Genomic DNA, 129,397 nt, shown 5'->3' with positions numbered 1-129,397 from the left:
AAAAGAACTCGCGGAAGTGCCAGAAAAAATCAAGGCTTACAGATGCTACAGGTGTTGTATTGTATACTGGTGAATCTCTGCTGTTAGTTAGTGCACATATGCCTTTTGTTGTTAAATGGTTTGCGATGAACGGGAGGCGAAAGCCGCGCGTGGGATGAGCAGCAAAAGCATAGAATGAACACCGGCAGGATCGGGGGGAATCCGCGGTGCGCTTTGGGAAGAAAAGAGCAGCCGTTGAGAGAGTGCTGGTGGGAAGGCACGTACCGCCGTGAACCAACATATACCAACAATAACGGACAGTGAGAGTGTGGAAGTTTAAATAGGAGCTGGTGATGTTGCTAAACAAGCACCATATGTGCGCGATTGAAGCGGAGCTTCAGAGAAAGTGGCCGAGAAAGCACCTGACATGCTGAAGGGGGCCGAAGGGGGCGTGGCAGGTGGATTCCTGACAGAAAAACATGTACTGTATGTATTTTTATAGCATGCCTTCATCAAACAAATCACGGCAACGCTGTTGTGTAAAAAAACCCTTCAAAAAAATCCTCAGGCATCCTCTCACCTTCCAGAATCCTGTTAAACAATCTGGTTAAAAACTCCACTGCCATCTCTCCTAAACATCTCCACACTTCTACCGGTATGTCAAACATCCCTCTTTATCTGCTGCCGCATCTCCTTGTACTCCTCCTACTTTTCTCATCACTCTGTCTATCCCACTTCTGTTTTGCCAACCTCTTTCTCCTTATGCTCTCCTGTACTTCCTCATTCCACCACCACGTCTCCATGTCTTGCTTTCTATTTCCAGATGTCACACCAAGTACTTTTCTAGCTGCCTCCCTCATCACTCCTGCAGTAGTTTCCCAATCATCCAACACCTCTTCAACACCACAGAGCCCCTGACCTCTTCCCTGAACCTCACACTACACTTTTCCTCCTTCAGTTTCCACCATCTTATTCTTCTTTCAGTCCTCACTCTCCTCCTCTTCTTCTTCACCTCCAAAACCATCCTACAGACCACCATCCAATGCTGTCTAGCTACACTGTCCCCTGCCAACACCTTACAGTCTCCAATCTCCTTCAGGTTGCATCTCCTGCATAGCACATAGTCCACCTGTGTGCACCTTTCTCCACTCTTATACATCACCCTTTGCTCCTCTTTCTTCTTAAAATAAGTATTTACCTTCTGCCAGTTCCTTCCTTTTAGCAAAATCTACCACCTCTGCCCTTCCACATTCCTCTCCTTAATACCTACCCTCACCCTAACCTCATACCTACGCATCACCTCCTAATCACCTCTGTTCCCTTTACCAACATGCCCATTAAAGTCTGCCAATATCAATCAATCAATAGTCAAACATGTATAACAAAAGCCTTTAATGGTCAGAAATTCATTTCCATGCAGACTGTATGAATAGAGTATGAATGGCCACATGAGTTTAGCAGGTGGCTCTCAAAAGGGTGAGGGAGAAAAGGATCAGACATAGTCTCAGATTAATTATTTTTTTCTAGGTAAAGAAAGGCAAAGAGACGTGTGTCAGGGAAATCTTCATAAAATCTGAAATATAAACTCATGAGACATATGGCTTTCAACACAGTTCTTTTCTGGATTGCTCTGGGACTGATTTATGTATTTATATAGGAAATAAATATAATGTCAATGCAGGAAACATGGCACTTCATCATCTATAACTTAATATCTTTTTGAGCAAAATCAACTTTGATGATTGACTAACAGTTCCTAAACCTAAAGCTTAAAGTGTCTTCTTTAGAAAGATATCAACATTGTATATGTAGCACATTTTTATGAGGAACTGTTAACTTTTAAAATTAGTTAGGTGTTTTCAGCTGTGGGTCCTAAAATTTGGGCTGGGTGGGGCGTGGAGGGACGAACCAGACATAGTCTCAGATAAATGTTTGTAGGAATCTAATTTTTCATGATATCTCTATTCAATTTAAAATATAAACTCATGAGACACGTGGCTTTTACCCCATTACATTTCTTGATTGCTCCAGGACTGATGTATTTATATATGAAGAAAAACTAATTCAATCCAGGAAATTTATATCCATTGCACTTCATCTGTAACTTTTTATAACTTATTATCTTTTTAAACAATATCAACTTTGAATAACGGACAGTAAAGCTCAAAGTGTCTTCTTTTTAATGATATTTAAATTGTGTATGAGGTGGAGCTGGAGGTAGCAGAGCTAAAGATGTTAAGGTTTTCAGCTGGAAGATGTTTGTGCGTGTGGACTGAGGAATGCAGCCCACCATCCCACTTCCTTGTTTAGAGTTTCTCTGCGTACCGTGACTTGTTTGAAACAGAAGTGAGAAACTGAGAGCCGTTGTAGTGGGTTGTCTGTGAGTCGCTGAAGCGCTGATGGAGTTGCATTGTTGTACCGGCTGGGAGGCCAGTACTAGTATGTACATATATGTATTATATATGTTACAAAATACTCGGGTAAAAGTTGAAGTACTGATTATACTTTTTTATTTAAGTGAAATTAAAGAAGTTTTGGCTCTGACATGTACTTGAGTAAAAAGTAGTTATTACTTCTACCTGTTTTAGTGTCATGTTGGTAACTGGACCTCACCTCATATTTATATTAGGGCTGTCAATCAAATTAAATATTTAATCCCAACCTAATCACGCATTTCGATCTGTTCTAAATGTTCCATATATTAATACTTCCTGTTTTTAATACTTTAAGCACCATGGACATTGAGAAATATGGATGCAACATAGAGCATGAAGAAAAAACATTTTTGTAAATATTTTAAAGTAATAATGATGACTTAAATTATGTAAATTACCAGGACAATGAGGTGAAACCAGAGAAACTGCACCTCTTCAAGTCAAGTCAAGAAGTTTTTATCACAATCATAAACATTTTACAGATTCGAATGATGTATTGTTTTTATCTGTACGATCAATAAAGACAGTAATTTGAGGTCGTTTCATCATTATGAGGAAAAAACCCACAAAACGCCACCGAGAATTAATTAAGTGAATCATGGCGGATTTATTGTTTGATTTGAGACTTGGCGCATAAATAAAACAAATGTTTACTGATTTAAAACATTTTTCAGTGGAGTTTATTTATTTATTTTATATCTAAGTAAAGAAAGGACATTGTGAATAAATGTATGTTGTGCTGAAGGTTTTAATTTAGCCTCTTTTATATTTAGTTGTTTATTTATGTATTTACTTTTTTTTTTTTAAACGGTGTTATGATGATGATAATGATTATAATCAGGTGATCAGGAATGTCTATGTTCTCAGTCATGTTTACATCACTGACTCCCTCTGTCTCATCCACATTAGCTTTACTTTTTGTTGCCTTCTGTCCTGCTGTTGCTTAGCTTTGTAAACTAGTCTACAACTGTGGTGAGTGAGAGCCCGGACATTATACACCAGTGGAGTGAAAAAGACGCACAATGACAGGAAATCGCCACGCAGTGAAAATAAAAATGATTGACATTGCAGTAAATCAGTGGATTAAAACTAAAGTAACGAGCCATTTTTTTTTTTAAATGTAAGAAGTAGAAAGTACAGATATTTGTGTAAAAATGTAATGAGTAAAAGTAAAAAGTTGTCTGAAAAATAAATAGTAAAGTAAAGTACTGATACCAAAAAAATCCACTTAAGTACAGTAACGAAGTATTTGTACTTTGTTACTTCCCACCTCTGGTCAGGATATGAGACAGAAGTTCGATAACAACATTTAATTAAGAACTATTAAAATCACAAAAATCTTTTTTTTTTTTTTTTTAAATGGCAAGAGAACAAGATGTATTGCATAATCATGTTAAATTTACACTGTCTGTGTGGAAACATAGCAAAGGTTCTGTTTGGTGTCCTGATAATTTACATAATTTTAACCATCATTATTACTTTAAAACATTTACAAAAAAAAATTTGTCTTCATACTCTATGTTGCATACATATTTCTCAATGTCCATGTTGCTTAAAGTATTAAAAACAGGAAGTATTGATATATGGTACATCTAGAACAGATAGAATTGTGTGATTAAGTTAAATATTTAATTTGATTGACAGCCCTAATATTAATATGATGTGAGGTCCAGTTACCAGTGTGACACTAAAACAGGTAGAAGTAATAACTTCTTTTTAATTAAGTACATAATAGAGCCAAAACTTCTTTACTTTTACTTGAGTAAAAAAGTATAATCAGTATTTCAACTTTTACGAGAGTATTTTGAAACATATATAATACATATATGTACATACTAGAACTGGACTCCCAGACAAATGGAGAAGAAGCAAATGTCTCTGTTCTTAGTCATGTTAACATCACTGATTCCCTCTGTCTCAGCCACGTTAGCTTTACTTCTTGTTGCTTTCTGCCCTGCTCATTCTTAGCTTCGTAAACTAGTCTACATCTGTGGTGAGTGAGAGACAGGACATTATACACCAGTGGATTGAAAAAGATGCGCAATGACAGGAAATAGGTTAATGGGCTGAAATCAACGCACAGTGAAAATAAAAATTGACATTTCACCAAATCAGTGGATTAAAACTAAAGTAACAAGCCGTGTTTTTTTTTTTTAAATGTAAGAAGTAAAAAGTACAGATATTTGTGTAAAAATGTAATGAGTAAAAGTAAAAAGTTGTCTGAAAAATAAATAGTGGAGTAAAGTACTGATACCAAAAAAATCTACTTAAGTACAGTAATGAAGTATTTGTACTTTGTTACTTCCCAACTCTGATATGTTTTTTATGTTCAGGCCTTTTAAATGAATTTAGATAAATCTGTATTATTTCCCCTTAAAGATTGCTCCTTTACAGTAATAGACAATATTCCAGTTAAACATCAACTAACATATTTGGGTGTAATAATTTGTAAAAATGAAAACTAAAAGGAGATTTAATTTGTGGTTAATGTGGGACCTCTCAATATTTGGGAGGCTTTTATTATCAAAGGCAGAAGGTATATCTAGATCTTGTGTCTACATCGTTATCATTAGATGTTCCTTCCATGATTAATAAAGATCTAGATTGAATTCTTTATAACTTTATTTGTAGGAAAAAAACACATTATTAAAAAAAAGAGAGATAATTTGTAATCCTAAAGAGCAAGGGGGACTAGAGGTCTTGGATTTTAATACTCTTAATGACACCTTTAAAATTAAATGTTTAATAGAGTTTATGAAGAATAGAGATGGTCCATGGAATGTATTTCCTAATTATGTTTAATAGTCTGGGAGGCATTGATTTGTTTGTTGAAATGTAACTTTTCTGTTGATAAAATTCCTGTTAAATTGGCCAGTTTTCACAAACAAGCCCTGCTAGCATGGAAATTGTAGAAGCACAATTTTTCACCCCACAACTATTTTATATGGAATAACAAAGATATATTATTTAAAACAAATCTTTATATTATCATGCTTCGTTTAATAAAGATATTCTTTTGGTAAGACAGTTATTTAATTCTCATGTTAACTTGTTGTCATATAATGAATTTCTTCAAAGATTTCAATTACCAATTAAACCAAGAGAATTTGCTGTTGTTATTGACGCAATTCAAAGAGGGTGACGATACTTATAAAAAACTATATTTCAGAATGGATCGACATGGTTAATCCATGTAAGAACATTTTTATTGAAAATGTTGATGTTTTAAAACAACAGTGTTGTAATAAGATAATAAGGAATGCTCTCCGTTCTGTCTCTTTACCTGCAAGTCTGTTCGGTCTTCTTTATTTGGTCATATTTCTTGGGTTTAATTATGGAAACTGCCAACAAATGTTTTGTATAAATAACAAAATGAAGGAAGTGTCTTACAAAATACACCATAGAATTTATCCTGCTAAGCAGGTTTTGAAAAGATTTAAGCTGAATATTTCATATATCTGGGAATTCTGTGGTCAAGAAAAATAAACCATTTTGCATCTTTTCTTTTTCCTTGTATTTACTCAAGGTTATTTTCGAAATATAATGAATTCTATATTAATAAAAAAAAAAAAATGGAAAGTAGGATAAAAATATGTATATTTGATTTGCTGTTTTATACAGAACATGAATTGTGAACAACAACATATTATACATTTGTTTGTTTTATTAGGAAAATTCCATATTCATAAGAATGGGCTCAATGTAGACTATTTTATTAATGACTTCAAATTGTATGTAAATCTCTTGAAAGAAACAAGAAACAAAAAACATGTTACATGTAAACTGAAAACATGTAAAGCTCTGAAAACTTTGAAATTTATGGTTTAGGGTTTTTTTTGTGATTTTTTTTTATGTACAATGAATTTTTCTTGTTTTTGTTTTGTTTCTCTGTAAGTGTAAACATGATTATGTAATACCTCTTGTTCTTTTGCCATTTAAAAATGTTTTTATGTTAATTGTTCTTAATTATATGTTGTTATCAAACTTCTGTCTTATGTCCTGACTCTGTAGTCAAACCTGGGTGCCTTATGTATTTCTTTATAAAGGGTTATCCACGGTAACTCAGTCCTCGGGGTGGCTTAATCAGTATCTATTAGTAAAGTTCTTACTTGCTATCTTGCTACTAATTCTTTCATTTGCTTTAAATTTCCCAATTTTTGGGAACAAGTTGGACCTCTGGGAGCCACATAAGAAAGGACTGTGGTAATTCACTGGATTCATGTTTTGCATCATTCTGGGAAGCATCTTCACATGCAATGATGAAGGAAGACTGAAAAATAGCTTCCCTGTAAATGCCACTTATGCTTTTAATCAAACATACTCTGTTTCCTGGACATATGAGCAGTAAAAGATGATTTAACAGTAAACATATTTTATAACCTGTTACTGGACACACCACAGGTCACTCCCTCATTATATGCTCTTTTAAGTGGCATATAAGTTTTTATAACTGTGTGAAACTGGCAGTCACACAAAGACATGGCACATTTCAAATCTGGAACAAAGGTCTGTAAGTAACAGAGGGTTTAGAATCATTGTGATGCCGATAGAAATGATCTTTAAAAGCCGCATAAGTACAAAATGTCCACTTGCAGTCTAACACACTTAAAACACAATGGGGTTTGTTCATATGAACTTTATAATGTAGCACATAACCACTCAATGTGTCTAGTATTTTGCTGCAAAATCGACAGGTAATCATTTTTTAATCTTACAAAAAAAAGTTTTTTTCCACTCTCCTCAGCGGACACCACTATCTAGCATTAAAGAAAAAAATTACGATTTGATGATTAAATGTAAAATCCACAATCTAAGACGACATATTTATCATGATGACAAAATATGTTTTTGGTCACAAACGGGTGTCTGTATGGTGAAGTCTTCCAAGGTCTAAGAAAACAAACTTTTATCTAACCAGTGCAGAACACCATGTGCTGGCTGATTAGTGGACTCTCAATAACGGCTTGTTGGCTTGTTCAAGATGATTCCACGATAATCAGGAACCAAGTCTAATGCTAATTTAACGTTACATATAAAATGGACTTAAGACATTATGAATATTACTGAATGGAAAAAAAAACACTTTTATTATTTACAATTGAATATAAGAAATGAAAGACTGATGAAACAAATGATGCATAATTATTTGGAAGACAAATATAAAATGTATTCAATACACCACTAGTTCATATATATATATATATATATATATATATATATATATATATATATATATATATATATATATATATATATATATATTTTTTTTTTTTAAAAGCCTAAACTAAATTATTATTGCCTAGTCATTTTATTTTTTTATCTGTAAAGATAACATGCATTTGTAAAATGTAATACTTTTAGTATTTATATTCTGTAATTTTAACTGCATTTTACTGCTTTCTGGAGTACATATTTTTTTTTCTATTTAATTTACATGAGCTGTACATTTTACCCAAAAAAAATATATTTTAATGCGTACTTCCTGTAAAATTTACTGTTTTGTTTGATTGAGTATTTCACAAAATATTTTTGTGAATTTATCAGTTTAATAGTTTTTTTGCTGTACAAAAATTAACAGTTAATTTAACAGATATTTTTTACAGTGTACAACTAGAACTGTTAGTACCCTCTATCATAATCTTTCACACTTCACACTATCCTCCTCGATGACTTAAAAGTTCGACACACTCTCGAAACTTCACTCGACACACTATTAAAATGACACAATTAATAGTAATAATAAAATTTTTGTCCACTCATAAATAAAAAGGAACAAATGGTTTCCACAAAATGTAGTGGAATAAAACGATATTTGATTTTGAAATGTAGTGATTTTAAATGTTAAAGTCTCCCCAAACGAAAATAGTAAAATTGATAATAATAAAAAAACCCAGGAAAAAACAGATACACGAAAAAGATCAAGTAAAAAATAGAAGCTTCAATAGAAAAGGGTGTGTTTAAAGAACCGGTTCCAACTAGTTAAAAAAAAAATGAAAGCAAACCAAACTGAAAGTATGGACTTACAGACGTAGGCATTATCTTTTGTTGTTTTAAGGAAAATATAAACTATTAACATGAGTGAGTATTTGGACTTATATATATATATATATATATATATATATATATATATATATATATATATATATATATATATATATTAATATTATTATTATATTATATATTAAATTAATTAAATTAATATATATATAAATATATAAATATAATATATAAATTAATTAATATATTAAATTAATTATTATTAGCGTTATTATTATTAGCATTGTTATATATATATATATATATATATATATATATATATATATATATATATATATATATATATATATATATATATAAAACTCCTTATTTTATAAAAGTGATGCACTGATGATTAACTGTCTTTCAGGGCTCTTTTTGTATGCGATTCTTTACATTTTACACAGCCTAATGGAATTTCAATCAGGTATGAAAACTGTGTGTGTGTGTGTGTGTGTGTGTGTGTGTGTGTGTGTGTGTGTGTGTGTGTGTGTGTTTGATAGCTATTTAGATTAAAAACTTTTTACCATTTATTTTACCTCCAGTTTTTTCCCTATTAATGTTTTGGATTGTTACATGTTATTCATACAACACGGAAAAAAAAAGATATATATATTTGCAAGCATCAAATCCAAGGCCTAACATAAAATTTTCATCGATTTTAAGGTAAAATAATTATTTTTCTTTTTTTATTGTTTTACTTATCACACTTTATCTGTGTGAGTACCTTATAAATATAATGCATGTAATGCATTATAAACAGCAAAAAAGAACTGCAGTTGTAGCAGTTGTGTTGGTACAAAAAGAAAGCAACAAATGTTTAACAATAAAAGAAAAGATGAGCCTGTTGGTACCATTCCACAAATCTGTGCCCAAATCAATCAATACATACTGTAAGAAAAGAAAGTTATATTAAACTTGTGAGCATTGTGGAGAATAAAAATGTTGAAAACATTGAAAATGTTTTAATTAAAACTTTTTAGGTACAAAGGAACACTATTGACCCACCAGCACTTAATTAATTACTTATTAATGATTTATTAATTGATTAATTATAAATGTATTAATACACTGATTACTACTACTACTACTACTACTACTACTACTACTACTACTACTAATAATAATAATAATAATGTTATTAATTATTATTAGCGTTATTATTATTAGCATTGTTGTAGTTGTAGTATTAGTATTATTTACAATATAGACACAATACCAGTGGTGAATTTTGGCTTACAGAATCAGTTTATAAATATTATATGAATTTGTTCTGACAGCCCTAATTGTTATAGTCTTGATCAATGTACTTGCTGCTAACTATTATTAAAAAATTATTAGGACAAGAAACCACTACTTAAATTATGACATGATCCCATGTTCAAAATTAGGTGCAGAATAAAGAAATATCTGTATTGTTACATATAAAAATATTCATATGTATTTGTTCATTTTTTAACACAACACAGAGAAATTACAGGTGGTTGGTCCAGCAGCTCCTCTTGTTGTTGTAGCTGGTGAAGATCTGATTCTGCCCTGTTTTATCAAATTCAACACCAGTGTTGTGGACATGAGAGTGGAGTGGTTCAGACTGAATGTAGAGGACTCATTAGTGCATCTCTATATGGATCATGAAGACAGAAATGAAAATCAGGCTCCGTCATACAGGAAAAGAACATCACTGTTTAAAGAGGAGCTACAGAAAGGCAACGCTTCACTCAAACTCTCAGCCCTCAGAGTCTCTGATGAAGGAGAATATAAGTGTTTCATTGAGGACAAATCACAATCTGATGACATCACTGTGAATGTTATTGTTGAGGGTAAGAACCATTTCTGAATGGAAGCTGTATACGTTAAAGTTTATGATACATACATATATATATATATATATATATATATATATATATATATATATATATATATATATATATATATATATATTATTAATAATACACTTTAAATCTGTAGCTTTTGAACAGGCTTTACAGTTAGAGTTTACCTAGATTTACCTTCACATTCATGTCATTTTATAATGAGACAATAATTTGCTGGTTTGAGAATTTTTATAACTGTTTATCGCATTCGATTTTCACATACAAAAGTCTCTAGTTTACTCAGAGTGGTTCGATAAACAAAATCCAATGAGTGACAGTTCTGCAAATACCTTTTTCATGAGAAAGGTCAACAGAAAATGGCCAGACTGTTTTGAGTTTACAGAAAGGATACAATAACTCAAATAATCACTCTGTACAACTGTGGTGAGCACAAAAGCCTATCAGAATGCAAAAGTTGAACTTTCAGTCAGATGGGCTACAAAAGCAGAAGAGCACATCCGGGTTAAACTTCTGTTAGCCAAGAACAGAAAGCTAACAAAAACTGGATGAAACCTCAGGGAACCAGAGCCGCATCCACACATTTTGTGAATGTACAGGGTGAAAGGTCTAAAGGGAAGTCCCTCTAATGGTAAGCTTCGGCCCTGAAAGTAAACCTCAGGAACTTCCTGTGAGAAGGTAGGATGGATACATGAAAGTACGCATCCTTTACATCTACCGTGACAAACCAGTCATCGGATTTGACTTAAAGCACGACCTGCTTGAGGGTCAGCATTTTGAACCTGATTCTCATGAAAGAGCAGTTCAGATGATGTAGATCTAAGATAGGACGCAACCCTCCGTCCTTTTTGGGAACTATGAAGGACCAGCTGTAGAACCCCGGACTTTCGTTCTGATGAAGGGTCCACATCGATGGCCTCCTTCCCCAGGAGTGTTTTTACTTCCTGTTTCATGACCAGAGCCTGCTGGCTTCCCACAAGGGTGGAAAGAACCCCATAAAAAAGGGATGAAGGAGACTCAAACTGAATCGAGTAGCCATGCTCTACAGTGTGCAGGACCCACTGAGACACACCTGGAAGAGCTTTCCAAGCTGCCAGAAAGTGACCTCCGGTATGCCTAGAGCCAGGGCAGTCCCCTGAGATGTATCTTGGGGTGGAGAGATATCCTGGACCACAACGATGCCAGATGGAGACCAAAGAGAGAGCTCGCTGGACCTGTTCGTTCCTTGAAGCACCGAGGGTGGTAGGGTACTTCTAAGATGATGTTCACTCTTCATCTACATGTGTTAAACATGGACTTTTGCTATATATGATGCAACTGCACAGATTTACCTTTCAAATATTATTATTATTATTTATAAATATTGTGCATCATAACAAATTATATATTTTTTAGCATGTAAAGAACAACCTACATCATTAAACTGAAAATGAGCAGGAAATACTAACCTCTATTGGGAATTTCACATGGCTTTCTTTTATAATGTTGGGTTTAAATGTTTAATATGATTTCACTTTATTTAAAACAATGCTTTTTGTTCCATGGTTATAGCTCAGGGAAGCCAGCCGGTGATCATGATGGAGAATTATGATAACTCAGGAGGGATTCATTTAGTGTGTGAGTCCAGAGGCTGGAACCCTGAACCTGAGATTCTGTGGCTGAACAGAGAAGGAGACACTCTGCCTGCTGAAGACACACAGATACACAGAGACACTGAGGGCTTCAGTGTGAAAAGCAGCATCACTGTTCATGATTATAGCGACTCCAACAGATTTTACTGCAGACTTCAACAAATTCATCACATGATGGAGACAGAGATCATCATTAATAGTAAGTGTTTATGTTTAAAAACACTGTAATTATTCTGCTGTAATCATTACAGTTAGGGTTATTAATGATAAAATGTGCATGATGGATACACAGTAGTTTTGCATCAGAACCTTTCCATTCTAATGCATTACTGCAATATTTTTATTTTATTCCATAGGTAGAAACAATATATGTTGTGAAGTTATGAAATAGATCTTGTACAGATTTTTATAAATACATAACACTGTGAACTTGATTTTATTTTAGATAAAGTCTTTGATGTTTGGAAGTGGATTGTCGGCATTTCAGTTTCATCATGTCTTATTGCTGTCGGATCGATTATAACTGCAGTTATCTGTTACAAGAAAGGTAATATTTAAAAGAATTGTCTGCATAACATCTGTAACCCAAATTATACTAAAGTTAATACCAAAGCAGTTGCCCAGCGTTTACAAAATTTAGTCCTAGAGATCTTCTGTCCTGTACATTTTAGTGTTTTTTGTCTACTCTAACACACTCAATTTAACTTAGAAGGAGCTTTTAATCAACTGACTATAAGATATCCGGTATTGGGTTTTAGAGCAGAGAAACCATGAATGTGTAGGATAATGAGGTCTCTAGGACCAGGATAAAGAACTTATGCTTTAGTCAGTAGTCCACAGGATTTCAATTGTGCTCTTTTTAAGAGATTGAAATTCAGTTGTGTCCCAAACTGTGACCTCTATCTTTTAATATATTTAGAGCTTATTTAACTAGAAAAAAACTATGGTAGTTAAATCTTAAAGTAATATTTTTTTTTTTTATTTAATCACCATCAGTTGTGTTGATCTTTAAATTTAATTAATTCTGCAACATTTTACAAATCAGTACATTGATAGTGATGGTTTACCAAATGTAAGCATTCTAATATTTATTTTCTAATCTTTTTAGGTTAAGCTGATGTATTGATGATTATAGACAGATCATTAAAAAAAAAATACATACAAATTTTATATATATATATATATATATATATATATATATATATATATATATATATATATATATATATATATAATAATTATAATGCTAATAATGTGTCTGATATAATATGAATAATTTAAACATATTCAAGCCCATACTACCTCATCTGAAAAAACTAAAATCAGAAATGACCACGGTGTTCAACAACAACAAGCAAAAGCAGGCACAATATTTGTTTTTCAATGAGCTGATATTCAATTGTACTAGTGAACTAAAGCTTACATTCAGCAGGAGCTGGAAGAACTGTGAGTAGAGAACTGTGTGTTTTCCTTCAGTCATCACTACATGCTGCACTGCTGCTTATCCTTCACATGGTCACTTCTCAGCACAGCAGTTACAGTGTAGCTGCTCAATACAGTGCTGCAGATTTATTAAAGATATGCAGATGGGAAATTTTATTAACAAAATATCAAGAAAATATGATATTTAAAATAATAATAATATAATGAATAATCTGAAGGGTAAACACAAAACAACAGAACAGTCCAAGATCATAGTGGAGATCCAAAAATTAACCAGCTACATTTACAGAGAATTCCAGCAAGGCTTCAGAGAGCAGAGACTGTGGTTACTGTATATAAGAAGTCTGTTAGTGAAGGAGCTTCACTTTAATCTCACTGTAATCAGTGACTCTGACAGGTGAGGCAGTAAGTTGTGTATCTGGTGTGTCAGTAGCATGGAACCAGGGAACAATAAATATGCAGATTTTAGCACAGTTACAGCTTTATAATAATTGACTACATAAAATTTATATTTATATTATTAGCCACTTAGTAGTAAATCCCAAAATATTACCCAAGCTCTCCATGAGCTGTTGTGTCATTTTTATAATTTTTATTGTGATTAAGTTTTTTGTTAGATTTTTTTTTCTTTTACGTTTATAGAACGTGTCTTGATTCTAAACATTCTCAGTTGTGGTGATACCTCCAGTTTCCTCTGTGTTCTCTGTAAATTGACAGATTTGTGCTGTCAAATGTACTGTGTGTGTGTGTGTGTGTGTGTGTGTGTGTGTGTGTGTGTGTGTGTAAGAGAGAAAGATATTTTTCATTACTTAATTTGGATGCAATAATCATTTTCACCTACTGTGGTTTAAGCAGAATAATGTACTCCAGAAAGTATGGTAATATAACATAATCCATTGAAGGTTTATTAATTTCATATAACTTCATTATATCTATTGTGTTATTTTTTAGGTAACATTTAATTACAGAATTCCTACATAAAATTAGCTAAAACTAGAATTCTATTTAAAGTCATAGTGTTTCAAGATATCATTGTGCATTACTGTTTCATATTTAATGGTTAACTGTGCAGGAACTAAGCAGGAATGAATAGTGTAACATTAACACTTATTCTGCAGTTATTTACAGTCCATTAATTTGTTTAGACAAGCCGTGTTGCAGGAGAGCTGACATTTATTAGAATTGCATTGAGAAATTTCACTGTTTGTATCATTCCGTGTATCTGTATTCAGTACATAATTTACAATTGTATCAATAGTCTATTACACTTAAACTTTTATTGCACTTTTATTTTGGGCTAAATGTAAGTCTGTGTGTTACCATGGCAACACACTTTGCTTGATTTAGTTATTTATCCAAACAATCAAACACACAGGAGCACAAAAAAGATCAACAGCAGGACATACAATAAATCAATATACACAGCAAAAGATAGACATGACAAGACAAAAGCAATATCCTGTGCAGGAATGTAGCCTGTCGGAGCAACACATGTAAAAGTCATGGAGGACGAGACAAAAGAGACCCATCCCAACATGACACACATATGACATACTGTACAGAGAGAAATATGATGAGTATACTGCAGGTTATTTGATTAAAATACTTTATCTGTTTTATTCTCAGAGCTTCAAAAGCAGAAGCAAAAAGCAGGTAAGACTGAATTTTTTTGGCTTTTAAAACACACTGACTAATTTATTGAAATAAACTTAACAGACGATCTCAATCTGATCAACTGTAATCACAAAGAGAACTGGGAGCTTTCAAGACTGTTTGGGTCTCTTTCACTTAGAAACACAATTTAACATTGTGAATGTTCACAAGAAGGTATCGGGGCAGAGGGTAGAAAATGACTTTTTATGCTTATTTAAATGAATAGTAACATAGTATTTTTTTATTTTTTTTTATAAACATTTATGGGCAGCTCAGGTCATGTGTGCAGTTTTGGACAACAGAAAGTAAACAGGAAGGATTTTTATGGCATGAGGGGCCAGTTGTTAAAAAGTTTAATCTGGATCAAAATTATTCGCATTTGGAAATCCCATTTTTTCCTATCCAGGATCAGGTAATCCGTCTTACTTATATACCGGTTTTTCAAAGCAACATTGGACTGGATCACCCTGATCCAGATACACAGTTTTCAAGATTACCAAATCTGGATTACCTGTGCTCTAAATGGGACAACATATCACAACGTGGGCTACCAGCTATGTAAAGAACAGGTAGAAGAGCCAACATGGGGTCACTGTAAGAGTTTTTTATTTTGAGACAAAACACAAAAATAACGAAAACATCCACATCCATTCATAATTTCTTTTATGACTCCTCATCTGAGTCACAAAAAATAAAAAACAAATATACATTAACAAATACATTGTGGATATTTTGAAAATGTCTTACAAAAATAAAATAGCTAAATGTCCAATAGTTAACAAAATAAAGAATGTTCAGGGTTCTTTTTCATCTGAGGAGGAGAGACCAGCATTTCTAAGCTCTGCTTTTAGTAGGCGGATCTGAAGTTTTGCTTGGTTTGCTGCAGTTTGGTCAGCTTGATTTGTTCCTCTGCCAGGAGTATCTGTGCTTCTGCTCTTTCAGTCTTTTGTTTTAGAAGTAATTCATAGGCATTATGTTAAGGTTTCATTTCTCTCCATCATGCCTATGTGCAATATGTTGTTGTCGTCCATTAAAGATTACTACAAATATAATTACTTAGTATTGTTTTATTTTCCATTTACATCTCAATGCATTGGCATAACATCAGTGCAGAGGGAACAGCAAAACAGGTTATATTTTTTCTCTCTTCTATATATTTTGTCAAAATAAAAGTCCCGTCAATTCACACATGCGCACAATGAACTCGCACATTTTTTTTTTTTTTTTTTTTTTGGTATACAACAGTCAGTATCATAATCTAACATAATAGAAAAAATCATAATATTATTAAGCAACATAATATAACATAACTGATGAGAACATAACCCAACACCCCCACTTGTTCTCATCATCTTAAGCCATGTATAATGACATCACAAATATTTAGTTTCCAAACAGAAAACATTTGAACTTTAGAATTTTAATTTTTGATACAGATTTTGTCAAAACGTCTGCCACCATGTCTTCTGTTGGGCAGTACACAATTTGTATTTTTCTTTCACTGACAGCATCACGGATAAAGTGATATTTCACATCAATGTGTTTAGATCTAGATCTATTCACTGGATTTCTACTCAGTGCAATGGCCCCCTGATTATCACCATATATCGTGGTGCAAGTGTAAACACTACTGTCCATGCCATTAAGCAGTTGAGTTAAGTACATGCTTTCCTGAGTAGTGTTTGCTAGACCAATGTATTCAGCTTCGCAGGTCGACAGTGCCACTGTTGGCTGTTTCTTAGACTTCCATGAAATAACAGGGCCTTGTTCTGTCAGGCTGAAACAGTATCCTGAAGTGCTACGCCTATCTTCTTCAGAAGATGCCCAGTTAGAATCACTGAATGCTATTAGACTTAAAGTCTTGTCTGTTTTCTGGAAACAAAGCTCGTAGTCAGCTGTACTTTTTAGGTATCTCAGGACATGTTTAGCAGCTACTAAGTCATGTGTTTTAGGTTTTGCAAGGGTTTGTGACAGTTTACTGACTATCCAGCTAATGTCTGGTCTGGTACAGGTCATTGCATAGATCAAGCTTCCAACAAGTTCACGGTATTCTTTGGGGTTCTCAATCTCATGGTTGTTTTCTCCCTTATTCTTATCACATTCCACATTTAATTCACTTGGGGTAGCTTTTGGTTTACAGTTTGACATTCCAAACCTTTCAAGCATTTTGAGAATGTACCTTTTCTGATTCATTTTAATTTCTCCCCTTTTTTGCTCAAACTGAATCCCCAAAAATAAGATATCTTCCCAGATCCTTCATGTTAAATTTGGACTTCATTTTTTCTTTAAAATTGTTGAGCTGATCTTCACTGCTTGCTGTAATTATCAAATCATCTACCCAGATGATCACTGTGATTGTCTCATTTTCGATCTGCTTTCTATACACACAGTGATCAGACTGATTTCTTTCAAAGTTGTTTTGTTCAAGATGATCATTTAATAATTTGTACCAGTTCCTTCCAGACTGTTTTAAACCATACAGAGATTTTTTTAACTTGTATACTAACTTGTCTTCTATGTTGGATGTTTCTTCAAAACCCTCTGGTTGTTCTAAGTATATGTCTTCCTCTATTGGAGCATGCAGATATGCTGTTTTGACATCCATCTGATGAACAAAAAAATCATTCTGAGCGGCTATCTGCATTAATGCCCGTACAGAGGTGAGATTTGCTGTAGGAGCAAATGTCTCATGGTAGTCTATGCCTTCAGTTTGGTTGTATCCTTTTGCAACATACCTAGCCTTGAAGATTTTTCTCCTTTCTGCATTTTCTTTAAGGGCATATACCCATCTTCCCCCTACTGTCTTTCTGCCCTCAGGTAGAGTTGTCAATTCAAATGTGTCATTTTCTTTAAGTGAGTCCATCTCTTCCTTCATAGCACGTTCCCATCCGGGAGCATCAGGTGATATAAGGGCTTCTTTATAGGTTTGGGGAACTCCACACACTGCTCTGAAACAATAATCGACATTCACATTGGTTGCATCGTCATTAAAGTCTGTCAAGTAATCCTGTAAATACTTTGGGGCTCTCTTTTCTCTTGTCGAGTGGTAATGTTTTTGACTAGCCGTGTCTGTTGGACCTGTATTGTTTTCTGTGTCTACTTTTCCATAGTTCCATTATGTTCTGACACCTCTGTGTTGTCTGTATCTACACTCTCAATTTTCTCATCTAGGAGCTGGTTCTCTGTGCTTTCCTTACTTTGTGGGGCATCGCCGCTGTTCTCACTATCCTGTGTCCTGTCTCTGTAGCTTTGGATTTCTAAGTAATCTTCATCTGTTTGTGTCTGTTGTTCAACACTGCTCTTCCTAATGAATTTCACCAATCTATGTTTTGACACATTTCCTGTCTGTGGATTGTATACCAGATAAGCTGGGCTATTTTTACTATACCCCACATTTTAGAAAGGTCTGGCTTTCTTCCTGTCAACATGAAATATGGAGTATTCTTAATTCTGTCGTTATAGCATCTGTTTAGGATATGAGTAGCAGTTTGGACAGCATAAGGCCACAGAACCTTTGGTAATCCCTTCTCTATTAATAGACACCTTCCCATTTCAAAGATGGTTCGCCATTGTCTCTCAGCTGTACCATTTTGATGAGGAGAGTACGGGGATGACGTATCATGTCTTATACCCTTTTCTCGTAAAAGTGACTGAAATGCATTGCCTGTGTATTCTGTACCATTGTCTGATCTTATGCATTTGACTCTACCGTATGGTGCACAGTCTGCAAGGAACTTCTCTGTCGCTAGAGTAGCGTCACTCTTGTTCTTAAGGAAGTAAACAGATATTGCCCCTGAAAAATCATCTGTAAATGTAATTGCATACTTATGTCCATCTTGAGAAATTGGTTCAATGGGACCTGCTAAGTCAGTGTGTACTAATTCTAGGGCCTCGCCAGCTTTTGTGTCAGTTTTCCTATTTCTGCTGTTGATGAACTTTCCTTCAACACAAACGTTACATTCTAGTTTGGTGTTACCTGTGATTTTCATACCCTCTACCATTTCAGGTAATTTTAACACATCACTAACATTACAATGTCCCATGATCTCATGCCATGTTTTAACATCACAAGTTAGATTCACTTTGTCCCTGGACATCATATCAGTAACTGATGTATCAACACAGTGTTTGTTGTCATTTACCGTTTTCAGATAGTACAGTCTCTCATGCTCTTTTATGCGGAACACAGCTCCATCCTTGCTTATCAGTTCATTCTGTCCATCCTGGAAGATCACCTTGGCACCATCTGTTGTAGCAGCTTGAACAGAGATGATGCTCTGTGGATATGATGGTATGAACAAGGCCTTCTTTAGAGTAATCCTGACGCATTTCCCTTCCACATCCAGCAGTAACACCTCTGCGTCGCCCGGCTTTAATGCCACGTTGTTCATCCTGGCCCCATTCGCCAGCTCCATGTAGTGTGACTTTGGGTCGAAACTCTCATCAAATTTCGTGAAATTGTTCTTCTCTGTTAAGATGTGGGATGTTGCTCCACAGTCTACCATTAGTCCATTTTTCCAGTTTCGCTTCGTCTTTGTGCCCGTCTTTGTGCCCGTCTTTTCTCCGGCGACATGTCTCATCACTGTGAGTTGAGCTTCTATGGTAGCTGCACCACTTAGGTACGCCTTTTTGGCGGCAATCACGTGCAACATGACCGCGGTTTCCACATGCATAGCAGGTTACGGATGCTATGTTTACTTTCATCACATTGTCAGTTTTGGGTTTATCATCAAATTTTTCTGTCTCTTCATAGCTTCTTAGTTTGCTTTTGAACTGGGTGAAAGTCAATTCTTCACTACTCTGTGTAGTATGGATAGCGAAAGGTTTGTAGGAATCTGGCAGGCCTTTTAGGATCATAGCTATTATCAGTCCGTCACTTATTACTTCTTTTGCGTTTCTTAGGGAAGTCACCGCTTTCTCAGCTCGAATAATGTAGTCTGTTATCGTCTCATCAGATTCCTTCTTTAACGAAGTTAGTTCAGTGTATAGGGCGATAATTCTCGGCTTACCCTGACTGGCGTAGTGACTTCGAAGTATTACCAGAGCTTTCCTGCCATCATCAGTCGCCTCTCGCATCACCAGTGACAAGCTTTTATCGTCGAGAAACTGGATTAGTTCAGCATAGCACTCCTCATTCTTTTCCTCTTCTATATCCCCTGTAGACAGTATTGTTTCTTTTAAACCCATTAATCTCAAATGACCAAGAAATTTTACTTCCCATAGTTCGTAGTTATTTTCGTCTCCGTCAAAAACTAACCTCTGCCATCTTCCTCCTGTAACGTTAGCATTGGCGCGCCTGGGCCCATAACCTGTTAAGGTTTCATTTCTCTCCATCATGCCTATGTGCAATATGTTGTTGTCGTCCATTAAAGATTACTACAAATATAATTACTTAGTATTGTTTTATTTTCCATTTACATCTCAATGCATTGGCATAACATCAGTGCAGAGGGAACAGCAAAACAGGTTATATTTTTTCTCTCTTCTATATATTTTGTCAAAATAAAAGTCCCGTCAATTCACACATGCGCACAATGAACTCGCACATTTTTTTTTTTTTTTTTTTTTTTTTTTGGTATACAACAGTCAGTATCATAATCTAACATAATAGAAAAAATCATAATATTATTAAGCAACATAATATAACATAACTGATGAGAACATAACCCAACACATTATCATTATTATTCGGCAAAGGACGCTTCAGGCCTCTTTTCTTTGCTGCTGGCTCTACCAGTGAGGATCCAGGTTGTATTTCAATAATAGGGCTGAGATCCAGAATAAATGTTTCCTCTGCATTAGGAGGAACTGGCTCACTTTCCTCTACAATCATAGGCTCACCATCCCCTACAACACCTTGAATCCTGTGCAGAGCTTTACAGTTCTCGCCTCCAATAATGTCCAGAACCACATCTGTGTATTCACCCTTCTTAAAGGGTTTGTTGCCTGTTTGGGTGTTTTTTGCTTCAGCAAGGTCCTTTGTTGCTCTGGCCCTCAGATTCTTCCATTCCACCCAAAACAGAGCTTCCTACTATTGAGGCATAATGGCACTTAACACCCTCCAGCAGTGCATGGGTTTCTGGAACAGTGAAATTAGGTCCTTTGAAGTCCATGGTTCCACCTCATCTGTTGTAGTGAACATAGTATTTAGAGGCCTTGGGCATGATTGATTTAATTGAACACAAGCCACAGCACGTCAGCCAATTAGTGTGTGGGTATTTGACAGCCATCTTATTTTCAGCCTTTCTTAGAGGACTTAGAGTGAGGCACTGACATGGCAGGTATTGTCCATCGCTACCACCGTTTTGGTGGAAGAGGATACCCTCAAAGGGTGCATGTTGAACGTGCACAACCACTGGAGCAATAGACCACTGAAGAACTGTATGCTCGCTTTCGCTTTGGGACTGCTGGTATTAAGTACATTGCAGACCTTGTTAGGCCAAAACTTCAACGGAGAACCCGAAGGAGTCACAGTCTGTCTGTGGAGGAACAGGTCCTCATTGGTCTGCGCTTCTATGCATCTGCCACTTTCTACCAAGTAGTTAGTGACATTATAGGAGTGGACAAATCAACTGTGAGTGATGTAGTGACAGCTGTGTCACTTGCATTGGCCAGCCTGGTCAATCAGTTTGTTTCACTTCCAAAGGATGTCCAGATTGCCCAGACCAAGCACAAGTTTTTTCTTTTGGGGAACATGCCCAATACTATTGGGGTTATTGACTGCACTCATGTGCATGTCCAAGCACCTCATAAGAGGGATTGGGAGTACATCTACCGAAAGGGGAGGCGCAGCATCAACATCCAACTTGAGGGCGATGCTGACCTCATCATCACAAACTGTGTCGTGAAGTGGTCTGGGTCTGTTCATGATGCACATATCCTGAGAGAGAGTGCTTTATACAGAGAGTTCCAAACCAATGGACCGGATAGAATAATATTAGGAGACAGTGCCTATCCACTCCTACCATGGCTGATGACTCCTTTTCTTGCAGCAACCACACTGGCGCAGGCATGCTTCAACACTGCTCATTGCAAAACAAGATGTGCAAGTGAACGTTTAAATGGAGTTCTGAAGAGACGCTTTGCATGCCTTAACTACTTGCCAGTGGAACCACAAGGAGCATGCAACATAATACTAGAGTGTATCGTCCTGCACAACATCGCTACCAGGCGCAATGTCCCTCTCTGTGATGATGTTTATGATGCACTTGAGCCTGTTGAAGAACCAGACCAACCTCTGGCATTCTGTTGGAATGAGGGACTGACTGGACATATAGTAAGGGATGCAATTTTTAGACATTATTTTTGACAGGCTCATCTCCGATGATTGTTTCTTTGAAATTAATATACGGTGATGACAAAAATTTTTTATATTATTTTTGTTTGTTATTGAAGTCTGTTTGGGGAATTATTTTATTTTTCAATATTTTTATTTTACTATACTGAATAGCTTTATTGGTAGCCTATGTCTACTATATCTACTTTATCACTGTTACAATGGTTACACAAGTCAAGTGCAAAATATAAATAAAAGTATATACACTAAATGATACAAATGTATCATTTGACCAATTTTAAAGTTTTACTACATTTTCCCCCTGGAATCAACTTTGAAATCCTACTCCCTGTTGGGATCAGAATAATCCTGTTTTTTTTTTGGATCAAAGTTATCCAAATCCTACTGACAGGTTTTGAACAACACAAACTGAAGTTTTGATCCAGATTTAAACTAGGATTGGATTCTGTGATCTAATCCGATTTCAGATTCCTTCTTTTCCTTTTGAACAACCCATTTTTAAGATTTGATCCAATCCGATAGCCAGAATCCAATCAGTTAACCTTTGAATAACTGGCCCGAGATAATAATCAGCAGAACCTAGACCTGAATTTTCAATTCTTGTAAAAAATAATGTGTAAATATGATGATATAGAAAAGTTAATTTTAATAGGTTTATTTTCATATTAATATGTATGTAAAAATGTAAAAAAAAAAAAAAAAAATTACATTTAGGTCTTGAAAATGAATTTATTAAACTTAAACTTTTTTTTAAATTAGAAACTCTGAAAACATGATTGTTTTAATTCGCTTTTTTATTATTAATTATTCTTTTTTTTAACCTTTATTATTATATATTAGAATTTTTTCACAGAAATGGTTAAATAGTCACATTTACACATTTCATTTATTACAAATTCAGGTTTTGCTGACTCAGATTTCACCCCACAGAGGTTTCCATCAAAGAGTAGAGACACAAACACATCACTCACAATACAGTACATTATTTTTTGCTAGATTACTCATAACTGACCTTTAACATGTTACACTTTATGAAGCTTAACAAACATGTATATCATCAGAGGATAATTACATTAAATTCTGCTGCACGTTTACCTTTTCACTACAGTACACAGGTTAATATATTTTATACAGATTTTTTAAACACACTACAAACTATTGTATCTGTTTTAGACTCAGAGCTTCAAAAGGAGAAATCATGCAGTTTATTTCATTACAATAATTAATTTGATGTAATGTAATTACATGTAATTACATTTATTTTTACTTATTTTTTATTTGTATTTTTGGTGTGTGGTGTAAACATTCATCAGAAATGTCACATTTATTTTTTATGTATCAAATGCAAATGTGTTTGGTAAAATTAATATAAAATTTTGCTTTACAGAGTTTTTAAAGAAGTTGTTTGCAGGTAAGAACATTTTTTATTTAAGTGTGTGTGTGTGTGTGTGTGTGTGTGTGTGTGAACAGATGGAAGTGGATGTTAAAGTGTTTATTAGAAAAGAAAAAGGCAGATAATCTGAATTGTTGAGTGAAATTGTAAATAGAATCCAGACTCTGGTCGGGCGATGAACAAACAGCAACACGAGAACAAAACTGTGAAGGTGAAACTGTTTCTCCTCCAAACACACACAGACACAAGCGCTTCTCCTGCTACTGGTTTATTTCAAGACTTTTCTTCAAATCCACCGTGAAAACTAAACCCAGTATTAACAACTAAATACAACAATCACATTCACTTCACACAAAGTCAAAGCGCGAGCAACAGAGTCATGAGATTTTACCTTTACATTAAATACACACACACAAAACTAAACACCTCGTTTACTGCTGCTGTGAGAAAGAAACAGTGTTTAAATCTTCATCATCACATTTCAAGTGCTTTTATCAACAAAACACACTTTTAGTGGAGCCTCCATAAAGTCCGTGTTTCCGCTCACGTGCAGCAAATAAGAGTCTCACGTGAAGTCATCATTTGGGCATGACCGTGAATCAAAGTTTCAAAATAAAGGTACCGCAACAAACAATTAAATAAAATCATTCATAAAAGTATAAATAACAAACACAGATTAACTTCTCAGTTATGAAAGTGATTTTACAAAATATAAACATTATATAAACAATTCAAACAATATAATAACAAAATAACAAAAAAAGTTTAATTATTGAATCTTGTACAAATCCACTTATAAATCCTAATAAATTTAATCCTCTAAATCAGTGGTCCCCAACCCCCGGGCCACAGACCAGCACCGGTCTGTGGGTCAATTGGTACCGGGCCGCACAGAAAGAATACATAACTTACATTATTTCCGTTATATTTATTATCTGATTCTGAATGATGTTTTATTTTGGAAAATTACCGCATTCTCTCCATCACATCTGTCTATCACTCACTCTTGATGCATGTCATGATGCCTCGGTCACATGTCTTACCTCCATCCGCTACCTTCTTAAAGGGGCTGCTCCAGCCGCTAACACAATACATTACCTAAATTCAAACCCCCAAGCGAGCAAAATTAACAAACAACACAGTGGATTCACGATTATTATTATATTTAGAAACTATCAGTATTTAGCAGCCCCCCCCCCCCCTCCTCTTAAAGGCCAGTCCATGAAAATATTGTCTGACATTAATTCGGTCTGTGGTGAAAAAAAGGTTGGGGACCACTGCACTGGATGATTATTGATTTTTTTTCACCTGCAAACTTACATCACACACTGTGTGTTTCTCTAAGTGGAGGTGACTCTGGATCCTGATTCTGCAAATCCTCAACTCATCCTGTCTGATGATGGAAAACAAGTGAGATGTGAAGACACAAAACAGAATATCACTGATACTCCACAGAGATTTACTTATGATCGTGCTGTTGTGGGAAATCAGAGTTTCTCCTCAGGGAGATTTTATTATGAGGTGCAGGTCAGAGGAAAACTCACTGGGTATTAGGAGTCATGAGAGAAAATATTAATCGGAAGGAGTGGATTATGCTGAGACCTCGGTATGGATTCTGGACTGTGGGACTGTATGAGAATCGGTATGTGGTTAATGATGATACTATTGTCCCCCTCACACTGAGAGGGAAGGTGGAGAATGTGGGGGTGTTTGTGGATTATGAGGAGGGTTTGGTCTCCTTTTATGATGTGAACTCCGGATCTCATATCTACTCTTTCACTGGTCAGACTTTCACTCAGAAACTTTATCCATTCTTCAATACTTGGTTAAATGATGGAGTTCCACTGATCTGTATTTAATACTCAATACATTTTTCACCTTCACCTTTTAATCATCTATTAAATGTTGAAAATAAAAAGTCGTTTTTTTTTTTTTGGTAAATTAAAAAAATACATATTCCAAATACATATGCTTAACAGTATTATTTTGTGGGGTTTTTTTCTTTCCAAAAATGTATTATTGTTGTTTAATTTTGTCATTACAAATAAAATATTAATAAAAATATTTTTTATTATGATTTATTTTCACAGTTTACTTACAAATTTAAACGTAAACCCAGCCAATTATTTTTGCACAAGCCAGTGCATTCCTAGTGCTGTTCCCAAGCCCGGATAAATTGGAAAGGTTGCGTTCAGAAGGCCAAGGGTGTCTACCCAGCGACTGCTCAGCAAGCGGGGCACAATAAGCCGCGATAGCGGACACATAACCCTTCAGGGTCAAAGAGCCAACCCTGCGGCAAACTGTTCCTGCAGGACCTCTAGGACTAAACCAACCGGGTAATTGACTGGGTTTAATTGGTTTTGCTCGCACCACGCAGAGAACATGCGCCATTTAACGGCATATGGCCTCCTCGTAGTGGTGCTCTGGATTGGGAGATGGTCTTTACTACCTTGGTAGAGAGACCAGCTGCTAAGAACTGTGCCCCCTGGAACCACAGCCTCCATAATTTTGGGCAGGGGAGAACCAGAGTATCCCCCTGCCTGGAAGAGGAGATCCCTCCAGGGAGAAATTCCCCAGGAGGTTCCTCAAAAAGGGACACCAGGTCCGTGAACCATGGTCTGCCTGGCCATCGAGGTACCACCAGAAGGAGACGGACTCCTTCCCGGCGATCTCTCTCTAGATCTTCCTGGAGGGGGAAAGGCATACAAGCGTAGGCCCGGCCATGTCTGTACCATGGCGTCCAGCCCCAGGGCTGGATGAGTTGGACCACAGGAGGTTTTGCCATGCCAGCTTGTATAGGGTGCAAGATTGGAGACCCCCTGTTGCTGTCCTTATGGACCAGCACATTGCGATCACTCATGTCTGGGAGGAAGTGTTTCAGAACCAGAAACATGGCTAGCATCTCCAGGCAGTTTATGTGCCATGTGAGATGGAGCTTGTTCCACCGACCATGGGTGGAGTGTTTTGCGTGTATAGTCGGGTATAGTCCGTAATGTGGGTATAATCCGTAAAGTGGGTAGGATCTGGGCACGAGTTGGGATACACTCTTGACATGGTGCCAATCCATTGCAGGACACACACACACACTACGGGTAATTCGGAATTGAACCCTCGACCCTGGAGGTGCAAACTTGGGAGTGCTAACCACTCAACCTCCATGTCACCCCATACAAACACACTGTTATGAATTCAAGAACTTTTCTTAATTGAACTAAAAATAAAAAAGTCTTACCTCAATTATTTAAAGACATGTAAACTGTATTAGATTTTTGTCAAGTACATCCTTGAGAAGTAATTCATGTCTCTTAAGTCTTTGAAGACATGGATCCAGTACTGTGTATTAGATTAGATTAGATTAGATTCAACTTTATTGTCATTACACATGTACAAGTACAAGGCAACGAAATGCAGTTTGGGTCTAACCAGAGTGCAATAACAGCAAGTGCAGGATATACAGTTTTAACATGAATTTACATAGTTAAATAAAATAAAGACTATAAACAGTAATTTAAAGATGAATATGTACTATAAATGTAATATACAGATGAATATATGTTATATATGTAAAACACAATATACAGAGTAGTGTATATATATATATATATGTACTATAAATATATATATAATTACAGATGAATATATATGTACTATGAACAATAATATACAGATGAATATATATATATATATATATATATATGTATTATGAACATGCTATACAGATGCCTATTACTATACACAGAGATTTACAGAAGGATGTGAGCGGTGAACATAATAATATTGCTATAGCTGTAAACAGAGAACGGGTATATGTACAGTGGTGATGGTTTATTGTGAGCAGCAATAAAAAAAGAGCAGTGTGCAAATGAGCAAGGTTTGTGTAAACAGTCCGTGCAACAACAAAGTGTGAGATGTGTATGTTGTGTGTGTATGTTGTCGCCTTAAAAATCCCCACCACTGTTCAATCCTCTGGTTATGTTTCAGAGAGCCAGTCACACTCTTTCTCAGGCTCTCCCTGCTACTAATCAGCTACACCTGTCCTACTCCTACTAATCACCTACACCTGTTCCCCATTTACCTATGCTCTTTGTGAAGTCCCCATTCCCGCTTACTCGCCATCCAATCTACCAGTTACGACTATAGATCACCTGGACTTCCTACCCTGCGCTTCCCTGCGCGTCCATGCACTTCCCTGCGCGTCCATGCGCTTCCATGCTCCTGCCTACACTTTTTAAGGAGCACTCAGTTAAGTGTACCATTTGCTCCAGTCACGTCAAGCTCTACTGTGTGTATGTTGAAACCAAATAAAGACATTCCGTTTTACTCCCGGTTTCTGACGCCTGGTCTATCCATGGTATTATGATTACTTCAACCAGTAATGTAGCATTTGGATTTTAATGTATGTATCAAAAGTGGATATACCTTCCAAGATAGTTTCATGTATAAGTCAAGTTAAGTCAATTCAAGAAGCATTTATTGTAATTTCTACCACACACAGTGGTACACAGTGAAAATGAGACGTTTCTTCAGAACACTGGTGCTACACTAAACAACATTGAGCTACAACACACAACATAAAGCTACATAAAGTGAATCGAGTGCAACCTCATGCAAACAGTGCAGACAAAAACCAGTGCAGACAGACACCACAGAACAGTGTGGGACAAATATTCATAACACAAAAACACAAAATATCGCCGACTAGTAAACCTACAGTATATTGATTATACACTACTGTGCAAAGAAGAATATAAAGGACTCTAACCAACTAAATGTGACACAAATCAAGAAACTTTGCTCTCTTTTAGTTTAACGTCAGTTTATTGGGTTTGATGCAGTTCATGAAGCACAAAAAATTGACTTGACATGCTGTCAGAAGCTTCTATAAAGTTGGGAGGCAGGGTTTCCTCCACTTGCGCAACGCTGGCGCACTAATGTTTTGTTGCTTTTTTTATTTTATTTTTTATCAAAATGTATTATTATTATTATTTTATTTAGCCATGTTTATTATGTTGGCTGACCCATTTTCTGTTTTAATGCTGAACATGTTTCACAATTAGAAGGATTTAGGAGCACAGCTGCTAAACTTTACTCAAGATTCCTGAAGAGTGGTTGACTAGACATTAGAAGAAAACTGCAAACAAGAGAAACTGAAACAACACAGTGTTTAAAGTAGCATTTTGCTGACAATTAATTCTGTAAGTCTTCACAAAGATGAAGTACTTCAATGCTTTCGTCATCCTAGCTATGCATGCCAATTCACCTGATCCAATATTCAAGGCAATGACATATGCCAATACCTCTTCATCAATTTTGAAGCACCCTTCATCACGTTTGAGGAGCCTGTAACCCATTCAGTTGGGGCACTTATGTGAGAGTCAAGAGGTGAGAGTAAAATAATCCATTTACTCCAGGCAAACTGTTTCAGGAGACGTTTAAGGTATGGTATATTTGAAGAATTTCGGGGAGGCATACCGCCACCGGGTTGCTGACCTGCTAAAATGGGGTAGGGTCCCACGAAGCAAGGGGTGAGTTTCCTACAGGCAGCCTTGAGAAGTAAGTCTCAGGTGGCGGGCCTGGCTCTCTGGTGTATGCTGTAATTCGGAATGGCAGCACGTCATTAACGAACTCCTGGATTAGTGGGGCCAACTGGCATGACCAGGGTAAGAAAAAATGATGAGGACAACGATGATCGAAATGAAGAAGTTGTTTATAACAGTGTAGCAGTGACAAAATACATTATATAATTTGGGTTTATCGGAGTCGGAAAGAACCCAGAACAAACTCTTCCCAGATATTTTGTATTGATCTTCCCTTTGAAGTGTAGATAGGATTTAGCTTTTAAATGTAAATTAAGTTCAAGAAATGAGTAAAGGAACACATGGATGGGTGATACCACTATCGAGCCAGAGGTCAGCAGGTGGAAGTCAACGGTATTTACACCTTTGCTGGTGCCAGCCCCCCAGCAGGTCGGGTTAGGGTATTGTTAAAATGATAATCATGGTCTCGAACACCTTTTGGTTAGAGATAGTCGCTGCCTTTCCCAGACTGATTCGGTGAGCTTCGCAATCTTTGACTCCACTAAGCCCAGACAGGATGCTGCCTGGGCTTAGTGGAGTCAAAGATTGCGAAGCTCACCGAAGAAAGCACTGTTGGTGGAACAGATGTCCAATTGATGTTCCCATTTCTGACTCATGCTTAGAGATGTATGATACCCCATTATTATGATTAGAGAAACATAACACACTATAGAAATGACAACTGAAAGAATAATCTTACTTTTCACCATTTCACACAGTCAACAAGCCAAAATAACACATCCTGAAGATGGCCGATTTTAGATCCTACACACAATAAAATTAACAGATATTTACATAAACTATTCTAAGCAGAAGCTGCTTAAATATTATTTTGGCCTATTTGTATATATATTAAGCATTACATTTTACAAGAGCTTTTAAAATAACAATTATTTATATTTATAAACCATATAATCGATGTCATATAGGTGTAAAACTACAGATCACTGAACATTCTACGTTCAAAAGTATATGGACACCCACCCACTACACCTTAGGCTTTCTCAAACTGCTGCACAACATCAGCAGCACACAGTTGTATAGTTTTTGTATGTTCATGTTACTAAAGAAATTCATACAAATGATATGATTTAAATTGAATCAAATCAAGACTAACACAAATTAATATTCTAATCTTCATAAACACTCATGGGCATGAGAAGGATATGAACATTTTTCTGGATTTACAGGATTTTTTTTTTAAATGCCAAATTTCTCATGTAAATCTTTAAAGAATGAAGAATTTACACAAAATGTACACAAATCTGTTTTAATTCCAGCTTGATGATGGCCCATTTAAAACATCCTACATATATATTATATATTTTTTTGCAAAAATTTAGTCCCTTGCTCACAAAAACAGGAGTAAAGGTCAGCACAATCGCACGCACGCGCACACACAAGAGCAAGGCATGAACACACATGCACTAAAGTGAGGTTCAACAGGATCATTAAGTTTAAGGGTTTACACACATTGCCATCACCTCTTCTTTACACAGTAAGGCTTTACAAACTGCACATAGGACTCTGAGTGGTCATGGCACCTCGACCTTTTGAGGAAGTTTAAACAGGAAGTGTTTGAGTTCCTCTTTCTACCTCTTTTCAGTATAAAGCAAAAGGATCCCTACAAAAGATTCTAGGATGTCAGTGGCAGTTTTGGTCAGGTATTGTTTAACCGTAAGTGAACTATTAGCTGAAAATATACCACACACACTATATATATAAGAGGAGTGAGAGAGAGCCACAGCCCATGTGTGTGAGAGAGAAAGTGAAGAAATTTCTTCCCGTGTTAAATTGTGATTGAATAAATGCCGGAAGGAAAGAAGATGAATGGATTTGACTAATGAGAGGAACCTGCCTGAAATGTATATAAAGAATCCATGACTAGAGGAACTTCTGTGCAAGTCGTAGGTTCATGGAACTTGTGCTCCTGGAACCAGCTGGGTTTGTGTTGCAGTATTTTCTGACTGCTAATAAACTTCTCTGAATCCATTCTTTATGAATTCATCTGATTATTTTCTAAGTCTCAGTAGTATATATTATTTGATCTACTTTATGGTTTAATCTTTAAACTAGCTTTGGTCAATATAGGGCATAAAAGAGAATTTCTTGTATATCATTGTTAATGACTCAAGTATAAACCACTCTGACTTTATACACATATCTTCATAACAATAATGAAACATTCAACAATGAAAGCCAGAGAGATCAAATAGAAAAATGTATAGATAAAACCAGATTCATCCTCTCAAGAGTGCATTGTAATTCATTATAAACCATATTTAAACAATATATAAAAAAACAATTTCTGAAAAAATATATATTTTTAAGTTTCAACCCCTCAGACAGTCAACAACCAAAATATTACACTTAATATTATTTTAGAAGAACTATACTAAATTCTAGTATTAATAAAAGTCAATATTTATGTTTTCACTTAACCACATTGTCACACAAATGCAATTGTACACCTTATAGTTTCCTATAGATTTAAATTAAATGTTCAGATGAACAATTATAATGAATAAAAAAATACCAACAACAAAAATATTTCTCCATCCACAAAAATGTATATACAGCATTGTACAGCAGAAACATCCTGTTTTATATAGATAAAGTTTCTTTACTCCTTTATTACTTCATTCTAGATGTTGAATTTATCAGTGTGAACTGTCAAATAAAAATAATTTCATTAATAAGAATATTAGTTATTACATTTATTGTAAGTTATTTCAGGTACATGTGGATTAAATTTTAGGGAATTTAATTGGTTATTACATTATGAATGTGTCCTAAATAAATCTGTGTTAATATAATTAACAATTAAGAAATCACACCAACATGCTTTCAGTTAATATAAAAATAATTACAAAAATAGTAAATAATATGTAATAATAAAAAGTAAATTGTACAAAACTACTAAAAATGTTTTTACCTCAAGCTCTGTAAAATTTCACTGCCAGAATGAGGGTCAGCAGCAGATACACAGACACCATCACTAGACTACTGATCAGTCTGAACACTGATACTGGAGCTTCTGCTTCTGAGCAATAAGGAGTTAAAAGATGAGGAGTAAAAAAATAAAAACATTGTGTAAAGTGTAGAACAATCTCTAATAAATACAATACTCACATGAACACCAGCACATTAATGATTATATGACAATATATTGCAATTGTTTTTATATTTTACAAAATTTCTATTCTTTAAATTAAATAATCTTTCACCTCTGACTGAAATCCAGCTTTTTGGTGACTCTCCTCTCTCTGGGTGTTTACAGTGATAGAAACCTTCATCTGACTTTGAGACACTACTGAAGATCATCTCTCCAGCAGTCTGGTTCTGGAGAACTGAATCATCTTTATAAAAATCAACACCAGAGTCTGAGATCTTTGTGTTGCGATATAAGCAGTGCAAAGTCAGAGGATGTCCCTCAGTTACAGGATGGACAGGACTGTCCAGGATCACACCACCATCTGTAGGAAAGAGAAAAACACCTTCAGTGAAATCTGCACACCACCACCTGGTTTCATGTAGAAGATCACATTTTATTGCCTTTTAATATGCAAGCTATAACAAAGATTAGATTATAAACAATAATATAATATAATATAATATAATATAATATAATATAATATAATATAATATAAGCATTAAAAAAAGACTATACATTAATCCAGTTATGCCCAGGTCTCCTATCTTGAGCTTTTTTTTAATTGGACACAAAAAAATTATGCCTTTTCCTTTATTAATAATCACACTATATGAAGACTCACTGTGTACTGTGATGTTGACCGGATTACTGCATTCTCCAGATTCAGACTGACACCAGTAAACTCCAGTGTGTGATAGAGAGATGGAGCTGATGTAACATGTAGTTCCTAAATCTAATGAACATTCATACCATCTCTCATTGTGTGTGTATCCTCTCACTGTCCATCCAGTAGAGTCTCCGTGGTCCTTCAGCTCATTGACAGCGAGTCAGCAGTAAAGTCAAGTCAAGTCAAGTCAAGTCAAGTTTATTTGTATAGCGCTTTTCACAACAGACATTGTCTCAAAGCAGCTTTACACAAATCAACAGTGATGGTGAATGGTGTGCATTTGTCCCTGATGAGCAAGCCGTGGCGACTGTGGCAAGGAAAAACTCCCTTAGATGTTATGAGGAAGAAACCTTGAGAGGAACCAGACTCAAAAGGGGAACCCATCCTCATCTGGGTGACATCAAGAGTTTGATCATAAATCTTTCAACAATACAGAACACTGGAGAGTGAGAACTAACATGATTACTGGAGTATAAGATTATAAGTAATGTTCTTTCTGCAGTCTTAAACAGTCTATATGGTTAGTAGCTCCGAGTTTTATAAGCTCAGCATTTGTGATCACCACAGATCCAGCATCAGCTTCTCCATGCCAGAGCCTTTAAACACTCCAGGAGGTCCAATGTCAAAACTCCACACATGTAGCGGGATCCAAATGGCACTGGTACGTCTCTAGATGGTTCAGGATGTTTGTGAGTTCGGCATCTACTTCTTTAAAGGTCCGTAATCATCACGAGGTGGGAGGTGACTGGAGCTGGAGCAACCTCAGGATGCCTCGGGATGGGGAGAGAAAGAGAAGCAGTGGAGAGGAATTAGCGTAGCTGCTGTTCATGATATTAACAGCACAAGTTGATAATGTGCATGTGATCAGATGTTCTGGAGCACAAGGTTATGATGTGATGTGTGTTATGTGTAGGCTTTGCTAAAAGATACGTTTTAATCTACACTTAAATTGGGTGAGTGTGTCTGAGCCCCGAACACCGTCAGGAAGACTATTCCAGAGTTTAGGAGCTAAATGTGAAAATGCTCTACCACCTTTAGTGGACTTTGCTATTCTAGGAACTACTAGAAGCCCAGAGTTTTGAGATCTCAGGGGCGTGGCGGATTGTAGCGTGTTAAAAGACTGGATAGATACACGGAGCCAAACCATTTAGTGCTTTATAAGTGAGAAGTAATAGTTTGTAGTCTATTCGAAACTTAACAGGAAGCCAATGTAGGGACGATAAGATCGGGGTTATGTGATCATATTTTTTTGACCTTGTAAGAACTCTGGCTGCTGCATTCTGGACTAACTGAAGCTTGTTTATTAATGAAGCAGGACATCCACCTAGTAACGCATTACAGTAGTCTATTCTGGAGGTCATAAACGCATGGACGAGCTTCTCTGCATCGGATATAGACAACATATTTCTTAGCTTAGAAATATTTCTAAGGTGAAAGAAGGCTGTTTTGTAACCTGATTGATGTGATTTTTGAAAGACAAGTCGCTGTCTAAAATAACACCCAGGTCTTTTACCGTTGAACTAGTGGTTACAGAACATCCGTCTAAATGCAGGTTGAGATGCTGGAGCGTCTGTATACCAGTTTTGGGCGATGAGCAAAATCTCAGTCTTATCAGAATTTAAAAGTAGAAAGTTATGGGTCATCCAATCTCTTAGTTCCTTAACACACTCAGTCATCCGGGTTAATTGAGCTGTATCGCCTGGTTTAGATGAAATATATAGCTGAGTATCATCAGCATAACAATGGAAGCTAATTCCATGCCTTCTAATAATATTTCCTAACGGAAGCATGTATATTGTGAAGAGCAGGGTCCTAGAACTGAACCTTGCACGCCATAATTTACTTGCATTAGCCTGGATAGCTCTCCATTCAAATCTACGAAATGGTAACGATCGGACAGGTAGGATTTAAACCAGCTTAATGCCTGTCCCTGAATGCCGATGTAATTTTGTAAGCGATCTAGGAGGAGATCATGGTCTATAGTGTCGAATGCAGCACTAAGATCTAGTAAAACCAACAGCGAGATGAAGCCTTGGTCTGAAGCTAAAAACAGGTCATTAGTTATTTTAACTAGAGCAGTTTCTGTGCTATGATGGGGCCTAAAACCTGACTGAAATTCTTCAAAGATATTGTTCTCTTGCAGGTAGGAACATAACTGTGCAGCGACAATCTTTTCTAAAATCTTAGACATAAATGGGAGATTTGAAATTGGTCTGTAATTTGATAACGTGTTTGGATCCAGATTAGGTTTTTAATGAGGGGCTTAATAACTGCTAACTTGAGGGATTTAGGGACGTGACCTAAAGATAGTGAGGAGTTAATAATATTTAGAAGAGGCTCACCAGTTGTATATAACACTTCCTTCAGTAATTTAGTAGGAATTGGATCTAACTGACATGTTGTCGATTTAGCTTTGGCAATAACATTATACAGCTCTTCCTGTCCTATACATGTAAAACAGTGGAGTTGTGGAGTTGAAGGTAACACTGTCTCAGGAGATGCTGTAAGAGGTTGAACTGCCACAATTGTTTTTCTAATGTTATCTATTTTTTCAGTGAAGAAAATCATAAAGTCCTCACTACTAAACTGTGATGGAACACAATTTTCAGAGCCCTGATTTGTAGTTAGTTTAGCTACTGTACTGAAAAGGAACCTGGGATTGTTTTTGTTGTTTTCTATAAGTTTGCTCAGGTGTTCAGCTCTAGCAGCTTTTAGCGCCGTCTGTAGCTGAGCATACTGTCTTTATACGCGATTCTAAATACCTCCAATTTAGTTTTCCTCCATTTTCTCTCCAGATTACGTGCTGTTCTCTTGAGGGCATGTGTATGACTATTATACCAAGATGCAGGTGCTTGGTCTCTAACCTTTTTTAACCGGATAGGGGCAACGGTGTCTAATGTGCTAGTGAGGATAAGGTCTATGTTCTTAGTTATCTCATCAAGATTAATAGTAGTTATGGGTTTAGTGAGAAATTGAGATAAATCAGGCAGGTTATTTACGAATCTGTCCTTAGTGGTTGGAACAATAGTCCTACCAGGTCGATAACGTGGTGCAACACGGCTAATCTGCTCTACCGGTAGTGTGTACAGTATGAGGTAATGGTCTGTGATGTCATCACTCTGAGGTAAAATATCTATATCAGTGACGTCTGCTCCGTGTGATATTATTAAGTCTAGTGTGTGGTTAAAGCGATGAGTTGGTCTGGTGACGTTTTGTTTAACCCCAAAAGAGTTTAATAAGTCAACAAATGATAATCCTAGAGCATCGTTTACATCATCTACATGAATATTAAAGTCTCCTACAAGCAGCAAAAAAAACAGTAAAGTGTTGAGTTCTGCGAGGATTGACTATCAGAGACACTGGAGGATATTCAGCTGAAACAAAAAAAGGATAAAATGCTCCAGATATGACAGTGACAGTGATGGCTCCCTTCCAGATGCACTGAAAAGCTTCTAAACAACCTTCTACATAGGGACCATCGAAAGCATCCTGAGCAGCTGCATCACTGCCAGTTTTGGGAACAGGACTGCTGAGAAGATAATCGGGGTGCTTCTTATTTCAATAATAGACATTTACTCTGCATGCTGCATCCGTAAAGCCACCAGCATTGTGGCTTATCACACACACACACACACACACACACACACACCACACAAACAATCTTTTGCACACACCCCCATTTTCATACTGTATATGCACAATCCTTCTTGCACAGTCTACTGTACTGGTCGGGTCTACTATGTTACTGTTTTTCCTCTATCATGCTGTCTTTCTTTTTTTTGCACTGAATGTTGCACGTTAGTTTGGCGTTATGTGTACTTTTGTGTTCCTTTTGTAAATTTATGTTTGGTGTAGCACCTTGTTTCTGGGGAAACGTTGTTTCGTTTTACTGTGTACTGCACTGTATATGGATGAAATGACAATTAAGCCGACTTGACTTAACTTGCTTTGAGATATGGGCATGTGCCGTAGCATAAATGAAATCCACCAGGTGTCGCTGTTGCTGTGAAAACATTCAGTCTTCCTTTAAGATGTCTAAAACCTTGCATGGGATTTTTATGTTATATGTCAGACTTTGATTAGGATGATGGTCTTTTAAAATAATTGACCTATGTTTTATTGAGAAAATTTAATTGTAAATGTAATAAGGTCTAAGCACAGCATCTTTCAGTTTTTTTTTCAACTTAACTTGCCAGAAATGTACTTTTGGTTGATAAACAAAATGCTACTGATTTATTTCTCACCAGTAATCCACAGTGGCTGATCTTTGCTGTACTGTGAGTAAAAGACTTCTTCTCCTCTCACTGCTCTGCACATATAAACTCCTGTGTGGTTCAGAGTAACAGAACTGAGAGTGTAGGAGCCTCCAGATCCTCTGCTGCTGTCTGAGAGAAGCTCTGGTCTGTGCCTGAGAGAACTCTGCCTGTCTCTGTAGAGAACATCTGTGTACCAGCTGAATGTCCAGCCTGTAGATGAGGATTTAATCTCACAGCTTAGAGTCACTGAGTCTCCTTCAGTCAGCCAATTCTGTGAAGACACACTGACTACTGCCTCTGCTGTTTCTGATGGACAACAAATTGGAAAAGTTAATTTATACAGAGAGCCAATTATGTTACATATAACCAATGACAAGATGTGACAAACACACACACAAACACACACACACACACACACACACACACACACACACACACACACACACACACACACACACACACAAACACACACACACACACACACCTGATACAGCAAGAGTAACAGCGTCACTGGTCTGTGATCTCTGAATGTCACTGATTCTCAGTCTACAGGTGTAGTTACCGCTGTCTTCATGTATAACTGAGTTGAGGCTGAACTCCTGTGTATTGTGGTATAATTGGCTATTATTCTTATACCAGCTGTACTGCCACTCAGTGTCTCCTCCTCCCTGTATTTCACATCTGAAAGTCACAGTCTCTCCTCTGAACACATGATTATCAGGTCTTATGATCACCACAGGCTTAAGATTCTCTGCAGAAACATAATCGTATTAATAACAACCCACATATACACAATGCAATAAACACTGTTCTTAGACTACTACAAAATAAAGCATTGTGTGTATATATATATATATATATATATATATGTTACAAATATTTTCACAGATTTATTTACTTTTTCACTCTAGACATTACTTTTCACAAAATTGACAGAAAAAAATAATACAGAAAAGGCATTACTTAAAAAAGGGCTTTCAGCCTCTCAGACAATACAATATATTTAATCTGGTGGTGTATCTAAGACTAGTATTTTATAAGCAAAGTCTTAACACTTCTTTGTTTAGTTCATTACTGTTTACTTTTCTTAAATATAGAAACATTTAATTTAATTCAATATATTTTTAAAGGCAGCTTTTCTTAACAGGATTTGTAAATGTTTTGACTCACCAGTAACATTTACCCAGAGTGCATCACTGTAGTGTGTGTAGTAGACTGGGTTTCCTCTTCCAGCTCTGCATCTGTACTGACCTCCATCAGAGACTCTAACTGATCTGATGGTGTAGGAGTGTGTTTCAGTCTCAGTTTCACGGCTCTGTGTGTCTTTGCTCCAGTAAAACTTCCATCCAGCAGACTGCAGCTTCAGTGTACAGTACAGAGTCACTGAGTTTCCTGTCAGTGCAGCTCCTTTAAGATCTAATGTGAGTTCAGGTTCAGGTTTTTCTGTAGGAGGAGATTAAACACACAGTTCATGTGCTGCTCTCAGAGTGTTATTCATAATCACTACTACACTAATACAGGCAGAGACATGCTGTTAGTGACACCAGGCAAAAACTCTTATGATTTAAGGTCTCTTGAGTTGAGTTGAGTTGAGTAATCATAACTTAAAATTTTATTAGTAACTCTGATACATCAAACAATATTTAATTGATAGATCAGTTCAATAGATTATACACACCAAGGTTTGATTACTGCCAGCCCTATTAAATACAAATTAAATACAATCTTTCTCAACTAGATTCAAGAGTTTCTTGCCATATGTACAGGAAACAGTCGGTTATGAAACTCTTTCACAATACAGTTCTTACTCTTTGAATTCTCCCAGCGTATGATGTCAATTATAAGGAAAAAGAGACATAAATAAGAATAAATGACACTAGCTTGGTTGATTGCAAGAATACACTCTTTGAACTACTGAAATACTTCATTTAAAAATTAAAGTTTTGGAGTGGTATAGTCAATTTCATGACTTGATCTATGCTGAGGTGTTGTGGCAAGACTGTTTAATTACAGTTTTTCCATAAAAGTCCTCCATTGTGGCTGAATTAAAGCAATTCTGCATGGACAAGTGGGACAGAAGTGGGACCACAGTGCTGTGATAAACAGACCATGAGATTTCAGGTGTAATACCTTTTTCACATGTCTGATATATAGGTGTTTTATCTTTAGGTTTCACCTTCATTCAATTAAATTATCATTTTACATTTGTGTTTTTTTATATATTCATTATATGTTTACTTCATTTCACCTCATCATCTCAAAATCTGGGCAAACAATTTTGGCAACTAATACAGTCCATATTGTTGCAGCAGAAACAACAAATAATAAGCAGTACACTTTGAAGTAATTTATTTTCCTGAGTGTTTAGAGAAAAGAAGATTTTGAAAAAGTATGCAACCTTACACACTTTTGACCACTTACAGTAGTGTAGCATCTATCATGCTCATACTTTATCAAATGCTTGTATCAACAGAAAAATAGACCATGGACAGTTTTATAGACACACATAAATTCAGAACCAAAGAAATATTGGTATTTTTGAATGACACAAACTCCATTTTTCATCAGACACCACAGCCTGCAAACATGGCTGCCTGGACACCATCTTCCAACACACACTCACAGGTTCATAATGACCCTCATAATGATCAGTCACATGTGTTTACAATTACACCTTCATTACAGCCAGAGTTTCAAAGGAGTCTCATTCATCCAGCTCCTTGTGAGGTAAAATGTTATATGTGACTCTGTTTTGCTCATAAAATTACCCAATTTTACATTTACAATATTTGGATTATGATTTGGATTTGGCAGCCTGCTTTGAAATAAATGTCATCTTACTCTGTAATTGCACCTGCAAAATTCATCATTACATGGCACTGAATCAAGTGTGTTAATGGTTTAAACATTTGCATTAAACGTTGCACATTGGCTTAAAATATTGAATAATTTGTCCTACAAAAAATATCAGAATTTATTATTTTAAACACATTATATCCTGGATGATAAAGACAATTACACAATCTTCTCATTTAAAAACATTTAAAACAGAGCCACAAGTAAATAAAAAACTGTATATCAGCTAGTATTATGAACGTCACACATGACACGCACTTCTTATGTTTCATCAGAAAAAAAGAACATTCATCTATGATTTAAATCTACAAAAGGATCATGAGCTAAAACTTGACATCATAACTCATCATTGTAGTTGAGACATAAATACCACAACATAACAATTATTAAATCTTAAATAGCTTTTTACATAAAGTATTTTTGGAGAATTCATTGTCACAGGATCTTACTACCAATCACAAAATTTATATATATATATATATATATATATATATATATATATATATATATATATATATATATATATATATATATATATATATATATATATATATATATATATATATATATATATATACATTTAATTATTAACAAGGAAATGATTAGAGCAGTTTATTTTTGTTAGAATTTCCTGTAATAATCACTCTAATAGAACATTCAGTAAAGTCTAAAGCAGTAGTTATTAAATCTGATTTATGCTCAAAAAATTACATTATAACACAATTGTACATTTTTTTTTCTAATCTTTCGAAATTATACATATATGCATTTTATATTAAACAAAACAATTTCCGTTCCCTTTGTAAAGGATTGTTTACAAAAACTAAAGGCCAAATACAAAGCTCTTTGATTAAAAAATAAACCGAAACCCTACCAAAGATTAAAAAAAACTAGAATCTTTGCTTCACACTTCAACCAAACACTCTAATAATCAATCAGATCATCAACTCAAACTTCATAAGAAATTGAGAGCATTCATCACCAATTAAAGCCCATGTCAAAATCATTAGCTAGAATATGACTGATGCTTAGAAGAGAACATCAAAACTCATCATCATTCTGGCACCAAGGTGGTGGATTGAACTTCCCTTAAATGTCCGAACAGCAGTAAAATATTTATGCACCGAGTAAAGACCTACCTCTTCCTGAAACACTTAAACTAACACTTTTCCAGGTTTGCTTTGTCTTTTAAAAATAAATAAATAAAATAAAAAAGTTTGTAATCTAGCGTACCGCAGTGTAGATATATTCATTGATAGAGACTCAAAGCACTTTTGTACATTGCTCTGGACAATGGTGTCTGCTGAATGCCATAAATGTATAGCTTGGGGTTTCAACCAACTGGCAATTGTACAGGGCCCTGTTTCCCAGACTAACGGCTATGTGGTAACATGTCAGGGCAGACAGTACACATAAAACCGACGTCTCCTTCTCCATGTACAAGAGCCTACACCTACGAAGTGTGCAGAGGATGATTATAGCCCTTTTTCACCAGCTTCACTCCTACAACCCCCCTGTCATCTGCACTGTTACCATCTCAGAGTGAAGCACCTGCCACTGTCACTGCTGCACCCAATGCCCAGCCTTTAGTGACTTGTTCAAGGCTGGTCAGTCACCCCAACCCACATTATCAGGATTATTCAACTGGTTAAGGACATTTATTGACATTTAATGCTCAGTTGTTAATTATTAGGTTAAGAGAAAGGACAGAGTTGGTAAATGTTTGAGGTTTAAGGTTGGCGATATGCGTGAGTAGGCAGGGGTTCTGAGGTAAGGTGAGGAACACAGACAGACAGAAGGAATAATTTAAAAAAGGCACACCGTTCTGTTATACAATCCTATGCTGTGTGGTATCCATTCTTGACACAATCTACACAAGTATTCTGTAGAAAAAAACTCTGTCTTCTCTTCTAATCACAACTATGATACACTTTGTGGCAGAAATGAATGTAGAAACTGTACAGTTTAAATAAATATAGTATTCAATGATTTGCAACTCTAATTAACAAATATTTTATACTCAATAGAACATAGAGAACATGTCAAATGTTTAAACTGAGGAAATGTACCATCTGTACTATTGGGACAGAGGCAACAAAAGGCTGGAGTTTAAAAAGAAAATAATTATGACTTAATATCTCATATTATTCATGATTATGACTGACTAGCTCATTATGGCTTAGTATCTCATAATTACGAATTATTACAAATCCATTTTTTCAACTATTCTTACACACACACACACACACACACACACACACACACACACACATCAAGATCTCATAATTATGAGAAAAATTAGTCATAATTATGAGATCTTGATGTGTGTGTGTGTGTGTGTGTGTGTGTGTGTGTGTGTGTGTGTGAGAGTAAGAATAGTTGATGTTTGATGTGTGGCCCCATCTAGAGGCCACGAAAAGACTTACAAACACCTACAGATTACCTAGAAAAGCAATAAGAAAATCAAACAGTCAATAATCAATACAATGAAAAAAAAGCTTTATGTAATGCATGAATATCATAAACAAAGGAAAAAAATAGAACAGAAAGATTAAACACATGACAAAAATCTCTCCTTTATTTAAAGCACTGTAATGGAATAATTAATGGAAGGTGATATTGTTTAACATTCAGCTCTGCCAGGCAATCAGACATATATGCTTCATTTAAGATATTCAAATATTAACTATATTATGTAATACACAATTTGATTAGAGGATTCCCCTCAAAATTTTTCAAGTTCAATGATTAAAATAAATTAACAGCAACTGAAAATCATATTGTTGAAAATCTTAAAAAAATAACACGTAACTAACAGGTACTCTGTAAAGGTTTTTGAAATCAATCAATATTTTACAATAAAAAAATACATTTAATTTAATTTAAAAAATACAAATTTAGCTATTATAGCAATTAAAATACAATTATTTAAAATAGAATAAAATAAAATAGAATAGATAGTAATCTACGCCCCTAATATATTATATATACGGTGCCTTGCGAAAGTATTCGGCCTCGTTGAACTTTGCAACCTTTTGCCACATTTCAGGCTTCAAACAAAGATATGAAACTGTAATTTTTTGTGAAGAATCAACAACAAGTGGGATACAATCATGAAGTGGAACGAAATTTATTGGATATTTCAAACTTTTTAAAAAACTGATAAATTGGGCGTGCAAAATTATTCAGCCCCCTTAAGTTAATATTTTGTAGCGCCACCTTTTGCTGTGATTACAGCTGTAAGTCGCTTGGGGTATGTCTCTATCAGTTTTGCACATCGAGAGACTGAATTTTTTGCCCATTCCTCCTTGCAAAACAGCTCAAGCTCAGTGAGGTTGGATGGAGAGCATTTGTGAACAGCAGTTTTCAATTCTTTCCACAGATTCAGGTCTCGACTTTGACTTGGCCATTCTAACACCTGGATATGTTTATTTGTGAACCATTCCATTGTAGATTTTGCTTTATGTTTTGGATCATTGTCTTGTTGGAAGACAAATCTCCGTCCCAGTCTCAGGTCTTTTTCAGACTCCATCAGGTTTTCTTCCAGAATGGTCCTGTATTTGGCTCCATCCATCTTCCCATCAATTTTAACCATCTTCCTTGTCCCTGCTGAAGAAAAGCAGGCCCAAACCATGATGCTGCCGCCACCACCATGTTTGACAGTGGGGATGATGTGTTCAGGGTGATGAGCTGTGTTGCTTTTATGCCAAACATAACGTTTTGCATTGTTGCCAAAAAGTTCGATTTTGGTTTCATCTGACCAGAGCACCTTCTTCCACATGTTTGGTGTGTCTCCCAGGTGGCTTGTGGCAAACTTTAAACGACACTTTTTATGGATATCTTTAAGGAATGGCTTTCTTCTTGCCACTTTTCCATAAAAGCCAGATTTGTGCAGTATACGACTGATTGTTGTCCTATGGACAGAGTCTCCCACCTCAGCTGTAGATCTCTGCAGTTCATCCAGAGTGATCATGGGCCTCTTGGCTGCATCTCTGATCAGTCTTCTCCTTGTATGAGCTGAAAGTTTAGAGGGACGGCCAGGTATTGGTAGATTTGCAGTGGTCTGATACTCCTTACATTTCAATATTATCGCTTGCACAGTGCTCCTTGGGATGTTTAAAGCTTTGGAAATATTTTTGTATCCAAATACGGCTTGAAACTTCTCCACAACAGTATCTCGGACCTGCCTGGTGTGTTCCTTGTTCTTTATGATGCTCTCTGCACTTTAAACGGACCTCTGAGACTATCACAGTGCAGGTGCATTTATACGGAGACTTGATTACACACAGGTGGATTCTATTTATCATCATTAGTCATTTAGGTCAACATTGGATCATTCAGAGATCCTCACTGAACTTCTGGAGAGAGTTTGCTGCACTGAAAGTAAAGGGGCTGAATAATTTTGCACGCCCAATTTTTCAGTTTTTTATTTGTTAAAAAAGTTTAAGAAGATCAGAACATCTGATCACATGCACATTATCAACTTTCGCTGTTAATATCATGAACAGCAGCTACGCTAATTCCTCTCCACTGCTTCTCTTTCTCTCCCCATCCTGAGACACCCTGAGGTTTGGCCAGCTCCAGTCACCTCCCACCTCGTGATGATTACGGACCTTTGAAGAAGTAGATGCCAAACTCGCAAACATCCCAAACCATCTAGAGACATACCAGTGCCATTTGGATCCCGCTACATGTGTGGAGTATTGACATTGGACCTCCTAAAGTGTTTAAAGTCTCTGGCATGGAGAAGCATGATCACAAATGCTGATCACAAATGCTGAGCTCATAAAACTAGGAGCTACTAACCATATAGACTGTATAAGACTGCAGAAAGAACATCACTTATAATCTTATACTCCAGTAATCATGTTAGTTCTCACTCTCCAGTGTTCTGTATTGTTAAAAGATTTATGATCAAACTCTTGATGTCACCCAAATGAGGATGGGTTCCCCTTTTGAGTCTGGTTCCTCTTAAGGTTTCTTCCTCATAACATCTAAGGGAGTTTTTCCTTGCCACAGTCACTTGCTCATCAGGGACAAATTCACACCATTCACCTTAACTGTTGATTTGTGAAAAGCTGCTTTGAGACAATGTCTGTTGTAAAAAGCACTATACAAATAAACTTGACTTGAAACTTGACTTGACTTGAAATATCCAATAAATTTCGTTCCACTTCATGATTGTGTCCCACTTGTTGTTGATTCCTCACAAAAATTACAGTTTCATATCTTTATGTTTGAAGCCTGAAATGTGGCAAAAGGTTGCAAAGTTCAAGGGGGCGGAATATTTTCGCAAGGCACTGTAGTCAAGTGCCCATGAGACTGTATAACCCAGGTACCATTAATGTGAAAGTGAGGAAACCGCCCTTGGCGGGTCCATGCCCCATTGTCCCAAGTCACTTACAGTCACTGTATGCAAAAAAGTACAGTGGATCTGAGGGAGACACAACAGCATGTGCTCGCAAAGCTGCTCCAAACTTACGGTGATGTTTTCTCCACTGGACCCACAGACATCGGACGTACAAACCTAGTGCAACATGATATTCCGATCCGGCCTGGCCCACCTGTGAAACAGCAACCACGTAGAATGGCGATTGAGAAACAACAAAGTGCAGACGAACAGATTAAACAGAATTTGGAGGCTGGCCTAGCCTCCCAAAGTAATAGCTGCTGGGCTTCACCCATTGTAATAGTGCAAAAGAAAGACCAAACATACCGACTGTTTGTTGACTACCGGGCACTAAATGAGCGCACTATAAAAAGACACTTACCCACTACCAAGGATCCAAGACACACTAGACACACACTCCACAGCGAGGTGGTTCAGCACTTTGGACCTCGCCTTCAGGTACTGGCAAGTGGAGTTGACGCCACAGGCGAGACAGGCAGCTGTGTTCTGCATCTTGGATCCTGGATCGTGTTTTGACTGGGATGCAGTGGGAAACCTGCCTGGTATAACATTGTGCTAGGCAAGGATGTAAAGGAAATGCTCCAGCGCCTGGCACGAGTGTTTGAAAGGCTTCGCCAGGCCAACCTGAAACTGAATTCCGCCAAGTGTTGTCTCTTCAACACTTGGACTGCCTGTGTTGTCTACCTGGGCCACATTGTCTCAGAGCGGGGGATAGCCCGACTTTGCAGACTTTGATGCAATTGCAAAGCCCCTTCATAACCTGTTAAGAATACATGCTCGATTTCACTGGACCCTTGAGAGCCAACAGGCCTTTGATGAGTTAAAGGAGCTGCTCACTACTGCCCCCATTCTTGTCTACCCAATGGACAGTGGTGACCTTGTTCTTGACACAGATGCCAGCAACTTTGGAATTGGAGCTATGCTTTCTCAACAGCAGAAAGGAGAAGAACATGTGCCAGCATATGGAAGTCGGAGTCTGACGCCAACTGAACAGAATTACTGCACCACATGAAGAGAACTTTTAACTGTAGTGGAGTTCACAGCACATTTCCGTCAGTACCTGTTGGGCTGATCCCTCACCGTACGCACAGACCATAGTAGCCTACTATGAGAGATGAAAGAACCAGAGGGACAGTTGGCCAGGTGGCTTGAGAAGCTTGGGGAATATGACTTCAGAGTTGTCCACCGCCCCGACCGCTGTCATGAAAAAATTGACGTGCTTTCGCGGAGGCCATGCCGTATAACTTGTCCATGCAACCTCAAGAATCCAATCTCGAGTAGCCCTTAGTTCTGTCACCAGGCAGTGCAATGTGATTTTGACTTCAAACCGGTGGATTATGTACCTATAAGCTGTTACCCCGGAGTTTTGTGCAGTGGGGTAGTGCAGCCTGCCATCACCGCCAGTATTTCTTCATTCTCTGGGTGGACTGCTAAAGAACTGAGTTTTGCTCAAGCAGCGGATGCTGATATATCCCTTATCAAGAGGTGGATACAGGAAGGCAAGGGACGACCCTCCTGGAAAGATGTATCACCCTATGGCCCAGCAACAAAAGCCTACTGGAGCCAATGGCAAAAACTATATTTAAAGGATGGAGTTCTGGTTACTACTTGAATGTGGGGCCTGAATTTTACCCTCAGGTTATTCTGCCTCACATTTTCAGGAAAGATGTCATGCGCCAGATACACAAGGGGCCAGTGGGTGGACATTTAGGGGTGGAGCGAACATTGTCCCGGCTGCAGACCAGGTACTATTGGTATCAAATGCGAGAAGATGTTTAACTGTGGTGTCGCACCTGCACCAGTATATTCTTGTGGTGCAAGACTATTTTACCAAATGGGTAAAAGCCTACCCACTGCCCATTGACCAGGCTGTCACGGTAGCAGAGGTTATAGTCGCTGAATGGGCCTGCCATTATGGGGCACTGTTTGCACTGCATAGTGACCAGGGCACCAATTTTGAATCTGAGGTTTTCCACACCATGTGTGAGCTGTTAGACATTGATAAGACCCGTACAACACCTTTCCGACCTCAGTCAGATGGACAGGTTGAGCGGTTCATTGCCACTCTACAGAAAATCCTAGCCACAACCTCAGAGCGATGTCACTGGGAGTGGAATCTTATGGTTCCTTACGCTGGATTTACCCCAAACATGATGCTTTTGGGCAGAGAGATAACGGAACTCATGGACCTGGTCATGGAAGAGCCTCTAAACGATACAACAACGATACAAGGTCAAGTCAAGTCAAGTCAAGTCAAGTTTATTTGTATAGCGCTTTTCACAACAGACATTGTCTCAAAGCAGCTTTACACAAATCAACAGTGATGGTGAATGGTGTGCATTTGTCCCTGATGAGCAAGCCGTGGCGACTGTGGCAAGGAAAAACTCCCTTAGATGTTATGAGGAAGAAACCTTGAGAGGAACCAGACTCAAAAAGGGAACCCATCCTCATCTGGGTGACATCAAGAGTTTGATCATAAATCTTTCAACAATACAGAACACTGGAGAGTGAGAACTAACATGATTACTGGAGTATAAGATTATAAGTAATGTTCTTTCTGCAGTCTTAAACAGTCTATATGGTTAGTAGCTCCGAGTTTTATAAGCTCAGCATTTGTGATCACCACAGATCCAGCATCAGCTTCTCCATGCCAGAGCCTTTAAACACTCCAGGAGGTCCAATGTCAAAACTCCACACATGTAGCGGGATCCAAATGGCACTGGTACGTCTCTAGATGGTTCAGGATGTTTGTGAGTTCGGCATCTACTTCTTTAAAGGTCCGTAATCATCACGAGGTGGGAGGTGACTGAGCTGGAGCAACCTCAGGATGCCTCGGGATGGGGAGAGAAAGAGAAGCAGTGGAGAGGAATTAGCGTAGCTGCTGTTCATGATATTAACAGCACAAGTTGATAATGTGCATGTGATCAGATGTTCTGGAGCACAAGGTTATGATGTGATGTGTGTTATGTGTAGGCTTTGCTAAAAGATATGTTTTAATCTACACTTAAATTGGGTGAGTGTGTCTGAGCCCCGAACACCGTCAGGAAGACTATTCCAGAGTTTAGGAGCTAAATGTGAAAATGCTCTACCACCTTTAGTGGACTTTGCTATTCTAGGAACTACTAGAAGCCCAGAGTTTTGAGATCTCAGGGAGCGTGGCGGATTGTAGCGTGTTAAAAGACTGGATAGATACACGGAGCCAAACCATTTAGTGCTTTATAAGTGAGAAGTAATAGTTTGTAGTCTATTCAAACTTAACAGGAAGCCAATGTAGGGACGATAAGATCGGGGTTATGTGATCATATTTTTTTGACCTTGTAAGAACTCTGGCTGCTGCATTCTGGACTAACTGAAGCTTGTTTATTAATGAAGCAGGACATCCACCTAGTAACGCATTACAGTAGTCTATTCTGGAGGTCATAAACGCATGGACGAGCTTCTCTGCATCGGATATAGACAACATATTTCTTAGCTTAGAAATATTTCTAAGGTGAAAGAAGGCTGTTTTGTAACCTGATTGATGTGATTTTTGAAAGACAAGTCGCTGTCTAAAATAACACCCAGGTCTTTTACCGTTGAACTAGTGGTTACAGAACATCCGTCTAAATGCAGGTTGAGATGCTGGAGCATCTGTATACCAGTTTTGGGCCGATGAGCAAAATCTCAGTCTTATCAGAATTTAAAAGTAGAAAGTTATGGGTCATCCAATCTCTTAGTTCCTTAACACACTCAGTCATCCGGGTTAATTGAGCTGTATCGCCTGGTTTAGATGAAATATATAGCTGAGTATCATCAGCATAACAATGGAAGCTAATTCCATGCCTTCTAATAATATTTCCTAACGGAAGCATGTATATTGTGAAGAGCAGGGGTCCTAGAACTGAACCTTGCGGCACGCCATAATTTACTTGCATTAGCCTGGATAGCTCTCCATTCAAATCTACGAAATGGTAACGATCGGACAGGTAGGATTTAAACCAGCTTAATGCCTGTCCCTGAATGCCGATGTAATTTTGTAAGCGATCTAGGAGGAGATCATGGTCTATAGTGTCGAATGCAGCACTAAGATCTAGTAAAACCAACAGCGAGATGAAGCCTTGGTCTGAAGCTAAAAACAGGTCATTAGTTATTTTAACTAGAGCAGTTTCTGTGCTATGATGGGGCCTAAAACCTGACTGAAATTCTTCAAAGATATTGTTCTCTTGCAGGTAGGAACATAACTGTGCAGCGACAATCTTTTCTAAAATCTTAGACATAAATGGGAGATTTGAAATTGGTCTGTAATTTGATAACGTGTTTGGATCCAGATTAGGTTTTTAATGAGGGGCTTAATAACTGCTAACTTGAGGGATTTAGGACGTGACCTAAAGATAGTGAGGAGTTAATAATATTTAGAAGAGGCTCACCAGTTGTATATAACACTTCCTTCAGTAATTTAGTAGGAATTGGATCTAACTGACATGTTGTCGATTTAGCTTTGGCAATAACATTATACAGCTCTTCCTGTCCTATACATGTAAAACAGTGGAGTTGTGGAGTTGAAGGTAACACTGTCTCAGGAGATGCTGTAAGAGGTTGAACTGCCACAATTGTTTTTCTAATGTTATCTATTTTTTCAGTGAAGAAAATCATAAAGTCCTCACTACTAAACTGTGATGGAACACAATTTTCAGAGCCCTGATTTGTAGTTAGTTTAGCTACTGTACTGAAAAGGAACCTGGGATTGTTTTTGTTGTTTTCTATAAGTTTGCTCAGGTGTTCAGCTCTAGCAGCTTTTAGCGCCCGTCTGTAGCTGAGCATACTGTCTTTATACGCGATTCTAAATACCTCCAATTTAGTTTTCCTCCATTTTCTCTCCAGATTACGTGCTGTTCTCTTGAGGGCATGTGTATGACTATTATACCAAGATGCAGGTGCTTGGTCTCTAACCTTTTTAACCGGATAGGGCAACGGTGTCTAATGTGCTAGTGAGGATAAGGTCTATGTTCTTAGTTATCTCATCAAGATTAATAGTAGTTATGGGTTTAGTGAGAAATTGAGATAAATCAGGCAGGTTATTTATGAATCTGTCCTTAGTGGTTGGAACAATAGTCCTACCAGGTCGATAACGTGGTGCAACACGGCTAATCTGCTCTACCGGTAGTGTGTACAGTATGAGGTAATGGTCTGTGATGTCATCACTCTGAGGTAAAATATCTATATCAGTGACGTCTGCTCCGTGGGATATTATTAAGTCTAGTGTGGTTAAAGCGATGAGTTGGTCTGGTGACGTTTTGTTTAACCCCAAAAGAGTTTAATAAGTCAACAAATGATAATCCTAGAGCATCGTTTACATCATCTACATGAATATTAAAATCTCCTACAAGCAGCACTTTATCAAAATTGATCAAGAGATCTGATAGAAAACAAGCAAACTCTTGAAGAAAATCAGCGTAGGGTCCTGGGGGTCTGTACACGGTGACCAGAGCGAGTTTACTATGTATGTCCGAAAGTACAACTCTAAGAACGAGCACTTCAAATGATTTAAAGCTGAATCCTAACATCTGACTAACATTAAGAGAAGCAGTATAAATGGTTCCTACACCCCCCCCACGACCAGTCTGACGGGGCTCATGCTTATAAACATATCCTGACGGTGTCGACTCGTTTAGACCCATATAATCACCTGGTTTAATCCAGGTCTCAGTGAGACAGAGTGCATCGAGATTATTATCCGTGATCATCTCATTTATAATCAGTGCTTTGGGTGCAAGTGATCTAATGTTTAAAAGGTCAGTGATGCAGTGTGGTACCTAGTCAAGGGGACCAAATGCGTGAAAGACAAGATCAGGAAGTTTCTCCCCAACTACGACGGTCCTTACTTTATCCTGGGACATCTGGATGATCTAGTGTACCGGATTCAGAGAAACCCAAAGACCAAAGTCAAAGTTGTTCACCACGACAAACTCAAAACTTACCATTCTCGGCAACCCCTGGAGAACAGCTAGGTGTTTAAAGACTTGGAAGTTTGGCAACCTCAGGAAGACTGAACTTGACTTGGATCGGTCTTGTGTCTTTGGGGGAAGGAACAGAAAATAATGGTCGCACAGACAGTATGCCTTGCATGGGTGATACCGCTGCATCGATGACAGATCAGGACACAGATGATGTTCAATGGAGCGAAGGTAGCAGGGTAAAAAAAAAGTTTTGACAGGGACTGTGGATGGCCAAGCGAGAGGTAGGCCGCAACATATCCGGGGGCCACCAAAGAGGTTTAGAGACTGGACAAACTAATTGTTCATTAAAATATATATATCTAATAAGCACTTTGTTGACAGTTTGTTATTGTTTTCTAAAAAAAAAGAAGGAAAAAAAAAACAAAAAACAGGTGCATATTTGCTGTGGACGTTGTTCTTTCTTTTTTTTTTTTCTGTGTTACATTTTATAACCCAGGTGGATTTCGGCTGGTTATTATTTTGCTGTTACAGAAATGAGCCAAGGGGACGTTCAGTTTACCCTCGTTTAATTTGTTTGTAAGAATGGCTGTCGTTAACTTTTTTCCTTACCAGGCCAGCGATAAACAAGTCAGTCGGTCACTCACCAGGACTTAACTGAATACCTCATCGGTCATGTTGAAACTGAATTATCATTGCTGCAATGAAGGATCCCATTAACAATGCTACTCTCTTTAACCCCTACCAGTACCATGCTATCCTTCCACCTTATGGACTGTTTACCCTTTTACAAAGGGTTGGAATATATTGGCTATTGCCTCTATTGAGCGAAGTTGTTTAAAAGGACTGTATGCTTTGACAATGGAGCTGCCTACAGACTGTGGAAAAAAAAAATTATGATAATATGAATTTATGATGATATCATTGTTAAGGTGTTGATGTATGTCATACCTGTCATGCTATGGTGCTGGAGTGGTGTTAAGTTAATCACCATCCAGAGTGGGGATAGTGTTGCAGTAGAGGGAAAATGGGAGCTGTTTCTTTAAGACTACTATCTGTAGTAGTATTGAAGTCCAGAGTGAAATGCATTATAGGTAGTGTATTTGGGAAAGAAGTGTGCGGGCTGGATGGTTTTCCTGTGTGCTATTTACATAAAGAAACATGTTTGTATTCTGCGATATGGTCGGTTAAAGCAATTTATCCACCTGGGAGTTATATTGTACTGTAACCCTGCAAATCTACCTGCATAAAACGAGTAAAGTAGTATGCATCGGCTAATGTTGTCCATCTCGTCATTCCATCAGCATGAACTAATGAGTTGTTACGCTGCTGCCGGGAAAAGTTAAGCGGATAAAGTAACAAAAGACTTAGATGGGGTCGAGGGAGTAACTCTATTTTGACTGAGGTGAGGCACATGTGAGCATAAACCTGACCATTACACAATTTTTTTATCAGGCCACGTAAAACCTCAGCCACGTTGTCAGGCGAAAGAACATGCCGGAAACCGAAGTAAAATCCACAAGGGTTTTTTAATGAAGAATAACAGGGCAAGGCAGAAAACGGCAAACCGCAATGAAACTCCAGTGTAACTAGACCTGGTGAAAGCTGTGATCAGACTGATGTGAACAAAACACACAGAGTCCCGTAAACAGCGGTAGACCAAAGTGAGTAGCTTGGGCAGTCCGACAGTGTTCCTTGGCTTAAGCTGTAGAACAGACAATGAGCTGGTGGAGGAAAGGGGTTATGTAGCATGGGAACTGATGAGGGCCAGGTGTAGCTGATTAGTAAGTGGGAGAGTTGCTTGGTGTGATAGGTGAAGTTGTGGCTGGTGGATCCCTGACACACGTAGAACACTTGGGTTTAAGCGTTTTTTCCTTGCACCACTGGATCATTATAATGTGTGTGTGCTTTACTTCTAAGGAAGCTTCTATAGAAAAAGTTGTGTTTAAATAACAGGTTCCAACAGGCTCCACAAATGAAAGCAGACCAAACTGAAAGTGTGGACTTACACATGGAAGCTTTATCTTTTATTGTTTTATGGAAAGTATAAACCATTAAAATGAGTGAGTATTTGGACTTTAAATATATGTATGTATTAAGTAGTTCTCCTGGTGTAACTTATTCAAATTTATTCATATAAAAATTTCACTGATGCTTTACTGTCTTTCAGGGCTGTTTTCGTATGTGATTTTTCTGATTTTTCTCAGCCTTATGGAATCTCAATCAGGTATGAAATCTGTGTGTGTGTGTGTGTGTGTGTGTGTGTGTGTGTGTGTGTGTGTGTGTGTGCGCATGCACACGCACATGGGAACTATTTAGATTCAAAGCTTGTTACCACTTATTTTATCACCAGGTTTTTTCTCTTTTCAAGTTTTGTATGTTTAGTGAAATTATGAAAGCTGGTTTTAGAGAAAACTGAACTGTACACAGATCCAAAGGCTTCATGTACACTGTTGTTTGGATGTGAGACAAAATAGTCAAGTCAAGTTTATTTGTATAGTGCTTTTCACAACAGACATTGTCTCAAAGCAGTCTTACAGAAATCAACAGTCAAGGTGAATGGTGTGCATTTATCCCTGATGAGCAAGCCATGGCGACTGTGGCAAGGAAAAACTACCTTAGATGTAATGAGGAAGAAACCTTGAGAGGAACAAAACTCAAAAAGGGAACCCATCCTCATTTGGGTTCCCGAAATAGTTATGAGTTATGTTTTATTGTTTCACCTTTGCGGTGTGAGTGCCTGCATTATGAACAGCAGAAAAAAAAATTGTTCCTGCTTGGTAATATGCCAATCAGCAAACATCGAAAACTCTGTTATTCTGCCCAGATTTGTGTTGGTACAGAAAAAGAAAGCAATAAATGTAAGAAAATGTAAAGAAAAGATTAACCTGTTTGAAACATTCTACAAACCTGTGCCCAAATGTTATATGTATAATTGCCAATTCAGCTACTGAGGGTCCAGAAAAATGTAAATAGGTGAATGCAAAAATATTAAATTTGAGTTCTCAAAACTCAATTTTTTCTCAATTTTTTTTTTCTGGTTTGACCTTAAAGGGAATGACTTTTTTCGTTGTTTGTGACACAATCATGATGAGTAAAAATTATCTTTCCTTTTTTTTAACTAAAAAAAATTATAATTTGAATTACATTTTTTTTACATTAACAATCAAGTATTAATTTCATATGGTTATTGAGTGATATTAATTATACAGTTTATAAGCTATTTAACTAATAAAACATCATTTAACCACCTGAACAGTGTTACTCTGATAAGTGCCTCTTTAAAACTACAAACCCGAATCCAAAAAAGTTGGGACACTGTACAAATTGTGAATAAAAACAGAATGCAATAATGTGGAAGTGTAAAATTTCAATATTTTATTCAGAATACAACATAGATGACATTATTAAATGTTTAAACTGAGAAAATGTCTAATTTTAAGGGAAAAATGTGTTGATTTTAAATTTCATGGCATCAACACATCTCAAAAAAGTTGGGACATGGCCATGTTTACCACTGTGTGGCATCTCCTCTTTTTATAACAGTCAGCAAATGTCTGAGGACTGAGGAGACAAGTTGCTCAAATTTAGGAATAAGAATGTTGTCCCATTCTTGTCTAATACATGCTTCTAGTTCTCAACTGTCTTGGGCTTTCTTTTTCGCATCTTCCTCTTTATGATGCACCAAATGTTTTTTATGGGTGAAAGATCTGGACTGCAGACTGACCATTTCAGTACCTGGATCCTTCTTCTATGCAGCCATGTTGTTGTAATTATTGCAGTATGTGGTCTGGCATTGTCAGGTTGAAAAATGCAAGGTCTTCCCTGAAAGAGACAACATCAGGATGGAAGCATATGTTGGATATCCAACTTGGATATAACTTTCAGCATTGACGGTGCCTTTCCAGATGTGTAAGCTGCCACACGCACTCATGCAACCCCATACCATCAGAAATGCAGGCTTCTGAATTGAGCCCTTATAACAACTTGGGTTGTCCTTGTCCACTTTAGTCCGGATGACATGGCGTCCCAGTTTTGCACTTTAACACAGCACATTTTAAATGAGCCTTGGCTTCTGGATCATGTTTGGATATGGCTTAATTTTTGACCTATAGAGTTTTACCCGGCAACGGTGAATGGCACGGTGGATTTTGTTCACTGACAATGTTTTCTAAAAGTATTTCTGAGCCCATGTTGTAATTTCCATTACAGTAGAGTTCCTGTATGTGATGCAGTGCAGTCTAAGGGCCCGAAGGTAACGGGCATCCAGTATGGTTTTCCAGCCTTGACCTTTACACACAGAGATTGTTCCAGATTCTCTGAATCTTTGGATGATATTATGCACTGTAGATGATGATAACTCCAAACTCTTTGCAATTATTTTTATGAGAAACTCCTTTCTGATATTGCTCCACTAATTTTCACTGCAGCATTGGGGGAATTGGTGATCCTCTGCACATCTTGACTTCTGAATGACACTGCCACACTGAGAGGCTCTTTTTATACCCAATCATGTTGCCAATTGACCTAATAAGTTGCAAATTGGTCCTCCAGCTGTTCCTTATATGTACATTTAACTTTTCCGGCCTCTTATTGCTACTTGTCCTGACTTTTTTGGAATGTGTAGCTCTCATGAATTCCAAAATGAGCCAATATTTGGCATGACATTTCAAAATGTCTCACTTTCAATGTTTGATATGTTATCTATATTCTATTGTGAATAAAATATAAGTTTATGAAATGTGTAAATCATTGCATTTTTTTTTTTTTATTCACAATTTGTACAGTGTCCCAACTTTTTTGGAATCGGGTTTGTACCTACATATATTCAGCTATAACATTTGTCCAAAATGTATTCCTTTATTTTATTTCTCACATGGGCCTTTTGGCAAAATGGCTTACAGATCCAGTTTTTAAAAAGTAAAATGTATAAAAATAAATTAAATTCTTTCTGACAGCCCTAATTTTTATTGTCTTGATCAATTTACTGATGATTATTATAAGAAAAAGAAAACCACTAATTCAAGTATGAAATGTTTTTTTTTTTTTAATGAGGCGTAAAATAAAAAAAATGTCTGTCTTGTAATATACAAAATATTGATATTATATTTTTTTGTTTTTTTTTCACCAACACAGAGAAATTACAGGTGGTTGGTCCAGCAGCTCCTCTTGTTGCTGTAGCTGGTGAAGATCTGGTTCTGCCCTGTTTTATCAAATCCAACACCAGTGTTGTGGACATGAGAGTGGAGTGGTTCAGACTGAATGTAGAGGACTCATTAGTGCATCTCTATAAGGACCATAAAGACAGAAATGGAAATCAGGCTCCATCATACAGGAAAGAACATCACTGTTTAAAGAGGAGCTACAGAAAGGCAACGCTTCACTCAAACTCTCAGCTCTCAGAGTCTCTGATGAAGGAGATTATAAGTGTTTCATTCAGGATGAATCACAATCTGATGACATCACTGTGAATGTCATTGTTGAGGGTAAGAACCATTTCTGCATATTATTTATATATATATATATATATATATATATATCATCATAAAATATGTGTTTATAGATTGTGCATACATAAAACACTTTAAATAAATGATCCCCTGCACAGGAGTCACTCAGAAAAATACTCATAAAGCACTTAATGGAGCACATGTATACACATTCATGTAATTTTCTATTGAGACAGTCTTGTGTCAGCAGTGCAGTTCATGCAGATATCAGCCTATTTTCAAACATCAAAATAGAGAATCATGTGAGCACATTGATTTTCACCATGATAGGATGGTTGGTTACAGAAATGCTTGTTTGAATATTTCTGCAAATCTCCTGGGATTTGCACATGAGATATTCTGTCAGGAAAATCAATATTAGATGCCTATGATCCATGAGCCCTCAGAGGACAGTGTACATGTATATAATTAGAAAGCAATCTCTTTTACCTACTGTTATTGTCTAAGGTGACAGTTTGGCTGAAAATGAATACAGTTACAATTACTTATGATTACTTGTAAATACTGTTTCATATAAATGAAGAGAATATGAATGAATCTTTTAAAAATGATGAGATACATTTTTCTCAAACTTTGGCAGGCACTGTATAACTGTTCACCTCTCAGAGTTATGACAATCAGTCTATTAATAAATTCCATATATAAGAAATATTTTTAGTATTTATGCACTGTCACTCTACAGTAAAGAAACTTGAAATTAGGCCTTGACATAAATATAATGGTTGTAAAATATGATGAGATAAATGTTACTGATTGGATAAGGGTGTCTGCCAAATGTCATAAAGGTGAATGTAAATAAATGGGGCACCATCCAAGATGATGTTCACTCTTCCTCGTGTTGGACATGGATTTTTACTGTTTAAGATGTAACTATACAGATTTAAACTTTAATTATTATTATTATCATTTATTTTATAAATATTTAGCATCACAACATATTGTATTGTAAACTACATCATTAAACTGAAAATGAGCAGGAAATAATCATTTCTATTGGGAATATTACATGGTTTATTTTTATTATGTTACGGTTAAATGATTAAAATGATTTCACTTCATTTAGTGTGTGAGTCCAGAGGCTGGAACCCTGAACCTGAGATTCTGTGGCTGGACGGAGAAGGAGACACTCTGCCTGCTGAAGACACACAGATACACAGAGACACTGAGGGCTTCAGTGTGAAACGCAGCATCACTGTTTTGATTATAGCGACTCCAACAGATTTTACTGCAGACTTCAACAAAAACATCACATGATGGAGACAGAAATTATTATTAATAGTAAGTGTCTATTATTAAAACCACTAAGATTTAGTTGAACATTCAGCTGTAATCATTACAGTTGATTTGAATAAAGATGATGAATACACAGTATTTAATGCATAATTGCATTATCTTTATTATTCAATTGGTGGTCATAAAGTAACAGTGTCTTTACAGTGTCTATAAAGTGACAGATTCTTAAAAATATCTAACATTCTGAACTTGGTTTTATTTTAGATAAAGTCTTTGATGTTTGGAAGTGGATTGTCTGCGTTTCAGTTTTATCACGTCTTATTGCTGTTGGATCGATTATAACTGCAGTTACTTGTTGTTACAAGAAAGGTAATATTTTAATAATTATTCTGCGTAAAATCTCCAGCCTAAATTATATTACAGTTTATACCATAACTGTAGCACAGAGTTTACAAATGTTGGTTTTAGAAATCCTAATGTCCTGCATATATCAGTGTTTTTCATGCTCTCACACACGCACTTTAACCCAAAAAGAGTTGTGTTCTTTGTAAATTGGCAGACTAGTACTGTGTGTGTGATTGATCCATGATCAATGGTACTGTAGCTAGCATTTTGTTCATAACATGCCTTGATTATAAAAACATCATTGAAACACCTCTTTTCCCTCCATAACTCAAAACGTTCCTTTTCTTGCTACACATAAGGTGGTTTGAAGTTGTCGTGCTAAATGCATCATCAGGTTTTGTGCTCCTATTGGTTCTTGGTTTGACAATTGTCGTAGAAGAAGTCAAACTGCAGGAAAGAGTCTGAATTCTTCTGACACTGCCAGAATTTCTTTGGAGGGAATAGATGATCGCAACAGCCATTAATCAGCTGTCGGTGAAACCAGCGATCAAATGATGATTATTGGAATCATCAAGGATTTGCTACATTTGTCTCAGACATACAAATCATGAGCAAAACAGTGTGCACCTGAATGAAGAGAGAAAGTGAGAGATATGTGTTTTTAAAAATAAATTATTTAAATCTCATATTCATTAAAAAATCTACTGTATTACAGTGGTACCTCGACATACGAGTGCCCTAACATATGAGTTTTTTGAGATACAAGCGGTCACTCGGTCGATTTTTTGCTTTGATACGCAAGCAAAAACTTGAGATACGAGCTCGAGACGCCGCTGCTAGATGCCGAATTAAAGCCAGAAAGCAAAGATTGTGACGAAAATCTAGGGTTAGGGTTAGGGATAAGCAAAAAAGAAAAAGTAACCATTTTAAAGTTTAGGGATACGTAGTGTGCAGGAGTTAAAGTAAATAAACGAGTTTTCCCTCCGCCTCTGCTTATCGCCTCTACCACCCCCCCCTCCGCACACTCACACACACACACACACACACACCCACCCCAATGGCGTTTTCGTTAGCTCAAGTCGTCTCATCTCCAACGAAAATACACTGAATAAAACACTTATTATATCTTTACAGTCTCTTTCATTATGTTTTTATACAATATGTCATTTATAAATACATTTTTCTTATTCAAAAACACTTAACAAAAACAACTGAGGTGGCATTTTAGGGGCTGGAACGCATTAATGGCATTTTAATTAATTTCAATTGGGAAATTTGCTTTGAAATACGAGCAATTTGACATACGAGCAGGGTTACAGAACAAATTAAACTCGTATGTCGAGGTACCACTGTATAAGCAGAATATTACACTCAAGATAATATAGTCAAATTAAAAAAAAATACATTTAACGTGGTTTATTCATTTTGTATAACTTCATGATCTGTTTTATTTCTTTGAAATCCAAGTCATACTGTTTCATATTTCATGGTTAACTAAGGAGAAACTAAGCAGGAGTGAATGAATGGAGCTACAAACCCGATTCCATAAAAGTTGGGACACTGTACAAATTGTGAATAAAAAAGAAATGTAATAATTTACAAATCTCATAAACTTATATATATTATATTGTGAATAAAATTAACATATCAAATGTTGAAAGTGGACATTTTGAAATGTCATGGCAAATATTGGCTCATTTTGGATTTCATGAGAGCTACACATTCCAAAAAAAGTTGGTAGTGTCTCTCAGAAGTCAAGATGGGCAGATGATCACCAATTCCCCCAATGCTGCGGCGAAAAATAGTGGAGCATTATCAGAAAGGAGTTTCTCATAAAAAAATTCCATTGAGGTTGAAGTTATCATCAGTTACAGTGCATAATATCCAAAGATTCAGAGAATCTGAAACAATCTCTCTGCATAAGGGTCAAGGCCGGAAAACAATACTGAATGGGTCTTCGAGCCTTTAAACTGCACTTTTACTTCCAGAAAACATTGTCGGTGAACACAATCCACCGTGCCATTCGCTGCTAAAACTCTATAGGTCAAAAATGAAGCCATATCTAAACATGGTCCAGAAGCGCAGACATTTTCTCTGGCCAAGGCTCATTTAAAATAGACTGTGGCAAAGTGGAAAACTGTGGTGACCACAGTGTTCTGTGGTCAGATGAATCAAAATTTAAAGTTCTTTTTGGAAAACTGGGTCACTATGTCATCCGGACTGAAGAGGACAAGGACAATCCAAGTTGTTATCAGCGCTCAGTTCAGAAGCCTGCATCTCTGATGGTTTGGGGTTGCATGAGTGCGTGTGGTATTGGCAGCTTACACATCTGGAAAGGCACCGTCAATGCTGAAAGGTATATCCAAGTTCTAGAACAACATATGCTCCCATCCAGACGTCGTCTTTTTCAGGGAATTTCAACAACATGGCTGCGTACAAGAAAGATCTGGGTACTGAAATGGCCAGCCTGCAGTCCAGATCGTTCACCCATAGAAAACATTTGGCGCATCATAATGAGGAAGATGCGACAAAGAAGACCTAAGGCAGTTGAGAACTAGAAGTCTGTATTAGACAAGAATGGAACAACATTCCTATTCCTAAACTTGAGCAACTTGTCTCCTCAGTCCACAGACGCTTGCCGACTGTTATAAAAAGAAGAGGGGATGCCACACAGTGGTAAACATGGCCTTCTCCCAAATTTTTTGAGATGTGTTGATGCCATGAAATTTAAAATCAACAAATTTTTCCCTTAAAATTATACATTTTCTCAGTTTAAACTTTTGATATGTCATCTATGTTGTATTCTGAATATAATAATGGTTAGGGTTAGGGTTACCACATCATTGCATTCTGTTTTTATTCACAATTTGTACAGTGTCCCAACTTTTTTGGAATCAGGTTTATATATATAATATATATATATATATAAACCTGATTCCAAAAAAGGTCGGGACACTGTGTGTATACAGTGTTGTGCTAGTTACTAAAAAATAGTAACTAGTTACAATTACTCATTACTTCATTCAAAAAGTAACTCAGTTTTTTTGATTACTTACACCAAAAAGTAATGCGTGACTGTTAAAAGTAACTTTTTTAGTTACTTTTTTAAAGAAAAAGTCTTTAATGTTCCCATTAATGCCCTTTTATGCGTTATGGTCTACACAAACACAAAACTGACTTAAACACAAAGTAATTTTTAAACACTATTTTATTTAAGTCAGCCCAGCACAAACTGAATATATCACAAGGATTTCTGAAATAAGTAACAAAACAAGCTGAATAATATATTCACAATCAAAAACTAAAGTGGCTTCTGCATCATAAAAGCTGTTGTGTTGAGCTCTTAAAAATGTTCCTTTAACAGCTTAAGTATGAAAACTATCAACAACGTACAACATAACACCGGGTTAGCTTCTAGCTTCTAGCTTCATTGAGGAATGGAGTTTATGGAGGAGCTTCGACAGATAGGAGTTGCTGCTATAGCAGTAGATACGAGCTTTGTACCAGAAAGACACCGCTTACATTTGATTAAAAGGTCTTTATGCTCAACTAAAGTGAAATAACGAGCATATTTCCAACTCCTCTTGCTCTCGCCTCGACTTGCCATTACTACCGCACAGACCTGAATAAACGGAGACACGTCCACATTGCGTCTTCTTCGTGTTTACAGTGGTTTATCCACCAATTCTACAATGCGTCGCTAATATTAAACAGGTTTGACTGTAGTCTACACTTCAGGCAAAATGTATTCATTTAAAAAAGTAATGGGTAACACACCATACAATAATGGAGTCACTTTATTTTGAAAAGTAACGCGTTACAGTATTAGTTACTGTCAAAAGTAATTTTGTTACAGTAACGTGTTAATGCCCAACACTGTGTGTATATATATATATATATATATATATATATATATATATATATATATATATATATATATACACATCATGCATGGCACGGAAGGTTCCCCATGTCCAGGCAAGTCTTAAGTTTGCCAATAACCATTTGGATGATTCAGAGGAGTCATGGAAGAAAGTCATGTGGTCAGATGAGACCAAAATAGAACTTTTGGGTCATAATTCCACTGAACGTGTTTGGAGGAAGAAAAATGATGAGTACCATCCCAAGAACACCATCCCTACTGTGAAGCATGGGGGTGGTAGCATCATGCTTTGGGGGTGTTTTTCTGCACATGGGACAGGGTGACTGCACTGTATTAAGAAGAGGATGACCGGGGCCATGTATTGCGAGATTTTGGTTAACAACCTCCTTCCCTCAGTTAGAGCATTGAAGATAGGTCGAGGCTGGGTCTTCCAATATGACAATGACCAGAAGCACACAGCCAAGATAACTAAGTGATTTCTAAGTGGGAGAACTTGCAAAAAAAGCAAATATATATATATTTATTTATATGAGCACCATTGTTATCTAGCACTGCTGAATTCACCAGAGCTGCAAAGGTTGTTGCTGGGATCCTCATCCACTGCTCCATAATGACATCATGGTGCTGCTGGATGTTAGATACATGGCACTTTCTTTGTGTTCTGCTTGAGGAAGCCCCACAGGTGCACAGTGTTCAGATCTGGAGACATACTTGGCCACTCTTTTACTTTCACCTACAGCAAGGCAGTTGTCATCTTGGTGGTGTGTTTGGGGTCATTTTCATGTTGGAAAACTGCCATTTGGCCCAGTTCCTGAATAAAGGGCATTATGTTCTGCTTCAGAATTTCACAATACATGTTGGAATCCGGGTTTTCCACGATTAACTGCAGCTCCGCAGTACCAGCAGCACTCATGCAACACGAGACCATGATGCTACCACCACCATGCTTGACTGTAGGCAATACACAATTTTCTTGGTACTCCTCACCAGGCCGTTGCCACACATGCTGGAAACCATCTGAGCCAAATAAATTTATCTTATTCTCATCTGACCACAGGACATGGTTTTAGTAATTCATGTGTAACCTTTGGTTATAGGTATTAGGAATGAAAAGGAACCAACTACGCCACCTGGGTTATTTATTCACCCAGGAAAGTAGATTGAACCCAAAAGAAAAATTAAACCAAAAAAGTAAATTATGAAGTAAAAATATGAAGGACCCTGCTGGTTCGGATGGAATTAAAAACAGAGACGTGACTTTCCAAAAATAGTACAAATTTATTTCACAGAAAATGCTTAAAAATATATTAAAAAAAAAAAAAATTACAGTTTACCAGTTATTTACCCACAATTGGAGAAACTAGATTCAATCCACTTTTTAACAGAGGGGACAAACCACACAGCAAATCAGTGCATAATTTTTGAAAGCGTTGATAAACCAAAAATAAGCATCCAAGCGGCTCACGGAGCAAAAATACAAATCCTGTTAATTTAATACACTTGCTCAAGAGATAAATATCCAAGTCCTTACTCAAACATAGCACAGAGAACAGTTGCGCAGAATAATCTTTTAAAACACTCAGTAACACAGCAGTTTACAACCGAGACGTCCGCTTGGTCCAAACTGTAAACCAAGAATCTAATTCGGGTTTATAAAACAGTTTGTAGAAATATATACAAAACAGCAGCTAGCACTCTTTGGCCGCACCTCACAAACGGGGTAAAACTATTGTCACTAAATGCTACCTGGGTTCATGCGCACATCCCAGGGAAGAGCAACAGTAAAGTATAAGCAAAAAGACCTTTTCTAGCAACACAGCCTACAGATAGAAAAGTAATCAAAGTGCCCCACTTAACTGTGCTTTTTATAAAGCCACGAACACGCCGAAATAATTACGTGGCACAGGTGTGTCTTCGGATTTAAAATTCACCCATTATTTCTATTTGTCTTTATTTTAAAGACATTCAACTGGTCACATTCGCTTTTAGACAAATTGTCTTCAGCAAACTGTTTGTGGGCTTTCTTGTGAGCCAGCTTCAGAAAAGTCTTCTTGAAAACCGACTTGTTGCCGTGTGCGGGATATGGTCTGAGCACTAACAAAGTGGACCTTCTGCAACCTCTAAACCATTGCTGGCAGCACTCATGTATGTTTTTTGAAACAGCTTCTGCAGCTGACGCACATAACGAGGACTCAACTTCTTTGATTGAACCTTGCAAGGCCTGTTCCGAGTGGAACCCGCCTTGGAAAATCTCTGTATGACCCTGGCTACTGTACTGTAACTCAGTTTCAGGGTGTTAACGATCATCTTATATCCTAGACCATCTTTGTGGAGAGCAACAATTCTAATTTTCAAATCCTATGAGATTCTTTGCCATGAGGTGCCATGTTGAATAACCACTGGTCAGTATCAGAGAATTGTACTCAAAGCATCAAATTTTAACTGCTCTAATACAAGACACATACATTTGTATTGTCCTGTCTCGCAGACAAAAAAATGAACATGATGAATAGGACATGTGGCTTTGCATGGTTAAGTGACATACAGCTGTTGTTACTCAGGGTGTACTCACTTTTTACTCACTGTTGCCAGTTATTTAGACAATAATGGCTGTATATTGATTTATTTTCAGAGGACAGTAAATCTGTACTGCTATACAAGCTGCACATTGATACTCTAAAACATATCTAAATTTCATTTCTACAGCTTTGTCCCTTCAGAAATGGTGAAATGTGAGCGGTGTACTCACTTTTGTGATATACTGTATAGATGTATTAGGACTTTTAAAAATCACATTAATAATACATTAACGCAAATTCCTTTTTAAGGCACTGATTTTATTAACACGCAATTAATGCAGCTGATTTCTGTTTGACTGTTTTTATTATAGATATATAAATATAAAAGAGGCAAAATTAAAACCTTCAACACAACACATTTATAAAATCAAAAAAAAAAAATTTAATCACTAAACATTTGTTTTACTGATTACTGACTGAATTAAAACCGTTCGTGTTGAAACATAGCAACAGTTCCATTTGGTATACTGTTGATTTAAGTAATTTAAAATGCAAAACGTAACGTAAAACTTAAAAGTTTGTATATAAACATAACACAATTTTGTATAAAAAAATTGCTAAATAAAAATTTTTAATAATTTATAAGTTATAAAACAGTTACTTCCAGTTAACTAATGTTTGACAAACAGTGTTCCAGAAGAGCTGATATTCAGTAGTACAGCACTTTGTATCACTGTTTGTCTGCGTTCAGTACATAAATTACAATAATATCAATACACTTATCACTACTTCTGTACATTACTATTAACACACTGTGCTTGATTCATTTTTTTTTTTTTTTAACCTTTATTTTTACTCAGCTGTGAGTAAAAATAAATAATATTAAGCTGTGGAATCTTTATAAACTATTGACGGTTCAAAAATAAACAAAATATTTGTCATAATGTGAATGAAATGTTGCTTAATCATCTAACAAATATATTACATCAGAGGAGAAATATATTTCATAACTGTAATCTGATTTGTGTTGTTGATTTACTTTATTATATCACACTGCTTAATCTATTTATTCTTTTATATATAAAGCCAACATAACCAAAACTATTTTATATTTTAGCCTGAGCTTGAAAAGGAGAAGAAATACGCAGGTGAGAATAAACTTTTGTGCTTTAAATTCATAGTAATTATTTAAATGGAAAGTTAACAGACAGTATCACTGTAATAAAAAGTAAATAATAAAGAGAACTGTGAGTTTGTTAGACTGTACAGACTCCTGTAGCACTTTAGCTTTAACCCCACAATAATAACATTATTGAAAGAACACTGATAACTTGTTTACTCTTATTTACTAGGTTACAGTATTCAGATTTACAGTACATACACATAAAATACTGATATTAATAATAATCTTTACATATGACATGAATATACCCTACATGTTCAAAAGTATGTGTTTTCTTTACCCCATGTCAGTTTGTGAAATTTCTGCACTGATAGATCTGTAAAAAGACATTAACACTAGTAAGGACTAAAGTGATTAAAACTCGTAATGTTGGTCTTAATGCTGGTCATATATGACTAGTACAGTTAAATGTTGCTGCTAAGAGCACTGATTTTCACACTTTAGTTAAATGAACAAATTAATTTAAATGAAAGACAAATTAATCATGTTTTGTAAAAGATTGTGCGACATTTGTTCTTGACTCCTTCTCATTGGAGCTGAATGAATGACACACACCAACACAACAACATCAACATTCACTTCATCCACACAAGAGACAAACTAAAACATACAAGAGTGAAATAAATGCATTTATAAGCAACAGCAGCTCAGACAGGAAGTGATAGACCATGAAAACTTACAGAGCAGAACCACTGAGTGCTGAAGAATGTAGTGTATAATAATCACCTGTCCTCTGTCATATTACTCACTACAGAGGTCCAAACTGCTCTAGAAACAACATCAACATAAGAACTGTGTATCAGAGGTACATGAAAGTGTCACAATGTACACAAGCACCAAATCACTATGTGTAGTGCAAACTCCATATTAATGCTAAAGGATGTGGAAATTGATATTTAACAAACTCATATAGAGGTGATGGTCAGGTGTCCACATACTTCTGGCCATATAGTGTATATAAAATTGTATATATGAACTCATCCTCATGTTAAACTGCACATTTCTCATACAGTAGAAATATAAAGTTACTTTTGTGAATTTGTTTTACTCACACAATGAAAATAATAAGTGTATTAAACAGTTTCCTGCAGGTAGTCTGATCTCTAATATCAACTTTTTTCTCATTGTAGAGCTTCAGAGACAGAGAGTGGAAGACGGTAATTATTTCTGACTTCAGAATTTTTACTTTTTACTCATTTGTGTGTAGAGAAAATAGACATAATATTTCAAAGAAAGCATGTATTTTCTGTACTTCACAATTTTGCATTTACATTAAAACACTTTACATGTTGTTGCAGTGCACAGCCTCATATTATAATAATGATTATTTATATTCTTATCAATTTTTCCCAACTGTCAGAATCCTCAATACACAGAGACTGGATAAAGATGATATCTGCACTTTTCTCCACACTAGAACTGTGTACTGGTCGGTGCTGCACTGTGATTCCCTGTGTGGATCTTTATAGTCTTAGTTATTATTTCTCTTGTAGTTCTGTGTCTCTGTAGGAGGAACATTGTTTCATTTCACTGTGTGCAGTAACACAAACATACAGTTGATATGACAGTAGAAGCCACTTGAGGTTTAAGATGTAAAAATCACAGCACTCAGTATTTATTGTGTAGGTGAAGAGTAGGTGAAGAGTGAAACAGTACCTGAGGCAGTGATACAGAACAATGTTTTATAGATGCTGGTGTTCTTTTGGATATTGAGTCTCTTTTTGTCTCTACACCTGCTTTTGTAAGCATTTAAACACAAGTTCAGTTCAAGTTAAGTCAAGTCAATAGGCTTTTATTGTAATTTCTACTATACACAGTGGTACACAGTAAAAACGAGACAACATTCCTCCGGAACCCTGGTGCTACACTAAACAATAACAAAGCTACAACACAAGCTACATAAAGTGCATCGAGTGCAACCTGGTGCAAACAGTGCAGACAAAAAACAGTACAGACAGACAACACAAGACAAGACACAAGACCAAGATAGCGCCGACCAGTAAACCTACTGTATACTTGGTTATACAGTACTGTGAACTGTAAAAACTATACCCGGGAGTGAATATATGTACACAGTGAACACAATGTAGTGCAAAAATACAGCAGCAGTCAAGATGTGCAGAAGACAGCATGTAAACAGTGTAGTATAATAAAATAAGTTGAAGGTGCAAAAAAAGCATGTAAACAATGTAAACAATATACTAGTCAGGTGCAAAAGACGGCATGTAAACAGTAATACAGTGAAAGGTGCAGTTAAACAGATATCAGTTATCAAATATAAATAATAATAAATAGATTATGGTGGAATAGATTGAGATGAGTGTGTGTTGTGTTAAGTCCAGGTTGTACAGTTTGATACACACAACTGTGTGTGTGTGTGTGTGTGTGTGTGTGTGTGTGTGTGTGTGTGTGTGTGAGAGATCCTTCAGTTCTGTGTATTAAGTAGCCTGATGGCTTGTGGGAAAAAACTGTTGCATAGTCTTGTTGTGGCGGCCCGAATGCTTCGGAACCATTTTCCTGATGGCAGGAGTGTGAAAAGTGTGTGTGAGAGACGGGTGTGTGTGGTCATCCGCAATGCTGTGTACTTTGCGGATGCAGCGTGTGGTGTAAATGTCCATGATAGCAGGGAGAGAGACTCTGATGATCTTCTCAGCTGTCCTCACTATCCTCTGTAGGGTCTTGCGGTCCGAGACGGTGCAATTCCCAAACCAGGCAGTAATGCAGCTGCTCAAGATTCTCTCAATGGTCCCTCTGTAGAACATGGTCAGGATGGGGGGAGGGAGATGGGCTTTCCTCAGTCTTCTCAGGAAGTAGAGACGCTGCTGGGCTTTCTTGGTGATGAAGCTGGTGTTGAGTGACCAGGTGAGGTTATCCGCCAGATGAACACCAAGGAATTTGGTGCTCTTGACGATCTCCACTGAGGATCTATCAATAATCAGTGGAGATTGGTTGCTCTGTGCTCACCTGAAGTCCACAACCATCTCTTTCGTTTTGTTAACCGTTGCACATTCTCTCTGTATGCTGACTCGTCGTTCTTGCTGATTAGACCCACCACGGTTGTGTCATCAGCAAATTTGATGATGTGGTTCGAGCTGTGCATTGCTACACAGTCGTGAGTCAGCAAAGTGAACAGCAGTGAACTGAGCACACAGCCCTGGGGGGCCCCAGTGCTCAGTGTGGTGGTGCTGAAGTTGCTGTTCCTGATCCGTACTGACTGAGGTCTCTCAGTCAGGAAGTCCAGGATCCAGTTACAAAGGGAGGTGTTCAGGCCCAGTAGGCTCAACTTCTCAATCAGGTGCTGAGGAATGATTGTGTTGAATGCTGAACTGAAGTCAATGAACAGCATTCGTACATATGAGTCCTTGTTATCCAGATGGGTGAGGGCCTAATGGAGGGTCGTGGAGATGGCATCGTTCGTGGAACGGTTTGGACGTTACGCAAACTGCATGGGGTCCAGGTAGGGTGGAAGCTGGGTTTTAATGTGCCTCATGGTGAGCCTCTCAAAGCACTTCATCACGATGGGAGTGAGCGCGACGGGACGATAGTCATTGAGGCAGGATATGGTAGACTTCTTCGGCACAGGAACGATGGTCGTTGTCTTGAAGCACGTGGGAACAACGTTACTGTTTAGGGAGATGTTGAAGATGTCAGTAAAGACATCCGCTAGCTGTTCTGCACATTCCCTGAGCACTCTGCCAGGAATGTTGCCAGGTCCAGCAGACTTCCGTGGGTTAACTCTGCATAAAGTTTCCTCACTTCAGCTGTGGTTATACAGAGCACCTGGTCAGTGGGAGGAGGGGTGGTCTTCCTCGCCTTCATGTTGTTCTGTACCTCAAACCGTTGGTTGCAGCCTCTCTAAACACGTCCCAGTCAGTGTACTCAAAACAGTCCTGAAGAGCAGAAGTAGCTCCTTCTGGCCAGGTTTTCACCAGTTTCGGAAACGGTTTAGAGCGTCTGTTGAGCGGCCTGTATGCTGGAATTAACATAACAGAGCAGTGGTCTGAGTATCCGAGATGGGGCGGGGATGTTTGTGTAAACAAGTCCACATGCTGATGGAGTTTAGGAAGCACAGTCCTGAGATTCACATGGTTGAAATCTCCGGTGATAATAAACAATTCGTCGGGGTGAGCATTCTGCAGGTCGCTAATAGCGCCATAGAGTTCCCTCAGTGCCTACTTAGCATTAGCACTGAGAGGAATGTACATTTCGACAATAAAAACAGTGGTGAATTCCCGTGGTAAATAAAAAGGTCTGCATCTAACAGTCACAAAGTCCACTAGGGAAGAGCAGTAGCGTGAAACAAACACAGAGTTCTTACACCATTCCGTGTTGACATAAACACACACACCGCGAGTCTTACCACACAGAGCTACGTTTCTGTCAGCTCAAAACACGGTTAGCCCGTCTATTTGTTCACAAGTCCTTCTCCAGACCTCTGCAGGTTTGTAGAAAAACTGTAAAAACAGTAAAAAGAAAAAAGAAAAAGAAAAAATGGCCTAAAGCCTGGAATAAACATGCCAAAATATTTTATATGACACACCGGAGTAATCACTAAAACCTGTGAAGCAGCTCATGATACCTGGAATTTCGATGGTCTACAAGGAACTAAAATAGATGTGAATAAATAGATATTAATAAAATCTGAAGATTTAGTTAGGAACATTAAACCCATTTTTCTTTAAATTATTTTGCATTATTTATCTATTTTTGGTTTATTTCATTAGTATTTCTTGTGTGTGGTGTAAATATTCGTTATAAATTTCATATTTTTTTATATGTATTGTCAAATGTATTTGTTAAATTAATATAAAATGTTGCTTCATAGAGTTTATAAAGAAGAAGAAGTTTGCAGGTGAGAACAACTTTAGTTTCTACTGTAGATAGTGTGTGTGTGTGTGTGTGTGTGTGTGTGTGTGTGTGTGTGTGTGTGTGTGTGTGTGTGTGTGTGTGTGTGTAATTATTCAAAAATCTTTTTATATAGTGCATGTATTAAAGCATTTGTTTAGTTTTCACAAATTAATATTGAATAATTCAGGTATCAGATATTCAGTAATCTGCATTCAGGATCTTTTCAGTTTTCAAATAGAAACAGATTGAATGTGAGGTTGTAAAATTGAGCACAGAAATGAGATGAGTTTAAGATCCGGGTTACTCACAGCTACATAAAGATAATCGAGTCTGGATCCAGTTGTACTGTTTTATCTCCTGCTATTAAATTCCTCTCCATCGAGTTCTAACAGAGCACCTTATAGCTGTGTGTAGTTTTATTTCTTCATTAATAGAAGAGAGGAAGATGAGAAACACAGATGAACTTTCTACATCATTACAGATCAGACAGACTGATGTATCTGATGTCAGATCAGACTGGAAGACTCTGAGTAAAGCTCAGTTTTTTACCCTTCACTCTTCAACTTGATCATTTCATCACATTCAGCTTCACCTGTAAACACTAAAAATTATAAATAATAGTAGAAAACTTCTCCTGCTACTGGTTTATTTCAAGACTTTTCTTCAAATCCACCGTGAAAACTAAACCCAGTATTAACAACTAAATACAACAATCACATTCACTTCACACAAAGTTAAAGTTTTGTACAGTTTTATTTTAATACCTGTTTTTTTTTTTTATACTTTTCATAAACAAACTATTTTAATTCTACAGTCTGTATTTTTATTTTACATGTTATGATTGTGGAATTTTGTCATTACAAATAAAAACAGTGGTGAATTCCGTGGTAAATAAAAAGGTCTGCATCTAACAGTCACAAAGTCCACTAGGGAAGAGCAGTAGCGTGAAACAAACACAGAGTTCTTACACCATTCCGTGTTGACATAAACACACACACATGAGTCTTACCACACAGAGCTACGTTTCTGTCAGCTCAAAACACGGTTAGCCCGTCTATTTGTTCACAAGTCCTTCTCCAGACCTCTGCAGGTTTGTAGTGAAACTGTAAAAACAGTTTAAAAAGGAAAGAAGAAAAAGAAAAATGACCTTAAGCCTGAAATAAACATGCCAGAAATATTTATGACACACATGAGTAATCACTAAAACCTGTGAAGCAGCTCATGATACCTGGAATTTCTACAGTCTACAACGGACTAAAATATGAATAAATACATGTTAATAAAATCTGAAGATGTGCACATTAACCCCATTTTACTTTAAATTATTTTGCATCATTAATTTATTTTTGGTTTATTTCATTAGTATTTCTTGTGTGTGGTGTAAATATTCGTTATACATTTCATATTTTTCACATGTATTGTCAAATGTATTTGTTAAATTAATATAAAATGTTGCTTCACAGAGTTTATAAAGAAGAAGAAGTTTGCAGGTGAGAACAACTTTAGTTTCTACTGTAGATAGTGTGTGTGTGTGTGTGTGTAATTATTCAAAAATCTTTTATATAGTGCATGTATTAAAGCATTTGTTTAGTTTTCACAAATTAATATTGAATAATTCAGGTATCAGATATTCAGTAATCTGCATTCAGGATCTTTTCAGTTCTCAAATAGAAACAGATTGAATGTGAGGTTGTAAAATTGAGCACAGAAATGAGATGAGTTTAAGATCCGGGTTACTCACAGCTACATAAAGATAATCGAGTCTGGATCCAGTTGAACTGTTTTATCTCCTGCTATTAAATTCCTCTCCATCGAGTTCTAACAGAGCACCTTATAGCTGTGTGTAGTTTTATTTCTTCATTAATAGAAGAGAGGAAGATGAGAAACACAGATGAACTTTCTACATCATTACAGATCAGACAGACTGATGTATCTGATGTCAGATCAGACTGGAAGACTCTGAGTAAAGCTCAGTTTTTTACCCTTCACTCTTCAACTTGATCATTTCATCACATTCAGCTTCACCTGTAAACACTAAAAATTATAAATAATAGTAGAAAACTTCTCCTGCTACTGGTTTATTTCAAGACTTTTCTTCAAATCCACCGTGAAAACTAAACCCAGTATTAACAACTAAATACAACAATCACATTCACTTCACACAAAGTCAAAGCGCGAGCAACAGAGTCATGAGATTTTACCTTCACATTAAATACACACACACAAAACTAAACACCTCTTTGGCTGCTGCTGTGAGAAAGAAACAGTGTTTAAATCTTCATTATCACATTTCAAGTATTTTTATGAACAAAACACACTTTTAGCCCAGTATTCACTTTCATAACTGAGAAGTGATTTTACAAAATATAAATAAATTATATGAACAATATAATCAATATAATAGCAGCATTTACAGAAACTTAAATCAGGATCCAAAACGGTGAAATCATGAAGATGAATCTGCTCCATAACCAGTCCTGTAAAACTCCTTCAGAGACGCGATACTTCACACATATGAAGTGAAAACAAAGCGCTATTTATACACACACTATAAACTCTACACGTTTTTATCTTTTTATTAACATAAATGTATAATTATTGATTCTTCTACAAATCCTTTTATAAATAATAATGAATTTGATCTACTGGAAGATAATTGAATGTTTTTTACCTGCAAACTCACATCACACACTGTGTGTTTCTCTCAGTGGATGTGACTCTGGATCCTGATTCTGCACATCCTGAACTCATCCTGTCTGCTGATGGAAAACAAGTGAGTTGTGGAGACACAGAACAGAATCTCACTGATACTCCACAGAGATTTACTGAAAGTTGTGCTGTTGTGGGAAATCAGAGTTTCTCCTCAGGGAGATTTTATTATGAGGTGCAGGTCAGAGGGAAAACTAGATGGATATTAGGAGTCATGAGAAAAAACATTAACAGAAAGAAGTGGATTATACGGAGACCTCAGTATGGATTCTGGACTGTGGAACTGTTTGGGAATCAGTATTTGGCTCTTGATGATCCTGATGTCCCCCTCACACTGAGAGAGAAGGTGGAGAATTTGGGGGTGTTTGTGGATTATGATGAGGGTCTGGTCTCCTTTTATGATGTGAACTCCAGATCTCATATCTACTCTTTCACTGGTCAGACTTTCACTCAGAAACTCATTCCATACTTCTGTACTTGGTATAATGATGGAGTTCCACTGATCTGTATTTAATACCAAATACATTTTTCACCTCACAGTTTTAATTTTCTATTAAATGTTGAAAATAAAAATAATTAATGTTTTTTTTTTCTGGTAAATTTTATAAAAATATATTCCATATTAAAGTTTTGTACAGTTTCATTTTAATTTTATTTCTGTTTTTTTTTTTATACTTTTTCATAAACAAACTATTTAAATTCTACAGTTTGTATTTTTATTTTACATGTTATGATTGTGGAATTTTGTCATTACAAATAAAATATCAATAAAGATTATATTTATTATAATTTATTTTCACACCACTCAGTATAATTATAAAGAGTAAAGTGTAAATGATTCAGGGTGAATTTTCTCTTTAATAACTGAGGGAGTGTTTTAGGTTTCATATTTTAACCTCGTGACTACACTGTAAAAAATAAACCCTACATTTTACGGTAAAAAAAACGGCAGCTGTGGTTGCCAGAACTTTACCGTAAAAAATACGGTAGGAACGTTATTGGTTGAACAGGATTGCACCCATTGTACTGTATATTTTACGGATTTTAATTCTTTCTTTTACGGTTTATAACTGTCTAAATCAATATTTATCTTGTTATAAAAGCAGTTTATACCAGTCAAATTACAGGGTTTACATTGTAATAATTACGGTTCATAACCATCTTTTTTACAGCTAAAACTGTTTAATTTAAAGGTTTATTTTGTAATAATTACAGTTAAAACCTATAATTATTTCACAAAGTAAACAGGAAATTATTTAAATTAAGGAAAAAACATTAAATATGTAACTGCTGTTGAACTATTTTTTTTTTATTTTAAACAACCACAGTGAATTCAAAGCATCATTTAATCACACTAGGGTTAGAGAAGTTACATTCCTAAACATTCAGATTTTACCTTTAAGAAACTATTAAGAGTACTCTCATTCTGATTGATGAACACAAACCTAAATCAAATCATCAAAACGGACATCAGTGTGGTCCCATGTATTTTTTTAATAAAGACTGGCAGGCATTTAAAACAATAATGTATTTTTCTGTTCACGTGTTTTAACAGAAGTATACAGTGGCTTAAGATCAGATTAAGATCAGTCGGTGAAGACTACTCATTTAAAATTTAGACTTAGAATTTAAAACATTTCTGCTACCTAACTGCCACTTTAAACTGAGCTTGGGAAGATACAGTAGGTAACGGTGAAAGAACTACTAAAGCAGAAAAAGGCACAAGTGCTTACAGAATATAGTATATTGTTACCACTAAACATGTGGCTACAACTCAGTCATTAACATTTTAATGTTTCTAAAGTTTAAACTTGGAAATTATTTGCAGGCCACCTTTACAAAGTCAGAGATTAGGGTAAAGACTCTTGGGTTCACTTGGAGTCGCTTTTTGTTCTTCTTTTCCACAACTTTTGTGCCCTTTTCAGGATTGATGATGAAAAAACACTATTGTGTCTTTGGGGTGATTATAATAAGGCATTCAGTCAAGGATGACACACACACGGACTTAGCGAGACTATTTGTTTACTCGCATGTGTAGAGAATAACACCGGGGGCGTACATCCGGAAACACGTATAAAAAAGTGCATTGTGGGAAATGTAGTAAGTAAACAGCGTTAACACAATACACAACATTTCCTCCCCTCTTACTCTTTGAGGTGTAACACAAAGATTACAATTTAAACTGTACCACCTAACTATAAAATTTTGTTTCTTTTAATCAACATATCTATGAACATAGCCTTTTTTTTTTTTTTTTTTTTTGTAAACATGAACATTGAGTCTTTATGCTGAATCCTGTTGTAAAGTGACACAACTATATACTGGGAATGAGGGTAGACTACCTCAAACCCTAGCTTACCCTTAGGGGATTATTCTGCCCCAAAGCAATAAGGGAAGCCCCTAACTAAGTGTAGTCCAGTAAACGCTGAGGAGGACGCCGCTCCCTTGCTGGATACCGGTGGCCTATTTGGTTTCCATTTCCTGCTGGTGAAGATGATTGTTCGTTAGCAAAAGGACTATTTGTGATCATCATAGGCTCCTTTGTGGAGACTACTGAAGTTGGAGAATTGTCATATATTTGATCAGTGGCATCAGTGACCTCAGGAAGATCTGTAACTGTGCTGGCTCCATCAAGCAACTGATCAGTATGTCTCCTCCAGGAAAGATTTTCAGCAGTCTTGACCTTATATGACACTGGACCCGTTTGGGCCTCCACAGTAGCCGGAACCCATTTCGGACCACTACCATAGTTCCGAGCAAGCACTGATGAGCCTGTTGCAAAGATTCTGTCCTTGGCTCGCAGATTCCGTCGCTGTACTTGATGGTCTTGTTGCCGTTGGACAGTTTCTTTGAGTGTAGCTGGTTTAATCAGCTCAAAGCTTGTCCTGAGCTCTCTGCTGAACAACAGAAACGCTGGTGATACTTTGGTGGTCGCATGCGGAGTACTACGATAGAAGAGCAAAAAGCTGTGCAGACGTTGATGAAATGTGCCTTGCCCGAGGGAAGCTTTCAAAGCATGTTTCATGGTTTGGACAAACCTTTCGGCTAATCCATTAGTTGCAGGATGGTAAGGTGATGACGTTATATGTTGCACACCATTTGCTTGTAGAAATGTGGCCATCTCATGGGATGTAAATTGGGGGCCATTATCTGAGACAAGTTGCACTGGTGATCCAAACCTACTGAACATTTCTCCCAGTTTCTCAATTGTCTTTTCAGCTGAAGTAGATTTCATAATGGCCACCTCAGGCCACTTACTGTGTGCATCCATGACCACCAACAGCATTTTGTCCTCGACTGGGCCAGCAAAATCAATATGAATGCGATGCCATGATTTTTCAGGATATTCCCACGGGTGCAGAGGTGCAAGTTGTGGTGCGTTACGTATGCGCTGGCATGAAGTACACGTCCTAGCTTTTTCCTCAATTTGGCCATCTACTCCTGGCCACCAGAAGTAGCTCCTGGCAATCTCCTTCATGCGGACCATTCCACAGTGTCCTACATGCAGCTGTTTTAACATTGGCTTGCGTAAAGCCGGGGGAATAACCACTCTCCTTCCCCACAACAAGCAGCCGGACTGCACCGAAAGTTCATGACGTCGAGAGATGTAAGGTTTTAGCTCCAGGCCATCGCTCTCCCCTTTACCGGTCAAGACAATATCCACGACTCTTGACAGGACAGGGTCATTTCGTGTGCCCCTGCATACTTGTGCGGCTGTTATAGGAGCCCGCTCCACCTGGCTGAAATAGAAAATTTCACCCACCTTTGCTTCCTTTACCCTGTCAGCGAGAGGCAACCTGGACAGACCGTCCGCATTCCGTGCAATTCTGACTTTCGGTATTTGATGTCATAGGTGTGAGCAGATAGCAACAAAGCCCACCTTTGCATCCTACTGGCAGCAAGAGCGGGAATGCCATGGTGTGGACCAAATATTGCAGTGAGTGGGCGATGATCGGTCAGCAGCGTGAACTTCCTTCCAAAAATATACTGATAAAACTTACGCACTCCAAACACAATGCTCAATGCTTCTCGCTCAATCTGAGCATAGTTTGATTCTGCTTTGCTCAGACTCCTGGAAGCAAACGCAATTGGCCTCTCTTGACCATTGGGCATGATGTGGGACAAGACAGCTCCCACACCATATGGAGAAGCATCGCAGGCCAGCTGGATAGGAAGAGCAGGGTCAAAATGAGTGAGTGCGTTTGACCCCAGAAGTGTCTCCTTTGCTTTTCTGAATGACTCCTGGCATTCAGAGGTCCACTTCAATTATTCTCATGGCATAACAATTTGTGCAGAGGTTTCAACAGTGTAGCAATGTTTGGAATGAAACGCCCATAATAGTTCAGTAAGCCGAGGAAAGACCGCAACTGGCTGACATTTTGGGTACTGGAGCATCAACAATAGCCTTAACCTTGGATGGGGACGTATGCAGTCCAGATGCATCAATGACGTGCCCTAAGTACTCGACTGCAAACTGGAAAAATTCACATTTATCCTTGCGCACTCTTAATCCATACTCTTTTAGTCTCTCAAGGGTAGCATCCAGGTGTTGTAAATGCGACTGTTCATCTGTGCCAGTCACCAGAATGTCATCTAAATAACACACAACTCCTGGAAGCCCGGCAAGAATCTGATCCATCGCCGCTGAAAACGGATGGAGCCGAAGTAATTCCAAACGGTAAACGTTTGTACCAAAATAGGCCTTTGTGTGTGTTAATGGTGAGAAGTTCTCTGGACTGTTCCTCAACATGCATCTGTAGGTATGCCTGGTTGAGGTCGATTTTGCTGAATCTTTGTCCTCCAGTCAACCCAGCAAAAAGGTCGTTAATGTGAGGCAAGGGGTATTGTTCTGCTGACAACACTGGATTTACAGTAACTTTAAAGTCCCCACAGATCCTTATGCCTCCATCCTTCTTTATAACTGGAACAATAGGTGTTGCCCACTTACTCACATTGACTGGTTCCAGCACACCATTCTTCACAAGTTCATCCAAGCTCGCCTCTACTTTAGGTTTGAGTGCATATGGCAGGGGCCGGGACTTTAAGAACTTTGGCTGGCTTCCCTGCTCCACAGTCAATTTTACTGTGATGCCTTCCATGCTGCCTAATTCCTGTTTGAAAACTTCACTGTTTTTTCCAAGAACACCTTCAAGGTCCAGGGTTTTAGGTGTCATCATGTGTATGGTCGGCCAGTCCACTTTGAGTTGCTCCAGCCAGGAACGTCCCATCAACGAGGGGTAATCACCCACGACCACATACAATGGCAGTTTTTTTGTTTGTCCATTCAGTTCAACTATTACTTGGGTGAGTCCTTTCATTGTCACTGATTCCCCAGTATAAGTTTTAAGGACGACATCAGGTGGATTGAGTGGCAGGTGGCTAAGTATTTCCCTGTATACCGCATCCGACACCAGCGATACAGCAGCACCAGTGTCGATTTCCATTTTCACTGGCTGTCCTTCCAGCAGCATGGTGACTTTATAAGCTTTGGTTCCACCTGCGACAGTGAGCACATGCAAAGGAAATTCCTCATCAGATGTGTCAGTACTCTCTTTATTCTCCTGTCCGACTGTAAATATGCGCTTTTTGTTTCCTTCTGAAAACTGGTTTCTGATGCATTTTTTCTATTTTTGTTTTATTCCTACACGCACGCTCAATGTGTCCCTTTTTCTTACAGCTGCGGCACTCCATATCCTTAAACCAGCATGAAACAGGCGAGTGTCCAGTCTTACCACAACGGAAACATGGGCCTTTAATTTCAGTTTGTTTTTCTGTCTCCATCTTGTACACTTTACTGTTAGAGCTCAATTGTTGGGCTTCCTTTGCAGCCAATTCCATAGACACACTCAACTCAATTGCTCTTTGTAGTGTCAGGTTGCTCTCTGTTAACAGTCTTTTCTGTATGCCCTCAGCGTAGTCCGCATACTAATCTGTCCCGCAGTGTATCGTTGAGCACATCACCAAATTCACAGTGTTCAGCTAATTTTTTTAGCACTGCCACAAACACTGCCACAGATTCCCCTTCTAGCTGATTTCGTCTGTGGAACCGAAATCGCTCTGCTATTACTAAGGGTTTTGGTGAGAAATGTGCTTTAAGAGTGTTCACTATTTGAGCATACGTTTTCTCTCCAGGTTTCTCTGGCTGCATGAGGTTACGCAGTAGTGTATATGTCTTTGGACCCATTACACTTAAGAATGTGGGTACAACTTTATCTTCAGTAATAGCATTCGCTGCTACAAAGTACTCAAATCTTTCCGTATAAGAACACCACTGCTCACTGCTTTCCTCAAAAGGACCCAAATTTCCAAAAACTGATGCCATTTTAGCCGTTCTCTGTCGTTTAACAATTAATTCAGTCACTTCTCTGAATCGTTGTCTCCTCCCCGCTTATCAGCCAAGACGTGAACTTGCAGCAGACAAATATTCCCGTTTTTCAGCGAACTCGCCGTCAAGCTGCTTCATTTCCGCCTCTTTAAACACACACGGGATAACGAGATCCACTTTATTGTGTCTTTGGGGTGATTATAATAAGGCATTCAGTCAAGGATGACACACACGGACTTAGCGAGACTATTTGTTTACTCACATGTGTAGAGAATAACACCGGGGGCGTACATCCGGAAACGCGTATAAAAAAGTGCATTGTGGGAAATGTAGTAAGTAAACAGCGTTAACACAATACACAACAAACACCTTGAAAAGAAAGAAAAAAACATTGAAACACTGTAAACATTAAGTGAACCTCCCCTCCTAGATGACTTTACATTCCTTTGCAGGAATTCAAGCACTGACGCCAGTTCAGTAGGGTAGTGAATGTTGAAACAGTAGTAACTGCCGAAAATTAGGCAAACAGCAGCGATGAAAGTAGTGATGTCATCGTTCACAATCTTGCAGTCCACACTGAGCATGAATCGAACAGCAGCATAGCAGGAGCGTCCTGTGGATACATTTCAATTCAATGAAGACATGTACATGTAGCAAGGTAATTGTGTATTTACATATATGACTATCATACACATAGCAGTTTTTTTTAGTACTGCCATGAAAAACTACACAATAGATTTCTACACATTCTACAACACAAATTACTAACTACATTTAATAAAATGACCTAGTTCAAAGGTTTAGATACCCCAAACGCCTAATTATCTCTAATGTTACATGAAAGATGAACATTCTGTTTTGTTGTTCATTAGTCTCATTTAATTTGAGACATTAAAGGAAATCCACCAGGTCCTGAACATGCTTTGAATTTCCAGCATCCAAATATCTGACCATGACCCTCATCTTTTAACACTAATGACAATTATAAGACTCATACACAACTATTACCCGAGTCTCTGAAATGTCCACATTATTTAAAGACAAATCTCAAAATTATACAGTCAGTGGTAGAAAGGGGCTAAATATGCAGAACATGTCAAAAGGCAGATAACGTGCAAAGACTGGGTTAATTTTGATAAGTTTTAAGTTTCAGATTAAACAAGACACTTGTAAACAATATTCACAAAACAGAAATGCTCATGATTTATGTAATATTGTACATTATTCAGCATCTAGTGAACCCAGCCATTATGGATGCACAAAACAGTGCACTCTTAGTGCCGGTCCCAAGCCCGGGTAAATGGGGAGGGTTGTGTTAGGAAGGGCATCCAGCTTAGAACCTGTGCCAAATCAAATATGTGGATCACAAATGAGAATTTCCGGTCAAGGCTCGGGTTAACAACGACCGCCACAGGTATCGTTAGCCGACAGGGTACCGGTGGAAATTGGGCTACTGTTGGCCGAAGGAGGAGAAGGAGAGGAGGAAGGCGTCTACAGAGCGGCAGGAAAGGAGCAGTGTAGGAGAGTGGAGGTTCGGGTTGGTACTTTAAATGTTGGTACTAAGATGGGTAAAGGAAGAGAGGTAGCTGTTATGATGGAGAGGAGAAGGGTAGATATGTTGTGTGTTCAGGAGACCAAGTGGAAAGGGAGTAAGGCCAGGAACATTGGAGGTGGGTTTAAACTGTTTTATCATGGTGTGGATGGAAAAGAAATGGTGTAGGTGTGATTCTGAAGGAAGAGTACAGTAAGAGTGTAGTGGAGGTGAAGAGAGTTTCTGATAGGGTGATGATCGTGAGGGTGGAAGTTGAAGGGATGATGATAAATGTCATCAGTGCCTATGCTCCACAAGTTGGCTGTGAGATGGAGGAGAAGGAAAGATTCTGGAGTGAATTAGATGAAGTGGTAGATGGTGTACCTAGGAAAGAACGATTGGTGATTGGGGCAGACTTTAATGGGCATGTAGGTGAAGGAACAGAGGTGATGAGGAGGTGATGGGTAGGTATGGTTTTAAGGAGAGGAATGTGGAAGGGCAGATGGTGGTAGATTTTGCTAAAAGGATGGAAATGGCAGTGGTGAACACGTATTTTAAGAAGAAGGAGGATCATAGGGTGGCGTATAAGAGTGGAGGAAGGTGCACACAGGTGGACTATGTGCTATGCAGGAGATGCAACCTGAAGGAGATTGGAGACTGTAAGGTGTTGGCAGGGGACAGTGTAGCTAGACAGCATCGGATGGTGGTCTGTAGGATGGTTTTGGAGGCGAAGAAGAAGAGGAGGAGAGTGAGGACTGAAGAAGAATAAGATGGTGGAAACTGAAGGAGGAAGAGTGTAGTGTGAGGTTCAGGGAAGAGGTCAGACAGGGGCTTGGTGGTGGTGAAGAGGTGCTGGATGATTGGGCAACTACTGCAGGAGTGATGAGGAGGCAGCTAGAAAAGTACTTGGTGTGACATCTGGAAATAGAAAGCAAGACAAGGAGACGTGGTGGTGGAATGAGGAAGTGCAGGAGGCATAAGGAGAAAGAGGTTGGCAAAACAGAAGTGGGATAGACAGAGTGATGAGAAAAGTAGGCAGGAGTACAAGGAGATGCGGCAGCAGGTAAAAGGATGTGGCGAAAGCCAAGGAAAAGGCATATGAGGAGCTGTATGAGAGGTTGGACACTAAGGAAGGAGAAAAGGATTTATACCGATTGGCCAGGCAGAGGGACCGAGCTGGGAAGGATGTACTGCAAGTTAGAGCAATAAAGGATGGAGAGGAAATGTGTTGACTAGTGAGGAGTGTGTTGAGAAGGTGGAGGAGTATTTTGAGCAGCTGATGAATGAGGAAAATCAGAGAGAGAAGGTTGGATGATGTGGAGTTGGTGAAGCAGGATGTAGATAGGATTAGTAAGGAGGAAGTGAGAGCAGCGATTAAGAGGATGAAGAATGGAAAGTCGGTTGGACCAGATGACATACCGGTAGAAGCGTGGAGATGTTTAGGGGAGATGGCAGTGGAGTTTTTAACCAGATTGTTTAACAGGATTTTGGAAGGTGAGAAGATGCCTGAGGAATGGAGAAGAGTGTGCTGGTACCGATCTTTAAGCATAAGGAGATGTGCAGACCTGCAGTAACTACAGGGAATTAAATTGATCAGTCACACCATGAAGTTATGGGAAAGAGTAGTGGAAGCCAGGCTGAGAGAAGAGGTGACCATCTGTGAGCAACAGTATGGTTTCATGCCGAGGAAGAGCACCACAGATGCCTTATTTGCTTTAAGGATGTTGATGGAGAAGTATAGAGAAGGACAGAAAGAATTGCATTGTGTATTTGTGGATTTAGAAAGCGTCGACAGAGTGCCAAGAGAGGAATTGTGGTATTGTATGAGGAATTGAGGTGTGTCAAAGAAGTATGTGAGGGTGGTGCAGGACATGTATGAGGACAGTGTGACAGCAGTGAAGTGTGCAGTAGGTACGACAGACTGGTTCAGGGTGAAGTTCGGACTGCATTAAGGATCGGCCCTGAGCCTTCTGCTGTTTGCAGTGGTGATGGACAGGTTGATGGACGAGGTCAGACAGGAGTCTCCCTGGACTATGATGTTTGCAGATGATATTGTGATTTGTGGTGAGAGTAGGGAGCAGGTTGAGAAGAGCCTGGAAAGGTGGAGATATGCGCTGGAGAGAAGGGAATGAAAGTCAGTAGGAGTAAGACAGAGTACATGTGTGTGAATGAGAGGGAGGGCAGTGGAGTGATGCGGTTGCAGGAGAAGAGGTGGAGAAGGTGGAGGTTCAGGTACCTGGGGTCAACAGTGCAAAGTAATGGAGAGTGTGTTAGAGAAGTAAAGAAAGAGTGCAGGCAGGGTGGAGTGGGTGGAGAAGAGTGACAGGAGTGATTTGTGATAGTAGGGTATCTGCAAGAATGAAAGGAAAGTTTATAGGTCTGTGGTGAGACCTGCGATGTTGTATGGATTAGAGACAGTGGCATTGAGTAAAAGACAGGAGGTGGAGCTGGAGGTAGCAGAGCTGAAGATGTTAAGGTTTTCGTTGGGAGTGACGAGGATGTACAAGATTAGAAATGAGTTTATTAGAGGGACAGCGCATGTAGGATGTTTTGGTGACAAGGTGAGAGAGGCGAGATTGAGATGGTTTGGACATGGCAAAGGAGGGACATGAGTTATATTGGTAAAAGAATGCTGAGGATGGAGCCACCAGGAAGGAGGAAAAGAGGAAGACTAAGGAGGAGGTTCATGGATGTGGTGAAACACGCAATATAAAACACGCAAAAAACATATAAATTGAATTAATCATCAATTGAATAATATAGCTAAATATAGCCCAAATATGGCCCTTACAGGGCCCTCAAATAAAGAAAATGGGCAAGCTAACTGGGGCCCACAACCCTGACTAAGCTGGGGCCCACATTCAGCCCAATAAAGTGCCCACTCTGACCCCATGCCTATTAGTGCTGGGCGATTTGGCCTAAAAAAAAAATCCCTGATTTTTTTCACAAAAAATCCGATTTGCGATTTAAATCGTTTTTTTACCCCTGCTAATCAGAAACAGCAAGCCATTGTAAATTGTAAAAATAGAACGTAACATAACATAAAATGAGCAAACCTACAAAGAAAATTGTTTTATGAGTGTTTAAATGTGGAACATGATTGAAAATGCACCTGAGGTTTTGAGTGATTTTGCCTTTACTTTTCTCCAAAACTCTACAGTAAAATGACTTGAAATTTAACAATAAATTTCAAGTAATAGACAGGGACACTGTAAATTAGAAGTATTTGAAAGATTGAGCAAACCTATAAAGAAAAATGTTTTATGAGTGTTTGAATGTGGAACATGGTTAAAAATGCAGTGATGCTTGGAGTGATTTTTGCCTTTACTTTTCTTAAAAACTCCACAGTAAAATGAGTTGAAATTGAAAATAAGAATATAATAGACAGCGAGATTCATTATTCAGAATTATTTAAAAGATTGAGCAAACCTCAACAAAAAGGTTCAATGAGTGTTTAAATATGGTGATTCAAATGCTCTGATTGTTCTGTTTCTTAACGGAAACGCCGTTCTGAAGCGTCTTTACAGGTATTTTGACCGCTCCCACCACCCATACCGGAAGTGTACGATTAGACGCGCAACACTAAACCAAGTGCGGCTGCTTAACCGTGTATTTTCAGGATGCGGCTGCTTAACCACAAACTTGTGCTTCCGCTGTCTTGTTCACTTCGTAGGGCCCTACATCTCTCTCACTCGACAGCATGCCTCTGTTTGAGGTGCTGCAGTAAATTGGTGATACTGCTACCTTTGCTTGCTCGCTGCCATGTTGTTTATGTATCTCTATGGCAAACGCGCGGGGGGGCTGAGTTCGTTCGAAACTATGAATGCCCAGAGGGGAGCGTCGGCGGACATTAAAGAGAAAAACGATTTTTATTAAAACATATCGATGTAAACTACACATTCGAGTTAATCGATAAAATCGATTTATCGCCCAGCCCTAATGCCCTTATAACCCAGATAAAACCCATGTGGGGTCCACATGGACATGTTGGCTGGGCTGGTCTATCGTTTCTGTATACCCAGAGCCAGAAAGTGTCTCCACAACATTATTTTAAAAAAGAAGAAAAGATGCACATTAAACATCTTAATTAATACATGATTTAAAATGAACAAACTGATTATCTTGGGACCCCAGTGGAAATATGATTCAACAGCTGTGGATAGTGTTTGGTCTTCATGGATAATTTAAAAAACAGCTAAAAAAAACCTTAAGCTTTTTTTTTTTTTGGTTTCTAAGTGTACGTTTGCAGTGATTCAGCAGCTAAACAGTTAACAAACATCACTTTCCTGTTCCAACATCCACAGTTAGATCTTGAGTTTGGATTACTGTTTGTACTTTTGCATGTGTGATGCCCACAGAAAATGTCCACACAAATAGAGACTCTTATTTTGGTACAAGAAGGTCGGTATACGGGTAACACCTGCAGCTTTCCCTCATTAATATAGAGCTGACAGAGAATACACGTGATTCCCGACTCTTTTGTTTGTTTCCTGTATTATCAGGTAAATAACCTGAACATTTGGGAAAACTGTTTAAAAGTTATAACATCTGTTTAATCACGATGCATAGTTACATCAGTTTTGATGTAAAGATTTTCATTCATGTGCTGTGTGGTGGTGGAAATGCTGCATATATACCTTGTTAAGTTGTCTATTAAAGTTTAACATATTGTTTTGTAAAACCGAAGTAAATGTTTATGTTGAAAAGTTAAAAAGGTTAAGTTAAATGTTTTATTTAAGGCTCACTCTGGACTCACGCTTGGCGCCTTTATTGATCACGTGATCAGCTCGTGCAGAGAGGTCGTTAATGGCTGCCCGTGTAGATGATAATACTATTCATGGAAAACTGAATGTGATAGAAGTGCCACAAATGTTTTAAATGTTTCAAATTGTGAACAGCATTAAAAGTATAATAAAGTTTCAAGCAGGAAAGAACATGGATGATGGATTGTTCAATGTTGAGACTAAATGCAAAAGATACATGGTTGAAAGGATGAAATGAAAGAGACAATAGTTTGTGAATATTGAATATGTCGATAAACATTAATACAGAGGAGCTGGTAGAGAATACACATGATTCCTTACTCTTTTGTTTGTTTCCTGTATTTACAGTATTCACAGTAATCTGGCTGTCAGGTCTCCGGAGCTGGGACTTGCATGTTTTTCTTTTGTTCCTTTTTTGTTATTTTCTTTGCTCTTTGGGATCATCTCACTTTACCTCCAGACTAATTGATTGGCCCTCGTTGCACACATGCAGATCATAGAAGAACAAGAGTATGACCTAGTTGACCTCAATGCCAAGGTTAAACTCCTGAACTGCAAGTTCCCAAACCCACACTCCATCTGCCACCTCCAGACCACCCAACCCAATGCCTGAAAACGTTTTTAGGTGATGTGTCTCAATGCAAAGAGTATTTCTACAATACCCCTTATCATTTGCACATCAGTGTCTTGTCTGAATGAAGAACATTAAGCAATGATTAAGGCTCATGATAGAAACATTTAGCAAAACCTGTTTCATACTCCTTGCAATACAAAAAAAGTATTCTATTAATCCAAGAGAACAATATACGCCTTTTAAAACATTTTTACACAATTTGTCAGGATTTGAGGATTTTCTACATTCCACTGCATTTAGTATTGTGTATATAACTGTTTGTGATAAATAAAATCTTAAAATCCTATTATGTTTCTAATATTTTCTTTTTCCTGTGCTTGCCCTGTTTTACCACCTGATGCCGCCAATGTGACTTTCTACTACGCCACTGCTTCTTATCAGTACATTATATTTCCACCTGCGCCTTTTTAATCCTGGTGTATTTTAGTTCCTCTTTTGCCCGTTTGTTAATGTTGATAGTCCTTCTATCCCTGTGTTTGTCTGCCTGCCTTCTTTCGAGTTTTGACGTATTACATTTTTGTGTTTTTTCTTTTCCTTGTGACTTGCCTCGAGAGAATATAGCTTTTTCCTTTTTGGTGTTTTGTTGACTTCAAAATTTAAATAGATTTTGCATCAATTCCGAGTTTGTCTCTGCATTTTGGTCCTCACCCCTCATTGTGACAGACTGCTAGAGCTCCTAACTTTTATCTGAGTGATCTGTTTAAGACACCATTTTACAACAATGAATTTTTAAATCATAGTTTAGCTTTCTATATACTTGGACAGTTAACATTTCAGAACAACAAACAAATCCTGGAGATGGTAAATCTTTAGATTTTTTAGATACATATATCACTAAGATGTACAGCTACTGTATTTGTGCAGTATTAACCCCAATATACCTGTCAGAGAACCACCAGCCACGCCTCTCTCCTACATTCAGCACACTCACACAGCCTCTCCCTCCTACTAATCACCTTCACCTGTCTCCAATCTACTCTCCCCTTCATAAGGCCCCCATTTCTACTCGCTCACCGTCCGATATACGGTTTACACTGGCGATTATCCCTGGACTACCTGCATTATGGATTATAATATCGATAATATAATCATTGTGCTTATCCTCAAGCCTCTGCCTTGTATGTTCAGACAAATAAAACGTTTAACCATACTCCAGTTTCTAATGCTTGTTCCACGCGTGACTACTACTACTTCTTCTTCTTCTTCTTTCGGCTGCTCCCATTAGAGGTCGCCACAGCGGATCATCGGTCTCCATACCACCCTGTCCTCTACATCTGCCTCTTTCACACCAACTACCTGCATGTCTTCCCTCACCACATCCATGAACCTCCTCCTTGGCCTTCCTCTTTTCCTCCTACCTGGTGGCTCCACCTTCAGCATTCTTCTACCAATATAATTCATGTCCCTTCTCTGCACATGTCCAAACCATCTCAATCTCGTCTCCCTCACCTTGTCACCAAAACATCCTACATGTGCTGTCCCTCTAATAAACTCATTTCTAATCTTGTCCATCCTCGTCACTCCCAACAAAAACCTTAACATCTTCAGCTCTGCTACCTCCAGCTCTGCCTCCTGCCTTTTACTCAATGCCACTGTCTCTAATCCATACAACATTGCAGGTCTCACCACAGTCCTATAAACTTTCCCTTTCATTCTTGCAGATACCCTACTATCACAAATCACTCCTGTCACTCTTCTCCACCCACTCCACCCTGCCTGCACTCTTTTCTTTACTTCTCTAACACACTCTCCATTACTTTGCACTGTTGACCCCAGGTACCTGAACTCCCTTGGTACCTGCAGTCCAACCTTCACCCTGAACCAGTCTGTCGTACCTACTGCACACTTCACTGCCGTCACACTGTCCTCATACATGTCCTGCACCACCCTCACATACTTCTCTGACACACCTGACTTCCTCATACAATACCACAACTCCTCTCTTGGCACTCTGTCATACGCTTTCTCTAAATCCACAAATACACAATGCAATTCCTTCTGTCCTTCTCTATAATACATTTTATACTTCATTCTCAAATCAAATAATGTGTCTGTGGTGCTCTTCTTTAGCATGAAACCATACTGTTGCTCACAGATGGTCACCTCTTCTCTCAGCCTGGCTTCCACTACTCTTTCCCATAACTTAATGGTGTGACGGACCAACTTAATATCCCTGTAGTTACTGCTGGTCTGCACATCTCCCTTATTCTTAAAGATCGGTACCAGCACACTCCTTCTCCATTCCTCAGGAATCCTCTCACATTTCAAAATCTTGTTGAACAACCTGGTTAAAAACTCCAATACCCTCTCTCCTAAACATCTCCATGCTTCTACCGGTATGTCATCTGGTCCAACTGACTTTCCATTCTTTATCCTCTTAATCGCTGCTCTCATTTCCTCCTTAATAATTCTATCCACTTCCTGCTTCACCATCTCCACACCATCTAACCTGCTCTCCCTCTCATTTTCCTCATTCATCAGCTGCTCAAAATTTACATTTACATTTGCGGCATTCAGCAGAAGCCCTTATGCAGAGCGACGTACAAAAGTGCTTTGAGTCTCTATTAATGAATAAATCTACACTGGTATGCAAGATTACAAACTTAATATAAATATAACCCTTGAATTCTACAAGCTTGGAAGTGCTAATTTAAGTATTTCAGGAAGAGGTAGGTCTTCAGTTGTCGCTTGAAGATAGTCAGGGACTCTGCTGTACGGACATCTAGGGGAAGTTCATTCCACCACCTCGGTGCCAGAACAGAGAAGAGCCTTGAAGTGTACCTACCTCTCATTCTGAGAGAAGGAGGTACCAGTCAAGCAGTACTGGTACAGTGCGAGATGTGATGAGGTCACTAAGGTAAGATGGTGCTGGTCCATTTTTGGCCTTGTAGGCAAGCATCATTGTTTTGAATCTGATACGTGCAGCTTCTGGAAAGCCAGTAAAGGGAGTGCAGCAGTGGAGTGGTGTGGGAGAACTTGGGCTGATTAAACACAAGTCGTGCAGCTGCGTTTTGGTTCATTTGCAGTGGACGAATAGCGTTCAGGGGAAGACCTGCCAGCAGAGAGTTGCAGTAGTTAAGTCTTGAAATGACAAGAGACTGAACTAACACCTGGGCAGCCTGTGTGGACAGGAATAGTCGAATCCTTTGGATGTTATTGAGAAGAAATCAACAAGAACGTGCAACATTAGCAACATGTGGGAAGAAGGACAGTTTGTTGTCCATAGTTACCCCCAAGGTTACGAGCAATGGCTGAAGGGGAGAGCAGAGAGTCATGAAGTGTTATTTGAAGATCTTGACCTGGAGATGAATCACCTGGGATGACCAGCAGTTCTGTTTTGCTGGGGTTGAGTTTTAGTTGGTGAGCACTCATCCATGAAGATATGTCTGACAAGCATGCTGAGATCCGAGCGGAAGCTGTGGTATCTGATGGAGGAAAAGAAAAGATGAGTTGAGTGTCATCTGCATAGCAGTGATAAGAAAACCCATGTGAGGATATGACTTCACCAATGGAGTGGGTATAGAGCAGGGGTGGCCAACCAGTCAGAGACCGGGAGCCACATTTTTGACTGTGTTACCGAAAAGAGCCACATCATACACATGGGCACACATGAACATCACCCATCCCTTCCTCTTACACACACACACACACACACACACACACACACACACACACACACACACACACACACACACACACCTCTGCTCAGCCAGATTTATTGTAACTGTCACACACCAACATAATGACAGAAATTAACTCCTACAGTTCTAAGACCACAGGCCAGTCATTTTCAACAATGAACATTGTGTGCACTGTCTCACACACACAAACTCTGTTTAACCAAGTCCACAAAAAAATATATAATAATTTACAATAGCGTTTTTCTGTTACTTAGAGGGACTTTTGGCATTCTTTGCCTTAAACAATCCCCTTCAAATCTGCCTCGTATTCTGTTGTTGCCACTCGAAGCAATTCTTTCACATGGGTGTCAGTCAGAACAGATCGATGCTTTGTTTTCACGTGTTTCAGGGTAGAAAACACAGATTTTGTTTGTGGTTTTTTTATGTGCGTGTTCACTTCGCTTGAGTTTGATATGGTATTTTCGTAAAATGCGCATGTGCGTGAGATGAATACGGTGGGCAATTAATTTTTACAAGGGGCCACATGAGAAACCTGAATTGTGTCAGAGGGCCACACCAACGATAATATTTTAGGGATGCACCGAAATGAAAATTCAATTCAAACGGCAATGAATTCCATATTTTTTTTGTCTTATGCCTTTTGCCTTGGCACCATCACTGGAAAACTTTCCTGCCTTTTCAAAAATGTCCACTACAGACGGAGTGTGCATGCTCGGATTGACTTTACTTTTCTGCGCCGCGTTCTTCTCATATTAAAATGGCAAACGGGATGTTTGGATTTCAGGTGATAAATTAAACCCAACTTGGAGAAACTCTTTGCAGATACACCCCTGCTTGAAATTTCAGCATTGCACGTTTTGCAAATCGCTCTCCGCACACCGCAGACATGTTGGCTCTTATACAGATAACTGTGTGCTGGCTGCACTTTTTTATTGCGTCATTACAATTGTGTTTCTGCCGTGGTGTTTCGGTGATTTAGGTATTTCCGAAAATTCTCGGTGCATCCCTGTAATTTATAATTGGCCTCATGCCAAGGTCTGATATACCGCAAAGTTTCCCAGTAGGGGCAAGCTCATTTAAGTCGTAAAAATACTGTATTGAACTTAAGCAAAGCGAACACACACATTAAAAATCAAACACAAACAAACTTCGAAAGGAACGTAAGAGCCGCATGAAACCAGCCAAAGAGCCGCATGAGGCTTGTGAGCCGCGGGTTGGCCACCCCTGGTATAAAGGGAGAAAAGGAGGGGACCAATTACTGAGCCTTGTGGGACACCAGTGGTCAGTCTGCACGGGGCAGATGTGGATCCCCTCCATGTTACCTGGTATGAAAGACCTTCCAGGTAGGAAGCAAACCATTGTGTTGTGTTTGACTGTGTCAAATGCTGCAGAAAGTTCCAGGAAGATAAGTACAGATGACAGCTTGGCTGACCGAGCAGCATGCAGTTTCTCAGAAACAGCCAAAAGGGACATCTCTGTGGAATGTGCTGCTTTGAACCCAGACTGATTAGGATCATGGAGGTTGTTCTGTGAGAGATAGACAGACAGTTGGTTAAAAACAGTGAGTTCCAGAGATTTAGAAAGAAAGAAGAGAAGTGATACCAGTCTGTAGTTGTTGATGTCTGATGGATCCAAAGCAGGTTTCTTCAAGATGGGAATGACCCTTGCTTGCTTGAAGGTAGTTGGTACATAGACAGATGTTAATGACCCATTGATGATTGTGGAGATGAAGGGCCGGAGATCTTGTGTGATGGTCTGAAGCATAGTTGAAGGGATTGGATCCAGAGGACAGGTGGTGGGATTGCAAGATTGGATGACTTGCAGTATCTCATCTTCTGTTAAGGTTGAGAAGCTTGACAGAGACGTAGTGGATTGTTGGCTGTGTTGTGTAGTCATTGTTGGGGAGGAAGTGAAGGTCTGGCAGATTTTCTTAATCTTCTCATCATAGAAGAAGGCAAAGTCATTAGCAGTCAGGGAGGATGGAGCAGGTGCAGCAGGGGGGTTGAGTAGTGAAGAGAAGATGTTGTGAAGCTTACGAGGATCTTGTGCAGAGGCCTCAAGCTTTTCCTTGTAGAAGGCAGTTTTGGCAGAAGTCACCTCCAAAGAAAATTTAGTTTTGTAGTCAAAGGGCAGAGGAGGTCCATGGTTGAGGAAAGGGATGAGAAGAAGGAGTCCGTAGCAATGTCTAAAGAGGAAACGCAAAATACTCCCTCCATCTTCTCAACACACTCTCCTCACTATTCAGCAGATTTCCATCTCCATCCTTTATTTCTCTAACTTGCAGCACATCCTTCTGAGCTCAGTCTCTCTGCCTGGCCAATCTGTATAAATCCTTTTCTCCTTCCTTAGTGTCCAACTTCAAATACAGCTCCTCATATGCCTTTTCCTTGGCTTTCGCCACATCTCTCTTTACCTGCTGCCGCATCTCCTGCCTACTTTTCTAATCACTCTGTCGATCCCAATTCTGTTTTGCCCACCTCTTTCTCCTTATGCTTTCCTGCACTTCCTCTTTCCACCACCACATCTCTTTGTCTTCCTTTCTATTTCCAGATGTCACACCAATTACCTTTCTAGCTGTCTCCCTTATCACTTCTGCAGTATTTGCCCAATCATCCAGCACCTTTTCATCCCCACGGAGCCCCTGTCTGACCTCTTCCCTGGATCTCATACTACAGTTTTCCTCCTTTGTTTCCACCTCCTTATTCTACTTTCAGTCCTTGCTCTCATCCTCTTCTTCTTCACCTCCAAAACCATCCTACAGACCACTATCTGAAGCTGTCTAGCTACACTGTCCCCTGCCAATACCTTACAGTCTCCAATCGACTTCTGGTTGCATCTTCTACATAAAAAATTGTCCAAATGTGTGCACCTTCCTCCACTCTTATAGGTCACCTTATGTTCCTCCTTCTTCTTAAAATAAGTATTCACCACTGACATTTCCATCCTTTTAGCAAAATCTACTCCACCATCTGTCCTTCCACATTCCTCTCCTTAAGGCCAAACCTACCCATCACCTCCTCATCAATTCTGTTCCCTTCACCTACATGCCCATTAAAGTCTGCATCAATCACCAATTGTTCATTCCTAGGTGCACCTTCTACCACTTCATCACTCCTTCTCCTCCATCTCACAGCCCACTTGTGCAGCATAAGCACTGATGACATTTATCATCATCCCTCCAATTTTCCTAGTCTTACTCCCTTTTTTAGCCCAATTTCCACCAGTACCCTGTTCGCTAACAATACCTGATTCGTAATCCGCATATTTGATTTGGCACGTTTTACGCTGGATGCCCTTCCTAACGCAACCCTCCACATTTATCCAGTCTTGGGACCGGCACTAAGAGTGCACTGGCTTGTGCAACCCTAATTGCTGGGTTTTATATGGGTTTTATAATGGCTGGGTACCCCGCTTATCGACCGGCTCGGACATCGACCTTTTTGCTTAGCACACAGTTTTTCGACCGAAATTTGCGCCCGCTGAACGACCAAATGCTCGCTTATCGACCTTTTTTTTTACCATTTCTCCACACTCCTTGTCGGTTATTGTTGGTATGTGAAGGTGTTTGGTGCATGTTTGTCTGTGTTTTCCCTGTCACACTTATTCCTATGCGTTTCTTCCTTTCCAGACTCCAAGCGCTCTCCACAGCTGCACTTTCTTTCCAAAGTGCACCTTTTCCTTCTGTGCGTTCGCCTGTGGACCTCGCCCCTCCAGGGCGTACCACAGAGATATCTCCCTCTCGTTCGTCGGGATTCTATGGACTGCCATGTGTTTGTGTGTTTTTGTGTTAAACTCTCCGTGTTTTCGTTAAACCAAAGCAAACTGTATTATTAAGTATTAATACTGCTAAAAACAGGGCAAAGATTGTGAATAAATGGGTATCGGTGGAGGTCGGGAACAGAAATTGGTTTTCCAGTATTTCTTATAGGATAATTACATTCGCTCTTCGACCTTTTTGCATTTCAACCGGTTTTAAGGAACGGATTATATTTTTCTTAACCTTTTTCATATTATTTGGTTATACTATACATTTAATATACTAATACTTTATTTATTTACTTTATTTTTATACTTATAATATTTTTATTTTTCATTCATTTTTTTGGACAGTCGTAAAAAAGCATTCCACTATGTCGTACTCTGTATGAATGTGTATGTGAAATTAAATTACAATTTTAATTTGAGATCTCTCTCTCTCTCTCTCTCTCTCTCTCTCTCTCTCTCTCTCTCTGTTTTATATACAGTTGTGTTCAAAATTATTCAACCCCCAATGCTGTAAATGGTTTTAGGGAATTTAGTGTACATTTGTAATTGTATTCAGAATGAAATCCTACAAGGACTTCTTAAAGAACCATATGCAACTAAAATGACATCAATTAGTTTTGTAATACAGTAGTAAATGTTTCTTTTGTGAATTCTTCATTGACATAATTATTCAACACCTTTAAAGACTACCACTCTGAAGAACAGAGGTTCAATGAAGTGTTTTCAGTCAGGTATTGAAAACACCTGTGGATATCAGGGAGCAGCAATAAAGCCTAATAAGCACCAATTAGGCAGCTTTAAAATGACTGTGATACTCAGCTCCTTCTAGACATTTACTGGTGTGGTTACAAACATGGTGAGGTCAAGAGAATGGTCCAGGAAGACAAGAGAACAGGTGATTACTCTTCACAGGAAGGGCAATGGCTATAAGAAGATTGCAAAGATGTTAAACATACCAAGAGACACAATAGGAAGCATCATTCGCAAATTCAAGGCAAAGGGCACTGTTGAAACGCTACCTGGTCGTGGCAGAAAGAAGATGCTGACTTCGACTGCTGTGCGCTACCTGAAGCGTAGAGTGGAGAAAAGTCCCGTGTGACTGCTGAGGAACTGAGAAAAGATTTGTCAGATGTGGGTACTGAAGTTTCTGCTCAGACAATACGGCGCACCCTGCGTAATGAAGGCCTCCATGCCAGAACTCCCAGGCGCACCCCCTTGCTGTCCCCAAAGAATAAGAAGAGTCGACTGCAGTATGCCAAAAGTCATGTGGACAAACCACAGAAGTTTTGGGATAGTGTTCTGTGGACTGATGAAACAAAATTAGAACTGTTTGGGCCCATGGATCAACGCTATGTTTGGAGGAGGAAGAACAAGGCCTATGAAGAAAAGAACACCTTGCCTACTGTGAAGCATGGCGGGGGGTCAATCATGCTTTGGGGCTGTTTTGCTTCTGCAGGTACTGGGAAGCTTCAGCGTGTGCAAGGTACCATGAATTCTCTTCAGTACCAGGAGATATTGGATGACAATGTGATGCAGTCCGTCACAAACCTGAGGCTTGGAAGACGTTGGACCTTTCAACAGGACAATGATCCCAAGCATACCTCCAAGTCCACTAGAGCATGGTTGCAGATTAAAGGCTGGAACATTTTGAAGTGGCCATCGCAGTCACCAGACTTAAATCCGATTGAGAACCTCTGGTGGGACTTAAAGAAAGCAGTTGCAGTGCGCAAGCCTAAGAATGTGACTGAACTGGAGGCTTTTGCCCATGATGAATGGGCGAAGATACCCGTAGATCGCTGCAAGACACTTGTGTCAAGCTATGCTTCACGTTTAAAAGCTGTTATAACTGTAAAAGGATGTTGTACTAAGTACTAAGATTGAATGTCACTTGGGGGTTGAATAAAACTGATAATGATGTGAGCTCAGAAAAGACATTTACTACTGTATTACAAAACTAATTGATGTCATTTTAGTTGCATATGGTTCTTTAAGAAGTCCTTGTAGGATTTCATTCTGAATACAATTACAAATGTACACTAAATTCCTAAAACCATTTACAGCATTGGGGTTGAATAATTTTGAACACAACTGTATATATATATATATATATATATATATATATATATATATATATATATATATATATACATATATATAAACTCTACCACATGCACTTGAAGCAATACACACACACACACAAAATAATATATAATATACATGTGTGTATATATATATATATATATATATATATATATATATATATATATATATATATATATATATATATATTTATATATTATTTTGTGTGTGTGTGTGTGTGTGTGTATTGCTTTAAGTGCGGTGGTAGAGTTTGTGCTTGAGTGTTTTGTCCTAAAACTGGCAATCACCTCATCATCCATGCCCATTCACTCATATATAATTTGATCTGAAACGTGTTTATTATAAAGAAAAATATGGCGTGAGACTTAAATTAACCTGAAAGAACACAAAGCCTATTTTTAAAACAATCTGTGGAGATGCAACCTAAACTGTAAATTTGCATTCTTAACGGACATGTTTATAATGTAGGGAAAACATGTTTACTTGTTGTACAGTTAGTGGAGGAAAGCAGTGGTGTATTAGTTTTATTTTTAAATCCACTTATACAGTAATCATGAATAAATCCCAATTGGTGTTGACTGATAGATTGAAATAAAACTGAAACGTGTTACTTTGAAAATGACAACAATAAAATAATGTTTTATTATATTGTCGATTTTTTTTTCTCAGTTAATTTATTCCTTAGACATAACACTGTCGGACTGAGCAGCCCATCCCCTTTCTACAGATCACTGCAGTGACGAGGATCTGCAGCAGCGGTGATGAAGCTCTATAAAGGGCGTGTTTGGTTTCACATTTAAAGTAACGGGGCTTTAAAACGAAACGGATTTATTTCGCGTGTTTTTACTGAATAAATATACACCTTCAAGCGAGTGAGTACTTTACGGTTGTGCTTACAAAAATAACGTGTCGAATTGTGGTGTAATGATAATAAACTGTTTTTCAGAGATGTATGTGTGTGTGATCCTGCAGATTCTCTTCAGCTTTATGGAATCTCGTACAGGTATGAGGCATCTCTCTCATTTATATATTGCATGTGTGTGTCGCCGGGGTGTGTTTGTGTTAAAAATCTCTTTTCTGAGAGCTGAATATGATTGTGTTTTTGTGATGAGCGGAAAAGACGGGAAACGCATTTTCGATATGTACTCTTTCTTCAAAATCACCCCTACACCATCTCTTGTTCCATCCATACCATAATAGAACAGTTTAAACCCACCTCCAATGTTCCTGCCCTTACTCCCTTTCCACTTGGTCTCCTGAACAGAAAACATACCTTATCATCATCCATGCCCATTCACTCATATATAATTTGATCTGAAACGTGTTTATTATAAAGAAAAATATGGCGTGAGACTTAAATTAACCTGAAAAAACACGAAGCCTATTTTTAGAAACAATCTGTGGAGATGCAACCTAAACTGTAAATGTGCATTCTTGACGGACATGTTTATAATGTAGGGAAAACATGTTTACTTGTTGTACAGTTAGTGGAGGAAAGCAGTGGTGTATTAGTTTTACTTTTAAATCCACTTATACAGTATTCATGAATGAATCCCAATTAGTGTTGACTGATAGATTGAAATAAAAACTGAAACTTTTATTTTAAAATGACAACAATAAAATAATGTTTTATTATTTTGTTGATTTTTTATTTGTCAGTTACTTTATTCCTTAGACATAACACTGTCGGATTGAGAAGCCCATCCCCTTTCTACAGATCACTGCAGTGACGAGGATCTGCAGCAGCGGTGATGAAGCTCTATAAAGGGCGTGTTTGGTTTCACATTTAAAGTAACGGGGCTTTAAAACGAAACGGATTTATTTCGCGTGTTTTTACTGAGTAAATATGCACCTTCAAGCGAATGAGTACTTTATGGTTGGGTTTACAAAAATAACGTGCCAAATTGTGGTGTAATGATGATAAACTGTTTTATAGAGATGTTTGTGTGTGTGATCCTGCCGATTCTCCTCAGCTTTATGGAATCTCCTGCAGGTATGATATATGAGAGAAATGCCTCATACCTGCATGAGATGGTGTGGATGGAAAGAGAAATTGTGTAGGGGTGATCTTGAAGGAGGAGTACAGTAAGAGTGTAGTGGAGGTGAAGAGAGTTTCTGATAGGGTTATGAATGTGAAGCTGGAAGTTGAAGTGGTGATGATAAATGTCATCAGTGCTTATGCTCCACAAGTAGGTTTTGAGATGGAGGAGAAGGAAAAATTCTTGAGTGAATTAGATGAAGTGGTAGAAAGTGTACCTAGGAATAAAAAAAGATTGGTAATTGGGGCAGGTGAAGGTAACAGAGGTGATGAGTATGTGATGGGTAGGTATGGCCTTAAGGAGAGAAATGTGGAAGGGCAGATGGTGATAGATTTTGCTAAAGGGATGGAAATGGCAGAAGAAGGAGGATCATAGGGTGATATATAAAAATGGAGGAAGCTGCACACAAGTGGACTATGTTCTATGTAATACTAGTCATTGCCAAAGAAGCTGCTGTTCACAGAGTGCTGTATCCGAGCATGTTAACAGAAAGTTGATTGGAAGGGATTAGTGTGGAAGAAAATGACCAACCGAGAGAACCGCAGCCTTGAGAGGCTTGCCAAGCAAAATCGATTCAACATTTGGTTGAACTTCACAAGGAATGGACTGAGGTGGGGGTCAAGGCATCAAGAGCCACCACACACAGACCTCTTGTCTGAACCACTCCTGAACCACAGACAAGATCAGAGGCATCTTACTTGGGCTAAAGAGAATAAGATCTGGACTGTTGCCCAGTGGACCAAAGTTTTCTTTTTCACAAAGTTTCTCTTTTCACATGAGAGCTGTTTTTTACTTCATTTGGAAACCAAGGTCCTAGAGTCTGAAGGAAGGTTGGAGAAGTTTATAGACCAAGTTGTTTGAAGTCCAGGGTTAAGTTTCCGCAGTCCTTGATGATTTTGGGTACAGTGTCACCTGCTGGTGTTTTTTGAAAACCAAAGTCACTGCACCCGTTTATCAAGACATTTTAGAGCACAAAACTGTGGTTTTGTTAAATGTGAGCCAAAATCATAAAAATTAGAAGTAATAAAGGCTTAAACTACTTCTGTCTGTGTTTATTGAATTTATTTATTAAATGAGTTTTACAATTTATGTTGAATTACTAAAATAAATGAACTTTTCGGCACATTTATCGGCAAGCCGTTTAGAAGATCTCATCCAGAATGGTCGTTGCGTGCAGTTCAGTTGTTGCATGTGCAGACCTGAAACATAATAAAATAAATGTTCTTTACCAATAATTTTTTGTCACTGTGAATTGAACTGGAAATATTTATTGCGAGCAGTGTGCCTTGACGAAGAATAAGATGCAAAGAAGATAGCATTGTGTCTCGCTATATCATAGGCCTTTAATCAATAGAGGTGTTTGCAACCCTCGTATTTGAAAATACGATGTGGTATTTCAGAAATTTGATGCACACAGTTCACCAAAAAAGAATGAGACATATGAAAGGGGTATTTTTCGTTCTCGTCTACAGTAACAGGGGGAGACTTCTGACTGTTTTTAATGGCTTTAAAGCTAAAAGAAAGGATGTCTAATTTTGAACTGTTACTTGATTTGGTTATCCGTGACCAGACTGTGTTTGGAATTAATGACGAAAGAGGGAAAGGCTATTAAAAGAGCTGTAGCTGATTCTGGCCAGAGCAGTGCTGATATGTCATGCCAGTGAGATAGCTGACCAACATGGAGGGGCGATTCTAGGATTTTTTTTTTTGGCTCAGGGGGACCAAGAACCAGTCAGGAGGGGGCATGGGAAAAGTCATGTGCCACAACACAGATGGGATGACATAAAAATAGCACTGCACAAGTCGACAATGTGGACAATGCATCTCTTTTTTATAAATAAAAACCATTGAACAGACGGTCATTGTTCTCAGCTGCATTGTACTGCATCTACTCGTCTATGGCATGGTTTCCTCTTGAAGAAACCTTGAATGTATTGCTGATGTTCCTGACTTTGTCCCCTTTACAATTTTTTAAATTTTTTTTTACATAATCCTATCTAATAATAAACAAACATCTGACTTAATCACCAATTTTACACAAATAGTATATTTAATAGCCATATTTTTATCTGATCAAAGACAAAATAATTCAAATGTGAAGCTGTTCTTGGACATTGCAAACGAAAATAACAAAAACGTTTGTTTATTCAATACAAAAAGGTATTTACTATTCTACATCTTAACATTCTAAGTATCAGAACGCTAATATTATTAAAAGCTCACATTGTAGCCTTTACCGTGTTACTGCACAATAATTTGGAAAGTGATTGTGCCTTTAATCTTTGAAACAACAGGATGAAACGTCTCCAGGTTACGAACCTAACCATAGTTCCCCGAGGGAACGAGACGCTGCGTCAAAACGCTTTGGGAACGCCCTTAGAAGCAGAAGGGGAACACAAGGAGAGCCGAGTCAATGAACCAAGTTAGTGAACCGAGTCGGTAGCCGAAGAGCACTGATCGCTCAAATTCTTTAAGCGGCTCCACGCTGCCGATTAGCGTATCAATTCACCTCACATGTGTGGCATAATCAAGATGCTGATTACACAGCATGATTATTGCACAAGTGCGCCTTAGACTGGCTAGAAGAAAAGGCCACTGTAAAATCTGCAGTTTTACTGTATTGGGGGTCTGTGGGGTTCTGAAATGCAGTAACAGTGTTACTCTAATAGGTGTCTGTTTATTACTACTTACATATATTCCGCTTTAATATTTGCTCTAACTATAGTCCTGTATTCTACTTCTCACATGGGCGTTTTGGCTTAATGGCCAAATGGCTTAAAGATCCAGTTTTTAAAAATGAATATGTATAAATAAAAATGTATTTTTTCTGACCACCCTAATTTTTATTGTCTTGATCAATGTTTTTACTGCCAATTATTATTAGGAAAAGAAAACCAATAATTCACATATGACATGGTTTCATGTTCAAAACGAGGTGTAAAATTAAAAACATTTATCTTGTTTTATACAAAAATATTAATGTAATGTTTTTCCCCACAACACAGAGCAATTACAGGTGGTTGGTCCAGCAGCTTCTCTTGTTGTTGTAGCTGGTGAAGATCTGGTTCTGCCATGTTTTATCAAATCCAACTCCAGTGCTGTGGACATGAGAGTGGAGTGGTTCAGACTGAATGTAGAGGACTCATTAGTGCATCTCTATAAGGATCATGAAGACAGAAATGAAGATCAGGCTCCGTCATACAGGAAAAGAACATTACTGTTTAAAGAGGAGCTACAGAAAGGCAACGCTTCACTCAAACTCTCAGCTCTCAGAGTCTCTGATGAAGGACAATATAAGTGTTTTATTGCAGACAAATCACAATCTGATGACATCATTGTGAATGTTATTGTTGAGGGTAAGAACCATTCCTCCTAAAGGTTTATACAGTAAAGTACAGTAAAGTATAATATATATTTATGTCATCCAGTAACAGTTATCTCATCCCATGCCATATATATATATATATATATATATATATATATATATATATATATATATATATATAGGATGACAAATGCCACAAAGGTAAATAAGGTAACTTTAAATGAATGGGGAACCATCCAAGATCATATTCACTTTTCCTCAGTATGTGTTAGACAAGGATTTAAAATTGTATTATTATTATTATTATTATTATTATTATTATTATTGTTGTTGTTGTTGTTGTTATTGTTATTATTTTTAATTGAATTGAATTTATAAATATTTAGCATAACTTATTATATCATTTCAATTATGTAAAGAACAAACTATATGATCAACTGAAAATGATCAGGAAATACTAATCTCTATTGGGAATTTTACATTGTTTACTTGTATAATTGTGAGGTTAAAAGTAAAAAATTATTTCACTTTATTTCAAACATTACATTTTGTTTCATGGTTATAGCTCAGGGAAGCCAGCCAGTGATCATGATGGAGAATTATGATAACTCAGGAGGAATTTATTTAGTGTGTGAGTCCAGAGGCTGGAACCCTGAACCTGAGATTCTGTGGCTGAACAGAGAAGGAGACACTCTGCCTGCTGAAGACACACAGATACACAGAGACACTGAGGGCTTCAGTGTGAAACACAGCATCACTGTTTATGATTATAGCGACTCCAACAGATTTTACTGCAGAGTTCAACAAATTCATCACATGAAGGAGACAGAAATTGTTATTAATAGTAAGTATTTCTGTTTAAAAACACTTTTAAAACATTTGCATTCTAATGCATTATTGCACTATTTTTATTTCATTCTATTGGTCAAAATAATGTATGTTTTGATGTTATCAACTAGATCTTGCACAGATTCCTGTAAAATCTAACACTGTGAACTTGATTTTATTTAAGATAAAGTCTTTAATGTTTGGAAGTGGATTGTCGGCGTTTCAGTTTCATCATGTCTTATTGCTGTTGGATCGATTATAACTGCAGTTATCTGTTACAAGAAAGGTAATATTTTTAAGAAATATCTGCATCAAATCTGTAGCCCAAATTATACTTAAGTTAATATCAAAGCTGTTACCCAGAGTTTACAAACTTTGGTCCTAGAGATCTTCTGTCCTGTACATTTTAGTGTTTTTCCTGTTTTAACACACTCAATTTAACTTTGTTTGAGGTTGTGCTCTTTTTTAAGAGATTGAAATGCAGTCTCTCAATCTGTGAACTCTATTTTTTTTATATATTTAAAGCTTATTTACAACTTGCATTTAGCAGTAGGCAGGAGCTGGAAGAACTGTGAGTAGGGAACATGTTCTGTCAGTCAGAACTACATGCTGCAGTGCTGCTTATCCTTCACATGGTCACTTCTCAGCACAGCAGTTACAGTGTAGCTGCTCAGTACAATGCTGCAGATAAATTAAAGAGATGCAGACAGGGAATTTTATTACCAAATTTTAAAGAAAATGTTATATTTATAATGATGATATAATAATAATAATGAATAAACTAAAGTATAAAAACAAAACAATAGAACAGTTCAAGATTATAGTGGAGATCCACAAATTAACCAGCTAAATTTCACATTGAATTCCAGCAAGGCTTCAGAGAGCAGAGACTGTGGTTACTGTATAGAAGAAGTCTGTTAGTGAAGGAGCTTCACTTTAATCTCACTGTAATCAGTGACTCTGACAGGTGAGACAGGTGAGTTGTGTATCTGGTGTGTCAGTAGCATGGAACCAGGGAACAATAAATATGCAGATTTTAGCACAGTTACAGCTTTATAATAAAATCAGTGACTATGTAAAATGTTTATTTATATCATTAGCCACTGAGTCGTACATCCCAAAATATTCCTCAAGCTCTAACAACACTTTTAGTTTTATTATACTTTTATTATACCAGTTTACTGTGGTCTCTGTAAATTCACAGATTTGTGCTCAAAAGATGTTTGTGTGTAGGTGTGTGTGTGTGTGTGTGTGTGTGTGTGTGTGTGTGTGTGTGTGTGGTTAATTAAATACATTAGTTTCAATAATCATTAGAAACCTACTGTGGTATAAGCAAATAATGTACACCAGACAGTATGGGCATATAAACAAAATGCATTCGAGGGTTTATTAATTTCACATAACTGCATGATCTGTTTTGTGTTATTTCTTATGGAACATTTTACAACAGAATTTCACCATAAAATTACATAAAACATAGAAATGTACTTAAAGTTATAGTGTCTCAATTGTGTTGTAAAATTGTGGAGGAGGAGACTAAAGACACCAATCCAAACACCAACATGACACACAAATGGCATACAGTACAGAGAGAAATATAATCAATATATCGCAGGTTATTTGATTAAAAGGCATTATCTGTTTTATTCTCAGAGCTTCAAAAGCAGAAGCAAAAAGCAGGTAAGACTTTTTTTTTTTTTTTTTGGCTTTTAAAACATACTGACTAATTAATTGAAATAAATTTAACAGACGATCTCCATCTGATCAACTGTAATTACAAAGAAAATAAGGAGCTTTCAAGACTGTTTTGGTCTCTTTTACTTAGAAACACAATTTAACATGGTGAAGGTTCACAAGAAGGTGCAGATTGGGGCAGAGGGTAAATTGCTTCATATTTATTTAAATAAATAGTAGCAGTTTATGGGCAGCTCAGGTCATGTGTGCAGATTTGGACAATAGGAAGAAAACAGGAAGGAGTTTTATGGAATGAGATAATAATCAGAAGAACCTGATCTGAATTTGCAATTCTTGTAAAAATAATGTGTAAATGTGATGATATAGAAAATGATATACATTAGGTCCCCTGGTGGTCTAGTGGTTAGGATGCAGTGCTCTCACCGCTGCGGCCCGGGTTCGATCCCCGGTCAGGAAACCAACCCCAGGGTTGGTTAGGGTTGGACAAGCCTTAGTGCCGATAAATTAGTGCCGCTGTGGTGACCCCTAATGGGAGAAGCCGAAAGAAAGTTTTATTTTAATATGTATACATTGATTATAAATAAAACAACAAAAAATTTGGGTCTTAAAATTATTATTTTTTTAATATGGGTATCACAAATTCAGAATTGATTAGACTCTGATTCAGTTACTCATTCTGAGGATTCCAGATGTTTTCTTTGGATTTTGGGGTCCATTCTTTTTTTTATTACTTTTCATTATCAGAATTTTCAGGGTTTTTTTTATTAATTTAATTTTTTAACCTTAATGATATTATCTGAATTTTAGGAATTGAATTTAGAACCAATGTATTTGAATATTTGAATTATTAAATAAATATAAATAGTCAGATTTACACATTTAATGCATTACAAATTCAGGTTTTGATGACAAAGATTTCATCCCACAGAGGATTCTGTAAAAGAGTAGAGACACAAACACATCGTTTACAAACATTACATTATTGTTTTCTATATTACTCATAACTGACCTGTAACATGTTACACTTTATGAAGCTTAACAAAGATATGTATTTCATCATATGTGATTTGTTCTATTTTATACAGTTTTTTTGTTAGGTTTTTTTTGGCTTTTCTAAAGTACAAAATATATTAGAATATTTTGTAGCCTCTATATTTTGAGCTTTAAAAGAAGAAACCACACAGATTATTTCATTACAATAATTTATTTGATCACCCTGATGAAATGTAATTATATATATATATTTTTTAGCTTCTTTTTTACTTGTATTTTTGGTGTGTGGTGTAAATATTGTTTGAATATGCCATAATTATTTGTTATGTGTCAAATGTAAATGTATTTGGTAAAATTAATATTAAATGTTGATTCACAGAGTTTTTAAAGAAGTTGTTTGCAGGTAAGAACAATTTTTTTGTGTGTGTTTGTGTGTGTGTGTGTGTGTGTGTGTGTGTGTGTGTGTGTGTGTGTGTGTGTGTGTGTGTGTCCTAAAAAAATGAAATATTTGTAATTTGTGTGAAAATAAAAGTGTGTAAAAGTGAAAGAAACACTAATTACATCATTAATATTGAGAGTAAATGATGGAGTGCAGGTAGTAAGTAGACTAGTAATTATAACACTGTATAACTGTGTAATATTATAATATTAGTTATAGTTTATACATGTATATATACTTTATATTTCTTCTCTTTTATAGCCATAGTGAGTAAAGAGATAAACAGTTTCACTGCGCAGAGCTCAAACACATTTACAACTTTACATTTTCTACAAATATTTCTGCCCTTTTTATTAATAAATTAATGTATTTATTTTGCAGTGATAGTTTTCTGATGAAAGTGAGTGTACAATGTGGTGTTTTTCACTTTAATCAGTCAGACAAATGATATAACAGTTTCATAAAAGTGTATAATTTACTGTCCAGATAAAAACTGAATATGAATCTTATACATTAAATCAGAGGAAAAAAAAAATCAATTAAATTATTATTCAATGTTCAAATTCATATTACATTTTTGAAATGTATAGTATGTGTATTAAAGTGTTTTTTTCAGCTTTCGCAAATTGCTATAATAATTCAGGTATCAGATATTCAGTAATCTGCATTCAGGATCTTTTCAGTTCTCCAATAGAAACAGAATGAATTTGAGGTTGTAAAATTGAGCACAGAAATGAGATGAGTTTAAGATCCGGGTTACTCACAGCTACATAAAGATAATCGAGTCTGGATCCAGTTGTACTGTTTTATCTCCTGCTATTAAATTCCTCTCCATCGAGTTCTAACAGAGCACCTTATAGCTGTGTGTAGTTTTATTTCTTCATTAATAGAAGAGAGGAAGATGAGAAACACAGATGAACCTTCTACATCATTACAGATCAGACAGACTGATGTATCTGATGTCAGATCAGACTGGAAGACTCTGAGTAAAGCTCAGTTTTTTACCCTTCACTCTTCAACTTGATCATTTCATCACATTCAGCTTCACCTGTAAACACTAAAGATTATAAATAATAGTAGAAAACTGTGTGTAAATAATGTTTTATTCTGAAAGAATCATTAGTTACAGCATGTATGTGGAAAAGTGATGAGTATAAAACTCTGTCTATCAGAGGTGAATGTTGTTGTTCTGGATAAAGAAGAAGAAGAAATTTATAATCCTGCAGTTAAAAAGAGTCTTGTTTCTCTTCCAAAAACTCAAACTGACCAGATATTTATCACTAAAGACTCACTGAACTGCTTTTCTCCTTCAGGATCGTGTGTGTGTGTGTGTGTGTGTGTGTGTGTGTGTGTGTGTGTGTGTGTGTGTGTGTCTGAACAGATGGAAGTGGATGTTAAAGTTTTTATTAGAAACAAATTATATAAACAACATAATGGCAGCAGTTACAGAAACTGAAATCAGGATCTAAAACAGTGAAATGATGAAGATGAATCTGCTCCATAACCGGTTCAGTAAAAGTCCTACAGAGACGCGATACTTCACACATATGAAGTGAAAACAAAGCGCTATTTATACACACACACCATAAACTTTACACGTTTTTCTCTTTTTATTAAAATAAATGTTTAATTATTGAATCTTCTACAAATCCTCTTATAAATAATAATGAATTTGATCCACTGGATGATGATTGAATGTTTTTTACCTGTAAACTCACATCACACACTGTGTGTTTCTCTCAGTGGATGTGACTCTGGATCCTGATTCTGCACATCCAAATCTCATCCTGTCTGATGATGGAAAACAAGTGAGATGTGGAGACAAAGAAAAGAATGTCACTGATACTCCACAGAGATTTACTTATTATCCTGCTGTTGTGGGAAATCAGAGTTTCTCCTCAGGGAGATTTTATTTTGAGGTGCAGGTCAGAGGGAAAACTCACTGGATATTAGGAGTCGTAAGTGAAAATATTAACAGGAAGGAGGGGATTCTACAGAGACCTCAGAATGGATTCTGGACTGTGGGACTGTGGGGGCGGTCAGTATGAGGCTCATGCTGATCCTGATGTCTTCCTCACACTGAGAGAGAAGGTGGAAAAGTTGGGGGTATTTGTGGATTATGATGAGGGTCTGGTCTCCTTTTATGATGTGAACTCCAGATCTCATATCTACTCTTTCACTGGTCAGACTTTCACTCACAAACTCTTTCCATACTTCTATACTGGTGATAATGATGGAGGTAAAAATGCTGCTCCACTGATCTGTATTTAATACTGAATACATTTTTCACCTCACAGTTTAAATTATCTATTAAATGTTGAAAATAAAAATAACTAGGTTTTTTTTCTGGTAAATTTTATAAAAATATATTCCATGTTAAAGTTTTCTTTTTCATAAACAAACAAATTTAATCCTACAGTCTGTATTTTTATTTTACGTGTTATGATTGTGACATTTTGTCATCACAAATAAAATATTAATAAAGATTATAAGTGTAAATGATTCAGGGTGAATTTTATCTTCAATAACCGAGGGAGTGTTATGGGTTTAATATTTTTATTTCGTTGCTAGGGACAGTTAGAGACTTTATTTCCCTGCATGCATCTGTAGAAAAGGGGCGTGGCTTATTGCCCAAATACACTCCAATGGAGGAAAAAACAAACCACATAATGTTTTTATTTTCTACGGAAACACATTTCATTCACAAAGAGAAAAATCACAGAAAGGATCTCATAATAATGACTTATTCTCTAATAATTATGAGATCATTGGAGGCAATCTGTGGCAGGGGAGCATTTTAGCGCATATCTGACGTCACTGCGTTCTTTGCTCGGAAGCGCATCATTGTTACACATTCTGACTGTCCACTTAATAAAAAAGAACAGAATAAATCAGAATGTGTAACATATATTAGTAGTCGACGTTGAAATATAATAATAATAATAATAATATTAATAATAATAATAATATTTTCAATTTAAAGTAGCTTATTAAACTAATATACAGTTATTAAACTAAATCATGATATCTGCTAGCACGTCCTGATTTTGCCAAGAACGTGACGCCCTATGACCCTGGGACAACAACTTTCTCAGCCAATCAGCGTTTATGAAGTCATCACTATGTGCGACCCAATTACTATTACCATTTTCCAGAGTCTGCCAAAATACAAAATAAACAACGTTCTGCGCCGCACCAGTGGCAAAATCAAGACGTGCCACAAGCAAAAAGGTAAGATCGTGCCTTCATTTTTCTTAAGGTATCATTTTATAGAAGTATATTAATGATAGTAAACTTCATATTTTTTTTTAGATTTGTTGGGATTTCACAGCAGAAATTGTAATTTTAGTTTAAATTGCCAAGTTAACCGCGTTATCCTTTTACTGATGTAAGTTACCGTTAACTTTCTAGCGCCAGTTAAAACGGTCTAATAAAGACTGTTGATAGCTGTCAAAGAGATGCGATTAAATAGTTGCATTTAAAGACGAACGAAATGCGGAACAAAGCAGCGTTAGTTTGAGCATCGCACGGATCATTCAGCTCTGACCACCATCAGACAGAATCTGAGACCCTACTGCGATTTTAATTAATCAGCAAGAGAGTGAAAGTGTAATGTCTTGTGTGATTTATAACAGACAACTGATAGCAGCTCTATATGTAATTTAAGTAACATGAATATTGTGCTTTGTTTTTTGGCAGGAGGAGCATTGAACAAATGAAGATTAATCTACAAAACCTTCACCCTGAATCAGAGCTGGATTTGGCCACACCGCTTTGGGCCTACAGCAACTAATATTTTTTTTATTCTTTTTTAGTGGACTGTATGAGATAATCTGCTTTAGTAAGTGGCACATATACTTTGATCAGATTTGTAAATAAAAACAGAAAGGTTCTTGAACACAATTTGATTTTTATTTCATTCTAGACACAAAATACAATGTTTTTTCTTATATTATTGGCTGATTCAAAATATGTACAATGTTCAACAACATGCACTTTAATAAAAAGTTTCTCTCAACCCTTAATTGATTTAGTTTTTTTGCCCACTGTTAGCTTTGCTGTCACTTAATGTGACATTGTTTCTGGGGTTGTTTTTCGGTGGACAGTGGACGTATTTTACGTGACTTGTCTGCATCACAAAGTCTCCCAAATCCATTAATGTTCATACTTTCTTTTTTTGTTTGCACTTCTGGTTCATTCACTTTATGGGCAATACCCTCAGGATTGTTCTCCCATGTCTGTAGAATCTTTAATACCCTTTCCAATTTTGTATAGCACTATTTGACTTTGTCTCAGTCACCTCATTGAAAACTCCCTCAGCAAGCAGAAGACAGCACATTTGTTATGAAATGAGAAGGTGCAGCAGTCACATATGCTTGTCATGATACATGGTTTTGATGCTGCTCTTCCAAATAGCTTTCAACTTCTACAGTTTTTTGAGGCTTTGCAGAAATGCTATACTTATGCCTCAGAATCAACATACTGGCGTGGGCCTGCAGTTGTGTGTCCAAATCAGGAAAAGTCTCTGCACTAGCACAAGTGAGAAGGCTTACTAAAAAGAGATGCTTGCATGTTTGTTTCCTTGTACCAGCTACACAACTGCAGAACTGTAAACTACATGTGAATTACTCTCAGATGGAGCACTGTATATATATATATATATATATATATATATATATATATATATATATATATATATATATATATATATATATATATATATATTTTTTTTTTTTTTTTTTTTATTCCATTTTACATTCCAGAGGGGTATTGACCTTCTCAACAGACTGCAAATCCTGTATTATATTGAAGTACTTGTCAGTCTTGTTCAGCAGCACATCAATAAGATGATCCAATCTCCGATTTCGGATGCCACAGAGGAATTGGTATTTTAAACGTGAAATAAACTAGAAGGGGGAAAACGATCGGAATAAAGTGCAGCAACAGGTTGGAACTATAAAATTGTACACTTTTAATCAAACTATTAAATACTCAAGACACTATACTATACTAGCTTTCAACTAACATGAAATGCCCCCAAATGCATAATGAAATAAACATTCACAAAAATGATATATACCGTTCAATTATGTTGTTTGTGTCAGAGTCTCCATGCTTATAGCATCTTCCGAAGTTAGGCTTGTTTTGTTATTTATTTCAGAAATCCTTGTGATATGTTCAGTTTGCGCTGGTCTGACTTAAATAAAATAGTGTTTAAAAATTACTTTGTGTTTAAGTCAGTTTTGTGTTTGTATAAACCATAACGCATAAAAAAAGTTACTTTTAACAGTAACGCATTACTTTTTGGTGTAAGTAATCAACAAAGTAACAGTTACTTTTTGAATGAAGTAACAAGAAACTGTAACTAGTTACTATTTTTTAGTAACTAGCACAACACTGATAATCACTATGTTTTGCATCTGTGTCTTCCTCTCCAGCTGACAATATGAGGGTTAACATTTTATATTAACTTTCATTAATAACATTTCAAAACATTATAAAACTGTGTTGTTACAAGCTTGTTACCAAACTTTCATGAATGTATGAATGTCACACTACAAGAAAGAATTGTACTGTAAAAGAAATGAAATAGCAACACACCGATGAACAGGATTTCAGCTCTGACATAAACTGCATGATGTCTGCTCTTGAATTTGCCTTTTCAGGCCCACTCACACCAGATTCAGATCTTGACAGCCAACGAGTTACTGCCTGTGTGTAAAAAATTGTGGAGAACTGTAGTCATTTATTTAAATTGGTGAGAACTTCTTTTGGCCTGACACATTTGTCTATAATGAATGTGATCAATTGATGACAGTTTTCTTTAGTTAAGGGGTACTGAGACCTAAAAAAAAATCAAGTATGTTATTGCTATAGCCCAGGAAAATTGAGCAAAAAAATTTATTCCTCCATTATGTTGTAATGCAAAAGGAAATCTATTCACTGATTCATAAGCCACTGAAGGAACAATTTAAGAATAACTGCAGTGACTGCTAAAATGCTATTTGTGATATAAATTTTGATTGAACAATAATAGAGTAATATTTAACTTTGATAAAAAAAAAAAAAAAATCCAAGTCATTCTATCTTAACTTAGTACTTACTTGTGTTACATGGTATCAACAAAGGAGAACGTCAGACTTGTTGAACACTCTCCGGATGGCATTTATTTCAGCCTGATCTTTATCAACCGTAAAGCACCTATTAGAATTAAATAGGCAGAGAAAAATATTTGTTTGTTTCCAAAAAAAAATAATTTTGTTGTTTACTTTGTTTACCATTTTTAGAGGTTACTTACCAAACCAAATTGTACATTGTACAGAGATCAACATCTACCAAGTATCAAGTTGGTCTGAATATTCTAAAACATTTTTGGATATAGCCTTGCGTACAGTTTGGCTTGCTCTTCTTTAAAATGGTTTGCATTTTATTCAAGAACTGTTGGGTTTACCAAAAAGCTTTTGATATCTTTTAATCAGCATGATCTGAAGATAATTAAACATTTCTTAATTTAATGAATTTAATTTACTTATAACTGTTTGTATTACCATGGAAGTACAGAAAATTATGGTTTTAGCTTTTCCAGTGCCAGCTGAAGTGTGTCCTGCTTTTCATTTCCCAAGATAATATAGGCAACAGGGATTCCATGTCTATGACTGTCTCTTACAACTAATGTAAATAAAGGAAAACCATACTGGTTGACACCATGTGTCGCATCCATAAAAACAATCCCTCTTCCATATTTATGAAGGTTGTCTCTCATGCATGGTGTTTGGAGAACTATGATAAGATCTGTTTGAGGACTATAAGTCTGATGAAAAATAACAGTCTTTAAAAGGCCCTCTAGAAGGTGTGAGGTACTAGTGGCATCACCTTTGTGTTGATGTTTTTTTCTCATCATACATGTCTGAATATTTTCAATGTCTTTTGGGGTAACAAAATAAGCTCAGTTGTTGAGATCAGGATGTCCTTGTTCCCTTGACCACTCATATGATTTTAGGAGAATTGTATCTGGTTTAACACCAAGAGATTTTAAATCCTGAATATTCTTAATAAGCTCTTGACTAATGTTTTCTGAGCATCCCTCAGAAGAGCTTGATGGGTCATGTCCTGAATGAATGCTGTAAAGACTTTCGACTATAACTAGTTTGTTGAGCCAGTCTGTCCTCTTTTTAAAAGAAACATAGGCCTTGCATCCTTTGGCACGTCGACTTCGTTGAGTGCATGCTTCAGAGCGCTTACATAAAAATAAGAAATATCCATGTTTTTGATTTTGAAGACTTGCAGAATTCACAGTCCTGAAGTTGGCATCTTTGGATGTGTTTATAGCAGTGAGTCTTTGCTGAATAAATTCACAGGCATCCAAATCCTTTTCTAAAACATGGACTGTTATATCTGCCTCTTTTTTGTTTCCTTTAAAGTGCTCCTCTTTGTAGACTGTTGTTTTTATCAATTCCTCCATCTCTAATGTCAAAATCTAAAGAGCAAAGAGACAAAAACAATTAGATTAAACATCAATAACGTAAAGTGAAAATCCATGATTATCTCAAGAAAACATCATATTCATATGTAACAGAATAAATCAATGATGACTTGAGGTGATACATGTTGATACATGATACATCACAGTTTTGCTAAAATTACAATGTGTATGTTTAATTTTGCTTGGTGTCAATCCATGAAATTAAAGGATATTTTCTACAAATTTGCCATATTCTTTGGTCTACATTCACACTTGAGTGTTTAATGCAAGAATACCCTTCTCAAATGTTTAGGTACATGTATAAGAGATTTTATTTTGCTAAAATGAAAATAAATAAAGTTATAAGCAAAACCAGCAGCATAACATTTTCGGTTTTTTCCCCCCCACAATTATACACATTTATGGATCGTGACAAAAAACTGCAGCATTTTTTGTGGAGAACTTTTAACATAAAGTCCAAAAATGCATTTAAAAAGTAGTGCCCAGACGTGGGAACGAAAATCACTTTCTAGCCACTTTTTCCTAGTTCACCTTATGGCCTACTACTGCATAAGACACGTAACATGCAATTTAAAGTGACACAACCATTTACCGTCATTTACATACGCGAAACATGTAGTTAAATAAAGTAGAGATAAACTTTATAAAATATTACTCCAGTAAACATTACGCACTTTCCGAGTCCCGACCAGGTTCATTCACCGCATACAATGACATAATAATTGACGTGACCACACAAATAAGTGGTAAAAAAATAAAACAATGTCTTGGTAGTATCTACTTGGTGGCACAAACACAGTGGTGGATTTAGACATGGGTGACATGGGCAGAAAGAATCTTTGAGAACAGTCAGTTAACATGCTGGTGTATGTAATGCGGAAAATCTCTTTTTCAACTGTTTTAACAACCAAAAGAGTAAGACTTTTCTTCCTATTGTTCAGCCTAAGCCATGTACGAGGTGGTATTTAAAAGTTTCAAGACTTGCTCTGTTAACAACAAAGTACTTTATTTGTCACAGCTCTCTCAACATTCCTGCCACTTCTGGAATGTGTCTTTTTTTTTAAGTGTGTCAAGCACCTTCTGTTATTCATGTTGGATCTCAGCAATTGTGTAAATATTACGATCTTTAAGCTTCATCTTCATCTTCGGGAAAGGGCGAAGTCTACAGGAGCCAATTCTGAAGAGTACAGTGGGTGCAGAAGTAAGATCACGTTTGTGTGCTGAAGTCTACAAGCTTTCGTGTGCACCTGGACAGTAGCGTCGTGTTTCCTGTAGATGGCACTAAAAACACAAAAGTTCGGTCAAATGTTTCCCTGATCCTCACACCAAACGTTCAATTTGACGAAAACGTATACAGTTTCCTGTAGGTGGCAGTGTAAACTCAGTAATCATTTGTTTTTAAACCCACCTGCCTTGATTCTACCCCTTTAAAAGAGTCACTATAATGGTGACTGTTACACTTATGACACATTATTATTAATTGAGTTTTTAATTTGTGTGTTCGTTTGCTTATTGAACTTAAAGACAGTCAAACATATGCTATAAATTTATTTTAGAAAAATCTAAAATTGATTCATTAATAAGAATTCTAAATGATATGAGAGCTGCTGACCATATACTTATTTACAGTCTCTCCCTGAAAGAATATGAACAGAAATTTGTAAACAGTTGTAAACAAATCCACTGCTGCTTTAATCATTCACACAGTGAGAAAAGTAGTACATGCTCTGTTCTTACCGCATTTCTGTATATCTCTGGGGATTTTAGCATGAATGATGATGCAGTTTATTGCATGTTCTCACTCCATGTTCTCTCCATCAATGGTGACAGGTTATAGTTTGGGTCTGGATTAACTATGGGCCAACATGGACCATTCCTAAAACAAAATCACTGTAGAAATTATCCAATGGAAAACTCCTAATTAATGCTTAACACTTATGTAAGGTGAGTTTAATTTGGTCAGGCAATGTAGAAATCCTGACCATGCAGCAATTAAATTTGAAATAGCTTTTCTGTAGTGTCAGTGTCTGGTGTAAAAGGCACTTTGCTCAGCATCAGAGTGCATTAAACACAGTGTTGTGTGTAAATGAGCTGAAGAGGAGCTCTGTTTGAGCAGTGTGTACAGATGAAGAAAGAGCTGAACAGACTAAAGTATTAAAGCATTCCTGCATCTCTTCCTTTAAGAAAAGCTGAATCATTACCATTATCTCACTGAAACTAAATGACATTGTGGGAAAACTAAGTTAAAATCAACGATCAGTACAGCGAGCTAGAAAGAGAAGTGGTTTTCAAATGAAAGAGAAAGCAGAAGAATGAAAAGCTGAACTGAGACAGAGGGAATTGATTTTGATGATATGACCAAAAAGTTTTATTGGTCATATGTACAGATGTCAGTGACAGTTTGTACAATGAAATTCTTAAGTGAGGTTCCAAGCAAACTACAGCAATATTAAATATTAAAATAAATTAAGATAAGATATACCTTTATTCGTCCCACAATGGTGTACATATGACATATTAGATAACATTTAGAATATATATTAGGTGTGCCAATAATTAGCAAAAATATGTAGTGTGCAAAGTACCAAGTGCAATGGTATTAAGAGTTCTAAAATTAAGAATTGTGCAGTCCCAGTGTGTTAAATAGATTTGCAAATATGTATGAAATGTAAAACAGCATCAGTTGGCAGTTGTGGTTTGCAGTGAGACTGTGGCTTTGTTGATGATTTTGATAGACTGAGGGAAAAAACTATTCGTCAGTCTGTTGGTTCTGGGATGAAAACTCCTGATGGCAGTTTGTTAAACAGGCTGTATGCTGGGTGACTTTTGAGCCTTCCTCAGACAATGTGTGGTAGATGACCTGCAAGGCTGGGAGTTTATTTCCAATAATGTGTTCCTCTGCTCTTACGACTCTCTGTAGGGTCTTGCGATCTAGTGCTGTGTAACTTCATTACTGTTAAGTAAATCTTTCTGGTATCAGTACTTTACATCACTATTTATTTTTCGAAAAACCTTTTACACAAATATCTGTACTTTCTACTGCTTACATTTTTAAAACAGGCTTGTTACTTTAGTTTAATCTATTTGGTGAAATGTCAATATTTTTTTCTTCTCATTGCACTTCTTCTCAATCTACCACTGGTGTATCATTTTCTGGCTCTCACACACCACAGACGTAGACTAGTTTACTAAGCCAACAATGTGCAAGGCAGAAGGCAACTAGAAGTTTGGGGTTAACGTGGATGAGACAGAGGGAGTCAGTGATGTAAACATGACTGAGAACAGAGACATTCCTGATCACCTGATCATCATCATCATTTCTCTGCTTGTGTTCTATATGGTGGATGTTCAGCCTGAATACATTCATTACATAACAAAATTTGAATTTGTTTTATATTAATATATAAATTAAGGCTGTCAAAATTAACATTAATAACGCATTAACATAAATTCATTTTAATGGCACTAATTGTATTAATGCACAATTAATACCTCACAGACATAATAATACAAGAATTGAACTATTCGAATACAAATTCTCTCTGATTATGTAATCCTTATCAAAGTTAGAAGAGGTACAGTTTCTCCGGTATCACCTCAATTTAAAAGAAAATAGATTTAAAGATAAAATTTAGATTTAGAACAGACAAAAATGTGTGAAATTTTATTTATGATTAATCATGAGTTAACTCATTACAATTATGCATTTTATCACGATTAAACATATTAATTCGCGATTAAACAATTTATTTAGTTTACAGCCCTAATATTAATATGATGTTAGGTCCAGTTACTAGCGTGACACTAAAACAGTTAGTATAATGGCTAGTTTTTACGTAAGTACATGTCAGAGCCCAAACTTCTTTACTTTAACTTGAGTAAAAAAGTATTGTCAGTACTTCAGCCTTTACCAGACTATTTTAAAACATGATTATCTGTACTTCTACTCAAGTGAATGATGTGTGTACTTTTGCCACCTCTGCTGCACCATTGTGATAGTGCTCTCACCTCATCTTTGTAGGCCGTCGCATCATCATCAGTTATGAGGCCCAAGATGGAGGTGTTGTCCACAAACTTAAAAATGACATTGTAACTGTGCTGGGCAACACAGTCGTGTGTGAACAGGGAGTACAGGAGGGGACTTAGGACACAACCCTGTGCAGCGCTAGTGCTCTGACTCTGAGCGGAGGAATATTTATTCCCAATTCTGACCACTTGGGGTCTGTTCGTCAGAAAGTCCAAAATCCAGTAACACAAGTGAAAGTTCAGTCCTAATTCTTTCAGCTTTGAAACGAGAGCCTTGTGTATCGCTAAAGAAGGCGTCCTCTGTTGATCTGTTTTTCCTGTATGCGAATTGGAGAGGGTCCATGGTGGCTAACAAGGAGGAACAGATGTGGTTTTTGATAAGCTTCTCAAAGCACTTCATGATGGTGGAGGTTAGGGTGGTGTCATGCAGGCATCTGACCGTAGACCTCTTAGGGACAGGATAATGGTGGTCTTCTTGAAGCAGGTGGGGATCACAGACAGCTTGAGGGAGAGATTGAAGATGTCTGTAAAAGACCATGAACACTATCAGGACCTGGTGCTTTTCTTGGGTTGACTTCCCTGAATGATCTAAGCACATCATGCAAGGAGACGGAGATCAGAATACTCTTATTGAGTCAGCATGCTCATTGAGAAATAAACCCTTTTAAATGAGTATATATTTTAATAATAGAGGCTACATGAGATCAATTTTAAACAGACAGAAGCAAAAATAATCATAAACTGTCTTTCGGGGAGGTTTTTGTTTGTGACTCTCCTGATTCCCTACAGCATTATGGAATCACAATCAGGTATAAAAACAATTTACATTTAAAGTCGCAACATTCAGACTATTAAAGGACCAAAAACTCATACTCAGATATTCATCCAAACACTTTACATAAAACAATTATTTCAAATAAATTTGTAACAAATCTAACACGCAACAATCTGCTGTGTACATAAACATACAGGCAAACTTTTATAATATATATATATATATATATATATATATATATATATATATATATATATATATATATAATTTATTTAGCTTTATAACGTCACTAAACTTAAAGATTTTAAATGTAAAAGCATAATTAACCAATTACAAAATTGACAATTCAAATCCCTGATCAAACCCACTCACATCAGTTCACATTAAGGTATTTGTCAAATAAAATCTATTCTAATCTATTAAATTCTTTATGGTTTGCATGTTAAACTTTAAGTTAACCAGATCAAGTGAATCAAATTGAACCATGTTCATTTCACATCCACAGTCCATCATGCAAAAAATAATCATGTTTAAATCTTGACCGCTATGATCACTTTAATAGTTAAGCATGCAGAAAGCCACCAATCAGGGTCGAGTGCACACTGTGATTTGAACTTGTTTTGATTGGCACTTGGTGATATCTACTTACCAACATACCTGTACAGTTCAGCATCAGTTCAACAGCAAGCAGAACATTTTGAGAGTATGATGGAAGAAACTCCTGACTCTAATTTGCCACAAATCCCATGGCCTAATTTGCATGATTTTAATTTATTTTATTTTAAGTAGTTGAAAAGAAGGTTTTAGGCTTATGATACATTTTAATATATATGAACCAGTGTTTCACTAATTAATATCATTCTATTAATTAAAAGTAACATTAGAGCCTTTTCACATAAACTGAGTTGATTAAGCAAAGAGTCTTGTGACAAAAATGATAATAGTATTAAATAAATTATAGTACTTTGGATACTTTAGTAAATTCTATTGCAAATACTTCTGTTCTTTTACTCAAGCGAAAGTGTAAAGGAGCACTTTTACTGGAGTAATATGTTACCTACTGTATCTCTACTTTAACTCAAACTACATGGTTTCCATACTTCATCCACCACCAGGGACAGACTGGCCATCTGGCAGACAGGGATCTTTCCCGTACTTTTTGGGCCGATACGTCTCATACTGTTTTTGTCTGATTGGCCTATAAAACTCTTATCAACCTTTTTCTGATTATTTAGTTAATGGTGCTGGGGTTTTGAGGCGATGTAATGTATTTGACCAAAAAGTTGGCAGACCGGCCCATTAAACATTTATTTGGCAGGCCATTGGTGTAAGTGCCCTTGATTTTTCATTTGTTATAACCGTTGTTAATGTGCAAGGTGTGTGTGTAGGCGGAACCTGTGTTTGGGATCAGATTGACCGGAGGAATTTTTCGATGATTCACAGCATGTGCCTTTTTTTTGGTTAGCTGTTGTGCATTTGAGAAATAGCGTGGATTACATTTTTGTAAGTTTTCATTTTTGAACACTGGTACTGGATTGTCGGAGTTTAGCAAAGTTCGGTAATGTTTTGCACCCTTGGTAAAGCGGAGCGAGGTATGTTTTTGTTTTAATGTGAATCTGGCGTTGATAGCTTAGAGCTTATCACTGTTAAGTTTATGATTTTTAATGAGTGAATGTCCTTTGTTTACATTTGAATATTTGTGTATTTTTCTTTCTTTAATTTAAGTTTCACGGTGATGATTGGTGTTGAACGGTGATCGATGGATGCTTCATGTTAAAGAGTACGAACTGAAGACGTGTTCCAATAAACGATCTACACCCGTATAGAGACTCTCTGTTTATTTATCGATGCCAAGGGTTGCTATAGTGAAACTCGACGCTACGCGTGGCTAAAGTAAAGGTCGTCGCTACACGTCGTGCCAGTGCCATTCAGTAAGCAGTATACAACCTGTTGTCCACCACGCTATCGTTTTGGTCACTCGGCTGCAGAGACTTCGGAGAACACATGTTAATGCTGATGCGAGCTGCAACGTTGTGTATACAAAGAGTTACCGTAAGTCAAGGTCATTGTCATCTCATGCGGCCTTAAAAAACCCATTTTAACAAATTGTCTGATTTTACATTGTTTCTGTGTTGATTTCTGACATTTTCTGTTGTTTCTACTTGCTTACTTCTGTGTTTTCCTGATGTGTAAATGTCTGATGTGAGTGGTAATATATAGTTTTAAGGATACGTTAAGGTCACCACTTCTCAAATTAGAGTTCCGACATACACTTTGTCTCATAGTATAAGCAAAGTACAGAGCAACAAGATGTCGTGTGTTGACCAATCAGACAGTTCTTCCGAAGGAAAACAACTCAGATCCAGTTCTCGTGAACGAAATCTAACTGAGAAGGGCCAAGAGATGCATGAACAGCAAGCAGCCAAAAATGAAAAGGCATTCCACAAGGCCTATGATCTTTGGAAGCAGACAGCAAAGGAGATTAGAACAAGATTGAAAACTTTCTGCTCAGCTGAAGAACTTGAAGGAAGCCAAAGGGACATGGGATCTAAACAAGCCACAGTGAAACAACATTACGAAGCCATTCAACGCAACCATAGTACTACATCTAACATTGTTAAGAAAATGGATGCATGTGTCACTTTGACTGCAGATGTCTGTGATCTTGTCAGTAAAAGACTAGAGAACATAGAAGAAGTTTTCAATGATCAACTTGAAAAGGAGAGAGTGAGAATGGTACTTAATAAGGATGAGTACAAGTCTGTCTTTGGGAAAACAGATACTGAAACGGTAATCTCAGAGTTAAGGTCAGACCACTCAAATGCCACCTCCTGGTCTTCCAACAAACATGCAGATGCTGAAGCAGACCTGGCTGCCAAACAAGAACAAGCAAAGGTTATGCAGTTACTACATGCACAACAAGCAAGAGTTGATCAACTGGAGAGCGAATGGAAACTCAAAGAAACACAAATGCTGGCAGAGATCAAGAAAGGTGAAGCCGAAACAAAATCAAAACTTGAGCAGGAAAAAACTAAGTTACAGCAGCTACAAGCAGATGTTGAAGTAAAGGTAGCAGCAGCTCGTGTAAGAGCATACAATAATTTTGGTGCCATTAAAGGGGGAGAAACAGATCTTAAGTTCCTGTCTGATTACCAAACCAATGAACCTCCATCCTCGTTGGACCCACAAGCTATACCATTCCTGCCACGTCCTGCATCACCATCTATGTCAGCAACCCAGGAAGAGGTCAATCTGGCCAAGGCAATTGCAAGCTCATTCACTCTGAGCCGACTACCAGTCCCAGAGCCAACAAAATTCTCTGGCGATCCTTTAGAGTTTATGGATTGGAAGACATCCTTTAATGCCCTCATTGGCCATAAGGTGCTCCCTGCTAATGAAAAATTGCTCTATCTTAAGAGTTATCTTGCAGGTGAAGCACGCAAAGCAGTAGAGGGATTCTTCTACCAAAACTCGGAAGAAGCATACAGGAGTGCTTGGACAGTTCTTGAAGATCGGTATGGAAGTTCATTCATAGTACAAAGAGCCTTTCGAGACAAACTTGGGAAGTGGCCAAAGATAGCAGCAAATGACCCGATTGCACTGAGAGAGTTCACTGATTTCCTTCAGGGATGTGCTGCAGCTATACCTTATGTTAAAGGATTGGCGATTTTGAATGACTGTGAAGAAAATCACAAGCTCCTTAAGAAACTGCCTGAATGGGTGGTGCGCAGGTGGAGTCGTATAGTTGTAGATAAATTAGATCATTTCGGTGAATATCCAAGTTTTGCAGACTTCACAAAGTTCATGGAAAAGGAAGCTCGTGTAGTATGTAATTCAGTAGCCTCTACTTTCCTAATTAACACCAAACCCACAGATGAGAGGGTGCCAAAGAGAGCCAAAGCACTTAACACAAGCACTCACGTAAGAAATCCTATACCAGCGTCACCTGAAAAGCTAAAGCCACCTTGCTTAAGTTGCAAGGATGAAACACATGGTGTTGCAAGATGTCCAACCTTTGCAGCAAAGACTGCAGATGAGAAAAAGGCCTTCATTTATGAGCATCATCTTTGTTTTGGATGCTTAAGAAAGGGACACATAACCAAAGAGTGTAAAAGGTGCCACACCTGCAGCACATGTGGTAAACGTCATCCAACCTGTCTACACATAGAGAGAAACGTAAAACCTGAGCAAACTGCAAGTAAAATCCCACAACTTCAGGACATGGTGCAAGTGAAGAAACCCACAAGGTTATAACCCGCGTATTGACACAGAACGTTTCTGCTACCTCTAGCATTGTCCCTGTTTTTGTGTCATCAACATCAGAACCTCAGAAAGAAATTCTCACATATGCTCTTCTCGACACCCAAAGTGATTCCACCTTCATCTTGGAGGACTTAGCCTCAGAACTAAATGTGAACATGCAGTCAGTACAACTCAAGCTCAGTACTATGACAGCTGTCAACTCAGTCATAGCAAGTAAAACTGTTAGTGGTTTACAAGTTCGGGGACTGAACACCAATGCACATGTCAAACTGCAGCAAGCTTATACATGAGATTTTATTCCAGTAGATAGGTCTCATATCCCCACCAATAGCACAGCACTTCAGTGGTCTCATTTGAGACACCTGCAAAATAAGTTACCCTCATTGCAAGATTGCGACGTAGGATTGTTAATTGGCTATGACTGTCCATCAGCACTAGCTCCCCTAGAGGTCATCATAGGTCATGAAACCGAGCCTTTTGCTCAAAGAACTGCACTAGGCTGGAGCATTATAGGAACAGTTAACCCTCTCTTAGATAGACAGGGAAGACAGAGTTTTGTTCATCGAATTGCTGTGAAAGAGATACCTGTGCCAGCTGCTGCTGATGTGCTGAAGATCTTTAGTCAGAGTCAGATTTTAATGAGAGGAGTTATGAGGAAAAGTATGCATCCCAAGACGACATCTGTTTCATACAACTCCTAAGCGACAAAATAAGACAGAAGGAGAATGGACATTATGAGATGCCACTTCCTTTTAAAGGCAGTAGTCCACCTTCACTTCCGAACAATAAAAGGCTAGCCACTGTTCGGCTGCAACACCTGAAGAAAAGGTTAAAGGCTAACAGACAGTATTATGACCATTACATGACCTTCATGGATGAAATAATCAAAAGGGGTGATGCAGAGCTAGCACCTCCAGCATCCGAAGGCGACACTGTTTGGTACATCCCACATCATGGAGTGTACCACCCAAGGAAGCCAGATAAGCTAAGAGTAGTCTTTGACTGCTCAGCTAAATTCTGTGGAATCTCTCTAAACGACACCCTACTGACGGGTCCAGACCTTATCAACTCACTTGTGGGAGTCCTGTGTCGCTTTAGAAGGCAAGCAGTAGCTGTGACATGTGACATCGAAAGGATGTTCCACCAGTTCTACGCCTCCTGAAGGTCGCAATTACTTGAGATTTCTCTGGTGGAAAGACGGACAGTTGGAAACTGAACCTCAGGAGTATAGGATGACAGTCCACCTTTTTGGCGCTGCATCTTCCCCAGGGTGTGCCAACTTTGGCCTTAAGTATTTAGCGCGACAACACAAGGCTAACTACCCTTTAGCCTCAGGGTTTGTAGAGAAAAACTTTTACGTGGATGATGGATTAACTAGTGTTTCAACAGTGCAGGAAGCTAAGGACCTGATCCTCCAGACACAACAATTGTGCGAAGTGGCAGGCCTACATCTGCACAAGTTCAATTCAAATCAAATTGACGTCCTCTCTTGTGTAGCTCCCTCAGAAAGGGCAGTGTCCACCGATTCCTTTAATATCCATCTAGATGTGATACCAGACAGACATGTGCTTGGCATCCAATGGTTAATAGAAAGTGACTCCTTCACTTTCAATCTAGATACAAAGGACCACCCTTCAACTCGCCGTGGCCTCCTATCGGTTATTGCCTCTCTGTTCGATCCACTTGGTTTCGTGGCTCCTTTCACTTTAATGGGAAAACGTATCCTACAGGAGCTGTGTCACCGAGGCATTGAATGGGATGATCCAATTCCTGAGTGCATGCGCTCACGGTGGGAGCAGTGGAAAAATGGACTCCAAGGATTAAAGGAAATTGATATACCAAGGTGTTATCATCCTCATGACTTTGGCAACATTGTTAGAGTGGAATTGCACCACTTTTCAGATGCAAGTAACATAGGATATGGTTCATGTTCCTATTTAAGGTATAAAAATGACAAGGACAAGATTCATTGTTGTCTTGTTATGGCTAAGGCAAGGGTTGCACCTTCAAAAATCATAAGCATCCCGAGATTAGAACTGTCAGCCGCAGTTACCTCAGCCAAGATGAGTGTTATGTTAAAGGCAGAGCTAGAGATTAAAATTGATGAAGAATTCTTTTGGACTGACTCTCAGGTCGTGCTGGCTTACATCAACAACGAAGCACGGCGATTCAATGTGTTTGTGGCAAACCGTGTTCAGCTAATAAGAGAGTGTACAGACCCAAATCAATGGCATTACGTCGACACGGCACAAAACCCAGCTGACCATGCCTCGAGAGGTCTTGAGGCAGGAGAGATCTCTTCAGTTAGTTGGTTATCAGGGCCCAAGTTTCTATGGGAACAAGAGGTGCTCACACCACCTAAGCCCTCTACCGAGTTGCTTGTTGGAGATCCAGAGGTTAAGTCAATTCGAGTATTTCTAAGTCAGGTCAGTGCGGTGGAAGATATTGTAAGCCGATTGAGTCGTTTCTCCAAGTGGACAACAGTTGTTAAAGTTGTTGCAAGAATTAAGAGACTAGGGTCCAAACTAAAACAGCACAGTGAATTTGTCACTGTTGAGGAACGCAAGAGAGCTGCTAAGGTGATAATTAATCTCATCCAGCAACAGGCCTTCCCTAAAGAACTAAATATTCTTAAAGGTGACCTTAAGGAGGCAACTCTTCCAAGGTCAAGCCCTCTTTTCCGCCTTGATCCCATTCTGAATGAAGGACTGCTTCGTGTTGGGGGAAGACTGAAAGGGTCAACTCTCAGTCAAGAATTAAAACATCCCATTATTCTGCCCAAAGATAGCCATATTACTAAGTTGATTCTATCTCACTACCATAACCAAATCCATCATCAGGGACGAACTCAAACCCTAATGGAGCTCAGAGCTAACGGATTTTGGACCATCGGTGGAAGCAAATCAGTTGCCAAGCTGATCCACAAATGTGTGTGGTGTCGGAAATTAAGAAGACCGGCCGAAGAGCAAAGAATGTCTGAACTTCCTGTAGAACGCTGTGAAGCCTCAGCCCCATTCACATTTTGTGGAATGGATTGCTTTGGCCCCTTTGTGGTTAAGAAGGGTCGCAAGGAGCACAAGAGATATGGACTTATCTTCACATGCTTGTATTCTCGAGCAGTCCATATTGAAATGCTTGAGGATATGTCCACAGATGCTCTCATAAACGCTCTAAGGTGCTTTGTTAGCCTTAGAGGAGCTGTTAGCCAACTTCGCTGTGATCAGGGTTCAAATTTTGTGGGAGCTAAGAATGAGCTCAAGGAAGCCCTTAAACAATGTGACACAAAGGTATTGGAGACTTTTCTGGCAGATAAGCAGTGTGAGTTTGTTTTCAACGCTCCTTCTGCAAGTCATGCAGGTGGCATTTGGGAGCGTCAGATTCGGTCCATTCGAAGTGTGTTGAATGTTACAATTGCACAATGTCAAGGAAGACTAGATGAGGCCTCTCTCAGAACACTATTTTACGAAGCAATGGCTATAATAAACAGCCGTCCATTGCATGTCGATGTAATCAATGACCCCATGTCACTAGAGCCATTGACTCCAAATCATCTTATCCTGATGAAACCCAAGACTGCCTTACCCCCTCCTGGAAAGTTTGTTAAGGAGGACATGTATGCTGCAAAAAGGTGGCGCAGAGTACAATACTTGGTTGAACAATTCTGGAGCCGTTGGAAGAAAGAGTACCTGCTGAATGTTTCCTTAAGACAAAAATGGCACACACCTCGGCGCAACTTGAAAGTGGATGACATAGTCATCATCAAAGAAGACTTACTTCCTAGAAACGAGTGGCGTCTTGGAAGAGTGGTTGAGACCACGGAAGGAATTGATGGTTTAGTCCGGCGAGTGAAAGTACAAGTTGCAGAGCGCAAGATGCCAGGGAAAAATTACCATCATTCCAAGCCCTCAGTCATTGAACGACCTATCCAAAGATTGGTTCTTTTAATAGAAAGTAAATAATTGGTTGTCAACTTAAAGTACACTTGCATCAGACATGTTAGTTTAATCGTTTCACAAGGGTGATATCTGCCTCATATATATGAAACCTACTTTACATGTAGCCACTTTGTATAAAGAAGAAATCATGCATGATTATCTGTTTGTTGTTTATCATAACATGATTTGGTGGGAGTGTAAGTGCCCTTGATTTTTCATTTGTTATAACCGTTGTTAATGTGCAAGGTGTGTGTGTAGGCGGAACCTGTGTTCGGGATCAGATTGACCAGAGGAATTTTTCGATGATTCACAGCATGTGCCTTTTTTTTGGTTAGCTGTTAGTTTTTGTCTCTGCATGCATTTTGAGAAATAGCGTGGATTACATTTTTGTAAGTTTTCATTTTTGAACACTGGTACTGGATTGTCGGAGTTTAGCAAAGTTCGGTAATGTTTTGCACCCTTGGTAAAGCGGAGCGAGGTATGTTTTTGTTTTAATGTGAATCTGGCGTTGATAGCTTAGAGCTTATCACTGTTAAGTTTATGATTTTTAATGAGTGAATGTCCTTTGTTTACATTTGAATATTTGTGTATTTTTCTTTCTTTAATTTAAGTTTCACGGTGATGATTGGTGTTGAACGGTGATCGATGGATGCTTCATGTTAAAGAGTACGAACTGAAGACGTGTTCCAATAAACGTATAGAGACTCTCTGTTTATTTATCGATGCCAAGGGCTGCTACAATTGGTTCTTTTCTTAATTGACATTTTGGGCTCTGTGCAAGCGTGAAGCGTTAATGTGTTAATGTGTATCTGTCAAAATAGTCCGAGAGAGATGGAGAAGACGTGCAAGGGAGGCGCAGAGAAATTGTGCAAAAAAACGACACAGACCCTTTAGAGAGACGCTGCACAATGTGTCAAAATAACAGACGTTTTCAGCCACAGCAGGACATTTATTAGCTGCTGTGGCTGTCAGTGTGGATTATAGTTCAATTATATTAATACATTACACTTTTTAATTTAAATTTTTAATGTGTCAACTCTCACTTCCTTCCTACCGATTTTATGGCTTTAGTGCTTTTATTGAACAGGAGTTGGTATACATATTTAAAGGCATGCATAAATGCGTAGTATTTGTGATTGTATGCAGTAGGCTGTTCAGGGCCAAAATGCCAGGGAGAGTATTTCTTGTCTCAGTCCAGCCCCGACTTCTCTACTGTGGATTCTAGCACATTATTCCTCTTATACCACAACAAACTTACATATATTATTTAACTCTTCAGAGTTATATTCAATATTACAGAATATAAACAAGCCTCATGTTTTCAGGTCAGATAAGTGTAGGCTTTTTTGTCTTTATCTCTTAAAATAGAGTTAAAACCAAAAAAATCACCATATCAAAGATTATATACATTGCTTTATTAAATAACAACTCACTTTTAAGCATATATTATGTGAACAGTCTGAAACACAAGTACTTGTGAATGACCTGTTACAGAAACAATAACATACTAGAATCTACTTTTCTTTCGGCTTCCCCCGTTAGGAGGTCGCCACAGCGGATCATCCATATGTTTGATTTGGCACATGTTTTTACGCTGGATGCCCTTCCTAACGCAACCCTCCCCATTTATCCGGGCTTGGGACCGGCACTAGGAGTGGCTGGGGTTGGTTCCCTGACCGGGGATCGAATCCGGGCCGCAGCGGTGAGAGCACCGCATCCTAACCACTAGACCACCAGGGGACCTAATAACATACTAGAACAGGGGTCACCAACCTTTTTGACACTGAGAGCTACTTCTTGGGTACCGATTAATGTGAAGGGCTACCAGTTTGATACACAATTCTGAAATAACAAATTTGCTCAATTTACCTTTAATTATGTTATTATTAATAATTAATGATATTTATCTAGATCAGGGTCAAACTCAATTGCACAGGGGGCCAAAGCTCAAAGCACACTTTAGGTCGTGGGCTGAACAGGATAAACATTTATTAAACACACTAAAACAATGTTTTTTGAACATAAATATGAACAAAAACAGACAGGAATATTATTCCAAAATAAATAAACTTAAACTTTAAATAAATAGCTCTCCATAAAAATATCTCCTGTCAAAATTATACAAGTTAGAAATATGAACATGCTGCAAAAAAACCCTGAACAAATCAATAAAAATTGTGCTTTTAAGTAAACGTTAAAATAACAACAAATCAAAACAATCAGATTTCTTTGCTCTTATGTCATTTTATAAAAAAATAATCTTAAACTTTAAATAACTTAAAATATTTTGCTCTCCATAAAAATATCTCCTGTCAAACACAAGACGTCTCACAGCTTCATCATGCAGCTCTTCAGAAACTCTCCCTCAGTAAATAACCGGCTGATGTGACTCTGATTTCTCCTCTGCTTTCACACCAGCTTCACTTTGTGATTTTGCTCTGGTGAAAAACATCTGCTGAAATGTCAGATTCTTCTTTAACTCTTCTACTTTCTGTATCTTCTGCTCTGCATTCAGGTTTTTCTGCTTCTCCTGATGTTTTGTCTCGTAGTGGCGTCTTAGATTCAATTCCTTAATTACAGCCACATTCGCTCCATAAATAAGACACACGTGTTTACCAGCAGTGTCAGTAAACATCTACTCAGAATCCCATCGGTTTTGGTTTTCAGAATTCACTTTTCTCTTCGCCACTGTGAGGCGCTGTTTCACAATAACTTTAAAATAGAGTTAAATACATCAACAAAAGCTCGACTTGATTGACGCTGGAATGTTCCCAGGTAGTCTAGCGTTCGGTAAGGCAGCTGAAGCGCTGCATTATGGGATCTGTAGTTTGTGTTATCAGCGTTTCATATCGCCGCGACATTAATAACAATAATAATAGATCTATATAAAATCATCTCACGGGCCGGATATAATTGTACGTCGGGCCGGATTTGACACTGAGTTTGACACCCCTGATCTATGTGAAGACACTGATCATGTTAATGATTTCTCACAATAATTATCAACAATGATTTAACAAGGTAGGAAACAGCTACAGTTGTGTTCAAAATTATTC

General features: G+C 37.5%; 2 protein-coding genes across 6 annotated transcripts; both read left to right on the top strand.

Annotated features, from left to right (window-relative positions):
- Nucleotides 1-8,399: 8,399 nt before the first annotated feature.
- Nucleotides 8,400-74,365, top strand: LOC124387230 (butyrophilin subfamily 1 member A1-like). 2 transcript variants are annotated; one of them, XM_046851449.1, is made up of 8 exons: nt 8,400-8,492; nt 8,821-8,877; nt 9,920-10,270; nt 11,834-12,112; nt 12,359-12,460; nt 14,983-15,009; nt 23,694-23,717; nt 73,781-74,365. In XM_046851449.1, the coding sequence occupies exons 1-8, from the start codon at nt 8,489-8,491 to the stop codon at nt 74,293-74,295; spliced, it is 1,359 nt and encodes a 452-aa protein (XP_046707405.1). In that variant the 5' UTR covers nt 8,400-8,488; the 3' UTR covers nt 74,296-74,365. The 2 variants fall into 2 exon arrangements, with proteins under 2 accessions (XP_046707405.1, XP_046707407.1); XM_046851451.1 differs by lacking the exons at nt 23,694-23,717; nt 73,781-74,365 and adding an exon at nt 22,002-22,428.
- On the top strand, nt 53,325-108,036 carry LOC124387232 (butyrophilin subfamily 1 member A1-like). 4 transcript variants are annotated; one of them, XM_046851453.1, is made up of 9 exons: nt 97,217-97,412; nt 97,487-97,543; nt 100,874-101,001; nt 101,585-101,935; nt 102,470-102,748; nt 102,917-103,018; nt 104,386-104,412; nt 105,800-105,823; nt 107,603-108,036. In XM_046851453.1, exons 3-9 carry the CDS (start codon nt 100,875-100,877, stop codon nt 107,905-107,907), a joined length of 1,215 nt encoding a protein of 404 aa, XP_046707409.1. In that variant the 5' UTR covers nt 97,217-97,412; nt 97,487-97,543; nt 100,874; the 3' UTR covers nt 107,908-108,036. The 4 variants fall into 4 exon arrangements, with proteins under 4 accessions (XP_046707410.1, XP_046707409.1, XP_046707412.1 ...); XM_046851454.1 differs by lacking the exons at nt 97,217-97,412; nt 97,487-97,543; nt 100,874-101,001 and adding exons at nt 53,325-53,614; nt 53,722-53,778; XM_046851456.1 differs by lacking the exon at nt 102,917-103,018 and having other exon boundaries at nt 97,218-97,412.
- The last annotated feature ends 21,361 nt before the right edge of the window (nt 108,037-129,397 follow it).

The sequence above is a fragment of the Silurus meridionalis genome, chromosome 6 (assembly GCF_014805685.1).
Source record: "Silurus meridionalis isolate SWU-2019-XX chromosome 6, ASM1480568v1, whole genome shotgun sequence".
Lineage (NCBI taxonomy): Eukaryota > Metazoa > Chordata > Actinopteri > Siluriformes > Siluridae > Silurus > Silurus meridionalis.
The sequence above is the reverse complement of the archived record's forward strand: the minus strand, read 5'-3'. Positions and strand labels throughout refer to the sequence as shown.

Bases quoted from the DNA above. Each gene is read 5' to 3' on its own strand.
- LOC124387230 (XM_046851449.1), top strand. The intron at 12,113-12,358 runs GTAAGTGTTTAT...ATTTTATTTTAG, and splicing joins GACAGAGATCATCATTAATA to ATAAAGTCTTTGATGTTTGG. The intron at 12,461-14,982 runs GTAATATTTAAA...TTTTATTCTCAG, and splicing joins AGTTATCTGTTACAAGAAAG to AGCTTCAAAAGCAGAAGCAA.
- LOC124387232 (XM_046851453.1), top strand. From the start codon at position 100,875: ATGAAACGTCTCCAGGTTACGAACCTAACCATAGTTCCCCGAGGGAAC. The intron at 101,936-102,469 runs GTAAGAACCATT...TCATGGTTATAG, and splicing joins TGTGAATGTTATTGTTGAGG to CTCAGGGAAGCCAGCCAGTG. The intron at 103,019-104,385 runs GTAATATTTTTA...TTTTATTCTCAG, and splicing joins AGTTATCTGTTACAAGAAAG to AGCTTCAAAAGCAGAAGCAA.